Raw genomic sequence first — 137783 nt, forward strand, 5'->3', positions numbered from 1 at the left:
TCCGCTTTTGAAGTTATCATGCTCAGACACCAACTTGAATGAAATAATGGCTTTTGTGGCAGATGTCATTTTTGCTGTTTTCAGTTGTGGACTGATCCTAACATCATATGGATTTATTATAAGGACCATCTTGAGAATCCGTTCCATAGAAGGGAAGAAGAATGCATTCTCCACCTGTTCCTCCCATCTTATTGTAGTTAGTTTCTACTTTTCAGCAGTCATTTACACATATATTAGACCCACTTCAATCTATTCTTTAAACAAAGACAAATATATTTCTCTCCTTTATTCAGTAGTAACCCCCGTTATTAATCCAATCATATATTCATTAAGAAATAAACAAGTAAAAGAAGCTCTCAAAGACTTTATTGGAAGAGGTAGAATGTTTCCAACATTCTAACTAAAGAGTTATAAAATCAAAATATGAAATAACATAGATTTAGATTTATTGGATTTATATGCCGCCCCTCTCCGCAGACTCGTGGCGGCTAGATCATCAGTTTAGTGAGGAAAACAAATAGAGAGGCATGTGAAAAATTATATGATAAACTATCTATATCTTTCTTCACTCGCAAATAATTTTATATTGCATAAGTAATCTAAAGTGCCCTCTTGATAAGTCTGTTCCCATTGATAAATGACATCACTCAAGGCAGAAGCCTGACTAACACTGGGGTCAAATTATGTATAACCACCTCTGCCTGGTTTTTTATTATTTATTAGTCCTACTTAGAGTGTTATTGATTATGAAAATGCTAATCAGCTTATGTCTTTTTAGTCATAGCAATAGGATGCAGAATGCTACATGGTATTCCCATATTGTATATTACAGAATGTTTCCTCATAGGCATTAAGCTCAAATATTTATTGTGTGCAAAAACCAAAAATTAATTGCCTCTTCATGCTTTAACATGCTATATTGCATTTATGCAGCATTTATTATACACCATCAGATGATGAGAGATTTTCCAGCATATTTACAAATAAAACTATCCCTTTGAATGAAATTTATTTATTGACTCAATTCACATTCAGTCATTGTATTTAAAAAGTATAGCTCAGCTTATTTTCAAAATAAAAGAAACAGAATTAATATAAAACTGAAGGAGGAAGGGAGGGAAAGAATGATAAGTATACTGTTTTCTTTTAACTCCTGACTAAAAAGTTCTGATTTATGTGGATTTCAATAGACAAGGAACTGGAGGCCAGAAGAGTTCCTAAAGAAATGTGCCATTGTGTTAGTACTAATTTTTACTACCACACTGCGGGCATGGCTTATGCAGGATGCCCTGCATTTTCTTTCAACATCTTTCAGTGTAAATTGGGTGCTCTGGGGTGGAGCTCCATTTTCGCTACCCCACTGCATTCCCCTCGTCTGGGCAGCAGCCCACCCCTGATACTATGTGTATAACTAGTTCAGTTTTCCAATATATAACTTAAACCAGTGGTTTAAGTAATTAGCAAACTACAATCAGCTGCAATCAGCTATAAGAGGGAGTCATCAGCGTCTCTCTTTCTGGGAGCCTAGAGCTTTGAGACTCTCCCTGATATCCATATGACTGTTTATCCATATGACTGGTTTATCCATATGACTGTTATATTGTAAGGAGTACTATCTATTTGTTCTAATGTTAGTCTGTATATGTATTGAATGAGACTTGTATTGTATATGTATTGAGAATATTGATTGCTATATTTGTGAATGACTAGGACTGTTACTGACTATAATTTTGCCTAATTGAAATAATATATATACAGTTAATGTATATGTTATTGCTCATATCTCTGAAATATTAGTTGGATATCCTCCATCTCCATGTTTTTCCACTGTGCAGTGGTAGCACAGCTTACTCCTCATCCTGTAACATTGGTTATGGGCCCAGATTGCCCAGTTTGACGTTCTCAGTGTGAGGTTTCTTAGTGTGTGGATATTTCCAGTGTGATATTTCCTCTTTGCAGGGGTAGCACAGCTTACTCCTCATCACATAACACATTGTTTGTAGTAACTGTTGATTGATGCCTAATGGGTTTCTAAAACAAAAATAATCTTCTATAGAAATTCATAAAATTATAAGGTACCCTTAAAGAGGATAGCATCAAATTGCCAAAATTCAGTTAAGAGAAGAAATTCCCCAGATTATTTATTAGTATCAGCTGACCTATTGCTTTACAAATAGACTTAGTGGTTTTGAACATTTATTAATATAGTGACACATTTCTGATATTGCTGTAGAAAAGTCATAATTTAAGATAACCATGAATTTTCAGAGAAGAACAGCAGAATAATCGTGCAATTTTCTAATAAATGAATAACTCTATATGAGTTTATATTAGAAGGAATAAAAGACCCAATTACTACTTTTTTGATGTTAAATGATATAAAAAAACCTATTTAATCCTGAAATTGGTTTTTCACATTTCTGTTTATTAAGATGTTTTATCAAAAATATTAACAAACTTTCTATGTCCTCTTCGCTGGGCAAGTTGCCTACTATGTCATTTAGTACAGACTTTGTCATGTACTATAATTCTTCATGAATTATGTTTGGTTTTCAATCTCTACCTTTAAAAGAAGACTTAAGACTCATCTCTTTAGCTAGATCTTCCATGGAAACTGTGATCTTATTTATGCTTTAGCAATAACAATAGCAATAGCACTTAGACTTGTATACCACTTCATAGTGCTTTACAGTAGTCTCTAAGCAATTTACAGTGTTACGTACAGTACTGACATACGGAGGAAATTTGCATGCACAGCTCCATTACTGCCGACACCGTACACATCATGCATGCACAACTGGCATGATTCCAATGAAAATCACCAGTTTTTTGCTTCCACACATACATGGCAGCAAAGAACTTGGCATTTTTTGCTGAAATCTCAGAAGGACATTCGCACAAGATTTCAGTTGCTGCACATGTATAACATGTTTTGGCTGAATTTCAAAATTAAGGAAGACTAGGATAGATCTATTTCAGCCTTATTTTGGTCTCACCAGCTAGCCATACCCTCACTGGGACTTGAACCTGCAACCTTTGCCTTGCAAGGCAGAGAATTAACCTCTAGGCTACAGTATCCAATCCCTTCAGCTCTGTACCAGGGAAGGGTTACATATTTTTGTGTCAAATCACCCTGGTATATTGAAGGAACATCACAGATCCTTTTTTGCCTCTCGGCCCAACCCAGGGCCATATCCAAGGCAGTTAATTTATTAATAGCCGACAAATTATATTCTGTATGTGTCACATGATTTGGCTGAATTTGAAAATTAAGTGAGAGTATGATAGATCTATTTTGGCCTTATTTTGGCCTCATCAGCTAGCCATACCCTCACTGGGACTTGAACCTGCGACCTTTGCCTTGTAAGGCAGAGAATTAACCTCTAGGCTACAGTATCCAATCCAATATATATATATATGACGGTCTTGGTATATTCGGGTTTCTTCCCGTGTAGGATTTGGAAATTTCTGGCGACGTTTCGATGAAGTCCCACTCGTCATCTTCAGGCTGGTGTTTCTGTCCTTGTTCTAGGATGAACACAGCAAGACCTGAGCTGCCTTATAAATACTGGTGGCTTGGCCAGCCACCAGTATTTATAGAAAGAAGGTCAATCAATCAATCAATCAATCAATCAATCAATCAAATGCTCCAATTTTAATGATGACTTACAAGAGATACATATAATACAGTAAATAAGGTCGCATCTACCAATCCTAAAAGACCTTTCCTCACTCCCATTCCATCTTCCTAAATTATTACCATAGATCTCCTTCTATAGATGTCTAAATTTTCATGTACAGCAAAGGAAAGAATACTGAATCAATAACCTGTAATGAACATTGGGCAAGCCTTTTCTTTTTTGCTTCAGTGGAAGGATCTCCAAGATACTACTCAGTATATATGAATAGAATGTTAGTAACAAGCCACAGCTCCATTCCCATTATATCATATCTGTGTCCATTGCCACTAAGTCAAAGTTGGTGTCCCTTTATTTTAATCAACCAGGCATATCAGCACACAACAATACATATTAAACACAACATACAAGAACAAATTTACAACTGGTAACAGTAATGGTCTAATCTATATACCAAGAAAATGTCAGAAACACTTTGGGACTTGTATCTGTGCATGGCATTGAAATAGCATGTATATTTTCCTATGGCTAGGCATTCAGTGAACCATTTGGCTTTCCTTAGGGAATTGATATTAAAATTGTTGAGCAGATTTTGTGCAAGTGTCAGTGAGGGCTTTCTAAATATGAATCTTCCTGCTCATAAATGAGGAAGGTTGGCATGACAGTGGGAATGAGTGTTTCATATTTTTTTCTGTATTCTCTCATTAGTACATCTTGTCTTTTTAAATCTGGGGGTATGATATATGATTCAAAACAGGAAGCCAACAAGTCAGAGTAGTTTTAATGCATTCACTAATAATTGTCATGGTGTCATCGAGTTTTATCAGTATGGCAACTGTTGAGACATACAGAGACAAGTGTATTCTACTGTGAAATATGTCAAGCCAGTGCAGAAGTTGGTGATAAATTAAAGTCTTGTCATACTATCTATAGAAGGCCTGATGTTTATGGGAACATGGGAGGAGTGATTTTCATGAAGGAACAGATGCAGCCACAAAGCATCCTTTAAAATGGTGCAAGTCCTTCCTCCATTTCTGCTTGGGTAGGTGGGCATAGGATGGCCTTAAACCACTCAAAATAATGCTTTGTGGCTGCATCTGTTCCCTGGTGAAAATCACCGCTCCCAAGTTCCCATAAACATCAGGCCTTTGATAGATACTATGGCAAGCCACTAATTTATCACCAACTTCTGCACCAGCTTGATAAAATAGACCAACCCTAGTACTAATGGCCTGAGGATGTTCTCTGAAATCCCCATTTAGTTCTACATAAATTCTATAGCCCTAATGAACAAATGCATTATATAAAATAAAATGTTATTTCATCCACTGAAAAACTATGGAGCAATTTAGGAAGTTGGCAAATAGAGTTTTAAAATGGATTGTAAGATGCCCTGAGATAAGATGAATAAATTTTACAAAAACATAATAAAGTAAAATAATAGATAACAAAGTGAAATGAAATAAAGTAAACAAATGAGAAATGAGCTTTGATTACTGCAATGCTCTCTACATGGGGCTGCCTTTGAAGACTGTTCGGAGACTACAAATTGTGCAAAATGCAGCCGCACGAGCTATAGTAGGACTACTAAGATCTGCCCACATTTCAACATCACTCAGCGAGCTGCACTGGTTGCCAATTGGTCTCCAGGCCCAATTCAAAGTGCTGGTTATGACTTATAAAGCACTACATGGCTCAGGACCAGATTATCTTTGGGACCATCTTCTGCCTCATGTATCCCAGTGGCCAGTTAGGTCCCACATAGTCAGCCTTTTCCAGGTCCCGTCGGCAAGACAATGTTGACTGGCAGCGCCTAGCGGAAGAGCCTTCTCTGTGGTGGCCCTGACCCTCTGGAACGAACTCCCTTCAGAGATACATACTGCCCCTTCCCTTCTGGCCTTTCACAAAGCCTTAAAAATCTACCTTTGCCAGCAGGCATGAGGGCCGTGAGTGATGAGACTGTCTCCGGCCGATATGAGATATGAGATATGATTGGATTGGATGAATGTATGCAAGTGTTCAAGGGGTCTTTTAAATGTTTTTAGTAAATTTTCATATTTTAGAGATATTAGATTTTTTATATATTGTTATATCAATGTTGCACGCCACCCTGAGTCGCCTCGAGAAGGGCAGCATAGAAATCTAACAAACAAGCAAACAAACAAAGTGGTGGAACTCTGGGAAGTCTTACAGACTATCCAGTGAGATGAAATGAATTCTGGGGCAAATGTAATTTGTGAAAATCAGATAACATGAGATCCTATTTCATAATCCAGGACCATTCTGAGAACAAATGCCCCAAATTGGTATCATGGTTACCCACAGAATTTGTAACTTCAGCCCTATAATAAATGTAATATGATTTACATGTTAACATGAATAAAATAAAAGTGAAAGTAAGTATTAGGTTCCCCAGTTCTTAATTTTAATATTTTGTTCTTTCCTGATGATGAATAATATCACCTAGGTAATGCCTCTAAGGTCTCTCTCCTAGAGGTTTCATTATTTTAATTAATGAAGATTTTACAGTGATTATGTACATTCATTGAGATCATCACTCATTAAATTGTTAGAAGGAAAAACCAGATATCAGTCCAAGAAAAAACAAGCAGCCAAGTATATGTCTAAGTCATAAGCCATAGAATAAGCTCTTTATTTATAAGTTTTAAAACAACAGGGATGGAGGTAATTGTTCTATTTTATTCCATGTTATAACATTTCATAATCTTTATTATTTGTAACAGTTGTAGATATTTTTTCTGTAAACATTTGAATGAATGAGTACAAGTATCAAATGGATACTAAAATTAATATTTAATTTGATATTTAATACATTTTAATGTAAATCTATGTATCTCTCTAGCATTCCAGCATCAACAATGTTGACATAAAGAATAAGACTGCTATATTAGAGTTTATCCTTGTTGGGTTATCTACAACAACTGAAATGCAGACCCTTCTCTTCTGGGTATTCATTTTCATCTATGCTATGGCCCTAATTGCCAATTTCATCCTCATTCTCACCATATACTCTTATAGAAAACTCCACACCCCCATGTATTTTCTCATTGTTAATTTGTCCTTAGTGAATGTATTCTCCATTTCAGTTACAATACCTAAATTGTTGCACAATCTTTTGACTGGAAGAAAGACCATCTCATTTTATGGATGCATTGCACAGGTCTATATGTTTATCTGGGCTTTGGGAACAGAACTCCTCCTTCTGTCATTCATGGCTTTTGATCGCTATGCTGCTATCTGTCACCCTTTGCAGTACACAGTTATTATGAAGAAGGAAGTGTGTTTGGGTATAGCAAGTATTGTATGGATTTTTGGAATGCTCAATTCTGGAATCCATGCTGGACTTATATTAAAGCTCTCTTTTTGTAACTCCAATATTATCAATCACTTCTTCTGTGATATACCCCCTTTATTGCAACTCTCATGTTCAGATACACATCCAAATGAAACTATGGAATTTATTTCAGATGTGATATTTGGGATTTGCAGCTGTGGACTAACTTTCACATCCTATTTTTTTATATTAAAAACCATTTGCTCATTGCGTTCCACTGAAGGGAAGAAGAAAGCCTTCTCCACATGTTCTTCACACTTCCTTATAGTCAGTATTTTCTTTTCTGCAGTGATCTACACATATATCAGACCCTCCTCAGTCTACAGTCTTGATCAGGACAAGCTAATTTCTCTTCTTTATTCAGTGGTAACTCCAGTTGTTAATCCAATCATATATTCATTAAGAAACCAAGATTTTATAGAAGGATTGAAAGCACTTATAAGGCGAAGTAGGCTGCTCAATTGACCTATGTTTTGAAACATCAATCTGGAGAAAAAAATCCAGTACACAAAAAGTGAACACTTGGTCTTAAATAGACCTTTTTTTCATTTTGTGTGTGTTCTCTAATTATACATCTTAAATACATTATTATTACGCACAATGGCTTTTTCCTTCTCTGTGTAGGACATCAACATTCTAATATTTGTACAGAGAGTTCTATGAAACATTGTTGTGAATGTATGTGGGGTGTGTGCGTGTGTGTGTGTGTGTTTGTGTATGTGTGCATCTAGATTGATTATCAATATTCACCAAGAATTACCTGTCTGGTTGATATTAACTAAGCAATCTACTTATTTACTAGCTTAACAAAAATATTATTTACTCAGCTATTTATCAAGTTATTTAAAACTCTCCTGTTTGTCTAAGATAAAAAGTTAATTAGACACTCTTCTATTTAGTTAGCAATCACACCTTGACATGGTCTATCTCTGTTCTGTATGTTACGTATTAATCATTTATTCATTGTAACCTAATTAATAAAAGTTGATCTTTTGTACTTTCATACACAACAAATTTGTTATACAAAATAAACTGAAAGTCAGAGAAAAGTAGAGAGCTTCTGAATATGAGAACAGCTCAGCACAGAGAGATTTCTTCCTAACTTGGACAAGCTTTGCTCAGGAAATAATATCTCTGTGTCTATCGTTCCTCTCCCCCTCTGTGTGTGTGTGTGTGTCTGAGTGTGTCTGTGTGTATTGCCTAAGCTGAAAAATTGTTGGGATCAACAGATATGCCATCCAGAGCTCTTCTGAGTTGTTCTCATTCAAATTGTTCCTATATTAGAGCATTTTCATTGCATAATCTTGGCCTCAATGATAAATTATCTCGGAACAGGATGCATATGAAAAGATGTGTATGTAAAATTCTAGTCAAGCTTTATCTCCCCTTAGTAAATTTGATATCAGTGTTTCAATGGTTAACATTCTTCTTCTTGTTGTGCCATATCAGTCATTGGAGGTTGGTGATCATGTCGATGATCTATTTTTTTTTAAAAAAAATACTTTATTAGGTTATAAAAAAAAAGAAAACAGGGAAAAGGGAGATGGGAAAACAAAAAAGAGAAGGGGGAGGGGGAGGGGGTAAACAGTATTTTTATACAGCGACTTATATATATTATTGTATATACATTCCAAATATTTGTCTGTATGTAAATATTTTGTATTCAATATTCTTATTTGGATAAGATCTATTTTTATCATCAGCTGCATGAAAAAGTTCTGTTGAGTTTTGTCCAAACCAGTTCCTTAAATTTTGAAGCCATGATGTTCTTCTTCTGCCTGGATCTCGCTTGCCTTCAATCTTTCAATGTTCTTCTTCTGCCTGGATCTCGTTTGCCTTCAATCTTTCCTTGGTGGATTAAGTGAAGTGTGCTATATTTTTCTGGGTGTCACATCACATGTCCAAAATATTCTAACTTTCACTTTTTTATGGTTTTCATGATGGTTAAGCATTAAGGCAAATATTTCATCATGTCTCACTGATATTGTGAATCTTTTTGAGAATACCTTGGTTTTCTGAATAATTTTAAAATTTTCCATGTTGCAGAAGTCAAGTCATATAAAATTAAGTATTCAAGTCATAACTTCATATAACTACATATAAAATTAATTTTCTCCAGAAAGGGAATAAGGCAAACAGGATGAATGATATATTGTATTCATGGATTTTGAATTTTTCTTCAAAGCATCTAATAGTTGTTCACAAGATGTTCTTATGAAGCATAGTCTTTGACTCTTGGATCCCTTGAAAAGTAGCTCTCTCAATGAAATTTCCCTTTTAAATTCACACATTTGTAATGAGTCTTGCTTTCTAAGACTATTGCAGCAAATAAAAATTGCTTATCAGATAGTGATCCTCAAATTTAAGTTGTCAGTGGAGATCCTTCTCCCAAGACCAATGTGGCCAAGGAGAAAAAAGTTACATGAGGGAAAAAAATCCTTCTCTTTTTTCAGTAAAAGCAACAGAGTAATAGTTCACATCCTAAATACTCTTTTATTTTTTAATGATTAAATGTGTATTTATGTTTATAACTGTTATAAAATTGTTATGACCACAGGACTAATCTGCACTGATTCTACCCATTTGACATAATATCCCAGTGTTTGAGAGAGGGGCAGAGGAAGAAGAGAGAGGGAGAGAGAGAGAGAGAGGGAGAGAGAGAGCATACGAAAATAAAATGCCAATGCAAAACCCAATACCACTTTCCTATAAAATAACAATCAAATAAATCACTTCACAGGTTCCATCACAGGCTCATTGACACAATCATGTCTTTAAAAACAATGTTAAAATGGGGGACAATCTCATTTCTGCAGAAATTATGTTGTACAGAGAGACAGAATCACTATGCAGAAGGTCCTATTTTGGGGGGGGGTTCCACTAGATGGACCTTCTTAATAGAGGGAGACCATATCCTGTCTTCCTAATCTTAGATAATATACCTGGGAAAAGACAGATAACCTGGTCCCAAGCTATGTAAGGCATTATAGATGATGACCAACAACTTGAATTAAAGCCAAAAAGAATATGACAGCCAATTCAGTTCTTGCAAGTCACACATTTGCAAATCTAAACTTGCACAACACCATGTAGCCTACCATATTTTCTACCAAACAATGGACAGACTTGATAGTAATATTTTTTTCAAGGACAGACATGGCAGTAATGAAGACTGGAGGTGACTAGAGCTTGGGTGACTGTGATCAGGAAATATATATATATAACAAAACTTGCTTCAAAATTAAATCATGTTCTCTGTCAACAAAAATACAACAGACATTTAGTTCAAAACTAAATCATACTTTCTATCTATACGGCTAATTGGTGGAGTAGCACTATTTCTGTATATTTATTCTGGGTTTATGTCTGCAAAGTAAGCACTTCCGGTTCCAGCAGCAATTGAAAGAGGGGAATGAGGAGCAAGCACTGCTGAGGATAATGACGTCAACAACAATTTAAGACCTTACTAAATCACTTGTCCACAATTTTGATCATACTGGGGGGGGGGGGCTTGTGTTGGGGGGGGGTCAGACTATCTCCAGCAGCTCTAGCAAGTGAAAATTGCTGTGTGAGAGAGAATTTCTGATCCAACAACTTAGGGAATGGTGACTGTGAGGAGAGGAATCTAGTGTGGAGTGGAATCAAGCAGCATCTCTGTTCTGAGTGGAGAGGAACTAGACTTCAGCAGAGAGGAGTTGAGTTTAGCAGTGAGGAGAGGAGTTACAAAGTTGCAAAGAGTAGTAAGGAGAAAAGAAGTGAGAAGAACTGAGCCATACTATTAAACCATGCTCCTGAATTATGCTATTGGATAGTCCCAAACCACATCTGCTGACATTTAGTTCTTGGGTCGCTGGTGGATGAGAGCGGCCGACGGTCAGCGACTAACTTCAGTAATGGGCTGTCGGCCAAGAGACTCTGAGACTGTGAGCGTGGAAGTGGAATAAATATTGAGCACTGAGAAGTTTGGAACAATGAGAGATGACGCTGCCCTTCCGATGAGTGGGAGTGGCTGGGAGTGGCAATATCAGTGAGAGTAGTCCTCATCATCAAGCCAAGCCATGCTGCCAGTCAGTTATCAGTGGGTGAAAGTGGCTGGTGATGGCAGCAGGATTACAGTGTGAATCAAGGAGAACAACGAGACTGGAGAATTTTATTTAGAGACGAAGAAAGTATGGCCAAGTCAGCAAGTGGGAAAGGCTGATAGAGGCAGTGCAAATGCATAAGGGGATGAGAAGAGCATTGATACATGCTGAGCCAGCAAGTGAGGGCTACTGGCAGAGACGATGTTAAGAAAAGGAAGAGAAGTGGAGAGAAGGAACATAACATCCAATGTGAGTGAGGTCTCAAGCTGCAACTGAGATGGGAGAACAGTGATAAACTGTTATTAATTGGCATCTGTGAACTATGAAAAACTGAAAACCGATTTCGTTGTGGAGTGTTACCAATATGTTAGTGATCCTTCTTGCTATTCTTGCTGCTACAGCAGATATAACCTGTATTAGAGAGGGAACAATGAAGATTACATGGATTAGAGCAGATCCACTACACTATCTACTTACTCAGAAAGGACATTTCCTGTTAAACAGGACTATTTATAACAAAGAGACTCTTTTGGATCATCATTATTCTCCTTTTTTATTCATAGGAGTGAGGACACTCCCTGGCTGGGGAGACAATATTTCATATCTTAGGTCTTGGATCATTTAACTTACTATTTTATTCATTTTAGGGAATTTGATAAATGTATTATTAATTGGGAACGGTATTTTAAATTGGGTGGGGTGTGTTTGTGGGGTGTATGATTGAGAAGTTTGGGATATATATGGATTGGATTGTGAGTGTGGATGGCGAGAATGGAGTGGCCAGCCTACTGAGAGTTGAGGAGGCTAAGGGAGTGGAGGGGGCAGTCTCTGTGGTGGCAGAGGGCCAGAGCATACCAGTCATGTCTGGGAGAGGCAGGTATGGTGGGAGCCGAGGGGTAGGTCACTCACAAGGAGCTAGGATTTGCTGCCTAAAAGCAATTCCTTGTTCCAGCCCATCAGAGTCATCTAGCTCAACTTGTGGTGCCGGTGATAGGTGAAATCTGGATCCTGGGTTCAGATTTCTGCTACTCAATGCCAGGTCAGTTGTAAATAAAGTTTCCTTATCAGAGATTTACTCTTGGATGAAGAGGCCAATCTGGCATACGTGACTGAGACCTGGCTGAGCCCAGAGGTGGGTGTTATCCTCTTGGAAATGTACCCTGATCAGTTTCAGGAGTAGCATCAACTGTGACCCCAGAGAAGGGGGGGAGGAGTGGCAATCATAGCCGGGAAGAGCATCAGCTGAAGCAGGCTCCCTGCACACCAGATAGTCGGCTGTGAGTCTCTTCTTGTGAAGTTGGATCTAGGGGTTCAGGTGGGCTTGTTACTGATGTACCTGCCTCCAAGCTGCACGACAACAGCCCTGCCAGCACTACTGGGGGAGATAGCTGGTTGGCGGTGGAGGTCTTGGGGACTTCAATCTGCCATCACTCTGCAATACCTTGGACTTTGTGCAGGAGTCCAAGAGAAACTCAACCTGGTTTCTCTTGGGGCAGCAGAGTAATGATCTGAATTTAAGGGGCATAGTCACCTTGCCCTTGTCATGGTCAGATCATTTTCTGCTACAGCTCGATTTTAAGTCTCCAATCCTCCCTCACAGGGAGACAGAACTGATTAGTGGTTCTTCCCCAGATGCCTAATGGACCCAGAAGGGCTTCAGGGGGCACTTAAGGAGGTACTGGATTCACTTATATACAATTAGACAGAATCCCTGGTTATGGTCTGGAATATGGCTGCAACGGGGGGGTTGGGCCACTGTTCCCTCTAAGCTGTGTGGCCGTGCGGTTTTGCAGCCATCAATTAATTGCTGCGCAGCATTTTCCAATGCCGCGCAGGGGACCCAGGTACTGTTTCTACCCACCTGATCCTCTCCTTCCAAAAGCAGGGTCCCTGCCGCAGCACCTGCCTGCCCATCTTGCAGTCTGTGGTGGGGACCCTGGGAAGGTTCCAGGAGATTGCCCCCTGTTACACAACACATTGCCCCCTGTTACTGCGTTGGGGCAATGTGTGTTGTGTGACTAGCCACCCTGCAACAAGGTCACCCGAAAGTGGGGCTGTGAGAGGGGAAGGGAAGGACAGAGCATCAAAAGTGGACTAGAGAAAGGCTGAAGAAAGGAAGGATCTGCAAGGAGAAGTCTCCCTCCCCTGCAGTCCCACAAGCTATAGCACTTCCCCCACTTGCTGAGTCTGCATGTGCATCTCGCACCACCTGCCCTGCTCATGCGTGGGCTTTTCCCCCCTGCCAAGAGTGGGAGCATCAACGGGGGTTTCTAATGGCTTATCACCCACGCCCTTCTGTCCTCCCTTTGTAAAATCCCCTGGCTAACTCAACGCCCTACCAAGAGCTGCCTGGGAGTGTGTGTATGTGTGAGAGAGTTGTGCTGCTTACTCGCTGTCGCCCCCACTAGTTTTATCCTTATATATATTACCACATGTCTTCTTTCTTCCCATGTATTTGTGTATTGGACAAATGAATAAATAAATATAAATAAATAAATAAATACATACATACATACATACATAAATACATAATAGATAAATAGATAAATAGATAAATAGATAAATAGATAAATAGATAAATAGATAAATACATAGATAAATAGATAAATAGATAAATAGATAAATACATAGATAAATAGATAAATAGATAAATAGATAAATAGATAAATAGATAAATAGATAAATAGATAAATAGATAAATACATAAATACATAAATACATAAATACATAAATACATAAATACATAAATACATAAATACATAAATACATAAATACATAAATACATAAATACATAAATACATAAATACATAAATACATAAATACATAAATACATAAATACATAAATAAAATAGTTCTGCAAAAACAGCCCTCCCCCCACTCCACCCTTCCTCCCTGGGCAGAAAATGCCACTGCTGGGAAGCTTCAGCTGAAATTCAGCCACTTTTCTTCCCCAAAGGCCAACTCTCACTGGCGGGAATGGACTGAGTGAGCCTGCCTCTCAGAGAAGGTAAATAAGGCATCGTCACACATGGGGCTCCACAAAGTTTCAGTTGTGATGCACAAGTTGTGTAGTGTAAAAAGTTATAATAACTTGGAGCAGGGGTAGGCAAAGTGGGCTCTTCTATGGCTTGTGAACTTCAACTCCCAGAATTCCTGAGCCAATCATGCTAGCTCAGGAATTATGGGAGTTGAAGTTGACATGTCATAGAAGAGCCCACTTTGCCTATCCTTGTCTTGGAGGAAGTGACCCTTTTGTTCATCCTAGTTTTGTTACACTAGGTTTGTAAGAGAAGAAGAGTAATCTCTAGTAAATGTTGTTCTGAATGCTTGGAGAAAAGGAGGCAGTAGAATTATTTATTTATTTATTTATTTATTTATTTATTTATTTTTTTGTTTGTTTGTTTGTTTGTTTGTTTGTTTGTTTGTTTGTTTGTTTGTTTGTTTGTTTGTTTGTTTATTTATTTATTTATTTATTTATTTATTTATTTATTTATTTATTTATTTATTTATTTATTTATTTATTTATTTATTTATTTATTTATTTATTTATTTATTTTTTATGCCGCCCTTCTCCTTAGACTCAGGGCGGCTTACAACTTTTTAACAGAGCCAGTGTATTGCCCCCACAATCCGGGTCTTCATTTTACCCACTTTGGAAGGATGGAAGGCTGAGTCAACCTTGAGCCGGTGATGAGATTTGAACCGCTGACCTTCAGATCTTCAGTGAAATATATTGAGTAAATAACACTTGCAGTCTAGCATAGAGTACACAAATATTTATCTCTCCTAGACACCGTATTACTGATGTCTGTGCAAAATTTTACCAGTTAACAGCACCCCCCTCCAAAAATAATTTTTTAAAGCAATTCTTCATTTTTATTTGAAGAAGGTATAATTGTGAGATAGAAGTATTCTATATAACAATAATGCTTTTCTTTGTATATAATTTAGCATTTCCCTCCTCCATCCTTTTCCACCTTCCAATTTATTTTTCCCGTCTTCCTGCAATCTTACTTAATTTGCTTTACCCCCCTGTTCCACTCCCCTTCCCTGCAAAGACATAGGGCTTAGTAAACATTCTTCTTTGTAGAGAGTAACAATGAAAGAACTTGCAAGCGGTTAAAAGCTGGGAACATAGTTAGCACCTGGTTAGGGCTGGACAGAACATTTGGAGCAAGTTGGACCAATGGGGAAAAAGCCTGCAAAGACTTAGGGCTTGGAAGACAGTCATCACAGAGAGTAATAATGAAAGAGCTTGGGTACATTAATAGTACCTGCTTAGGGCTGGAAAGAAATATCTGGAGCAAGTAAATCAATGACAGGTTCAAAACAAGGTTTGAAATACATTCTTGGCAGAAAGTAACAATGAAAGAGCTTACAAGCCAGTAAGAGCTGGGAAAATTGTTAGCACCTGGTTAGGGCTAGAAAGAAACTAACTCACAGCAAGTTAGAGTAATGAAACAAATCCTGAAAAGACTTAGGACTTGGAAAACATTCTTCACAGAGAGAAACATTGAAAGAGCCTGCAAGTTAAGATCTGGGAAGATCATTAGCAGTTAGTTAGGGCTGGGGGGGAAACTACATTCAGAATATAAGATGCACCCTTATTATTCATTAATATAATTGTACCAGAAAATTCTGCAAAGATATGATTGGAATAATTATAATGAAGCCTCAGAGATCACACTCCCATTGGCATCCTGACTTAGGTTTATAACATGACAAAGCCAATTGTCAAAGACTATTCTTGTACAAATGATTAGGAACTGAACCTTGCTAGATGCCAGTGCTGACATTAATTGTAAACTAACAAAGTGGGAAATGGCATAACTTTCAACAATGATAAATATGAAGGCAAGTATTTCATATAATTATTTTCCTTCTTCCCAGGTACTATAGAATAGAATAGGATAGGATATGATAGAATAGAATAGAATTCTTTATTGGCCAAGCATGATTGGACACACAAGGAATTTGCTCTCAGTGTTCATAAAAGAAAAAAAGATACATTTGTCAAGAATCATGTGTACAACACTTAATGATTATCCTAGGGATCAAATAAGCAATGAAGAAACAATCAATATTAATAAAAATCTTAGGATACAAACAACAAGTTACAATCATACAGTCCTAAGTGAGAGGAATGATGAGAAAAAAACTAGTAAAAATAGAAGTGCAGATTTAGTAAAAAAAAGTCTGACAGTGTTGAGGGAATTATTTGTTTAGTAGAATGATGGTGTTTGGGGAAAACTGTTCTTGTGTCTAGTTGTCTTGGTGTGCATTGCTCTGTAGTGACATTTTGAGGGTAGGACTTGAAACAGTTTGTGTTCAGGATGCAAGGGGTCAGTAAATATTTTCACTGCCCTCTTTTTGACTTGTGCAGTATAAAGGTCCTCAATAGAAGGCAGGTTGGCAGCAATTGTTTTTTCTGCAGTTCTGATTATCTTCTGAAGTCTGTGTCGGACCTGTTGGGTTGCAGCACTAAACCAGACAGTTATAAAGGTGCAGATGACAGACTCAATGATTCCTCTGTAGTACTGTGTCAGCAGCTCCTTGGGCAATTTGAGCTTCCTGAGCTAGCTCAAAAAGAACATTCTTTGTTCTGCTTTTTTGATGATGTTTTTGATGTTAATTGACCATTTTAGGTCTTGAGATATGATATTATGAAAGGTGGAAGGATGGAAGGGTTTCTCCTAAAGTCTACCACCATTTCTACAGTTTTGAGGTTCTTGCACCTCCCTTCCTCTTCTGCCATTTCTTCCTCCTACCTACTTTCCCTTCACCCCTCCCAAATCTCTCTCTCCCTCTTTCATTTTTTCTTTCTCTTTATCTCTCTCTCATAATGTTCCTCCACTCTCTTCCTTTCTACTCCTTCTCCAACCCTCTGAGCCTTTCCTAAGTGTCCCAAACTATGTTCGTAGGCTGTTGCTATAAAATCATCTTTGAAAGCAATATAACCATTAATATTCTATGCTATTTCTTTTGACTCCAAAAATAAAGAATAAATCTTTTTGTTTCAGGTATATAATGCCAAATTTACTTTCTCCAATAAAAGGCTAATTTTGTCATCTGGATTGTTCCTCTGCTTAAAACCCACCTTTAACTCCAAGTTTAATAGTTATCCTCCTTATGTTCCAAAATACTAATGGTTTCTTATTTCTTTTCATTTTGGGGCCTCTTGCTCCCTTCCCGTTCTTTATTTCTTTTCCTCAATATTTGTTTCTTATTTCATAGCTACATGCTTCTACAATTATTTTGTATAATTAAATATGCTATCCATTTCAACATATCTAGTCATTCCTCCCAACTTTTATACATTTATCCAAGATCCAGTTTTTAAGACAGACTTTATATGTATTAAGTTCCATTTTCCCATTTAGGCTTCCTTAAAAAGGATCATTTGTAGCCTCCTAATTGTACATGATCAAACTATTTATCTATTTCCATCTTAAATAATTCACCATATTCATTTAAATCACATAGTTAATTTCAAAATTCAAAGTTCATTCAAAGGTTGTATTGTAATATTGATTGTTTTGCTTTAAATTAATTGATCTTTCCTGTTTTCATATACTAACGTTCTTCTTTTACATTAGATAAGCCTTACTTATCTAAAATATTTTCATTTATATTATCATTTAGACCAGAGGTCCCCAACCGCCGGTCCGCGGACCGGGACCGGGCCGTTGGAGTTTTCCAGCCGGTCCGCGGCGCCGCTGCCCTCCCAGCAGAGGACATTATGCAGGACAGGATGGGGCGTCGGGCAGGGCGGGGAGAATCAGGAGGCTCCTTTGGCGGCTGGGGGCTGCCTGGCTTTGAGTTTTGGCTGGGGGGGGACTTAGAAGGTCCTACTTCTCCCCCCCCCCAGCCAAAAACTTAAAGCCTATCTGCTGGATACGGGCGATGAGTGGGATGAGCGGCGCCGAAGCCGGTGGCTATGGCAGCTGCTGCAAGAGGCTTCCGCGCCGCTCTGTCCCACTCATCGCCCGTATTCAGCAGATAGGCTTTGAATTTTTGGCTGGGGGGGGGAGAAGTAGGACCTTCCTAACTCCCCCCCAAGCCAAAATCACAAAGCCAGGCAGCCCCCCAGCCGCGAGGTGCCCCCTCCCCTTCCCTTTCACACGCAGCTTCGGGCCCCCTGAGCGTGTGCAGAGCGCCCCCAGCGCCGCCCCAGCCGAGAGACCCCTGCCCTCCTTTTCCCGACCGGACGGAGCCCGCCGGGGGGGGGGGTCCCACGCGGGGCGCCCCCTCCCCTCCCATGGAGCCCTGCCCTGTTTGGTGCCCGCTGGCCAGGCAACGGCCTCCCTCCCTCCCTGCCTCGTGTTTGCAGAGCTCCGCCGGGCAAAGTTTGGACGCCTTCTGGGCGCACGCACACATCCACACCTCCACCCCCCCCGGGAGGAATTCACCCCCTGCCCAGAATTGGCCAGCCCAGCAACGCTGCCCTGCTCCCTTCGGAGGTGCGGAGAGGGCGGGGAGAGGAATTAACCCCGAAAGTGGCCGGGGGTTGCGCAGAAATTCCCCAACCTTCGCTGGTTTCGGGCCAGGGAAGAGGGGGCCGTGTTTACCTGGCTGATTCGGGAATGAGAGACCACCAGGAGCTCCGCAAGGCTGCGTGACTTGGATTGGCAAGTCCGAAAAAAGACCCCCGGGATGGGTGAGTGGAGGGAGAGGGAGAAAGAGAGAGGGAGAGAGGGGGAGAAAGAGAGAGAAAGAGATAGCAAGAGAGGGAGAGAGAGAAGAGAGAGGGAGAGAGGGGGGAGAGAGAGAGAAAGAGAGGGAGAGGGAGAAAGAGAGAGGGAGAGAGGGGGGAAGAAAGAGAGAGAAAGAGATAGCAAGAGAGGGAGAGAGAGAGGGGGGGGAGAGAGGAGAGAAAGAGAGGGAGAAGGAGAGAGGGAGAGAGAGAGAGGGGGGAGAAAGAGAGAGAAAGAGATAGCAAGAGAGGGAGAGAGGGGGAGAGAAAGAGATAGCAAGAGAGGGAGAGAGAGAAAGAGGAGAGGGAGAGGGGGGAGAGATAGCAAGAGAGGGAGAGAGGGAAAGAGGGGGGAGAGAGGGGGGGAGAGAAAGAGAGAGAGAGAGAGAGAGGAGATAAAGGAAGAGGAGAGATAGAAAGGAAGAGAGAGAAAGAAAGAGGGATAGAAAGAGAGTGAGAGATGCTCAGTGAGCCTTTCTTGAAAGTTGCCTTTCTTTCTTTCTTTCTTTCTCTCTTTCTTTTGCTCTCTTGCTCTCTTGCTCTTTCATTCTTTTTTCTCTCTCTTGCTTTCTTTCTTTCTTTCTCTTTCTTTCTCTCCTTCCCTTCCCTCCTTCCATTTCTTTCATTCCCCCTCTCTATTTTTATTTCTCTTTCATTCTCTTTCTTTCTTTCTTTCTTTCTTGCTCTTTTTCTTTCTCTCTTTTACCTTCCCTTCCTCTATTTCTTCTTTTCTTTCTCCTTCCTCCCTTCTTCCCTCCCTCCCTTCCTTCAGTCTTTCCTCTCTTACTCTCCCCTTTCATAAGTTTCCTTGCTTCCTTCCTCTGTTCCTGTCCCTTCCCCCTTTCTTTCTTTCTTTCTTTCTTTCTTTTTCTTTCTTTCCTTCCTTTCCTCCATCCATTTCTGCTTTCCTTTTCCTTCCTCCCTTCTTTCCTCCCTCATTCCCTTCTTTCACTCCTTCTTCTCTTACTCTCCCCTTTCACCCCTCCCCAAAAGAAGGTAAATTTCATACATAATTGGTATGTCGCAAAATAAAGTAGTTTTAAAATGGCGGGGGAGGGGGGCCCCCAGACACTTAGGCTGTATGGGGCCCCCAAAATTCCTGATGGCGGCCCTGGCTCCACCCCTCCATAACCCCACCCCCATATGACCAAAGGCCCCCCCCCCACCGGGCCATGGAAAACTGGTCTAGCTTAAAGCCGGTCCCTGGTGCAAAAAAGGTTGGGGACCTCTGATTTAGACAACCAAAAGGAAAAAAAATTGAAAAGGAAAATCAATGCATTTCAGATAATAAGAAAAAAATAAACATAACTAACCAGATAACCCTCCCAAATTTAATTTGTATTCTCCTTGAAATCTATAATTTTGTAATGTGAAGAATAGAAAAGGAAAAGAACTATCTATATTACTTGCCATCATTTAAAATTCATCTGTTTAATTACTGTCTATTTCTCCATTAAATATTTTTTCTTAAAAAGACCACAAAGATTGTCAGAAATATTCTAGCCTCCCTCATCTATCTAGTTTCTTTCCATTTATTCTTTTTATATTTAAACTTTCTCCACCCCTAAATCCATAATCCTCTATCTTTTTTTCTTTTCTTTCTGTTTTTCTTTCTTTTTTTCTTATCTAATTCTCTTTTCTTTATATCTTGTTGTCCTACTCTTCCTACTATTTCACTAAGTATTTAAAAATGTCCACATTAATATAATCCTTCATTCATATTTTATAGAAAGCAATTAATATCTTTTAAATGTCAGTACAGGAAAAATTAAGCAAGTGAGCATACTCCTAAATAATAAGAAACTGCTTCCTATTTATTCTTCCACCTGCAAGAATAAATAGGGTTGGAGGCAATCATTTCAGTTCATGTTATATCTTAATATATATTTTTCATCTTCCTTCTCTTTGTACAAGGTATCTAAACAGAATTACAGTAATTTAAAAAGTAAAATTATCATATCATGGCAAACACATGAGTGAACAATTCATATGATTCTATATAACACTACAGTTACTTTTTATTTTGTTGGTCTATAAAAGTGAAAAAAAACAGTGGAAGTGAAAAAATTAGCATGTAAATACATTTTCAGTGCTAGAACAACTAAAATATTATGTTACAAATTGTAAATGGTATTAGAAATATCATCTTATAACTAAATCTTATTTATTTATTTATTTATTTATTTATTTATATTTATTATTCTACATTCCTAAATTATACTAGATATATTCTTTTTAAAAAAATATTTAAGTATTTAGTTGGATTTCAGTTCTGTTGATTACTACTGATATTACGAGAACCATAAGGGTTCAGAAGACCCAGGTTTGTCACTATTGTAAACTAAACTGAGAGTGGAACATTTTTCCATATTTTAAAATAACTGTATAAAATAATCAGATTTCAATTTTTGATGGAAAATTAAAGAGGTAGGAAGGAATTAAGAATAGCTAGATAAATTATTGAATTATGCAACTATGTTGATTATTATAGTAAATCATGTGTCTCTTTAGGATAACAACTACAACAATATTGAAATAAAGACAAGAAGTGCCATATTGGAGTTTATGCTGGTTGGCTGTCTACAACAACTGAAATTCAGACACTCCTCTTCTGGGTATTCCTATTCATCTATGTTACAGCCCTCACTGCCAACTTCATTCTTATTCCTTACCATATGTACTTTCAGGAAAACTTCACACACCCATGTACTTCTTCATTGTCAATTTGTCCTTAGTGAATGTAATCTCTATTTCAGTAACAACTCCTAAATTGCTGTATAGTCTTTGGACTGGAGGAAAGACCATCTCATTTTATGGATGCATTGCACAAAGCTATCTCTTTATATGGACTTTGGGAACAGAACTTCTGCTTCTTTCCTTTATGGCTTATGATCGCTATGCAGCTATCTGTCACCCTTTGCAGTACACTGTGATCATGAGGAAGCAGGTGTGTGCTTCCATAGCTATTGGAGTCTGGGTTGTAGGATTGGTCAATTCCTCTACACATTCTGGACTTATATTGCAGTTGTCTTTTTGTAACTCCAATGTTATAAATCATTTCTTCTGTGACATACCTCCTTTGCTGCACCTCTCGTGCTCAGATATAACTCTAAATCAGATTGTTTTATCTTCCTCAGATGTTATCTTTGGAATTGGTTGTTGTGGATTGACTCTAATGTCATATTTTTTTATAATAAGAACAATCTGTAGAATCCGTTCCACTGAAGGGAAGAAAAAAGCATTTTCTACTTGCTCCTCACATTTTATTGTAGTCAGTATTTTCTATTCTTCTGTCATCTATACTTACATCAGGCCCTCTTCAGCCTACTCTCTAGACCAAGACAAACAAATTGCTCTTCTTTATTCAGTGGTAACTCCTGTGGCCAATCCAATCATATATTCATTGAGAAACAAAGATTTCAAGGAAGGACTGAGAGCACTCACAAAGATAATTGGACTGCTCAATTGATTCAATACAACGTAATTAAGGAAAAGCAGAATTTTTAATGAATATATATAATGCATATATTGTAAATTTTAACCAAAAAACATACATGCACACATATGCAAATGCACATACATGCACATGTGTGTGTTTGCAAAGTTAATTGATAATACAAATGTATATATCTAAATAAATGTTTTGAACCCTTAATAAAGTGTTATGTTCTTCAAGCAACCACTAAAATGAAGACAGCAACATACTTCAGTTTGCAAAATTTAACCAGCAAATTGGTACAAAACACAAACAGTGGCATTACAAACAGCATACAATCAACAAAATTAATCCAACAATGGCTCAATTTACTTTATCCCAATACTTTATAGCTTTCTGAATATGATCTATATAGGAGCCACTTTGATCTCTGGAGATATATTATTCTACAAGGCAGCTGTCAAGAGGGAAAAGACATGCAATGGGACTCAGAGCAGAAAAAACTAGAGAAAGATGCTCCCTTATATAACCAGGGTCTATGCTATGGGATATATGGGGTGCTCAGGTGTAGAAGCATGTCATGTCCTTTTACAGCAGCTCATTTAGGGCAGCTTTTAGGGCAGATCATTCACCTTTGTTCCCCACTTGTCATTCAGCTCTCACCTGCAGCCAGATCTCAAGCAACAGCTTCAACAGGCTGGCCAAACCAGGCTGAGAGTAGCCGATGGTTTATTACCTTTGTCTGTGAAACATAGCTAAATGAATCTTTTCCTGATTCCATCATCACATCAAGAAACTATCTTGTCTTCCGATCTGACCATCAATCCTGAGGCGGGGTAGCTATATTCTATAAAAAGTCACTAAACCTAAAAAGCATCCAAGCTGCACACAATCTTACCCTCCCTGAAACTATTGTCTGTGATCTATCCCTAAATGCCACACTTTGCTTCCAACATTGTTACAGTAGCAAACAATACTAGACTCAACAGCTGCCTAAACTTCATATTCTGCAACAGCAAAAGCACAATTTATGGACTAGAAATACAAGAACCATTTACCAACAGTGACCACAGCATAATTAACTTCAGCCTCAACCTATGCCACTCCAAGATTCACCTAATAATGTGAAACCACTAACCTACTTTGTTTAGTCGATGAGACCTGGAGGAGTCTGATTCTGTGCAATCTAATAGTTCTCTGGGAGGTATGTGGCAAGAGATAGACCCATAAATAACCAGGCCCTAAGCCATGTAGGGCTCTATAGGTGATAACCAACACCTTGAATTGTGACTGGAGACTAATTGGTAGCCAGTGCAGCACACTGAGTGTTGGTGTTATATGCAGGGGTGGGCTACAGGGGGGGGGACGCAGTGCAGTAGCAGAAATGGAGCTCCACCCAAAGCATTCAATTTGCACTGAAAGATGTTGAAACAAAATGCATAAGCCATGCCCACAGTGTGGTAGTGAAAATTTTGGTAGCCCTTCACTGGTTATATGGGCTTACCGAGATACACCCATAACAGTTCACGCAGCTACATTCTGGACTATCTGCAGTCTCCGAACACCTAACTTGTTTTTTCTAGTAAATGTAACTTTTTGACTTAATATTTCAACATCCTTATACATTTTTTAAAATCCCACCAGATATATACCATCTGCCAAATATTATAGAATTCCGATTCTTCTTGGTTATTTAACCACCTCGTCATCATATCGAGCTCTGTGCATTCTATAATTTTCCTAAGTACTTCTTCTTCTTTCGGTGTCTCCATTTCTTTCCATCTTTGTGCAAAGACTATCCTAGCAGCTACTAATATATGAATTATTAAGTAATATATTTCTTTTTTATATTTTTTATTTGAGATACCTAATTAAAAAAATTCTGGAGTTTTCTTAATTTCTTGCTGCGTTGTTTCTCTTAACCATCTTTCTACCATGTTCCAATACCTCTTTGCTTTTGAGCAAGTCCACCATATATGATAATAAGTGCCTATTTTTGTTTTACATTTCCAACAATTAGGTGATTTACTTGGAAACATTTTTGAAATTCTATTGAGTGGTAAATGCCATCTGTAAAACATCTTAATTTGGTTTTCTTTAAAAAAACTGACTTAGTTATTTTCCAATTATATGTCCACACCTTTTCCCATGTATTTAAATCTATTTCTTTACCTAAGTTTCTACACCAACTAATCATATTATATTTTAATATCCAACCTACAGTTTTACAATTAATTAGGTATTTATATACTTTCCCAATCAATTTTCCTTGATTTGTGATTAATAATTTACCTAAAATGTTGTTATCTTTTCTAAATATATAAGTTCTTACGTCTTTATGAAATCTGGACTTAATCGGTGCATATTGCCACCAATCTATTACTACAACTGTATCCAATAATTCCTATCTCGTTTTCAGATTCCAGTGATTATTTCTTGAGTTTATTTGCATATTCAAAATATTCCTGTTTGGTGAATTTTATTTTTTCTGCTATTTGTTCTTGTTCTATCAAATTTATTTTATTTTTATTAAATCCATTTTCTTTTTAACTGTATTATCATCTTGATTACTTTGTGATATTGCTTCTAAATCTTTTAATTCTTCCTCTAATTGTTGACATTGTTTCTTTTTCTCTTTATTCTTTTTTGCCATATACGAAATTGTCAGGCCTTCGTTGTATCCCAAATTCTGGTTAGAAAGTAATATTCCCTCCTGCTTTCCTGAACTCTTTTTGGCACTTGTTTTAATATTATAATATCTTTTCCTTTATAGTTTAAATTTTGATTTCTTGTCCATTTTAAAATATCATCTCTTATAGTCTTCCTGATGAATTTAATATGGACCTCTCTCAGCAAGTTATGTTTCCTAGTAAAACTAGTCTGTACTCTGTAGATTTCATCAATTTCTTTTATCAATTCTTGTGGATCTGTCTGTAAGATCTCCCCTATTATCTCTGCCATTTATAAACAAAGATCTTCATCTTTTTCTTCTAAGACATTTTGAAATCTCAATCTGTAAGAAGCACATTATAAGAACCATTTTCCAACAGCGACCACAGTATGATAAACTTCAGTCTCAACCAAAGCCACACTATGATCCACCAAAATAACACAACATCAAAATTCAATTTCAAAAAAAGCAAACTACGAACTCATTGAAGCCCACCTCTCAACATTAAACTGGAAAACTGTATTCTCTGAATGCTACACTACTGATGACCTCTACAACACATTCCTACTCGAAATGAAAATTATTATCAGACTTCATGTACCTCTAACATGTACCACAAAAAAAACCCCTGCCCATCTCAATAAGGAAATTACAAACAAGAAAAAAATCTCTCTGAAGGAAAAACAAAAAAGGACAAGTTTCCAACTTCAAAAGCTGATATAAAAAGCATTTGCAATCAAATAAAAGAAGAATGCCTTAACTACTACAGCAAACAAGAGGAAAACCTCCTATACACCAAATCTAATAGAGCCTTCTATAACTTTGTCAACAATAAACTCAAAGACTCTAGACCTATCCCACCTCTCAAAGGACCCAACAACAAAGAATACCACGACGATTCATCCAAAGCTAACCTCCTCAAGTCTTTCTTTGGCTCTGTCTTTGTTAACAGCAATGGCTTATTCCCCAATTTCATCAATCGCACCTCAAACTCCCTCAACAACCTAACCCAAGTAGACTTCACTGAAGACTGAGTTGAAACAGCATTGCATGACCTTAAACCAGTTGGACCGGATGGTCTATGTGCTTACTTCCTAAAAAAGCTCTCTTCTGCCATAGCTGAACCACTAAGCATAATTTTTGAAAAATCAATCATTTCTTTTGTGACCTCCCCCCTTTATTGCACCTGTCATGCTCAGATCCAACTCTAAATGTTTTTGTCTTATCTGCCTCAGATTGGATATTAGGAGTTGGCTGTTGTGGGTTCACCTTAACATCATATTTTTTTATAATAAGAACAATCTGCAGAATCCGTTCCACTGAAGGGAAGAAAAAAGCATTCTCCACTTGTTCCTCACATTTTATAATAGTCAGTATTTTTTGCTCCTCTGTAATTTATACTTATATCAGGCCCTCATCAGCCTACTCTCCAGAACAAGATAAGGTTGTTGCTCTCCTTTATTCAGTGGTAACTCCTCTTGCTAATCCAGTCATATATTCCCTGAGAAACAAGGATTTTAAGGAAGGATTAAAAACACTTATTGGGAGAGTCCGACTGATCAATTGGCTTCAATACTGAGAAAGTCTGAGAAAAAAAATGTTAACAAAAGCATCTAATAGAAGCCAACACATTGTACATAAATAGAATACTTTTTCATTTTATAGAGTTGTATCTCTAAATTCTATTCAAATACTTCTGTTGTCCATGTGCAGTATAATACCCATATTTATTTCTCTATATGTGAATGTAATTATTCTGACACATACAAGTAAATACTGGAAAATGTATATCAAGTGGTATCTCTACTTGCGAACTTAATTTGTTCCATGACCAGGTTCTTAAGTAGAAATGTTTTTAAGAAGAAGCAATTTTTCCCATAGGAATCAATGTAAAAGCAAATAATGTGTGCGATTGGGGAAACCACAGGGAGGGTGGAGGCCCTGTTTCCTCCCAGTAGATTCCTAGAGAGGCCCCACAGAAGCTTCTCCCTGCCTTTTCCGGTTACAGTTTCAGAGGCTCGGGTTTGAAAGTGGAACATGGTTCTTGAGAAGAGGCAAAAAAATCTTGAACACACGGTTCTTATCTAGAAAAGTTTGTAAGTAGAGTCATTTGTAGATAGAGCTACCACTATAGATGCTAAATATTTTTCCTCTTTGTGGTACTGAATTTCAAATATAGATCTCTGTATATGGTTTCACTCAAGAAATAATCTTTACTTACATATAGTTATTTATGTCTATGATTTTTCCTACTTAGATTTGTAATTAAGGTGCCATGTTTACCACAAAGTATGTCTGATATGGGCTAGCAGGTTTCAGAGATTGGAAAACATTTTTCTTTGCAATGAGTAACAATGAAAGAGCTTACAAGTGGGTAAGACCTGGGAACATTGTTAGCACCTGGTTAAGGCTGGAAAGAAACATTTGGAAGCAAGTTAGACCAGTGGGGGGGAAACCTGTAAAGGAAAACATTCTTCGCAGAGTGTAAAAATGAAAGAGCTTGGGTACATTAATAGCACCTGGTTAGGGCTGGAAAGAAATATCTGGAGCAACTAAAGCAATAAAGAAATCCTACAAAGACAGGATTTGGAATACATTATTGGTAGAAAGTAAAATTTAAAGAGCTTGCAAGCAGATAAGGGCTGGGAATATTGTTAGCACCTGGTTAGGGCTGGAAAGAAACTTACTCAGAACAAGTTAGAGTTATGAAACAAAGTGTGCAAAGACTTGGGCTCGGAAAACATTCTTCACAATGAAAGAGCCTGCAAGGTAAGAGCTGGGAAAATCATTAGTAGCTAGTTAGGGCTTAAAAAAAGTTACATTCAGCGTATAAGATGCACCTTAATTATCAGCCTCTTTTAGGGAGAAAAAGGTGTGTCTTATACACAGAAAAATACGGTATTTAATCATCCATCTTTCCATCCATCCATTTATTCATGACATGTTATCATACTAATTCTGTCTGTCTGTCTGTCTGTCTATTAGTTCCCACAAGAGAAGTTTCTCTTCCTTTTTTTCCTACCTATTGTTGTGGTTGGCTCTGACTCAGCTCCTGCCCCAGGGAATGTGGAGGTGGATGCAGGGGAAACTTCAACATGTCATAGTCCTGTGTTATTGCCGACAGAGTCAGTTCAGAGTTTAGTTTCTTCGGACGAAGAAGAAGGTGGGAGTGACTTGGAAGAGGGGGGCTTGGCACACAGCCCAGGCAGTCAATCTCCATTATATTCCATTGATTCGGATGAAGATGTCTCGGACCCACGCAAGCGCAGAATTATGAGACCAAGTAAGGACATATTACCGGAGATAAGAGAGGCCACCTGTGTTTGGGTGGGGCTCCAGTAATTAGGGCTGCTGCTATAAATAGCAACATGTGGGTTTGGCCATTGTGGAAGAGTATCTGATGGCAGTTCTTCAGGAATCGTGCCTTGACTTTGTTGATTTTTCACGTCTTTGAAACCAACGCAGAGCAAAGTGTGTGGGTGTTTCACTTCATGGAAGAAGAAGGGGTGTGAAGTTTCTTCACAGCTGCTAGCTAAGTCCTTAAAGACTGCTTAAGGGAAATTGTACAGACTACCCGGTTGTTTTGGGACGAGTGCTCTTTGCAATACAAAAAGAGTTCTCAGTTTATTTTGCATTTTGCGATAAAGAACATTGTTTTGAATTTTCAAACATGTGTGTGTGTGTCTGAAATTTGTATCCTTGAATTTTCGGGAGGTTCCTATCAGAGAACCCGGCAGAACACTTATATTTGCCAGAGCATTACGAAGAAGTTGTTTAATCCAGATGCAACCTATTCTTCACATAATATACTGTATTCTGCTTTTTCAGTGATATTGGTTTTGTAAACTTTTGACAGTGACAAGATGTTGGGAAATTTCACAACTGGCAAAACAAAGCCACATATTTTTTTCCTTCCTTCCTTCCTTCCTTCCTTCCTTCCTTCCTTCCTTCCTTTTTCGCTTGTTGCAATATCTGAAATATAGCACTATTTTGAATGAGAAATTAGCAGTATCTTTTACATATTGTGTCCAATATCCACAATTGCTACCAAAGCTGAATTTTAGAAGTAGTTCTCAACTTAGAACAGCAATGGTTCAAAGTTATATCAGCACTGAAAAAAGTGACTGTTTTTCACACTTACTACCTTTGCAGCATCCCCATGGACATGTGATCAAAATTCAGATGCTTGGCAAATGACTCTTATTTATAGGGTTGCAGTATTCTGGGGTATGTGAACCACTTTTATGACCTTCTGGAAAGCAAAGTCAATTAACAATTTAACAATTTATTTATTTATTATTTGGATTTATATGCCGCCCCTCTCCGAGGACTTGGGGCAATTTACAACATATAAAAAGGCAATATACATCAAAATCCAATAAATAAAAATTCATCAGAAAGTTCCTCCTTATTTTCAGGTTGCATCTCTACTTGCACAGTTTCCAAATGTTGCTCCTTGTCTGGCTCTCTAGTGCTTTGGAAAATAATGTGTTCCCTCTCAAGTATTTGTAGACTGCTATCATGTCCCTCCTGGATCTCCAGTTTGCTAGACTATCCATGTCCACTTCCTGCAACCTTTCCTCATATTTTTTAGTTTCTAGTCCCTTTATCATTCTGGTTGCTTAAGAACTTTTTGTAAAATATCAATGTCTCTTTTGTAGTGTGGTGACCAAACCTGAGTGCAATACTCTTGGTGTGGTCTAAGTAGTATATTGTAGAGTGGTATTAGCATCTCCCTTGTTTTGGAGTGTATTCCTCTGTTTATGCAGCTCAAGGTTGTGTTGGCTTTTTTAACTGCCACCACATATTATTAACCCATGTTTAGTTTGTTGTCCACTAAGACTCCAAAATCTGTCTCACATTCACTGCTGTTGAGAGTGTTTTCACCCCCTTTGTATGTATGTTTTGGGTTTTTCTTACCTAAGTGTAGGATCCTACTTTTCTCTGCATTGAACTTCATTTTATTTGTTTGGGCCCATTGCACTAGTCTGTCTAGATCCCTCTGCATCTTGAACCTATCCTCTGGGGTGTTGGCCAGCTTGGTGTCATATGCAAATTTGATTAATTCCCATTCTACTCACTCATCTAGGTCATTGATGAAAATGTTAAAAAGTACTGGGCCTAGGTCTGATCCTTGTGGTACTCCGCTACTGACTTCTTTTAACGGGGGCTTGGACTTTTGGGTGCTGTTGGTCAGCCAGTTGCCAATCCCCCTGGTAGTGTTGCTGTTTATCCCACTTTTCTCTTGTTTATGCAGTAGTAAATTGTGGTCAACCTTTACTGAAATCCAGGTATAATAGGTCTACTGCATTGTGCTGGTCATTTGATTTGGTCACAGTATTGAAGAATGAGATGAGGTTGGTTTGTTCCTGACAAATCCATGTTGGCTGTTGGTTATTACGTTATTTGTCTCTAGGTTGTGACAGATCTGTTTCTTGATTATTTTTTCTAGTATTTTCCTTGGTATTGACGTAAGTCTGATTGGTCTGTAGTACAGCTGTTTACAGCATCCAGTACTTATGTGATCCTGATTCACAATATTATTTCCCAGAAACTGGGGCTTACTTCCAGTTTCCAACAAAAGGTTTCCATTTAACAACTGCAGTTCATACTTAAGAAAAGTGGCATTCACTTTACAACCACATGTTCACATAATGACTCCTATAAAAAGATAGTTAAATTGAGCATGGTTATGGGATGACACATCTAAAACTGACATGATATACCACTGTAATTCTAATCTCAATTATTGAGATAAGTGGAGAACTGCTTATATTTCTAAAAGATTAGAACTTGAACTTTAGAACTTGAAACTGTTTAAAAGTTGCAGGGCCCCAGTAATGATAATGATAATGATAATGATAATGATAATGATAATGATAATGATAATGATAATGATAATGATAATGATAATGATAATGATAATGATAATGATAATGATAATGATAATGATAATGATAATGATAATGATAATGATAATGATAATGATAATGATAATGATAATGATAATGATAATGACAACGACGACGACAACAACAACACCACCAATAATAACAACAATAACAATAGCAATAATTTATTAGATTTATATGCCACCCCTCCCTGAGGACTCGGAGTGGCTCACAACAATACAACATGTACAAATCTAATGTTAAAAACAATTAAAAACCCTTGTTATAAAAAAGAAAAACAGTCCCAAACCTAACAAACCGTACATAAAACCATAGTAGCTAGGGGTATATTAATACCCCATATCTGGCAACATAGGTGGGTCTTCAGGAGCTTTCAAAAGGCAAAGAGGGTGAGGGAAGTTCTCATCTCTGGGGTGAGTTGATTCCAGAGGGCCAGGGCCACCACAGAGAAGGCTGTTCCCCTGGATCCCGCCAAACGGCATTGTTTAGTCAATGGGACCTGGAGAAGGCCAACTCTGTGGGACCTAATCGGTCTCTTGGATTCATGCAGCAGAAGGCGGTCCCAAAGATATTCTGATCTGATGCCATGTATGGATTTATAGGTCATATCCAACACTTTGAATTGTGACCGGAAACTGATCAGCAGCCAGTGCAAGCCGCGGAGTGTTGATGAGACATGGGCATATCTGGGAAAGCCCATGATTGCTCTTGCGGCTGCATTCTGCATGGTCTGAAGCTTCTGAACAATTTTCAAAGGTAGCCCCATGTAGAGAGCATTACAGAAGTCAAACCTCGAGGTGATGAGGGCATGAGGGACCGTGAGCAGTGACTCCCTGTCCAAGTAGGGCCGCAACTGGTGCACCAGGCAAACCTGGGCAAACGCCCTCTTTGCCATAGCTGAAATGTTAGTTGTGGATTGAGGAGGACACCCAAGTTGTGGACCCTCTCTGAGGGGGTCAGTAATCCCCCCAGGGTAATGGATGGACAGATGGAATTGTCCTTGGGAGGCAAAGCCCACAGCCACTCTGTCTTGTCAGGGTTGAGCTTGAGCCTATTGACACCCATCCAGACCCTAACAGCCTCCAGGCCCTGGCACATCACTTCCACTGCTTTGCTGCCTGGACATGGGGTGGAGATGTACCCCATGCCCTTGGATGATCTCATCCAGCGGTTTTATGTAGATAATGAATAGCAGGGGGGAGAGGACTGACCCCTGAGGCACCCCACAAGGGAGAGACCTAGAGGTTGACCTTTGACCCCCCCCCCACCAACACTGACTGCGACTGGCCAGAGAGGTAGGAGGAGAACCACTGAAGAACAGTGCCTCCCACTCCAAACCACCACCCCAGCCGGTGCAGAAGGATACCACGGTCAATGGTATCAAAAGCCACTGAGAGGTCAAGAAGCACCAGGACAGGGGATAAACCCTTGTCCCAGACCTGCCAGAGATCATCCATCAGCATGACCAAAGCAGTTTCCATTCTGTAGCCGGGCCTGAACCCTGACTATTGAGGGCCTAGATAGTGATTGTGAGTTACTTATTACTAGGGCTGACACTGGATCACTTTATGAATAATGTTGTGTAATCCTAACAAGAGTTACATAGAACCTACATAATCAAATAATGTTTACCATTAATTAAAGAAAAAGTTGTGTGGAAATACCTCTGATACCACTCAGCCCAAACGGAAATTGTTCCTTCAGGATTCTAGTGTATTATTGGAATACCCTTGAGAAATTGTTCTCTCAGATGCTACCTATATACCATTCTACATATTAATCATGGTACTTCTTATCTATTATTTTCACAGCATGCATAGTAAGCTCCGTGTTGTACCATTTTTTTAAATTTTTGTTTCACTGTAAACTGCTAAAGGTGAGAGGGCTTTTCTCCATGTTTCATCTTAATAGTATAATGATGAATATTATAATATACTGTAATATCTCTATAACATTATAGTCTGCTATAGCATAATAATACTAAGAAACCTCTCCTCTCAATTATTTAATACAAATTGATTTTCTAAAGAAAAGACTGAAAAAATGGAAAAGAGATATTTTGATTATCTGTAAGTATATTCCCTTTTAATCCATATAGAATTTTATTGTTACTTTAAAATGAAACAAAATAGATTCATAGGACATCTTTTTTATATATTGACAGACTGATAAAGATAGGATATGAGAAAATATGTCTTATTTAATGTTAATCAACAATCACATGTTTGCTACTGTTATATATTTTTTTTTCTAAAATGATTATGAATTAGATGAGGTTTTATTGTATAATATAGTATTGCATCTTTTTCCATAAAATCTCATTATGAACACTGCATGGAAAGGATTTAGACAATAGCTTTCCCCATACATACTCCTTTTTTTCCCATTAAAAGGGAAAGCACTTACAGCCTGTGGGGAGGGCGGGGTGCATGCATGCACTTGCAAAATGTTTTTTTCCCAGAAAACCCTTTCAACTATATAGCTGACTTAACATTTTTAAGCAGGAAATCTGCAACCATCTCCATTAAAAATCAATTAAAAATGTATCACAATCAAGCACATTTAGTTTCAGTTATCTTTTTAAAAATCTTGCAAAATATTCATTTGTTTATATTACTAAGCATTCCATTCATCAAATACATAGGAATGTTGAAATATACATACTTTTAAAATCTTAATGATACAACTAATTTACAACTAATTTGTACATTTGAGGCACAAATGATCCCTACCCTATATTTTTTTTCATAAATAAATTAAAGTAATTTTGCACTTACAGTTTTGGGTCTTCGCGTACATTTAGCATTTTATTTATGTAGTTTTTGCCATTTTGAACATTTTATTTTGTTGGTATTTATCCAGAGCCCATCAAGATTGGTGGAATAATAAATAAATAAAATTCACTAAATAAGAGGGGAATGCTCAAGATATTGGAAATTAAATTAGCATTTCTATAATCCTTCCCTCTGTACCCCTACCATTCCTACATAATTGAAAAATCATCTCAAAGATATTGCTTATTAATTTGCATGTGACTGACAATGTCTTTGAGCACAGCCAGTGGGGAAAGATAAAAATCAGCAATGAGAAAAAATGTTATGTCCTTTTAACTTTCTGATAACTTAAGAATGGTTTGATAAAACTTCATCTTATTGAACTCAGGGTCATTCAGGTTTCATGTAGAGAATTATTCCTTTGGATGCATTCACTGTGATTTTATAAATGATGGGGTATGTATGAATATGTGGGACATTAATTTCTGACCTCTATATATAATCTATCTAGTACAGATAGAAAATTAATATTTCTTTGATTGAATTCTTATTTTATTTGGCCAGTTTTGAAAGCATATGGTATGAAACTCACTATCTAAATGATTATTGCAGTATTATTTTAAATAAGTTTTTAAAAATGTGTATTGTTACAGTTGTTTCACATTGCCCTTTGTCCTTTTTTTATAAACAAAAAATAATGGAATTTTTAAAAGGAGAACATAAAGCAATAACAAGAATATATTGTCATGTCTTTCATAACCAGATAAATCTAAATCCGGGATATTTGGTCTCTTTTTTCTTGAACAGCTTAGATGACATAAAATTATAACTTTTGAGAGAAACTATTATTTTTGTCAGTGATTTCTGACAGTCTCAAAATGGGTGAACAGTGCAGTCAGGTGGTAGGGAAAGCAAGTAGGATGCTTGGCTGCATAGCTAGAGGTATAACAAGCAGGCAGAGGGAGATGGTGATCCCGCTTTATAGAGTGCTGGTGAGACCACATTTGGAATACTGTGTTCAGTTCTGGAGATGTCACCTACAAAAATATATTGATAAAATTGAATGGGTCCAAAGATGGGGTACAAAAATGGTGGAAGGTCTTAAGCATAAAACTTATCAGGAAAGACTTCTGTATAGTCTGATGGACAGAAGGGAAAGGGGAGACATGATGGAAACATTTAAATATGTTAAAGGGTTAAATAAGGTTCAGGAAGGAAGTGAAGCGTGAAACAACTGTAACAATACACATTTTTAAAAATTTATTCTTTTTGTGCCGTCAATTTTCTATGCTTCTATTTTTTTTAAAAAAAACTTAAAATAATATCTATTTGAGATTACTTAAGATACATTATATCAAAGTAACATTTTTTGATGATGATAAAAAGTAACATTTTTTGATGAGCATGATGATAAATATGCTACAATTATTAAATGTGCTGGATTCTAAGTGAAAGCAATATCAACTTGGGCATCGCTTTTGTAGGTAGGTAGGTAGGTAGGTAGGTAGGTAGGTAGGTAGACAGGCATATAGACAGACAGACAGACAGATGCCCCACCCATCTTAAGCCCATATTGTTTCAGTACATATAGAGGAGATATAGAGAGAGCTCAATGATTGGAAGCCAAACCAAATAGGAATGTCATCTTTGTTGTACATTAATGCAATAAAAATAAAATAGTAATTAGAATGAAAATTAACAGCTAAATGTGTAGCTATGTGATTATGACAATTAACACTCTTCACCTAGAACCACTTGACTGCTTTGGGTCATATCTCATAAGCCTGTCAACTTTGGTTTTTGGACACCCCAAAAGAAGCACATTATATATATTTTCTCTAAATGTTAAATATAGGTTTAGTTTTATTTTAGGAAGACCTAGTGATATGGATACTAATAAAGATGGGTAATTGCATCACTGAATTTATTTTGGACCTTGTAGTGAATTACTAATATACTCTATATTACAGAATATTTTGTAGATATTGTATTAAAAATATGGTAATCATTATACTTATCAATAGTTAATTGATTTCAATACTGTAATTGGAATTCTAAACATTTTCATATAGTCTTCTTAGAATTAAATTTCGCTTTAACCCTGCTGTTCTGTTCGGGTCGTATGTGACCCGAAGCCAAGTTTGAGTCCCTGTAAAATAAAAATACATAAGAAGACAGGATTGTATGTGTTTTGTATTAAAAACTTATTTGTACTGTGTTTTAAACGTGAATGAAGAAATGAATCAAATGAGACTGCTATTTTAAGAAAATTATCATGGACATTCTTTTAAATCAACAGATCATGTGAGAAAACTGGAATGAGGAACAAAAGTTGTGTGACTACTTTCGTGATGTTAGGTCTCTCTGAAAAACCTAAACTACAATTGTTGCTCTTCATTCTATTCCTTGTTGTTTATATTGTTGCCCTAATTGGAAATCTTGCCATCATTGCTGCCATCATTTGCTATCCTAAACTTCACAGGCCAATGTATTTCTTCCTTTTCCACTTGGCTGTTGTAGATATAATCTGTACTTCTGCCATTATTCCCAAGATGCTAGGAAATTTAGCAACCTTCAGCAAAGGTATCTCCTATTCTGGCTGTATAGTTCAACTCTATTCCTTCACCTGGTGTTTGGGAGCTGAGATGGTCCTCTTCACTATCATGGCTTATGATCGCTATGTGGCCATATGTCATCCTCTGCATTATGCCATCATGATGAGCAAGAAAGTATGCATGGCACTATCCACAGTCGTTATTCTTATAGCTATTAGTAACTCATGGGTTCATACTGGTCTAATTATGAGGCTCACCTTCTGTGGTCCCAATGGTATCAACCACTTCTTCTGTGAGATTCCTCCACTTCTGGCTCTCTCCTGCAGTCCAGTAAGATTGAATGAAGTCTGGGTCTTCACAGCAGACATCTTCCTAGCTATGGGAAACTTCTTGCTAACGTGCTTATCTTACTGTTTTATTGTTAGAACAATCCTTAAAATCAAGACTTCTGAAGGAAAGAAAAAGGCCTTCTCCACGTGTTCCTCTCACCTTATTGTTGTGACCTTGTATTACTCTACAGTCATTTATACTTATATACGTCCAGCTTCCAGCTATAACTTTCAAAGAGATAAAGCAGTTGCTGCCCTATACACATTGGTTACACCAGTTTTAAATCCCGTAGTTTATTCTCTGAGAAATAATGATGTCAAAGCAGCTCTTAAAAAAGTTTTATTTATAACATGAGTTAGATAAGCAAGTCTCTCCATGTTCTTTCAGCAGAAATTCAGTGTTATCTTTTAGTTTACATTTCTATCTTTATTTAAAGGATCATACTAATTGTAAACGTGAATATACAATATAGATTATTTGTTTATCCAACACTTCATGACTTGTAGCTCAATAAATGAACTAACCCTGTTTCAAATCACATTTGCAGGTGAGATGAAATAGGATCTTATTTCTACAGTATTTAATGTTGGTCCACAGATGTTTGCATTAAGAGTTGAATACCTTTTTTGTAAATCAATCTTATGTAATTTAGAAATTCTAGGATTCTTGTTTCCAGTGAAGAATTTTGGTTGACATGATTGCATTATTTTCTTGAAATTATTACAGTCCTTAAAAATATATATCAAGATTAATATAGTAAAGATAACTGTTGGCCTTCTAGCCCTATTTATATTTTCTAAATAACTATGTTGGGTGCAAAGACTCTGGAGAAATTGAACCAAAACCCAAATTAGACAATCTTCTAAAATAGGAAATGTTCCAACAGAAAACTGAAACTTAAATATTATTGATTTGGTCAATGCCCAGAAAAAAATTAAAAAATACAATATAAAAGTAAAATCAAATACATGAGATAAACTATTTTCATAATAAACAAAAAAAAGGTAGCATACAAATTATGTTGGAGATTTATTGTTACATTTTTCTGGTTTTCTCATGTAATATTAAAAAAAATAACTTTTCTTTAAATATCAGTTTCAAGGAACCTGCTTTATAAAGGTATATTCAGTTCATTTAATTGTTATATTTGTAAATCTCAAAAATAAATACAAATAAAATAAAATACAATCTTACATTAAGCATTCTACTAATGCTAGGCTTTAAAAATGTGTCTCTAAATGGGTTACTGTGAGGATATTATATAATAAGAAATTGTGTTGCCATCCATTGTTTTTATTAATTCTGCTAACTTTCCTAATTTTTCCTGTATTCTTTTTAACCTAAAACTTTCACAATCATTAGCACTATAATTGCCATATTTTCCAGCCAGTATGGAAATGTCTGATTGGAAATTTCAGCAATTGTACTTCCAATAGCCTCTAGTAATAATTGTAATTATATTTGTAATAAAAGCAATACCAATAGCACCAGTGTAATTTGCAATATAAATATTATAATTATGTCAATTTTTTAAAAATGCAATGTGGTAGCATCCAAAATGTGTACAGAATATCAGAATAATAGAATTGGAAAAGACCACAGGCCGGAAAACTTGTATCATTTGAGACGGTTGTCCAATCCGAGTCTACAGAGAGGGGCGGCATACAAATCTAATAAATAAATAAATCAGTAAGTAAGTAAGTAAGTAAGTAAGTAAGTAAGTAAGTAAGTAAGTAAGTAAGTAAGTAAATCTCTTCCAAAAGCTCAGGGTTGGACAAATAAAGTTTAGAACTAATAGCAATAACTTGTTATAAATATGAATACTTTAAAATATTTTATTTATTTATGTTATTTATTTATTGTATTTGTATGCTGCCCCTCTGCAAGGACTCTTTTTATGCAAAAAAAGAAGAAAAATGGCCAGGTGGAAATGAAAAAAGGATAAATGCTGAGAAGTAATGGACAATAGACAACAATAGTATATGATATTATCATTATTATATTTAACAAGGAGTGGGCAACTGGATGGTTGTCAGGGTTGGATGATCCTCTAGCCAAGGATAGCAATAGCATTTAGCAATAACATTTAGACTTATAGGTTGCTTCATGGTGCTTTTACAGCCCTTTCTAAGCAGTTTACGAAATCAGCATATTGTCCCCAACAGTCTGCCTCAGAAGGATGGAAGGCTGAGTCAACCTTGTGCCAGTGGTGAGATTTGAACTGCTGAACTCAGCAGTTAGCTGAAGTAGACTGCAGTGCTGCATTCTAACCACTGTACCACCATGGCTCATCAAGGATCACTGGAGCTTGGCAAAACTCTAAATGCCCCCCTGGCTAGCCATGCCCACCCCACCCCACCCTCCAAGGAATCTCCATGTGGTCCTTTCATCATTCCAGGTAAATGCGGGGGGGGGGGCATGTGAAGGGTCTGGGAGGGCAAAAACAGGCCTACCAGAGGCTCCAGAAGTCCTAAAATGGACCTGTTTTTGGCATCAAGAGGGTCTCCAGAGCCCGGGGAAAGCTGTTTTTAACCTCCCTGGAGGCTTGAGGAAAGTGTCCAAAGTCTGGGGAGAGTGAAAAATGCCCCTTCATGATGTAGCCAGCAGACTAGGCCATGTCTAGCATGGCCACACCCACCTACCAATGGGGCAGCAAACCTGTTGCTAAAGGATCTGAAGCCCATCCTTTATTTAACGTCAATAAAGAAAAAAAAAGTCTGCCTTTCTGAACCATCCATAGTAGTTGAACTGCCTTTAAAGACAGGTTCTCATAGAAGCCATCGTGTTGTTGCAGATTTGATGTAATACTATTATGCATATTTAAACTTAGATCTCCTTATTTACATACATTGGTGGAAGATAACTTGTCTAAGCAAATATATTCCTGATGATTCTGCCTCTCATGTTTCTATAATTAGCAGTAAATCTAGAAGGTTACCAGTATAGATTTGATACTTCAAAGGTATAGCAAACCTATCCAATATCTGATGAATCCCTCAATACAGTTCAGTGAGTTTCATTCATAGTCTGTTGAGTTTGAATTTCACCTAAACATATTCATGAGTTCCAAAGATTTCATGGCATTAAAAATGGAAATGAAATAAAACTTGATGTAAAACAAAACTAAAAGAAAACTATAGCCTTGTGTCATCTGTAAAGGTGAAATATGTGTATCTATTGTGTACCCTCCATCTCATAGATATTAAATAATATAGAGGATAAGATAGAATTTTAGGGTATTCACAATGCAAAAACAATAAACACAGCAGTGCAGGAGATTCATAAGGTAATTTTCTGGTGCAGACATACCCTGCAATAGTTAGTTACTGAGTTAAAGACAAAATTATCCGAAGAGATGTTGTTTAAAAATAGTCATTACGGTTATTAGATATAGCTGGGTTGAAAACCTACATAGGAATGTTGCTCTTCTGCTTCCTATATAAGGACTCTACCCATACTTGATTTAACTGATCTTGAACACATATCCATGCAAAAAGACATGGTTTCTACATACAGAGAGTCCTTGCTTAAAGTTCATTCGTTCAGTGACCATTTGAAGCTATGACAACTCTGAAAAAACAGACTTGTAACTACATCCTACAAGTATGCCTCCCCCCCCAACACTCTACTTCCTAGCTGGCTTTCATTTTCTTTGCTAATAAATTGGAACTTTGAGGAATACTTTGCCTCAGAGTCTTGTTTAGGTTTTGATGCCCTGATGCCAGCCTTGCCACCAACTTACCATTCACCTTGCTAAATCAGGGAACGTGTGATTTCCTGGCTCAGCCTTGCTCTGGAGCTGCCACCCACTCACTACCTACCCCCCCTTTTTGTCCAATACACAATAATACACAATGAAGGTTATAGAGGATATAGGAGAGAAGAAATATGAGATATAGGAGAGACTATAGGACAGGGGACGGAAGGCACTCTAGTGTGCTTATGTATGCCCCTTAGTGCGCTTAGTGCTCCCCTTAATGCCCTACTTTAAGTGTGACACTTTATCCCATTTCCCCTTCTTCAAAGGCCTCAGCCCTTAATCTCCTCTGTTCCTCACCCATGACCACCAGTCATCATCTTGTGGCCACAACCTTATCTTTTTCCTGCAGCTGGCTGCCAGGGAAGACAAGCCTGAGCTTAGCCATCATGACTGGCCTCCCGCCCCCATCTCACCTGTTGTGAGATGCCTGCAGCTGTCACTTATTTTTTTTATAAAAGCCCCCAAGCTGGAGGCTTCTTTGCCAGCTGGAAATGAGCTGAGAGAGGCAGCTGGTTGGAAACCTCTCACAGTTGTACTGAAAAAAAGAGCTTGCCTTCCCTTCTGCCCCCAGCTGCTGTGGGAAGAAGCTAAGATCAAAGAAAAAGACAGTTCTGGGGGAGGAAGCAGGGCTAAGGCTGGGGTCTATGAAGGAGGGGAAATAGGGTGATGAATGCAATTGGCAAAGGGAGAGTGGATGGAATGCAGAAAGAGGCGTTTGACAGATTAGGCCAGGCCTGGGCAGAAAATAGGTAGAAAGTATAGTAGTATAGTATACTATACTATACTGCAGTAAATTCAATTTTTTTCCCAATGGGTTCTGTGATCCCAATGGATCTAAGTTTATTGTAATTGGTATTGTTTCTTGCAATACAGTTTATGGTTTGGATGAATTGTCATTTGGTCGACTCATTTTTGCATGCCACTCTGCAGAATCGGGGGGGCCACCAAGCCATCACTATACCTGTGCTCAGGGCCATCTCTGGAAACTTCAGTGATATCTTCAGGGGCAATGGTTTGTGTATGGTGGTTGCGGATGATGTTTTGTATCTTTGCTATGTCAGGTAGTGGTTGAGATGGTTGTGGGGGTGTATAAACTGGTGGTGGAGGAGTGGTATAGGGTATTTGGTTTGATGGTTTGCCTTTTTCTGTGCTTGGATATGTATTAGAGTATGATTTTGAGCATTTGAATTTCCATTTGTCCCTGCAGTAATTTTTTCTATCCAAAGATGTGAAGCATGCTTCTATGCATGCTTCCATATGTGCTTCCATGGAATCTATGTATTCTTTTGGTGTGTTATGCTTGTTTTGTGATGTTATTGTGTTTTTGTGATGTTATGCTTATTTCTAGGGTTTTGAATTTATTAGACATTGTAATTAGACCATTCAGTATAGGTAGACATGATGGACAGAAATAAAGAAATGTGGGGTATTTAGGATTCTGGTTCTTTTTACCAATGTGTAAGACAGAGCATTTACTGGTAGAGATTTGAAGTTGCCAGAGATTTTTACCATTCAGCTATGTGATTGTGGTCAATTTGAAGGATAGCAGTGTTGTCAGTGGCATTAAATAGTTTAACATCATCAGCAAAGAGAATGCAATTACTTGTGATGTGATCACAAAGATAATTTATGTAAAGTATGAAGAGTGTTGGTTCTAAAAAAAACTGCCTTGAGGGATACCACTGTTGACAGGAGCAGGATTAGATGTGGCACTTCCTATTTTGACCACTTGTCTGTTAGATAGGAATGCTGTTAACCAATCGTGTAGTAGTCTGGAGATGCCATAGGGTTTAAGTTTCAGAAGTTTGTCATGAATAACTGAATAAAAGGCTTTGCAAAAATCGATAGAGATCACATCAATTGATTCACCCTGGTCAAGTTGAGTGGTCCAAATGTTTTTGCCGTGTAAGAGTTGTAGATTAAAGGATATTTTTTTTTCTGAAACTGAATTGTTTGTTAGAAAGTAGGTTATTAGTTTTGAGGTGGAGTGTAATGGATTGGTTTATGATTGATTCCATGACTTTGCAGGTGACGCAACACAAAGAGATTGGTCTTTAATTTTAAATGTTGCTTGGATCACATTTTTAGAAGATAGGGTTGAATGTGGCTAGTGACCATTATGTGGGTAGGGAGCTAGTACTGAAAGATTTTTTAAAAAAATATGCTCAGAGGTTCAGCCAAGGTAGAGGAAAGCTTAATATAGAGCACCATAAATATAGCACCATAAATACTTTTAGATCATAGCATTTGCTTTCTCAACAGCCCCATTGGTAGATGGAGGAAATATTATACTTGCACCTTGTGAGGAGCCTACTCTCAGTCCTTGGAGTCCTCGGAAAAGGGCGGCATACAAATTCAATAAGTAAGTAAGTAAGTAAGTAAGTAAGTAAGTAAGTAAGTAAATAAATAAATAAAGTAAGTAAGTAAGTAAGTAAGTAAGTAAGTAAGTAAGTAAGTAAGTAAGTAAGTAAGTAAGTAAGAATTTCTGTTAGCCGGTCCATGAAAGCAGCAGGTAAGCACGTAAAACTGCATTTGTGCAAGTGTAGCATTAAGTTGCATGTACAAAACCATTCCCTCTCTTCTGCTACCACTGCCACAATTTTTATTTGTATTTTGTATTTATTAGTTTGTCAAACATGTACAAGATAGCAGGCATAAATATAAACATGGATATGAATGAAAGAAATGAATACAAATAAATGGAGATAGTAGGATGGGATTTAGGCACACTGTAATCTAAAAAAAAAAATCCTTACTGGTTCTGTGGGCATGGCTTGGTGGGTGTGGTTTGCTGATCATGTGATTGGGTGGATGTGGCTTGGTGATCATGGTAATGTGACCGGTGAGCTCAAAAACCAATTTTCACACACAAACAACAGAAAAGCCTTACAATTATCTCATGCACAATGCAACTAAAACCAACTATCACACTTTGCACAAAAATAACACAAAAGCTGCACAACTGACTGTGACACAACTGACTCACACACAATGCAGAAGCAGCTGGAATTCACACAAAATGGCTCCTGCAACAAGCAGGAACTTCACAGAGTCAGAGTTTGGGTGAATAGGTAGTTTAAAAAACATGCTTTTAATTTTTTTAAAAAAATCCCTTTTCAACTGATTGTAAAATAGCTGATGGTCATAAACTTTTTTTACTAACAGTTCCAGCAAATAGATAGTAAAAAATGCTCTTTTAAAAATAAAATAAAATAAATGGTTCATTAGCTGTGACAATCAGTTTTGCCATGTGATCCTTTTAAAAAAAAAACTTTTAAAAAACATTTTAACTACCAGTATGGAGAACTGGAAGCATTTGTTATATTGGTTCTGGGGAACTGGGCCAAATCAGTAGCATTTCACCCCTGGCATGACCCCTTTACAGATCTGTTAGGAACAGAATGACATCCACAATAGATATTAAGGTTAAGGCTGTAAGGGCTAGTCTGCAGAAATGGTGGGAATTGCTAATAAATTATCCATCTAATTTCATGGACAAATTCAGAGCATAAGAAATGATCAATTTGGACATAGGGTAAAGCATAATAAAAAGAAATAAGCTTCTTTTTTCCATATTGGGAAGATTTTTCTTTTTTAATCTCTAAATTTTTCTTTGTCGTTTCCAAGCAGCAAACTACACTGACATTTTAGTGAGGTTTTGCCATTTTTTCCTAACCACCATTTTTATGTCTTTATTTTTAAGGCTGTATATGATTGGATTTAACATGGGTGTTAACACAGTGTATTGGATAGAAATCACTTTCTCCAGATCTGTAGGAGATTGAGAACTTGGATTCAGGTACCTGAAAAAAGCTGAAAATAAAAACATGCAAACCACAATGAGGTGGGAGCTACATGTGGAAAAGGCTTTCCTCCTGCCTTTTGATGAGTGAATTCTTAACACAGAAGAAATAATATAAATGTAAGATACAACAATAAGAAAGAAGGGTGTAAAAGCAAAAATAATGACTGAGCCAAGTAAGAACATATAATTGGTAAACGTTTTGCTGCACGATAAGCTCAAAAGCAGAGGAAGTTCACATGTATAGTGATTGACAGAAGGCACCCAACAAAATTTCAAATATTTCAAAGGCAAAGAGTTGATCAATGCATCCAAGAATCCCATTATCCAGGATCCTCCCACCAACTGCCTGCACAATTGTTTTTTCATAATTATTAAATAATGCAATGGATTGCAAATTGCAACATAACGATCAAATGCCATTACTGAAAGCAAAAAGAAATCCACACATGCAAAATGAATAAAAGAAAAGATTTGCACAATGCATCCTACCAAAGAAATTGTTTTTTTATTTACAATATAATTTCCAAGCATCTTTGGGACAGTGACTGTTGAGTAACAAATGTCAACGAAGGCTAGATGACTGAGAAAAAAGAACATAGGAGTGTAAAGATCATGTTCAGTCCTAATTATCAGTATGATCAAAAGGTTTCCTAATACTGTTATTATATATATAATTAGAATAACAAAGAATAGAATCATTTGTATTTTGGGGTTATTTGAAAGTCCCAAGAGTATAAATTCTGTAGTTATGGTTTGATTTTCCATTGAGAATTGACGAACATCAATAAAGTCTGTCTGAGGAGAAAAAATATGATTTTAAAATGAATATTTACTAAATTTATACATATACATTTATATATACAAAGCTATCTCTCTCTCTCTCTCTCTATCTATCTATCTATCTCTCTCTCTATCTATCTATCTATCTATCTATCCTATTGCTTGTAGTATCTATGTACTAACTATGAGTAGAATATATTTAATATTAATAAATTTATTAATTGGACTTTTGTTACTGAAAGCAGAAAAAATATTTATTTATTTGATTTATTTATTTGATTTTTACGCCGCCCTTCTCCTTAGACTCAGGGTGGCTTACAACATGTTAGCAATAGCACTTTTTAACAGAGCTAGGCTATTGCCCCCACAATCCGGGTCCTCATTTTACCCACCTTGGAAGGATGGAAGGCTGAGTCAACCTTGAGCGAATTTGAACGGCTGATCTACAGATCTACAGTCAGCTTCAGTGGCCTGTTCTCCAGTGGTTCTCCTCCTACCTCCTATTTAATATCTACATGAAACCACTGGGTGAGATCATCCAATGGCATGTATGCTGATGATACCCAGTTGTACATCTCCACCCCATGTCCAGTCAGCAAAACAGTGGAAGTGACGTGCCGGTGCCTGGAGGCTGTTGGGGTCTGGATGGGTGTCAACAGGCTCAAACTCATCCCTGACAAGATGATGTGGCTGTGGGTTCTGCCTCCCAAGGACAATTCCATCTGTCTGTCCATCACCCTGGGGGGATTACTGATCCCCTCAGAGAGGGTCCGCAACTTGGGCGTACTCCTCGATCCACAGCTTACATTAGAGCACCGCCTTTCAGCTGTGGCGAGAAGGGCGTTTGCCCAGGTTCACCTGGTGCACCAGTTGCAGCCCTATTTGGACTGGGAGTCATTGCTCACAGTCACTCATGCCCTCATCACCTCGAGGTTCAATTACTGCAACACTCTCTACATGGGGCTACCTTTGAAAACTTCAGAAACTTCAGATCGTGCAGAAAGTGGCTGCGAGAACAATCATGGGCTTTCCCAGATATGCCCATAGAAACATAGAAACATAGAAGTCTGACGGCAGAAAAAGACCTCATGGTCCATCTAGTCTGCCCTTATACAATTTTCTGTATTTTATCTTAGGATGGATATATGTTTATCCCAGGCATGTTTAAATTCAGTTACTGTGGATCTATCTACCACGTCTGCTGGAAGTTTGTTCCAAGGATCTACTATTCTTTCCCATGTTTTGTCAACACTCTGCAGCCTGCACTGGCTGCCAATCAGTTTCTGGTCACAATTCAAAGTGTTGGTTCAGGAGGGAATTGTTTTTAATAGGAAAGTGAACACAAGAACAAGGGGACACAATCTGAAGTTAGTTGGGGGAAAGATCAAAAGCAACATGAGAAAATATTATTTTACTGAAAGAGTAGTAGATCCTTGGAACAAACTTCCAGCAGCCGTGGTAGATAAATCCACAGTAACTGAATTTAAACATGCCTGGGATAAACATATATCCATCCTAAGATAAAATACAGAAAATAGTATAAGGGCAGACTAGATGGACCATGAGGTCTTTTTCTGCCGTCAGACTTCTATGTTTCTATGCTTCTATGTTATGACCTATAAAGCCCTACATGGCATTGAACCAGAATATCTCTGGGACCGCCTGCTGCCGCACGAGTCCTAGCGACCGATTAGGTCCCACAGGGTTGGCCTTCTCCAGGTCCCATCGACAAAACAATGTCATCTGGCAGGACTCGTGGGAAGAGCCTTCTCTGTGGTGGCCCCGGCCCTCTGGAATCAACCCTCTCCGGAGATTAGGACTGCCCCCATCCTCCTTGCCTTTCGTAAACTCTTGAAACAATGTAAGAAGCATAGAAACATAGAAGTCTGACGGCAGAAAAAGACCTCATGGTCCATCTAGTCTGCCCTTATACTATTTTCTGTTTTATCTTAGGATGGATATATGTTTATCCCAGGCATGTTTAAATTCAGTTACTGAGGATTTATCTACCATGTCTGCTGGAAGTTTGTTCCAAGGATCTACTACTCTTTCAGTAAAATAATATTTTCTTATGTTGCTTTTGATCTTTCCCCCAAGTAACAATGATTGGAAACTATGATTGGAAACTAATCAGAGGGAGAAACAACCTAGAATTAAGTATAAACTTCCTAATAGTGAAGCAGTGGAACAGCTTGGCTCCAGAAATCATGGATGATCAATCAAGGGATGTTTTTAAGAAGAGTCTAAACCAGGGTTGTCAAATTCATGGCCCATGGACCAGATGTATCACATGCTGACCACATCCGCATTTAGTCTAGTGAAGGGGGGGGAAAGTCCCCATACATCACATAATGTTGCCATAACCATGCAAGTTTGACAGCCCTAGTCTAGACAGTAACTTATCTGAAATAGTATAGGTTCTCCTGTTTGAGCCAGGGGCTGGACTAGAAGTCTTTCAGCTCATTTATTCTAAAAATGAATTTTTATTCCAATTATGAATTGTAAATATTTTCTGTTCTATTTATTAGGCTCCTTTTTTAGATTTTAGTGAAAATAGAATTTTTAAAATGGAACTATATTGCTTTAAAAAAAAAAAGATGTACTTCAAATGCCTTTGATATTAACCAGCAGGAATAGAATTATAGTGACTACAAAACTGTAATTATTGCTATTATTTTTACATTTTTCTCTCTATATTAGCAAATACTGTAGTCTAAGCTGCTGTATCATAATATATCTAATTTGCTCTTTAGCAGTTTATCAGAGAAGTGATGAAGGCCAATCCATTTCCCCATCAAAAGTGAAGACAAGTTATGATTTTTGTAATTTTAGCTAGAGTTGTCTGGTGTTACTTATTAGTTCATAAAAGAAAGTAATATGAATGACTGAAAATAGACATACCCTAGCTAGAACATGAACAATTGCTTAGATGAAAAGAAAGTATTTTTTCCGTACTCAAAATAATCATTTAAATGACCTAGTAAATTGACACTATGCTTAAAAGTAATTTTAAAAAACAATCCTTAGACTCACCTGTAATCTTAATAAGATAATTAACCAGTTAATTTTAAAATTATCCAGTTGTTTTCCAATCTCACTATATAGTAATCTATTTCCTTCTTATATAAATGTATCCAGCTACCATTAAAATATTTATAAACTGAACTCATGATAGCCTTTTTAAAGAATTAGATTGTACTCAATTTATTTTTGAAGTGGGAAACAGAATTGCCATGTGTAAATTTTCCCTTGAAATTTCTTTTGCTTTGTGAATTCTCAAAGGAGATTCATTGCAAAGAAAGCCATACACAAAGTATTTTTCAGAGTATGAGACGTACCCTTTTCCTCTCTAAAAGCAGCTGAAAAGTTTGGTGCATCTTATACTTCAAATGCAGCTTTTTTTGAAGCTCCCCCCCCCCCCAGCTCTCACTAGGTACTAATGATCTTGCTGGCTTCCTACTCCCTCTGAAAAAGGCTTTTCTTTAGCCCTAACATGGTGCTAATGATCATTCGTTCATTCATTCGTTCGTTCGTTCGTTCGTTCGTTCGTTCGTCCGTCCGTCCGTCCGTCCATCCATCCATCCATCCATCCATTTATTTATTTATTTATTTGTTTGTTTGTTTGTTTGTTTATTTGTTTATTTGTTTGTTTGTTTATTGTTAGAGTTGAAAGGGACCATGCAGGTCATCAAGTCCAACGCCCTGCCTGGCTTGCTGCATTTATTTTTATTCCTACTCCCTCTTAAGCAGTTTTTCCTGCCCTTGCTTTCATTTGTATTCCCTCATAAAAAGGTTTTTTCAGCCCTAACCAGGGGATAAAATAATGTGCTGAAGCTGAACACACTAAGGATGCTTGCCGGATAAATATCTGGTAGGTAATTCCCCCCCACCTATTTTCTTCCCCCCAAACTAAGGTGCATCTCATGCTCTGACAGATATGGTAAGCTGGAGGTTTTAGATTCAGAGAAAAGAATGATTCAATTTGAGTTTGGATCTGAATTTTGATGCCAATTTGAGATCAGAAGGGAAAAAAATATTTCAAGCTATAATGGAAAATAATTGCCAGATTATCAAACCTCAATAATGCCATCATGTGCAGGTAATACATTATCTGTTCTGAGCAAAATGGAATGTCCACATTTTGGATTGACTTTACACTATAAAAAATAGCAAAAAAATCTAGTCCAAAGTAAAGCTGAATTATTACATGACAAGATACAGCATGCAGTTAGAATAGAATATGACAGGAACACATTTTGGCTAGCAAGAGAGTGGTTTCCAACCAAAGGAAGAAATTAGGAACATGCTGTTTACATAACAAAATTCCAGGCTTTTCATAATTACATAATTTAATATCTCGCCTCTAAAACAGTCATAGTTAATTCATTGTTTTCCCACACTTAGCACTACAGGTGAAACTTGAAAAATTAGAATTTCGTGCAAAAGTTCATTTATTTCAGTAATGCAACTTAAAAGATGAAACATAATATATGAGAGATATGATAATTCAAGTCTATGATTTGTCATAATTGTGATGATTATGGAGTACAGCTCATGAAAACCCCAAATCCCCCATTTCAGAAAATTAGAATATTACATGCTATCAATAAAACAAGTATTGTACATAAAACAATATCGGACCAAAGATCGAAAGTATAAGCATGCATATGCACTCAGTACTTGTTTTGGGCCCCTTTTGCAGCAATTACTGCCTCAATGCATATGGCATGAAAGTTATCAACCTGTGTCACTGCTGAGGTGATATGGAAGACCAGGATACTTCAGCTCTTCTGCATTATTTGGTCTTATGTCTCTCATCTTTCTCTTGGCAATACCCCATTGTTGTGGCCCATCCACATCCTGCACAGCTGGTCATGGACCCTGAGGATGAAGAGGGGTGTGTGGTACAGTACCATCAGCCCATGCACCTGGCACCCAAGTCGATAGTAAGGATTAGGTATCAGAGGCTAAAAGCCAACCAGGGCCTTCTGCAACTCCCAAAATGCATTTGAGTGACTCAGGAGATGCTAGGGCACACAGGGCTGTTAGAAGGCAAGAGTGGCTATGCAAGGGAAGATCTCTTCATTAATAGAGCTGCAGGCTAATTGGCCATGTCCTTAGACTATTTAAGGCTTAGTCACTTCAGGCTTCAGTGTAGAAGTCAATGTCATTCCATTCCAGATTATGTTTATCTCTCTCTCTCACACACATTCTTCTTCAGTTTGTAATTTAAAAATCACCTTTCCTACTTCTGCTAATGACCTGCGGAATTTCTGCCAACCTTTTGTAAGTTTCAGGGAAGGATATATACTTGGACTCTGACCAGTAGTTAAGACATTTATTAACAGCTGACTTACAGAAAAGACTTATTTGATGATTTCCTGAACTTTTAAAAAGACCCAATTACTAAGAAAATATTAGAAGTAAATGATTAATGGTTAAATCAGCGTGTGTGTGCATATTTCTTGGTGGGTTCATTGCTGGAACAGAACACCCATAGATTCTCTCTGTGGTTCAGGTCAGGCAAATTTGCTGGCCAATCAAGCACAGTAATCCTAGTCATTGAACCAGGTTTTGGTGCTTTTGGCAGTGTGGACAAGTCCTGCTGGAAAATTGAAGTCAGCATCCCTATAAAGTTCGGCTGTGGAAGGAAGCATGAAGTGCTCCAAAATCTAGTAGATTGATGCGTTGACCCTGGACTTGTTAGTCCACAGTGGACTAACACCAGAAGATGACATGGCTCCCCAAATCTAATCAGCACAGACTGTAGAAACTTCACACTAGACTTCAAGCATCTCACTGTGTGTGTGCCTCTCAATTCTTTCTCCATACTCTGGGTCTTTGGTTTCCAAATGAGATCTAAAGGTTTCCACAGTCTGTGTTGATTTGGGGAGCCATGTCATCTCCTGGTGTTGGTCCACTGTGCTTCATTAAATCCAGGATCAATGCAGCCATCTACCAAGAGATTTTGGAGCACTTCATTTCACAGATAAGCTTTATGGGGATGCTGACTTCAATTTTCCAGCAGGACTTGGCACCTGCCTACACTGCCAAAAGCACCAAAAACTAGTTCAATGACCATAAGATTACTGTGCTTGATTGGCCAGCAAATTTCTCAAATAACTATGCTGACCATATCATGTATTATAATGTATTGCAACTCATGTCTTCTATAACTACATAAAACTGCTTAGAAATTCATATAGTTTTAGAAAATGAGAGAAACAAATAATAATAAATAAATCTCAGTAGATTTTTAAAAAGAATGGCCATTTGAGCAAGTCTATCATACTTACATTGAATTATCTCACATTCATAGTAGTGCTGAAGAAAAAGTTCTCAATCTTCATGTTATAGCCTAACTATTCTCAATTTAGAGGATTAGAGAAAGTATTGATTGTCACCCTTGTTTAATTATTTTTATCTTGTTGTTGAACTGATAGGGATGTTAAATCAAGGGTTATGAGTATGGATTTATGAGAAAAGAATAGCTCTACACTGTTCAAATAGTTTTTCTATGTCAGATAGGATCTGTTTGTTTTTCAGGCTTTATATGATCAAATTTAACATTGGATTTAAAATTCTGTATTGAATAGTAATCACTTGTCCTTGAGTGATTCAGAACTTGACTTTCCACAACAATAAGATTGAAGCCAAATGTAGAAAGGTGCAGTAAAGAACAGAATAGAATTAGTCTCAACATTCTAGTTTATCAACTTAGGAAATGTACATAAACCAGTGGTAAAGAAGCCTTTCTGATGCCAGTTCTTCTTTTAATTTGGGATTAAATTCATCTTGCCTAAAATGCATTATGTAGTTATATATCCATCAGTCTAGATTTACCATCTTTTCTTTTCTGTTTTCTTTTCGAGGGGGGGGGGATGTTCTTCATTGGGTTTGTTTTAAACATCATATGAGAAGGAATATGACTTTTTTGTTCATAGAACTATATTTAAAATCCAGAGGCCACTTTATTCTAGGAGGATTATTTATCTGAACATGGATTTAACTAAATTACATGGATTATGACTAGAAATCCAAAAAGACAACAGAAGAAAATTGCATCATGAAGAATACATATAGCATTTTAATTAGGACTGAATCATCAAAAATGTTCAGGTATATCTCTTTAGCTTTCCATCATAGCTTCATCAACTTTAAATAGCAACAATAAAAAAGATACATTGTTCATTGAAACTTTTCTAATCATCATTTTTGAAATATATGGTTTCACAAATGTCATGCATACTTTTAACTTTTGATATGGAATGATGGTTTTCAATGTTTCTGTTAAAAATGCATACCGTAATGTGATGCAGAATATATTGCATTCTTATTTACAGTACTTCAAATATGCAGCAGTTCCTATATAAACACATTAATACCTGTTTATGGATAAATATTTTGAATAACATTTAAAATACATGCTATAACATAAATATATTTTGAGATGTATGAGATTTTTAAAAAATATATTTTATTGGGATTACAGTGATCCCCCGTTTATTGCGTCCCCAACCATTGCGAACAGGGTACTTCGCTATTTTTCAACCCGGAAGTCAAAAATACCATCTACGCATGCGTGCCGGGCACGCATGTGTAGATGGCAGCGGCTTCCCTGGGTCTTCCCCCTCTTGCTGGCGTCAGCGAGGAGTTTCCCCACCGCCCACGCAAACTCCTCGCTGCCGCCCGCCCTTCGCCCGCCCACGCCGTTCATTCTCGCCGCTTTTGAGCTGAGTCCGGGAGCGAATTCGCTCCCGGACTCAGCTCAAAAGCGCCGATAGCAAGCGGCAAGGAACGGCTTGTCTCGGCGCTTTCGAGCTGTCAGCTCGAAAGCGCCGAGACAAGCCGTTCCTTGCCGCTTGGTATCGCCGGTTTTGAGCTGAGTCCGGAAGCGAATTCGCTTCCGGACTCAGCTCAAAACCGCCGATAGCAAGCGGCAAGGAACGGCTTGTCTCGGCGCTTTCGAGCTGTCAGCTCGAAAGTGCCGAGACAAGCCGTTCCTTGCCGCTTGGTATCGCCGGTTTTGAGCTGAGTCCGGAAGCGAATTCGCTTCCGGACTCAGCTCAAAACCGCCGATAGCAAGCGGCAAGGAACGGCTTGTCTCGGCGCTTTCGAGCTGAGTCCGGTCAGCTCGAAAGCGCCGAGACAAGCCGTTCCTTGCCGCTTGCTATCGGCGCTTTTGAGCTGAGTCCGGAAGCGAATTCGCTTCCGGACTCAGCTCAAAAGCGCCGAGAGCCAGCGCCCTCCGGACCCCCAACCCGGGTTTGGGGGGCTGCTAGGAAGCCCTCCATGCCGGTGGCAAACAGCCGCCCCGCCCCCAATCTTCGGCTCCTCGCTAGCGCTGTGGGAGTAAAAACACCGTCTGCACATGCGCAGACGGTGTTTTTACTTCCGCATCGCTACTTCGCGAAAACCCGCTCGTTGCGGGGGCTCCTGGAACGGAACCCTCGCAACGAGCGGGGGATCACTGTATATGTTTTTATAGCATTTTAACTGATAAATAAGAAAGAGGGAGGGAGGGAGAGAGAAAATTCCTACAGTGATTGGGCCATTGCACATTAATTCAGCAACACAATACTGGGAGACTATACTTGGTAAATGAAAGATTATCCTTGTCCAGTTTTGTCTTACACTATAGACCAGTGTTCAACTCAGTTTCCTACCTGAGAGAGCCAACATTATTCAAAACTACAATACTTCTTTGATGATATGGCTAATATGTGGCTGAAGTGCATGGAATGCCGTTAACTTCCAAGTGAAGTTGTATCTATTTATCTACTTTCATTTGCATCCTTTAGAGGTAGGACAAGAATGGATCCTCACTCTGTCACACAGTACTTGGATCCCAAATTGTTACCTTGTGGTCAACAAGCCCAGTGTCTTAACCTCTAGACCAATGTGTTATGACCTGCTATAATAATATTTTATTATTAGTTAGTGGTGGAGCTATGTAGATATTAACAACTCTGAATATTTCTGCAAAAGTATGGAATGGTCCTACACTTTCCAAACATTTTCAATAGAACAGATCTGATCTCTTTGTTTTTCAGGCTGTATATAATTGGGTTTAACATTGGAGTCAAAATCCTATACTGAATAGAAATCACTTTATCCAGATCCATGAGTGATTCTGAACTTGGTTTCATATAGCGAATCAAACCGGAAATGTAAAATAAGCCCACAACTATGAGATGGGAGCTGCATGTGGAAAAAGCTTTCTGCCTGCCTTTTGCAGATTTAATATTCAGAATTGTTAAAATAATGTAAATATAAGAGACAAGTGTTGTAAGAAATGAAGTGAAACCAAAGAGCAACACAGATATGAAAAGAATAATGTAATTAGTAAAGGTGCTTGTACATGACAATGCCAAAAGGGTAGGAAGTTCACAAGTATAATGTCTGATTATATTGTTACCACAAAAATGAAGATTTTGCAATGGTACTACGTTCACCATAGAATAGAAGAAACCCAGGACCCAAGCTCCACCCACAATTTTATTACATATCTCTCTTGTCAAATATCTGCTGTAATGCAAGGGGTCACATATAGCCACATATCGGTCATAACCCATTGCTGCAAGAATACATACTTCTGTACAAGCAATTTGGAAAAAGAAAGAAATTTGAGCAATACATCCTTCCCAGGAAATTGTTTTCTGCTTCATTAGGAAGTTTGCCAGCATCTTTGGAACAGTGACCGAAGAATAGCAGATGTCAACAAGAGCTAAATGGCTGATAAAGAAGAACATGGGGGCCTGAAGGTGAAGCTCAGACTTGATCAGCAGTATAATAACCATATTGCCCAAAATGGTGAATAAATAAATTATCGTGAACAAGAGAAGAAGAACATTCTGTACCAGTGGATCATTGGAGAGACCCAGAAGAATAAAATCTGCCATCATAGATTGATTTTCTAGTCCAGATGATTTAAGAATCATAGGATCTTGATTAAAAAAAAGAAAAAATATAAACCTTCAATGTTGAAAACTACATGATAATGTATTATGCTGACTAAATTTACAGTTGTTTATTATCATTATCATTATCATTATCATTATCATTATCATTATCATTATCATTATCATTATCATTTTATTTGCTTTTCCATTTCAGGATGAGCTTAGATATTTTCATTAAATTTTAATTCATTAATTATTCCAAAAGATATTTGTTTTTAATTGTATTTGGACATCAATTTGTGCATTTAGAAATAAAGGTTATTGAAAATGAATAAAACATTTTGTTTGAATTAAATATCTGATAGAAACACATTGTCTAAAAGGTTATCATAAGGAAAAGATTAATACAGATAACTGCATATTTCAAGTGAAAAATATTCTGAAACCTAAGAATAGACAGAATTAGCCCTGCTAATCCTCTGAAACATAGTTCTCAGCAATGATTATCTATATGTAGCCCAACTGAAGCAATCATTTTATTAGTTAATTTTGCTGAGTGATGCACTAAAATATGAAAAAGACCTGCATTAGAGAATTTGTTCCTACTTTCTTTTTCTGAACACCAGTATCCACATTAGACATGTGCTTACCTTGTAGGAAGTAATTCTTTTGCAGCAGAGAAATACTCTGTATCTTTGTCTCCTTGCCTAAATACCTAGGAGCTTTTTTTGGAACAGGTAACAAAAAAGGCATGAGTTCATACCAATATTCCTTCTGGAATTCAGGGCACATGAAACCAATTGGGAATATTGATCAGAAATTAAAATAAATAAAGGATGGATATGTTAAAAATATTTTGCTTTTATTTCATTTAAAGTAACAGTATAACACAGTGACTTTACCATTACAGTAATGATGAAGTCATAAAAGGTTTGTTGATGCCTTGAAAAATAATAAAAAAATCAATAGTTTTTTTGTCTATTCCTCACAATAACAGTCTTCAGAAAATCATGTATAAATAAAATCCTTTTTATAGTTTTAGTTAATGTTTAGTTTAATTTAGTTAGTTAGTTTAGATAGTTAAAGAAGGGAGATAATTGTAGAAAAGCTAGAGACACAAATAATGTAAGCTTTTCCATATTTATTCAAATCATGCCCAAATTTTCAAAAGAAATCACATATTTTCTAATTTAATTCTTTCTGCAACAAATCTATGGAATAAATCAGTATTATTATCTTGAGTATTATTTAAAGGTTGAATGAATATGTTAAACATAAAAGTATTTCTTTTTTAAATTACATTTAAATTCATCTACTCCAATTTTTAGATATATGGCTTAGAAATCATGCGAAAAGATTGTTTTGCATAACTCGTTTTTAATTAAAAAGTTTTAAGTTTCTAAAATCAAGAAAGCTGAATGCTAAATTCTCACTCACTCATACCTCATTCAAAGACTAGAGGAACTTGCCAATTTTAAAACTAAAAATCAGTTGGCATTGCAGCAGGATGGTAATAGTGATGATAATGATAGTGGTGGTGGTGATGGTAGTGGTGGTGGTGGTGTTGGTGGTGATGGTGATGATGATGATGATGATGATGATGATGATGATGATGATGAAGCTGTATGGAAAAACTGAAACTGAAATCCACTCTCTGACCACCACTATCCGAATCTTTAGAACTGATATCAGCATAGAGTTTGGTTTGGACAAATGTGCCATAGTAGCACTGGAGAAGAGTAAAATCACTGAAAGCATGGGCAAAAATATGCCTAGTGGTCAAGCCATAAAGTGTCATTAGCTAGAGGCCTATAAATGCCTGGGCATTCTGCAACTGGACAACATCAAATATGGGCATGTGAAAAACATGGTCAGCAAACAATGCACACAAAGAGTCAGACAAATTCTCTAAAACAGACTCATTGCACCGGAGGTGGAATAAGAACTCAGAGACCAAGAGCTGGGTTAAAATGGGTCACTTTATTAAAGATAAATGAACATTAACTGATTATCGACCTGCATTGGCCACTAAAAATTTGGGGTGGAAATAATTCATGAATAACCTTCCTGGGCAACTATGGGCATAGCTCCTTGCTGAACAAGGTGAAGGTACCACACCTTCACCTCGTTCCTGGCCACACCTTGGCGTGTGGGAGGGCTCACCGTCCAATCCCCTTCCGGTTATTGGGATAGGAAAGTTCCAAGGGCATTCCCTCTCCAATTGCTCCAGCCACATGGTACCTGGAGCTCCTGGCGCAAGATTGCCCATCATCTTCAAAAAGATGCCCTAAAGGAGAATATGCAGTTGCTACGCCTGACGATTTCTGCTCCTCACCTGCCATGGAGGGGGGTATCTTGGCCCCTCAACTCCCCCCTCAACCTGCACCAGCTCACCCAGGCACCTCTGCAGGTCCCCGAGGAAAAAATTGACATTCACCTTGCCTGAGAGGAGATGCCATCAGCTCAGTAGAGCCCAGGCCTGCCAATTCTGAACCGGTGGTGGGGTTGACCATTGCTAAACCCTTTCCGACAATCTCCACGCTCTAGGGAATAATAAGTTGTGCCACACCATCTAGAGGATCACAGCCCAAAGCCACTTGCAACTGGGCAACCAACATAAAGGGGACCCGAAGGTCTACACAGGCTTGACAGACCACTGCTAAGCCTCTCATGTTCCAGGGTCATGCCCACTTTGCAAAACCAGCCACTTGGTGCTGCTGCCCAATGGAGAGGTGCAGGTCTTCGCAGGACTGACTGATCACAGCCAGGCTGTTGTCCAACCAGAGATTTATTATTTATTTATTCATTTGTCCAATACACAAATACATAGGAAGAAAAATAGACATGTAGTAATATATATAAGGGTAAAAGTGAACTTAGAGGAGAGGATATATGAAATAAAGAATATATATATGGTAAGTGAGAGAAAGGAAAGACAATTGGACAGGGGACGAAAGGCACACCAGTGCACTTATGTATGCCCCTTACTGGCCTCTTAGGAACCTGGAGAGGTCAATCGTGGAGAGTCTAAGGGAGAAATGTTGGGGGTTAGGGGTTGACACAATTGAGTCTGGTAATGAGTTCCACACTTCGATAACTCGATTGTTGAAATCATATTTTTTACAGTCAAGTTTGGAGCGGTTCATATTAAGTTTGAATCTGTTGCGTGCTCTTGTGTTGTTGTGGTTGAAGCTGAAGTAGTCATTGACCGGTAGGACATTGCAGCATATGATCTTGTGGGCAATACTCTATTCGTCCTCCTCTTGTATTTCTTTCCCTTCTTTCTAAATCCCTTTCCCTTTCTTTCCCTCTCCTTCCCCAATCACACATGCTATATAAGTAAACTATAATTGCTAGAATGTACATTATATATATTCCCTTTATTTTTCTGTACCCTGTTTTCAAATTAAAAAAAAAACATTAAAAAACTGCAATTCAATGTCGTATGGACAACTGGCAGAACAAAGCATAGTATGTCTAGTTCTTGGAGAAGATTGAAGGCAAAGTGGATAAAGAAAAGACCTAGTCATGGCTTACAAGTGGAACACTCAAAATGGAGATGGAAGATCTAATTCTGGCTACACAAGAACAGGCCATTAGAACAAATGCTATCAATGCCAGGATTTAAAATCAATAGACAGTCCAAAGTGCAAACTCTACCAGTGGCAAAGAACTGGTGGGATCATAAGCCCAAAAAAGTGGTTAAGAAAAACTACTATTGGACTTCCAACTTCAGACTGAGCAAATTTTGGAGCACAATACACCAGACATTATGATTGTGGAGACAAAGAAAGTATGGATCATCAACATCTCAATCCCAGGAGACAGCAAAATTGAGGAGAAGCTAGAGAAATTTGCAAAATACAAAGACATGAAAATTGAGCTGCAATGACTCTGCCATAAGCCAGTGAAAGTGATCCCAGTGGTCCTTGGCACACTGGGCACAGTGCCAAAAGATCTCAGTGGACATTTGAAAACCATTGGAATTGACAAAATCTCCATCTGTCAATTCCCAAAAGCCACTTTACTGGGGTTGGCACACTTAATTCACCACTACATCATGCTACAATTTACCTAGGTGTTTGGGAAGCACCCGGCAGATGATGAAATACAAAATCCAGCATTCTGATCTCATTTGCTGTGCTGTATTGTTGATAATTATTAGTTAGGAGTGGCAGAACCAGTAACCAGAATTGATGTCTCCAGCATTGGAAGAAACAGGAACAGTTAGAAAAGAAGAAGCAGTTACCATGAGAGACGAAAATTGTGTTGAATTAGGCTTCTGATAGCAAAAGAATAAACAATAAATATGGCATTATCAGCAGTGGAGAAAATAGAGGAGAAACCAAAGAGAGCTGAGGTGAGAATAGAGGAATTAATTCCAAAAATGATATAAGCAGATAAAGAGATGGAAGAAACAGCAATAATCTCTAATAATATTTTTTTTTAATTCAAAAGAGAAAAGTGAATAAAGAGAAAGATTTTCTAAAAATGGAAGAACTGCAGATGGGTGCTTTACAGATTCAACAGCAAGAGATAGATGGTGTGACAGAGGAAATATTTAGATTAAATAAACTTGATAAAAGGAGTTAAAAAAAATACCAGAGTAGAAGCAGGAAAGATTCACCAAAAAGTTAATAACAGATGAAATTCTATAAAAGAGAAGAGATTATATAGAATTTTTTAACATTTCATTAAGTGATAGTGGGGAAAGTAGAAATTAGAAATTGGGAAAATAGTATTATGTATACTGAAATATAATATAAGATATTGATAGAAGATATTAATAAATGATAGTACTATTATAATTACTATATATACACTTGCATCGGATGTGAAAAAAACACACAGACACCAAGGAGCTGGGATTAAAGAGTTACTTTATTAACTAATAAATTAACTTTAACGGATTATCAACGAAATAACCAGGACTTGTAGAGGCAACTAAGAAAAGAGGGTGGAAATTCCTGTTGGTAAACCTTCCTGGGCAATATGGGCATAGCTCCTTGCTGAGCAAGGGAAGGGGACATCTCCCTTGTCTTGCTCCATGCCCCGCCCCAATGCATGTGTGGGGGCTCACAGATAAATCTCCATCTGGGGACTGATGTAAGTGAGTCCCAAGCTCACCCTCTCTCCATTGCTCAGGCTGTATAAGCCCCGAGCTTCTGGCGAGAGGCAGCCCATCATCTTCCAAAAGATGCCCTAAAGGAGAACACATAGTTGCTACCACTGCCTTTTTCCGTCCCTTAACTACCAACCCCAGTGACGAGAGGGAGCAAGCCAATTGTACCAGATTTTAAAGTGAAGCCACGCCACACATCCTAACCTGTCCATCCTCACCCTCCAATGTGAACAAAGTGAAAAAATGGCCACAACATAAGGTGTTGAAGCCCCAAAAGAATTCCTACTCACCCCCCAAAGGCGCCCTTGATGGCACACTGCAAAGAAGAGGAGGGTGGGTGGGTGTTCGCTCTTGGATGGCTGGGGGCAAAAGGAGGGATCAGTGGGGCACAGCCCTATTTATGGGGCTCACCCAGACCACCCCCAGCCATAGTTCCCTCTAAGCTGAGCAGTGAGCAATCGCTCACTTAAAAATCATCATCGACTCAGAGTTTTCCAAACCTGCCCAGAAGCCGAGAGGGAAAGAGTGAGAGGGAAGGAGAGAGAGAGGAAGAGCGGAAGAGAGAGAAACAGATAGAAAAAAGAGAGGAAGGAAAAGAGAAAAAAAGAATGGGAGTAAGGAAGAGAGAAAGAAAATCAAAATCTAGTTTGAAACTAGCTCAACTATTTAAGTGGCATTTTGATATTGATAGAGTTGCCCTATTATGAGCTCACTGTTATAGACACACAGTACAGTATTTTATTTTGAAATTCTCTAAGGCAAAACCGGGTGGTTTTTTTATTTGTTTGTTTGTTAGTTTGTTAGTTTGTTAGTTAGTTAGTTAGTTAGTTAGTTAGTTAGTTAGTTAGTTAGTTAGTTAGTTTGTTTGTTTGTTTGTTTGTTTGTTTGTTTGTTTGTTTATTTATTTATTTATTTATTTATTTATTTATTTATTTATTTATTTATTTATTTATTTATTTAATATTTCTGTGCCGCCCAGTCCCGAAGGGACTGCTGCTCAGACACTATACTTTTCCGCCCACCCCCCAAAAAAATTAGAGGGAACACTGCCCCCAGCCAATAAAGCCCTTGTGCTGAGCACAGAGGGCTGTGGGCAATCTTGCGCCACCCCATGAGATCACCCATGCTTCACCCGGTGGCAGCTGCCAGGGCTGTGCTTTCTGGCCCCAACCCAACAGCCCATTAATTTGGCCGGCCTTTCAACTGTATTGAATGGAAATCACTTTGTTTAGATTAATGATAAATTCTGAATTTTGCTTCATAGTCCAAACAAAAGTTGTAATGTCACATAAACCTTCCACAATAATAGTTTTATTTATCACCAAATGAGAAAGAATATCATTTTATAGTATTTGTAATAAATTGCGCACAATTGCCCACAAAACACAGAAATAACCAGTTATTCGTGTCTGCCAATCTGTCCATAGGAACAAAATGATATGATTTTGCCTAGAAAGGTTATAAAGATAGTAGCACCAACTGAAAAATATAGCTATGTGATTAACATATGCAATATGTTTGCTAAGACAGGTTTTAGTGACAGCCACAATGAGGGGGATACAATTTCTAGAGATGAATGTTGATTACATTATGGTGCAGAATATACAGCATCTTCTGTTTGTTTGATCTTGAAGCTTGGTTATTACATAACTACATAAAATCTACACAGAAATTCATATTGTTTTGGAAAGTGTGTTTACATTACATGTCTCAAGCTCAAATAGACAGAGAAGATGTGTACTGTGGAGGAAAAATAAATTTAAAATATTACATATATTAGTGGATACTTTCACTCAGATTCTTTAAGAAAAGTTGTTTGGATGAAAATTACAGCAAGATTAGTTTTCTTTTATTAATATTATTAATTATACCACATTATTATAGCAGGGCTCTATTATAATGTGGTATAACTAGATATTATTAATTATACCACATTATTATAGCAAGGTTCAAGAAGCAGTTCTTATAGTCCCGTATCACATCATAACTCCCAAAGTAGAGGGTACAAGGCATATTGCAGCCCTCAATCCTGCTGAGTTACAACAATTGTGACCACAATTAAGTGCAGCATTTCTGTTGCTAACATAATTATTACGTGAGTTTTGTCCCATTTTATAATTTTTCTTGCCACAATTGTAGTGAATCATTGAAGTTAGAAACAGAGTTCTGAATCTGACTTCTCCACTGACATTATTTGTCAGAGGGTGACAGAAAGGAATCACATGAACCCTGGACATTACAACTTCATAAATATGAGTCAACTGTCAAGAATCTGAATTTTGACCATGTGACCAAGGAGATGCTGCAAGGATTCTAAGTTTGAAAACCGGACACAAATCATTTCTTTCAGTGCCATTGTAACTTTGAATGGTCACTAAATACACTCTTGTAAGTTGAGGATTACCTGCACCAATTTTTTATCACTCTAATTATTGAATCATAGGCATATTAAATGAAGGACTCAGAATATTGTTTCATGTCAAAATAATGGCCCTACATTTTCCAAAGAGTTTTTCCACACCACATAGGATCTGTTTGTTTTTCAGACTATAGATAATGGGGTTTAACATAGGAGTTAAAATGCTATACTGAATGGAGATCACTTTGTCCAGATCCATGAGTGATTCTGAACTTGGCTTCATATAGCGAACAAACGCTGTAATGTAAAATAAGCCCACAATAATAAGATGGGAGCTACATGTGGAAAAAGCTTTCTGCCTGCCTACAGATGATTTTATTTTAAGAATGGATGAAATAATATTAATGTAAGAGGCCAGGGTAAAAAGAAATGAACTGAACCCAAAAGCCAAAATAAATATTAGAAGAACAATATAATTAGGGAGGGTCTCTGCACAAGACAAGGGCAAGAGTGAAGGAAGCTCACAATTATAGTGTTTGATGATATTGTTGCTACAAAAATGAAGGTTTAGCAAAGGCAGGACATTCCCTATGGCACCCAAGAAACCTAGGAACCATGCTCCACCCATCATTTTGTTGCATTTCTCTTTCGTCAAATGTCTGTTGTAATGAAGTGGATCACATATGGCCACATAACGATCATAACCCATGGCTGAGAGGATGAACACTTCTGTACAAGAGGTTTGTAGAAAAAAGAAAATCTGTGCAATGCATCCTTCCCAGGAAATGGTCTTCTGCTTTGTAATAAAATTTGCCAGCATTTTTGGAACAGTGACTGAAGAATAGCAGATGTCAACAAAAGCTAAATGACTAAGAAAGAAGAACATGGGAGTCTGAAAGTGAAACTCAGATTTGATCACCAATATAATTACCATATTCCCCAAGACGGTGACTAAAAATATGATCATGAAGAAGAAAAAAAGAAAATTCTGTGTTTTTGGATCATTGGAGAGTCCCAGCAGAATAAACTCTGTTATTATGGTTTTATTTTCCCACTCAGATGATTTAGGAACCATAAGATCTGTGATAAAAGGGAAGCAAAATTAATGAGATCTCAAATTAATGTTGAAAACTAGATGAGGGTATAATATATTGATGTTTCACCATTTAATTTCTTTCCGCAAAATGCCAATGTAAGTGTTGATTTTTCATTTTCATGATGTGTTGGCATTTTCCACCTCACTTTTGAATTTATTAAGTGTTCTAAAAATTGCCTATATTTAGTATAAATTTATAAATATCAGTGCATTGATGAAATGACACCCACCATGTATTTACTGACTATATATTTACCATTTGTGCTTTTGTGAAGTAAGACATTCCAAATTTACTGATTAGAAATCAAAGTTTATTGTACAGGGATAAGAACACATTTGAATTAATCTTACATTTGATGCTATAGGTATTGTATCAAGAAAAACTGGTTTTATGGAAAAAATGGATACAATAGCTATACACTTCTATTTGTGTAGAGTACAGAGGTTTCAGAATTTTCAACCATGAAATGTTAAAGTATTGCTCTAACAGTTCTTTTCACACAGAATTGCCTTTTCCCCTTCCCTTTCCTTCCCTGACCTGACCTGACCTGAGTTTAATTTTACTCTAGACACTAATTTATACATAATATACTTACATGCAAATGAAGGGAAAATACTTACCTTTAAGACAGCCTTACTGTCCACTTAAAACAAACCTCTGCAATAACCATTTATATATAACAAAAACCCAACTTGCAGTTCAAATTAGATTATTCTGAAAAAGCCTTTTGCTCTGATTCTCAGCCACTTTTAGTTAATTATGAACCAACCTGTATTTGAGAGCTGCCTTCTTCATAAAAATGTTGCCTTTCTTGCAACCAACACTCCAGGGGTGATATGGATTTACCTTTTAGGAAGTAATTGTGCTGCAGCAGAGAAACACTCTGTAACTTTGTTACCATCATCTAAATGATTGGGAGCTTTTCTTGGAATGAGATAATAAAAAAGGTCTGAGTTGATTATTCCTTCTGGAATTCAGAACAGAGGAAACCAACTGGGGATCCATCATTCCCAAGTTAAAATATATTCAGGGTAGATATGTCAAAAATATTTTGCTTTTTTTCTCTTTCCTTTTTCATATAAAATTATATTTTAAAAATAAATTTGAAATACTGTTGTTTTAAATGTTTTTTTATTTTAAAATGATTATACTTTTAGTAATTCTGCATTGTTACATAAAAACATTTCATATCTGCTTATCGTGACAGTGCTCTCATATATACTTATACCTTTCTATTTACATATTTATATCTTGCATTTTTGCTAATTTTGAAAGTTACCCATGGTCTTCCTTTTTTTTCCTTCCCAAGTTCAATCCATTTGTGCCACTTTTTCCACATCTCATAATATTCTGACTCTTTTTGGCTCCTTAGTTCTATTGTGAACCTGTCCATTTTGGAACATTCATAAATTTTGTTAATCATTATTTTATTTTATTTTATTTTTTTTGGGGGGGGGGCTCTGCATTTTTCCAAATGGTAAATTTCCAATGGTAAATTTAGCTGCAGTATTTTTTACCTTTCCTATATTCTTTTTTTTTAAATGTTTTTTAATCTAGATATAAAATGATATATTAGTGATATGATTGTCTGATATCCTAGCAACATGGCCTACCTGGTGTGTCTGGATCTTCATCAGCAAGATAGGAATTGATGGCAGGCCTGCTCTGGAGAGAACCTCAGTTCAGGCACCTTATCCTGCTACTGGATCATCAGAATTCTATGGAGGCAGATCATATGGAAGTGGTTCAATTGTCTAGCATGTCTCCTATATGCAGTCCAAGCCTCACTGGCATACAACAGGCTTATTCTATGTCAGTTCCAAAAGTTGGTCCTTAGTTTGCCAAATGTAGAGTTTCCCTTGGCGATTCCGCATATGACCTCTTTTTAAAAAATATATATTTTTATTGATTTTTAACAAATTTAATATACACACAACATAAAACAGTGCATAGTGAATTGTGCCCACTACTCAGACACACACACATCCCCCACCACCAAATCGGGGGTGTTTCTTGTATAGTCCACTTGACCCAAGAGCAATATATCTATTTACTTTTTTGGCTGGACTAGTTTCATACAGGGCTACAATATTGATGTTAAATCTTGTGAGCTCTCTGACTGATTTGCTAAGGGGTTGTGTTGAAGTGTATATACATTCCATGCGCCAATGGTGAGTGGTGTCACCTTAGGCTTTCTTTGAGATTTTGTTACTCAGACACATGAAATGGGATCCCCTCCAACTGAAGCAAGGTGGACAAGATTCTATAAAGCAACAATTTTTAGGGCACCTTTTCTATACCCCTCATCTTACTAAGGAGGTGAGTACTGTGGTCCTAGAGAGGGCTGCTCAGTCATTCAAGTAGATTCCAAATTCAGCTGTTGCTTGTCAGCAGGAAGATGAGCATTAGATCTCAGTCACCTATGTGCAGGTCTGCCAGTACAGTTCCCATCTACTGATTTGTTGCTTGCCCATCACCACAGGACATTTCATGGGAATTGTGTGTGTGTGTCAAGACTTGTACGTGAATTGGATTAAAGTGAGGGAGAGGTGCGTGTAGTCAGCCTCACTCTCTCTTCCCAGATTCTATTTTGCTCCAATAGCAGGACAAGATTTGAGACAGTTGGAGATGGGCTGGGTGCAGTGGGTGCATCTTTCATGTCTAGCCGTGCTTAGTGTACCAAATCACTTGCAGAGACCACCTTCATTAACTTTGTCCTATTCTAGTAGGTTTCATCTGCTTAGTCTGCCAGAATCTGTCTTCACATGCTCGGGTGAAGTCTCTATCTCACCAAAGGTCAATGACCCAATGGCTACTCTCAACTTGGTTTGGCTAGCCTGTCGAAACTGTTGCCCGCAGTGTGGCCACTGCACATGCTACAGGTAATAGGAGCTACAGGTGGGAACTGAAGTAAGGACCAAAGGTGAACAAATTGCCTTAAAAGTTGCCCTAAAATGAGCTGCCATAAAATGATACAACATGCTCTACACCAAAGATGCTATCCAGTGATGCTCTGTATTTACCTTTTCCTACCAGAGAAGTCCAGGATGCCAATGTGGACATGACTGGAAGCGACCGCATGCACCCCCATGCAAGATTTTTCTTCCAAGCCTGTGTGGAAGCAATGAAGTTGGCAAAAGTCACTGAAATCTTGCATGAGGACACTTGCATGTGTAACATTTTAGTGATTTTTGCCAATTTCTTTGCTTCTGCACATATGCAAAAGCAAAGAAACACCAAAAATTGCCAAAATGTCATGCGTGCAAGCTTCCTTGCGTGAGATTTTGGGAATTTTTGGTGATTTCTTTGCTTCTGCACATGCACATGTGGAGGTGCATGAGGGCACATGGACATGGCAGGGATGCACAGATGTGCATGCATTGCCATTTCTGCTACCGGAACAGTGATCCCAGGTATACCAGGGACTGCCCAATTTTGGTGCTACCCATCCCTGAATGCCACATACACCCCAATTTGTAGATACATGTGCATACACACCCATGCAAAAGAGAGCAGGGGGGAGGAGGGAGAGAGAAGGGGAGGGAGAGGAAGAGAGAGAGAGAGGGAGGGAGGACAGGGTGAGAGAGAGGGAAGCAGAGAGGGTAGGAGAGAGAGAGGGAGGGAGAGGGAAAGAGAGAGAGAAAGAAAGAAAGAAAGAAAGAAAGAAAGAAAGAAAGAAAGAAAGAAAGAAAGAAAGAAAGAAAGGGAGAATCCTATCTACTTGGGAAGAGAAGGCCACAACTGATTCCTTTTTTTAATTTTATTTTTAATTTTATTTATAATTAGAGTCGAAAGGGACCTTGCAGGTCATCAAGTCCAACCCCCTTCTCAAGCAGGAAACCCTACATCACCCCAACCAGATGGCAGTCCAATTTTCTTTTAAATGTGTCAAGTGACGGGGCATTCACAACCTCTACTGGCAGGCTGTTCCACTAGGGCATTATAGAGTGGTATTAAAACCTCCTTTGTCTTGGAGTGTAGATCCCTATTGATGTAGTTTAAGATTGTTTTGGCTTTTTTAGGTGCCACTGCACATTGCTGGCTCATATTATGTTGGTTATCCACCAAAACTCTAAGATCTCTCTCACAGTCACTGCTGTTAAGTGTGGTTTCTTCCAATTTATATGCAAGTCTTCTGTTGTGGTTGGCTCTGGGCCAGCTCCTGCTCCAAGGACTATGGGGGTTGTTGTGGGAGAATCCTCACATTATCAGAGGCCAGTTTTACTGCCAACAGCTTCCAACTTTGAAGCGTCTGTGTCAGGGGAAGATTCTGGAAGTGAAGTAAGATCGACGGAGGAGGTAATTACAGGCAGCCCATTAGCTAATTACCCCATTAGTGAACCATCATCATCATTATCATCGTTAGATTCAGAAGAGAAGGCATTCATAGATATTCGCAGATGCAGGTTGATGTCAAGGAAGGAACAACTGTGCAAGTATTATAGGAAAAAAGAGAGAAAACCTGTGGCTGGGCAATTAGGCTAATGGGTCTGCTGATAAATTGCCAGTGTTGTTGCCTCTCAGTGTGGGAGATTATTCATTTGGAGAGAGAGAAAACTGTGTTTTATGTCAGGATTTTACCAGGACTCTTGGACTAATTCACAGTTAGGTTTGGCTTGATTACTCTTGAAGGTGGGGAGGCTGTGACATCTCCACAGCTGCCTTTATCTGTTTTGCTTTTGTTTTGGCTTATCACAGCCTTCAAAGTTTGTGGTTTGTGGGAGAGCACTTTGGCTGATAAGTGTGTTTGGACAGTATTTTTCCTTTGTGATAAACTGCCTTTGTTTACTTTGCAATAGAGTGTGTGTTTGAATTTCCACTTCAGACTTAATTGGGGCTTGTACCGTGACACCTGGCATAACATTACCTAGGTGTAAGATTTTGCTTTTTTCAACATTAAATTTCATTTTGTTAGTTTGAGCCCACAGTACTAATCTATCTAGATCTTTATGTATTTTGAGCCTATCCTCTGGGGTTTTGTCTACCTCCGTCAGTTTGGTGTATGTCTGCAGATTTGATTAGTTCCCCCTCTATTCCCTCATTTACATTGTTGATGAATATGTTGAAGAACACTGGGCACATGACTGAACCCTGGGGTACCCCGCTGCCTACCTCCTTCCATGTGGATTTGGAACCCTTGAGGACTACACGTCAGGTGCAGTTGGTCAGCCAACTCTTAATCCATCTACATGTGTTGTAGTCTATCCCACTTTTTTCCAATTTGTAGAGTAGTAGGTTGTGGTCTACTTTATCAAAAGCTTTATCAAAATCCAAATATATTAGGTCTATTGCATAACACTGGTCTACAGATTTGGTTATGGTGTTGAAAAATGATACGAGATCGGTTTGGCATGATTGATTTCTGACAAAGCCATGTTGGCTGTTGGTTATCTTGTTTGTTTCTAGGTAGTGGCTGTTTTTTGATTATTTTTTCTAGTATTTTTCCAGGTATAGGTGTCAGACTGATTGATTTGTAGTTTGCGTTTGAGTAAGAAAAGGAGGAGAAAGGAGGGAAATTGCCATCCTCCAATCAGTTCAAATTTAAAGAGGCTGGCGAAAGAGCAACTGCCTGAGAACTGTGAGCTTGAGTAAGAAAAGGAGAAAGGTAGTGGCCCACATGCCTAACAGTGTGCAAATCATATAACTGAACACTCAGCCCTACCCAACCAGAATACAGCTCTCCCACCTCATTCCCCCACTATAAACATCCTACGAAAGAACCTAACAAACTACAATCACAGGTTCCCTTATTCTACTCTCCCACACCCACCTTGTAACCAACCACACACATGGAAGACAAGGAACTGACTCCATGGTGATTTGCAGATTGTGTTCTAATTTTACCTTCACTATCTGAAATCTATATGTAATCTTATTTCCAAATGGCATTCTTTTCAGCAGCACATTGTTATGCACATCCTTGGATTTTTATATGAAGAGAGGGTATGAATGACCAAGCTGATATTTATGTACTTCATGTACATTGTTGGGCTTGAGAAAAGCTGAGAAGGTATCTGCAGATCCCTCATAACCTAGATGCAAACTGTTTCAATTCCTTCCCTCGGGATGGTACTACAAGTTATATGCTAAGACAACTAGACCAAGAGACAGTTTTTTTCTTCATGCTATAATTTTGCTGAACACCTAATTTTTGCAGTTAACAAAATACAGCAATTATTAAATTTTGTCTAATGGGTATGAATAGAATATGTCTATTATTATTTATTCCTTCAATTATATACCTCATTTCTTGGCTGCACATTTTTAGTTTTATTATTATTCCTCCTGTTGTTTTACAAGTATACCAAGTGCATTTCTGGTATGTCTAACCATACTTGGCTAAATAAAATAACCAATGTAATGTAATGAGATTGTTGTGAGTATTGTTTCATATCAAAATAATGGCCCTACAATAATTATTGAAGTTATAGGCATATAAGACTTGGAATATTGTTTCATGTCAAAATAATGGCCCTACATTTTCCAAAGAGTTTTTCCAGACCACATAGGATCTGTTTGTTTTTCAGACTGTAGATAATAGGGTTTAACATAGGAGTTAAAATGCTATACTGAATGGAGATCTCTTTGTCCAGATCCATGAATGATTCTGAACTTGGCTTCATATAGCAAATAAATGCTGTAATGTAAAACAAACCCACAACAATAAGATGGGAGCTACATGTAGAAAAAGCTTTCTGCCTGCCTCCTGATGATTTTATTTTGAGAATGGATGAAATAATATTAATGTAAGAAACCAGGGTGAAAAGAAATGAGCTGAACCCATAGGCCAAAATAATTATTAGAAGAGCAATATAATTAGGGAGGGTCTCTGTACAAGACAATGGCAAGAGTGAAGGAAGCTCACAATTATAGTGTTTGATGATATTGTTGCTACAAAAATGAAGGTTTAGCAAAGGCAGGACATTCCATATGGCACCCAAGAAACCCAGGAACCATGCTCCACCCATCACTTTGTTGCATTTCTCTTTCGTCAAATATCTGTTGTAATGAAGTGGATCACATATGGCCACATAACGATCATAACCCATGGCTGAGAGGATGAACAATTCTGTACAAGAGGTTTGTAGAAAGAAGAAAATCTGTGCAATGCATCCTTCCCAGGAAATGGTCTTCTGCTTTGTAATAAAATTTGCCAGCATTTTTGGAACAGTGACTGAAGAATAGCAGATGTCAACAAAAGCTAAATGACTAAGAAAGAAGAACATTGGTGTCTGAAAGTGAAACTCAGATTTGATCATCAATATAATTACTATATTCCCTAAGACGGTGACTAAAAATATGATCATGAAGACGAAAAAAAGAAAATTCTGTGTTTTTGGATCATTGGAGAGTCCCAGCAGAATAAACTCTGTTATTATGGTTTTATTTTCCCACTCAGATGATTTAGGAACCATAAGATCTGTGATAAAAAGAAACAAAATTAATGATATCTCAAATTAATGTTGAAAACTAGATGATAGTATAATATGTTGATGTTTCTACAACTCTTTCCTCAAAATGCCAATGTAAGTGTTGCTTTTTCATTTTCATGATGTGTTGGCATTTTCCCCCTCACTTTTGAATTTATTAAGTGTTCTAAAAATTGCCTATATTTAGTATGAATTTATATATCAGTGCATTGATGAAATGACACCCACCATGTATTTACTGACTATATACTTACCATTTGTGCTTTTGTGAAGTAAGACATTCCAAATTTACTGATTAGAAATCAAAGTTTATTGTACAGGGATAAGAACACATTTGAATTAATCTTACATTTGATGCTATATTAAGGTATTGTATCAAGAAAAACTGGTTTTATGGAAAAGATGGATACAATCGATGTACATTTCTATTTGTGTAGTGTACAGGGGTTTCAGAATTTTCAACCATGAAATGTTGAAGTATTGCTCTAACAGTTCTTTTCACACAGAATTTCCTTTTCCCCTTCCCTTTCCTTCCCTGACCTGACCTGACCTGACCTGAGTTTTTATGTCCACCCATCTAATAATAAGTAGGACTATTTACTCTTGTTTTGGATTTATTTTACCTTTACCTCATCTGGCTAAATGAATGGATCTGCTCTAAGAATTAAAAACAAACAGACATTAGATTGTAGGCTATTTAGAAAAATGTCTACATAGGTGTGATGGATTTGTTTTTTCAAAGAGGAGGGACATTGTCTTAAAAATTTGGTATTATTAATCTTCCCTCCAGTAAGCATTGCAGGTACAGCCTGCTAATTTTACTCTAGACACTAGTTTATACATAATATACTTACTTGCAAATGAAGGGAAAATACTTACCTTTAAGACAGCCTTACTGTCCACTTAAAACAAACCTCTGCAATAACCATTTATATATAACAAAAACCCAACTTGCAGTTCAAATTAGATTATTCTGAAAAAGCCTTTTGCTCTGATTCTCAGCCACTTTTGGTTAATTATGAACCAACATGTATTTGAGAGCTGCCTTCTTCATAAAAATCTTGCCTTTCTTGCAACCAACACTCCAGGGGTGATATGGATTTACCTTTTAGGAAGTAATTGTGTTGCAACAGAGAAACACTCTGTAACTTTGTTACCATCATCTAAATGATTGGGAGCTTTGCTTGGAATGAGATAATAAAAAAGGTCTGAGTTGATTATTCCTTCTGGAATTCAGAACAGAGGAAACCAACTGGGGATCCATCATTCTCAAGTTAAAATATATTCAGGGTAGATATGTCAAAAATATTTTGCTTTTTTTCTCTTTCCTTTTTCATATAAAATCATATTTTAAAAATAAATTTGAAATACTGTTGTTTTAATTTTTTTTTAAAAAAATGATTATACTTTTAGTAATTCTGCATTGTTACATAAAAACATTTCATATCTGCTTATCGTGACAGTACTCTCATTCGAACCTTATTACTTTAACATAATTATACATTTCTATTTGTGTGTGTGTGTGTGTGTGTGTGTGTGTGTATATATATATATATATATATATATATATATATATATATATATATATATATATATATATATATATATTTTCGTAAATTTTCACGGGTATATGTATGTAGATTGTTCTGAGTTCGGGTTTTGCCCTGTGTAATATTTTGCATGTTTATGCGACGTTTCGGTGAAATCACATCCACCATCATCAGGCTTGGAAAGCTTGGAAACTTCAGCCTGATGATGGTGGATGTGATTTCACCGAAACGTCGCATAAACATGCAAAATATTACACAGGGCAAAACCCGAACTCAGAACAATCTATATATAGCTATATATATATCTATATATCTATATATCTATATCTATATCTATATCTATATCTATATCTATATCTATCTATCTCTATCTATCTATCTATCTATCTATCTATCTATCTATCTATCTATCTATCTATCTATATATATATATATATATATACTTATACCTTTCTATTTACATATTTACATCTTGATTTTTGCTAATTTTGAGATTTACCCATGGTCTTCCTTTTTTTTTCTTCCCAAGTTCAATCCATTTGTGCCACTTTTTCCACATCTCATAATATTCTGACTCTTTTTGGCTCCTTAGTTCTATTGTGAACCTGTCCATTTTGGAACATTCATAAATTTTGTTAATCATTATTTTATTTTATTTTATTTTATTTTGGGGGGGGGGCTCTGCATTTTTCCAAATGGTAAATTTCCAATGGTAAATTTAGCTGCAGTATTTTTTACCTTTCCTATATTCTTTTTTTTAAAATGTTTTTTAATCTAGATATAAAATGATATATTAGTGATATGATTGTCTGATATCCTAGCAACATGGCCTACCTGGTGTGTCTGGACCTTCATCAGCAAGATAGGAATTGATGGCAGGCCTGCTCTGGAGAGAACCTCAGTTCAGGCACCTTATCCTGCTACTGGATCATCAGAATTCTATGGAGGCAGATCATATGGAAGTGGTTCAATTGTCTAGCATGTCTCCTATATGCAGTGCAAGCCTCACTGGCATACAACAGGTTTATTCTATGTCAGTTCCAAAAGTTGGTCATTAGTTTGCCAAATGTAGAGTTTCCCTTGGCGATTCCGCATATGACCTCTTTTTTAAAAAATATATATTTTTATTGATTTTTAACAAATTTAATATACATACAACATAAAACAGTGCATAGTGAAAAATGCCCATCGCCCCAACACACACACATACCCCAGCACCATATTGGGGGTGTTTCTTATATAACCCACTTTAAGCCAAGAGCAAATTATCTATTTACATATTATATAGTGATTCCAATTTATTTCTTGTAGCTTGGTTTTGGATTTTACTCATCATATATCTTCTTACTTTGTCTCACCGTCCCATCAGTTGTTTCAATTCAGTTTCATTATCCAAATTTATCCTTTTATCCATCATTTCAAATTGAATATGGTCCACCATGTACCTGTACCAATTTTGCATTGTCCATTTTGTTGCATCCTTCCAGCCCAAAACTATTACCACCTGAGCTCTCTCTATTGCTGCTTGTTTTATTTCTCTAAATTCTCCCATCACATTGCTTTTAACTAATGCTGCCATTTCCTTAGTGATTGTCCATTGTATATTTAACATTCTATTTATGTCCTCTTGCACTTTTTGCCAAAATTCCTGCACTATGGGGCATTCCCAAATCATATGCATAAACAGTCTTTTATCTTTACAGCCGTGCCAACAATTACCCCTAACCTTCTGCTGAAAGTGTGTGAGTTGAACGGGAGTATATTACCACTTATGTAATATTTTCCTTCTCATTTCCCTAATTCTTGTATTCTTAATTTCTCTTATATTTTCTACTGTATTTTCCATCTCTTGTACCTCTACTTGTATCTCATTTTGCCACCATTTAGTCAATCCTTGAATCATGTCCCCGTCTGATGGCACTAACAGCTTATATATATTGGTTGCTTGCGTCTTTATACCCTCACTTTTTTCTCTTATTATTTTCTCTAACCCTGTCTCCTCCCTCAATACTACTTCCTTATTTTCCCTTTCATTGAGATATTTACATATTGCATTTATTTGTAGCCATATTTCCCTACCTAACCACCATTCTATACGATTTCTACTTGGCCTGCCATTCTTCTCATATAACTGTTCTATCTTAGTTATTCCTCTTCCCTTCAACTCTATTATAACCTTATTCAAATTTGTTTCATTATCTCTATTTATTACATAAAGCAATGACAGTTTAGATTTATATAATTCTATTTTCCCCTGCCATTTTTTCCAAATTTCCATAGTCCCTTTCATGGGACCTATTAATTTACCTAAGTCGCTCCTATTCCACTTTATAAAAATTAATTCTCTATTCTTCATCACATTTATCTGTTTTTCCAATTTCACCCATTTGTTTTCACATAGTTACAACTCCATTAACCTTTCCATTTGAAAAGCTTCCCTATACAGCTCCAAACGAGGAACTCCCAATCCACCCTCTTTTTCATTCACAAATAACCACTTTTTCCTTATTCTTGGTCTCTTATCTTCTTCAATCAAGTAATTAAGTTTTTTGTCCCACTCTTTAAACTTAAATGTTGATAGCCCCCCTGACAGCACCTGAAATAGGTACATCTTTTTGGGAACTATCATCATTTTTAAAGCTCTTATTTTAGATATTCTCCTTAGCCTTTTCTCTTTCCAGCTCCTCGTATGTTTCAACATTTTCCTCCATATTAATCTATAATTCACTTCCTCAATTTTCGCTGGGTTTCTCAACAACCAAATTCCCAAATATTTAATTTTTTTAGTTCTAATTTCAATCCTGATTCTTTCCTAATTTCTATCTGCTCTCTCGGACCTGTATTTAAACACATAATCTCTGATTTTTCCATATTAACCAATAGTTCCGATTCCTGTTTAAACTGTTGTAAAATATTTCTTATACCTTTAATCATTTCCATCAGGGTCTGGGTCAATATAATTGCATCATCTGCAAATAAGTTTATTTTCATTTCATTTCATTTCATATTCTATATCCTGCCCAGGTGTTATCTTGTCTTATCTTGTTAGCTAAGATCTCTATTGCTATTACAAATAATTTTGGAGATAAAGGACATCCCTGCTTGGTGCTGTTTAATATTTTAATTCTCTGCGTTCTTTATCCATTCACTCTTATATATGCTTCATTCCCTTTATAAATCTCTTTTATAGTTTCACAAAATTTATCCCCAATATTTAGTTCCTTACATAATTTATATAAATAGCTATGGTTACCTTTATCAAAAACTTTATACACATCTAATTTCAAAACTCCCAATTTCCTTTTAGTGATGGTAGCATGGTGCATCACATTTATTACATTTCTAATTGGTTCGCTTATTTTCCTTCCCTTCACAAATCCATATTGATCCTCTTCAATTATTTTTGGCAAAATATTTTCTAGTCTATTTGCCAATATTTTCATAAATATTTTATAATCTTGATTTGCAAAACTGATAGGACGGTAGGACCCGGGCTCTCTTAAATCTCGACCCATCTTCGGGATAGTAACAATCTCTGAAAGCTTCCATATCTGCGGGATATCACGATTTAACAATATATTATTAAACAGTTTCCCCAAATGCGGCAACAATACATTCATATAAGTTTTATAAAATTCCCATGTAAACCCATCTGGGCCCGGTGCTTTGGCTTGTTTTAACCCTTTCATTACTCTAGCAATTTCATCTTGTGTAATTTCTGCATTCAATATATGTTTATCTTCTTCACTTACTATTTTAACAACATTGAGGACTCCTATCTTCACCTGCTCCTCTTTATACAAATCTTCATAATATTTTCCCATTATCTTCTCTAGCTGCTCTTTATCATATCCATATTGACCACAATGTCAATTGTCACTGCATGGGAGAGGGTACTAACAAGGTACAGCATGTAAATTGGTCCACTGCTTGTAGCTTTTGTTCCTTTACTATGGTGGTGGGTTCAAGGTATTTGGTTTTCAGAACTGACTGATGCATTACTTTGATCTTATTCATTCATTCATTCATTTATTGCATTTTTATGCCGCTCACTCCAGACAGACTCTGAGCGGCTAACAACAAGTATAAATATAATATAAGAAAAAAAACCAAGCATCGCTAAAATCACATGTATTATAAAACCATAAAACCATGTCTTAATTCCATGCCTGCCGGAAAAGCCAGGTTTTAACAGCTTTCCGGAAAACTGGTAGGGAGGCGATAACGTGAACCTCTGGGGGCAGTTGATTCCATAGGGTCAGAGTGACCAAAGAGAAGGCTCTTCCCCGAGCTCCTACCAACTGACAAATTTGTACACTGTTTTATTGTCGCTGTTAGCCGCCCCGAGTCTGTGGAGAGGAGCGGCATACAAATTCAATAAATAAATAAATAAATAAATATTTGGCAGACGGGATCTGGAGAAGGCCAACTCTATGGGCCCTTACTAGCTGCAATGAGGTATGAGGGAGGATATATATTGATAAGGAGACCAAAGTTGTCACATATGGCTGCAAAATTATCCACATGGTCTTGCATTTCCTACTCTGATCCAGTATTCAGGGCACAGTCGTCAGCAAAGAGGATGTCAAATAGCACAGTCTTCTTTCTCTTGGTGACAGCCTGGCATCTTTGAATAGTTTTCGACTGCTCCTGTAACTCAGATTAACTCTTGAAGAACTGTTCTGGAAGGCATCTGACAGCATGGTTGAAAACATTATACTGAACACGATCATTGCCAACACACACCCTTGCTTGACACCATTTGTGATGGAAAAGGCCTCTGAAGCTTCTCCATTGTCCAGCATGTGGTGCATCATACCATTGTGAAATTGACGTACCCATCAAGATAAATTAATCAGGGCACCCAAATTTTTTCATGATGCACCAGCGGCCTTTCTGTCTGACAGTGTCAAAGGCCTTAGTGAGATCCTCAAAAGTGGTGGACAATTCACGATTCTGCTCTTGACACTTTTCTTGGAGCTGTTGGGCTGCTAAAATTATGTCCACAGTACCACACTTTTTGCAGAAATCATACTGTGCTTCAGGTAATAGATTCTATTCTAGATGGTCGGTTAGGAGGTTCTGCAACATTCATGCAAGGATCTTGCCTGCGATGGAAAGCAATTATATTCTTACATGATTATCACAAACATGTTGGTTGCCTTTCCTCTTGAAGATTTGTGTGATGGAGGCATCTTTCTGTTCCTGAGGATTGGTTTGTTTATTCCAGAAAGACTGGAACAACTGAGTGAGTTTGCCAACAAACACTGCACCACCGTCCTTATAGATCTCTGCTAGTATCACATCAGATCCCGGGACCTTGCCACTGGACAGCTGATTGATGGCCTGTATGGTTTCAGTATTTGATGGTGGGAAGTCTAAGCTGTAGTTGATATCCTTCTGGGGCATTCTGTCGATTGCCTCATTGTTGATGGAAAATGGGTGGTTCAGTACAGATCGGAAGTGCTTGGACTAACACTGTAAAATCAGGGTGTTCTCAGCAATGAGAGTTGCACCCGCTGTGTCCAGTAGAGGGGAGTTCGCTGAGGGCTGAGGTCCATACACAGTCTGAAGGGTTCATAGAATAATTTAACATTGTTTCTACATTGTTGCGGAATTTCATCTGCTTTGCTACTCAACCAAGAGTCCTGCATCTTGTGATGCTTGCTCTGTATGACCCTACAATACTTTTGAAGGCAATTTTCTTAGCTATTGATGACAGGCCATTCTGAGACAGTTGGAGATGGGCTGGGTGCAGTGGGTGCATCTTTCATGTCTTGCCGTGCTTAGTGTACCACATCACTTGCAGAGACCACCTTCATTAACTTTGTCCCTTTCTAGTAGGTTTCATCTGCTCAGTCTGCCAGAACCTGTCTTCACATGCTTGGGTGAACTCTCTATCTCACCAAAGGTCAATGACCCAATGGCTACTCTCAACTTGGTTTGGCTAGCCTGTCGAAGCTGTTGCCCAGAGTGTGGCCACTGCACATGCTACAGGTAATAGGAGCTACAGGTGGGAACTGAAGTAAGGACCAAAGGTGAACAATTGCCTTAAAAGTTGCCCTAAAATGAACTGCCATAAAATGATACAACATGCTCTACAACAAAGATGCTATATGTGTTTACCTTTTCCTACCAGAGCAGTCCAGGAGGCCAGTGTGGACATGACTGGAAGCGAGCGCATGCACCCCCATGCAAGATTTTTCTTCCAAGCCTGTGTGGAAGCAAAGAAGTTTGCAAAAGTCACTGAAATCTTGCATGAGGACACTTGCATGTGTAACATTTTAGTGATTTTTGCCAATTTCTTTGCTTCTGTACATATGCGAAAGCAAAGAAACACCAAAAATTGCCAAAATGTCATGCGTGCAAGCCTCCTTGCATGAGATTTTGGGAATTTTTAGTGATTTCTTTGCTTCTGCACATGCACATGTGGAGGTGCGTGAGGGCACATGGACATGGCAGGGATGCACAGATGTGCATGCATTGCCATTTCTGCTACCGGAACGGTGATCCCAGGTATACCAGGGACTGCCCAATTTTGGTGCTACCCATCCCTGAACACCACATACAGCCCAATTTGTAGATACATGTGCATACACACCCATGCAAAAGAGAGCAGGGGAGGAGTAGGGAGAGAGAAGGGGAGGGAAAGGAAGAGAGAGGAAGGGAGGACAGGGTGAGAGAGAGGGAAGGAGAGAGGGTAGGAGAGAGAGAGGAAGGGAGAGGGAAAGAGAGAGAGAAAGAAAGAAAGAAAGAAAGGGAGAATCCTATCTACTTGGGAAGAGAGGCCACAACTGATTCCCATTTTTAATTTATTTTATTTTATTTTTTATTTTATTTATAATTAGAGTTGAAAGGGACTTTGCAGGTCATCAAGTCCAAACCCCTTCTCAAGCAGGAAACCCTACACCACCCCAACCAGATGGCAGTCCAATTTTCTTCTGAATGTGTCAAGTGACGGGGCATTCACCACCTGTACTGGCAGGCTGTTCCACTGGTTGATTGCTCTCACCTTCAGAAAGTTCTTACGTATTTCCAGGTTGAATCTCTCCTCAGTCAGTTTCCATCTGTTGCTCCTGGTCTGGCCTGCTGGTGCCCTGGAAATTAATGTGACCCCCCTCCTCTCTGTGGCAACCCCTCAAATATCTGTATACTGTGATCATGTCCCCTCTGGCCCTCCTTTTTGCTAAATTTTCCATGCCCAGCTCCAACAACCTCTCTTCATATGTCTTGGTTTCCAGTCCTTTTATCATTTTAGTTGCTCTTAACTGTATTTTCTCTAGAGTTTCAATGTCCTTTTTGTAGTGGGGTGAACAAAATTGAATGCAATACTCTGGGTGTGGTCTGACTGGGGCATTATAGAGTGATATTAAAACCTCATTTGTCTTGGGGTGTAGACCCCTATTGATGTAGTTTAAGATTGTTTTGGCTTTTTTAGGTGCCACTGCACATTGCTGGCTCATATTATGTTGGTTATCCACCAAAACTCTAAGATCTCTGTCACAGTCACTGCTGTTAAGTGTGGTTTCTCCCAATTTGTCCTGTTGTGGTTGGCTCTGGGCCAGCTCCTCCTCCAAGGACTATGGGGGTTGTTGTGGGAGAATCCTCACATTATCAGAGGCCGGTTTTACTGCCAACAGCTTCCAACTGTGAAGCGTCTGTGTCAGGGGAAGATTCTGGAAGTGAAGTAGGATCGAAGGAGGAGGTAATTACCGGCAGCCCATTAGCTAATTACCCCATTAGTAAACCATCATCATCATCATTATCATCATTAGATTTAGAAGAGAAGGCATTCATAGATGTTCGCAGATGCAGGTTGATGTCAAGGAAGGAACAACTGTGCAAGTATAGGAAATAAGGGAGAACACCTATGGCTGGGCAATTAGGCTAATGGGTCTGCTGATAAATTGCCAGTGTTGTTGCTTCTCAGCATGGGAGATTATCCATTTGGAGAGAGAGAGAACTGTGTTTTATGTCAGGATTTTACAAGGACTCTTTGAACTGTTTCAGGATTTTACCAGGACTCTTGGACTAATTCTAAGTTAGGTTTGGCTTGATTACTCTTGAAGGTGGGGAGGCTGTGACATCTTCACAGCTGCCTTTATCTGTTTTGCTTTTGTTTTGGCTTATCACAGCCTTCAAAGTTTGTGGTTTGTGAGAGAGCACTTTGGCTGATAAAAGTGTGTTTGGACAGTATTTTTCCTTTGTGATAAACTGCCTTTGTTTACTTTGCAAGAGAGTGTGTGTTTGAATTTCCACTTCAGACTTAATTGGAGCGGCGGGCGGCACCCAGGGAAGGTTCCTTCGGCTGCCCACCAGCTGATCTGCTCGGCAGCGCAGTAGCAGCGAGGAGCCGAAGATGGGGTTTCCCCTTTGCGTGGGCAATGGGGAAACCCCATCTTCGGCTCCTCGCTGCTACTGCGCTGCTGAGCAGATCAGCTGGTGGGCGGCCGAAGGAACCTTCCCTGGGTCTTCAACTCCCAGAGCGGTGGACAAGCGGCGGCTGGACAAGCGGCGGACAAGCGGCGGCCAGACAAGAAAAGCGGCGGCCGGACAAGCGGAAAAGCGGCGGACAAGCGGCGGGCGGAAAAGCGGCGGCCGGACAAGCGGACAAGCTGGGGACAAGCAGAAAAGCGGCGGACAAGCGGGCAGGCAGGCGGCTCCTCAGCTGCTGGGTCTTCCCAGGTGCGGAAGTAAAAACACCATCTGCGCATGTGCGGCCATGGAAAAAGGAGCGCGCATGCGCAGATGGTGTTTTTACTTCCGCACCACTACATCCCGAAAAATCGATTATCGCGGGGGGGTCTTGGAACGGAACCCTCGCGATAATCGGGGGATCACTGTATTATTATTCCCCCTGTTGTTTTACAAGTATACCGAGTTTGCAGAGAGGGGCGGCATATAAATCCAATAAATCTAATCTAATCTAATCTAATCTAAGTGCATTTCTGGTATGTCTAACCATGCTTGGCTAAATAAAATACCCAATGTAATGTAATGAGATTGTTGTGAGTATTGTTTCATATCAAAATAATGGCCCTATAATAATTATTGAAGTTATAGGCATATAAGACTTGGAATATTGTTTCGTGTCAAAATAATGGTCCTACATTTTCCAAAGAGTTTTTCCAGACCACATAGGATCTGTTTGTTTTTCAGACTGTAGATAATGGGGTTTAACATAGGGGTTAAAATGCTATACTGAATGGAGATCACTTTGTCCAGATCCATGAATGATTCTGAACTTGGCTTCATATAACAAATAAATGCTGTAATGTAAAACAAACTCACAACAATAAGATGGGAGCTACATGTAGAAAAAGCTTTCTGCCTGCTTACTGATGATTTTATTTTGAGAATGGATGAAATAATATTAATGTAAGAAACCAGAGTGAAAAGAAATGAGCTGAACCCATAGGCCAAAGTAATTATTAGAAGAGCAATATAATTAGTGAGGGTCTCTGAACAAGACAATGGCAAGAGTGAAGGAAGCTCACAATTATAGTGTTTGATGATATTGTTGCTACAAAAATGAAGGTTTAGCAAAGGCAGGACATTCCCTATGGCACCCAAGAAACCCAGGAACCATGCTCCACCCATCATTTTGTTGCACTTAGCTTTTGTCAAATGTCTCTTGTAATGAAGTGGATCACATATGGCCACATAACGATCATAACCCATGGCTGAGAGGATGAACACTTCTGTACAAGAGGTTTGTAGAAAAAAGAAAATCTGTGCAATGCATCCTTCCCAGGAAATGGTCTTCTGCTTTGTAATAAAATTTGCCAGCATTTTTGGAACAGTGACTGAAGAATAGCAGATGTCAACAAAAGCTAAATGACTAAGAAAGAAGAACATGGGAGTCTGAAAATGAAACTCAGATTTGATCACCAATATAATTACGATATTCCCCAAGACGGTGACTAAATATATGATCATGAAGAAGAAAAAAAGAAAATTCTGTGTTTTTGGATCATTGGAGAGTCCCAGCAGAATAAACTCTGTTATTATGGTTTTATTTTCCCACTCAGATGATTTAGGAACCATAAGATCTGTGATAAAAAGAAACAAAATTAATGAGATCCCAAATTAATGTTGAAAACTAGATGATAGTATAATATATTGATGTTTCTACATCTCTTTCCTCAAAATGCCAATGTAAGTGTTGCTTTTTCATTTTCCTGATGTGTTGGCATTTCCCCCCGCACTTTTGAATTTATTAAGTGTTCTAAAAATGCCCTATATTTAGTATGAATTTATATATCAGTGCATTGATGAAATGACACCCACCTTGTATTTACTGGCTATATATTTACCATTTGTGCTTTTGTAAAGTAAGACATTCCAAATTTACTGATTAGAAATCCAAGTTTATTGTACAGGGATAAGAACACATTTGAATTAATCTTACATTTGATGCTATAGGTATTGTATCAAGAAAAACTGCTTTTATGGAAAAGATGGATACAATCAATATACATTTCTATTTGTGTAGTGTAGAGACGTTTCAGAATTTTCAACCATGAAATGTTAAAGTATTGCTCTAACAGTTCTTTTCACACAGAATTGCCTTTTCCCCTTCTCTTCCTTTCCTTCCCTTCCCTGAACCTGACCTGAGTTTTTATGTCCACCCATCTAATAATAAGTAGGACTATTGATTCTTGTTTTGGATTTCTTTTACCTTTACCACATCTGGCTAAATGAATGGATCTGCTCTAAGAATTAAAAACAAACAAACATTAGATTGTAGTCTATTTAGAAAAATGTCTACATAGGTGCGATGGATTTGTTTTTTCAAAGAGGAGGGACATTGTCTTAAAAATTTGGTATTATTAATCTTCCCTCCAGTAAGCATTGCAGGTACATCCTGCTAATTTTACTCTAGACACTCGTTTATACATATTCTTACCTTTAAGACTTAGCCTTACTGTCCACTTAAAACAAACCTATTTGCAATAACCATTTATATATAACAAAAACCCAACTTGTAGTTAAAGTTAGATTATTCTTAGAAAGCCTTTTGCTCTGATTCTCAGCCACTTATAGTTAATTATGAACCAACCTGTATTTGGGAGATGCCTTCTTCATAAAAATATTGCCCTCTCTTGCAAGCAACACTTGCAACCAGGTGTGATATGAATTTGCCTTTTAGGAAGTAATTGTGCTGCAGCAAAGAAACACTCTATTACTTTGTCACCCTCATTTAAATGATTGGGAGCTTTTCTTGGAATGAAATAATAATAAATAAAAAGGCCTGAGTTGATTATTCCTTCTGGAATTCAGAGCAGGGGAAACCAACTGGGAATCCATCATTCCCAAGTTAAACTATACTCTGCATAGATATGTCAAAAGTATTTTGCTTCTTTTCTCTTTCCTTTTTCATGTTGTTTTAAATGGGCTGCATGTGATGTGTCCATAGGTGGCTGATAAGGCCCATACAGGCATGAAATGTTCTGTCGAATGTTGTGCAGATATGTGTGGGCACCATTGTCACAGCACTTGCAGCTCTGGCTTTGTAGAGTGCTTGCTTCTCTTCTCCTGTGACTGTTCTTCTGGCCTCAGATGTCTGGCACTCTTGGCAGATCAGCATGCACTATTTTGGTTGATCTTGTGCCGGGAGGTGGTGCAGTTATTGAGGAACCTGAAGGAAGATTTCAACATGTCTTTCTATCACTTCCTTTGTCTCCCATGCAATTGCTTTCCTTTAGACTGTTCACCATAGAGAAGCTGTTTAGTGATAAGATAGTCTGGTATCCTACCAACATGGCCTGCCCTGTGTTTCTGGACTTTAATCAACAAGCCTTGGTAGCATGAGCCTGTAATCCAACATGCAGAAGCTGAGGCTGGAGTGGATGGCTTGAGCTCATGAGTTTGAGGCTGCTGTGCTCCTGGGAGAAATGCCGGCCAAAAAAGGCCAAGCGCCAGAAGGTTGCCCTATCCGCTGGGAGGTAAACCGGCCATGTATGAATAAGATGGGAATTGATGGCAGGCTTGCTCTGGAGAGGACCTCAGTTCAGGCACCTTACCCTGCCACTGGATCCTCAGAATTCTATAGAGGCAGATCATGTGGAAGTGATTCAATAGCCTAGCATGTCTCCTATATATGTCCAAGTGTCACTGGCATACAACAGGGTAGTTAGGACTACTGTTCAGTAGATTTTGACTTTTGTAGCGAGGCTTATTCTACATTGGTTCCACAAGTTTGCCAAATGCAGAGTTTCCGTTAGCCATTCTGCAGTTGACCTCAATGTCAATTGTCACTGCATGGGAGAGGGTGCTGACAAGGTATGTAAATTTGTCCACTGCTTGTAGCTTTTGTTCCTTTACTGTGATGGTGGGTTCTTGGTATTTGGCATTTGCATCACTTTGATCTTATTCATTCATTCATTCGTTCGTTCGTTCGTTCGTCCGTCCGTCCGTCCGTCCATCCATCCATCCATCCATCCATCCATCCATCCATCCATCCATCCATCCATCCATCCATCTATCTATCTATCTATCTATCTATCTATCTATCTATTGCATTTTTATGCCACTCACTCCAAATGGACTCTGAGCATCTAACAACAGGTATAAATATAATATAAGTTAAAAACCCAATGAAAAGCATCACTAAGAACATAAGAAGAGCCATGCTGAATCAGGCCAAAGCCCATCAAGTCCAGCATTCTGCGTCACACAGTGGCCCACCAATTGCCCATGGGGATCTTGGGCAGAAAGAGAAGGCAAGACCCTCCCTTTCCCCTGACCCCCAACAAATGGTACTCAAATAGTACTAAAATCACATGTATTATAAAACCATACTTGCAACAATCAGTCTTAGTTCCAGGCCTGGCAGAAAAGCCAGGTTTTAACAGTTTCCAGAAAACTAGTAGGGAGGAGATAATGCGAATATCTGGGGGCAGTTGATTCCATAGGGTCAGAGTGGCCACAGAGAAGGCTCTTCCCCGAGGTCCTGCCAACTGATATTGTTTGGTGGATGGGACCCACAAAAGTCCAACTGTGTGGGCCCTTATTGGACGCAATGAGGTTTGAGGGAGGATATATATTAATAAGGAGACCAAAGTTGTTGCATGCTGCTGCAAAATTATCCACACGGCTTGGCATTTCCTTTTCTGATCCAGCATTCAGGGCCCAGTCGTCAGCAAAGAGGATGCCATATAGCACAGTCTCCTTTCTCTTGGTGACAGCCTGGAGTCTTTGCATGTTGAATAATTTTCGAATGGTCCTGTATCTCAGACTAACTCTCAAGGAAATGTTCAGGAAGGCATCTGACAACATGGTTGAAAATATTATATTTAACAAGATCAGTGTCAATACATACCCTGCTTGATGCCATTTGTGATGGAAAAGGCCTCTAAAGCTTTTCCATTGTCCAGCACATGGGGCATCATACCATTGTGAAATTGATGTACCATCAGGATAAATTTATCAGGGCACCCAAAGTTTTTCATGATGCACCAGTGCCCTTCCTGACGGACAGTGTCAAAGCCTTAGAAAGATCCACAAAGGTGGTGTACAAATCATGATTCTGCTCTTGACACTTCTCTTGGAGCTGTTGGGTAATAAAATTATGTCCACATTGCCACACTTTTTGCAGAAACCAAACTGTGCTTCAAGTAATAGATCCTGTTCTAGGTGATCAGTCAGACAGTTCTGCAACACTCATGGAAGGATCTTGCCTGCAATGGAAAGCAATGATATTCCTCCATGATTATCACAGACATGTCAATTCCCTTTCCTCTTCTAGAGGTGTATGATGGATGCATCTTTCAGTTCCTGAGGAATGGTTCCTTGATTCCAGAAAGACTGGAGCAACTTAGTGAGTTTGCTGACAAACACTGCACCACCATCCTTACAGATCTCTGCTGGTATCACATCAGATCCTTGGGCCTTGCCAATGGACAGCTGGTTGATGGCCTGTAAGATTTCATTCTTTGATGGTGGGAAGTCTAAGTTGTAGTTGATATCCATCTGGGGCATTCTGTCGATCACTTCTATGTTTATGGAAGATGGGTGGTTCAATACAGATTGGATGTGCTTGGACCAATGCTGTAGAATCAGGGTCTTCTCAGCAATGAGAGTTGCACCAGCTGTGTCCAGTAGAGGGGAGCTACTTGAGGGCTGAGGTCCATACACAGTCTGAGGGCTTCGTGTAATCATTTAACATTGTCATCTATGTACAGGATCGCTGTTTCAGCTCCCAGTGAATCAGCATCTACTGCTTTGTTGCTTGCCCATCACCACAGGATTTTTCCTAGGAATTGTGTGTGTGTGTCAAGACCTGCACATGAATTGGATTAAAGTGAGTGAGAGGTGCGTGTAGTCAGCCTCACTCTCTCTTCCCTGATTCTATCTTGCTCCAATATCAGGCAAGAGTTGAGACAGTTGGAGATGGGCTGGGTGCAGTGGTTGACCAAGGCATCTTTCATGTATTGCTGTGTTCTTAGTGTACCACATCATTTGCAGAGACCACCTTCATTAACTTTGTCCTATTCTAGAAGGTTTATTTATTTATTTATTACTTAGATTTGTATGCCGCCCCTCTCCGAAGACTCTGCTCAGTCTTCCAGAATCTGTCTTCACATGCTCGGGTGAAGTCCCTATCTCACCAAAGGTCAATGACCCAATGGCTACTCTCAACTTGGTTTGGCTAGCCGGTTGATCAAGCCAAGATGGCACTTTAGACGGATGCTTAGTAAGAGAGTAGGAATCCTAGTTTGAAAAAAATAAATAAAAAACATTTTAATCCCGGCGTTAGAGCTACCAGCTCACCATTAAATTATTTAGACAGATTTTCAGTACCATTTTAACTGATTCAACTATACAAACAACCTACAAACTGTTCTGGTTTCTGGTAGAAATTTAGTAATTACAAATAACTTTTATTAAATGCATCATTTCATGAATAAAGCAACTCTGTTTATTTCTTTGCTCTCCTGTACTTCAAACACATTCCATATAGCACTCGGTCCATTATTTCTCTCTTAGCCGAATTTCTCACATTCCTCTCCCTGCTTCACTTAAACAAGATTTATTTTCCTAACCACATAACTTTGAAAAACAGCAGCACTGAGTGAATACAATACAAAATACTTTGGCTTACTTTAGCGTGGCAAAACCACATCCATTATTCTTTTCGGCAAGGTTGAAACTCCACCCTTATTCTCCACTGACCCCCTGACATGCCAAATACATCACTACAATATTTAACCCATTCCTCTCCTTAATATCTTCTTCCAGACCTCTGTTCTCTACGTTTCTGGACCCTTCTGAATTTAGGGTTAACCCAGCGAGCGTCTGATTCTCCCTCACTAGATCCTGAACTCATAGCCCCATCCTGTGGCTGGCCTCCCACCTGTTCTACTACCTGTAACCCCGGGCCCCCCACTACTTCATAAACACTATCTGAATCTGAGTCCTCAATATTTTCAACATCCTCCAACTGATCAGGAGTATGTACAACACAAACAAACAAAAACCGCCCAGGCACGAGGAATCTGAGACCTAGCGGACAAAGGCAAGACATCCTAAGAAGTTCGAGCCATCAATACTCCAAAGACTTCACAGACTGTAAGTCACCGATCCTTGACCGATCCCTAACCGACCCCTGCTGCCCATAATTTCAAACCCCAGCAAACTAATTCCTCGCATTTAAAAAGCCTAAAACTCCCTGCCCGATTTCCTTCTGAACTCCCATCAAACTAATTCTAAACTACCAGCGAACTAATTCCTTGCATTTAAACAGCCTAAAACTCACTGTGAGGCCAACCCAAATCTCCTAAAAATGCTATCAGCCTCATTCCCTGCTGAGCCAAACCTACCCGATCTCCTTCTGAATTGCCATCCATCTATCTTTCTGAACTCCAACCTCTTCAAATAAAATCCTGTGATGAATAAGAATCGCCATACCTCTACTATTTTGCATTCCTCGAGATTCATATACCCATTTCCAATTTCTATCATTAATCAATTTATCCCTTCCTCCCCGTCTTTTATGTGTTTCTATAAAAATCATAATATCCACCTTATTTTGCTTAGCCATTCTCAATATCCTATAACGTTTTAAATCAGATCCCAAACCATTTACATTTAAAACCATTATATTACACTCATTCATAATATACAATAATATCCCTTTCCCCCTCTTGTTTCACTCTTGGTTTGTTTGTTTTCTCCTTCCTTACCCCAATTACCCCCCCCCCAAAGTGCCTCCCCTAGTGCTACCCCCACCAAAGGGTAGAGGACAAGAAAAAACCTTGTCGAATCATGAGGCACTATTCCAGATTGCGTTCCCACCCTACTGAGCTCCACTTTCAACTGCTTTTAAATATAATTAAAGAGAAAAATTCCTCTCCCACCGTCCCTTATCCATTTAAATGATTCCTTCTTTTACTTTTTTTTAAACTCCCTTTACCTCCCTCTACCCTTTTCCCTTCTCCCCCACAACAAAAATAAGAATTAACACTGCATTCCAGAAACAAGATTATGGATAAATGGATGAATTCGATGAATGAAACTTATTTGCAACAGCTGATTGGGCGATGGGACAAGGTAAGACAATATATGGCGAGTAGGATCAGAGACCAAGCTATAAGAAACAAGTTGGAATCACTCTATAACATGTAAAGAAATATTTCACTCTTGGGTTTAAATGATTTATACAAGAAATGCCCCCAACTGGTGGTGGGGTATGAATGATTGTCTGGTGGTGGGATCACTGAGCACATGTTATATGTTATGTGTTTTGTGTGTGTGTTTTATATTATAAAAATCAATAAAAATATTAATTAAAAAAGTTTGCAAGCATTTTGGGTGATGAAGAATAATCAACAAATGCTAATTGGCTGAAAAAGAAGAACATGAGGGTTTGAAGAGGAAGCTCAGACTTGACCACTAATATAACAGTTGTGTTTCCCAGGATGGTGACTAAAAATATCAAAGAAAAAAAGAGAGAAAAAAATATCTGTGTGTTGATCATTGACTCTCTCCAAGACTCCTAACAGGATAAACCAAACTGTTGTTCCAGTTTGGTTTTTCAGCCTAGAGGATTCAGAAAAAAATGAATATATAAAAATTATTTTTTTATTACTGCAGTTAATTATTCAGTAAGTACTAGTGCATGCAGATTTCAGTTAAACATACATATTAGAAACATAGAAACATAGAAACATAGAAGTCTGACGGCAGAAAAAGACCTCCTGGTCCATCTAGTCTGCCCTTATACTATTTTCTGTATTTTATCTTAGGATGGATATATGTTTATCCCAGGCATGTTTAAATTCAGTTACTGTGGATTTATCTACCACGTCTGCTGGAAGTTTGTTCCAAGGATCTACTACTCTTTCAGTAAAATATTTTCTCATGTTGCTTTTGATCTTTCCCCCAACTAACTTCAGATTGTGTTCTCTTGTTCTTGTGTTCACTTTCCTATTAAAAACACTTCCCTCCTGGACCTTATTTAACCCTTTAATATATTTAAATGTTTCAATCATGTCCCCCCTTTTCCTTCTGTCCTCCAGACTATACAGATTGAGTTCATTAAGTCTTTCCTGATACGTTTTATGCTTAAGACCTTCCACCATTCTTGTAGCCCGTCTTTGGATATTAGTTTAAGCATCATATTTTGCTTGAGATCCATTCTGAAAATTATAATATATGTTACTGAATATTCTTTTTTTAATATCTGTCACCAAATTGAAAATTAAGTGTTGCCTTTCCCACTTTAAAATCATGTTTTGTTGATTGGTATGATGTTTTAATGGATTAATTCTTTACTTTACCATGCCACAAGAACCCTAAAGAAAATGTTAATAGATATTATCTGAGTGTTCTGTCTCCGCTTATGGAGCATAGATAACACTCTAGGATGCATGCCAGCTAGAGGCATAAATCTTCCTTAATGGGGTGTCTCTGGTATTTAACATTTCACTCACTGTTCAGGGCTTTGCCAGCTTCTGTAAAACTATGAATCAAAATCCATGGAATCAGAAGCAGTCTCTTGAAGCTCCATCTTCATGATGAACGCTGCTCACCATACCTATTCTCCCTTTCTATATTGTCCTATATACATTGACAAAGTGTGGCTAAGTGTCCCATAGATCTAATCAATGTCCCCTTTTAGAGAGGTATTTCTGCCTGGTTCTTATTCTTCTGACCGCACATCTAAGAGAGGGTCCTCAAAGTCCCCATCATCCACTTACTCAGACAATACCCTAATTGGAGATTCTACAGTCTATGGTGATTCCCCAGTCTTCAATTCCCCTTCACTTTCACTCTCAGACTCAGATGGCAAGAACAGTGCCCTGCGATGCCAGTATTCCTCCATCTTCTGGTCCTCAAAATCCGTGACCAGCTGAGCCGGACATGGACCACTTATAACACTGAGACTTTGGTTTCTTCATAAACTCAGAATGGAGAAATTTCAGGAAGTTGAAGTGCATTTAATTTGGCCATATTTGTCATTTTCTTTACAGGTGTTCTTTACAGGTGTTCACTGATTTGCTTGCAAAGCTTCTTAAAAATAGCCAAGTAAGGTTAATGGTCAGTTTACAACAGCCACAATAACCCAGCCAAAATTATTATTTTAAGAAAGCCTTTAATTCAGTTTCTCAATCATTTTGTCATTAATTCTGTACAAAGGTTGTAGGGCTAATTGTGAAAAGTAAAATAAAAAGACATACAAAATTGCAAATACAGTGAAATTTTAAATGAACAGTGACCTTTAATGACAAGAGACCTAGACCCTGGAAGGCTAAAACCCAAAGCTATTTTGTTTTGCCAGGAATGATGCAAATAAGATTTTTCCCATCCGGACCAATACATGTTGTAGGCACTTGGAAAGTATGGCAAAAGCAACATTTTTCTGACTAGGGATAGAGATGTATAGTTGAGTATCATCAGTATGGTGAGGATGCTGTACCCCATGCAATCAGATAACTGCAACATGCAGTATCATGTAGATATGAAAAAAGAGAGACAAGAGCCTTGAGGGACTTATCCTGCAAGGGCCTATGCTTGACCTCTTCTCATCCATGAACACCAATTGCAAATGGTCATAGGAAAATAACAGCTTGCTACAAAATCCTGAGGAAGTTACTGAGAAGGATACTATGGTTGATGGTACTGAAAACTGCCAAGAGATTTGAAAGAGTCAGGATGGTTGTACAAATCCATCTCGAGCTCTCAAGCTCACCAACAAGCATAATTGATGCTCTTTGATGTTATACCTATAATTGGGCCGAATCCAAATGGTAAACATTCAAGAGAATTCATTTCATCCAGGGAATGAGGACACTGTCAGGGTTCATTTCACATTTAAATGATTAAACCATTATGCATACAAAATATATTAAGTTAAGCAATTGTATTTTATTTTTATTAGTGTATCACTTCACAATATTGCAAATTTTTAAGCAGATTATAGCGGCACTTAGTTCAGCTAAGCTATAGACTGTTCAAGCCTCTCATTGGATGGTCCAGTCTTGAAATGTCTTCATTTTGAAAAGATTTGCAAATCTATTCACTTGAGATAGAGAACACATTTCACACATCTGTGTTATGCTTACACATCTTTTGACAGACAAAAAATAAATAAAAATGGTGGCATAGATTTTGGGCTATATTGAATTTGTTTTTTATGAAGATATTTTACTGTTTCAGAAAAAAAACCTGTTTAATTGAATTTCTATTAAGAAGTCAAATGTAAATAATTATTTTAATGGGATGGCTAAAATGGATGAAAAGCATTAATTTCTAATCTACCAGTCTACTACATAGCTGCTGCTTTAAAAGGAAATGGATACTTTCCCCTTTCTCTCCACAAGTCTCTTTTGTACTTTCTGGCAATAATACAATGAACAAGAAGAAAATTACTACTTTTGAGTAGTTTGAAAGCTAATTTTGCATGCCTTGAGTATGAATAAAAAGAATCTTGCAACTGATTTTAATAAAAGAGGAGTTGGACAAAATACTTGATTGTTTATTTCTTTTCCCTAATTTTGTGAGTAAAGAAAACAGATGTTATTGCCTACAGGCTTGACTAAACTAAAAGAAATTAGTCTTTTTTTTATCATTATTCAAGCACCATCAAGAGTGGAGAGTCATTCATGCAAGAATTTTTATTTTTATTGTATTGATTTGTTTTTGTCAAGCATACATAAGATTACAGTAAAAGTATAAATATATATACATGAGATGGTTATGAGTACATAAGTACATTGCTGTACTTATGCGCACTCTTACAAATTTGGTTGTTATCCACCCTATATATCTACAAAAGAGAAATTAAGGGAAACTAGGATAGATCTATTTCGGCCTTGTTGTGGCCTCAGTACCTAGTCATACCCTTAATGGGATTTGATCCTGCAGCTTTTACCTTGTAAGGCATAAAATTAACCTCTAGGTCACAGGATCTGATCCCTTCAGCTTTGTACCAGGGAAGGGCTATATGTTTTTTTTTTTGTCGGATCACTCTGGTATTTTGAAGGAGCGTCACGGTTCCTTTTTGCCTCTAGGCCCAACCCAGGGCCATTTCAAGGTAGTTAATTTATTCATAGCTGACAAACTATATTCTGTACGTGTGTGTGTGTGTAACATATTTTTTGCTGATAAGTTAGAGACCATATATATGGTTATATATTTTTGCTGATAAGTAAGAGGGAAGGGAGATATATATATATATATATATATATATATATATATATATATATATATATATATATATCTCCCTTAATTTTAAAATTTCAGCAAAAACATGTGATACATATATATATATATCAAGTATCTATGAAAACATATTTATTTTTATTTATTTATTTATTTATTCTTTGTCCAATATACAATACATATGGAAGAGAATAGACAATAAGTAATATATATAAAGATAGAAAGTAAAAAAAAGAGAAGTAGATGGGAGGGAGAGAATATATATGATATAAGAGATAAGGAGAGAATATATATATATATATATATATATATATATATATATATATATATATATATATATATATATATATATGTTTTCGTAGATTTTCACGGGTATATGTATGTAGATTGTTCTGAGTTCGGGTTTTGCCCCGTGTAATATTTTAATTATTTTCTATTTTGGAAAGTAATTTGGTTTTTTCAAAGTCAATTTCGTGCCCTGTTTTTTTATCTAAATGCACACTCCCACCACCACCCCGCACAGATCACCTCAGTGGCCAAAACTCTCATCACCAGAACCAAACGCCTAGCTGACCATGAGCACTTAAAAACTGAATTGAACAAACTCAAAGATGTATTAATTTCTAATGGATTCAAAAGGAAAACAATCACAAACCTAATCAAAAAAGAGACACCCCCCAAAAACCAAGATCAAGATCAGGACAATGGTGCCACCCGCCTCCCTTACATCAAGGGCACCACAGACAAAATTAGTAAAATTCTGCACAAACATAACATCAAAACTTCATTTTTCACTAACCAAAAAATATCAAATATCCCAAGGAACCCAAAAGATAAAATCCAATTAGAACACCAAGGAATCTATGAAATCCCTTGCAAAACATGTGCAGCCACATACATTGGACAAACCAATCGAAGAGTAAGTGCACGCATTGCAGAACATAAGAATGCAGTTAAAAAAGAAGAAAAGACTTCCTCCCTTGTCCAGCACATTAAAAAAACAGGGCACGAAATTGACTTTGAAAAAACCAAATTACTTTCCAAAACAGAAAATTTATATAGAAGAATTACTTTAGAAGCTATAGAGATTGAGAAAAAACCCCTCTGCATGAATAAAAGGGACGATACGTCCCGCCTACCAGAGATTTGGAAACCAGCCTTAAACAAAAAAAAACTTCATAATAATCACCATGTCAATCATTCTAGTAATTATGATTCCACCAACCAATCAGATCACTAAAACATAGTCACCCAATCTATTTGCTACATTCAAACCAAATCTCCACCCCCAACACTATATACAAGGAAGAAATGGCAGTTGCAAACATTCCATATTTACAACAGCACGAAGCTTGAAACTTCAGCCTGATGATGGTGAATGTGATTTCACCGAAACGTCGCATAGACACTCAAAATATTACACGGGGCAAAACCCGAACTCAGAACAATCTACAAATATATATATATATATATATATATATATATATATATATATATATATATATATGTAGATTGTTCTGAGTTCGGGTTTTGCCCTGTGTAATGTTTTGCATGTCTATGTTTTGCATGTCTATGCGACGTTTCGGCGAAATCACATTCACCATCTTCAGGCTGTAGTTCCAATCTTTGTGTTGTTTTAAATTTAAAACAACACAAAGATTGGAACTACAGCCTGAAGATGGTGAATGTGATTTCGCCGAAACGTCGCATAGACATGCAAAACATTACACAGGGCAAAACCCGAACTCAGAACAATCTACATACATATACCCGTGAAAATTTACGAAAACAAATATATATATATATATATATATATATATATATATATATATATATATATATATACACACACACAGAGAGAGAGAGAGAGAGAGAGAGAGAGAGAAAATATATATGAGATATGACATAAGGAAAGACAATTGGACAGGGGATGATAGGCACATCAGTGCACTTATATATGGCCCTTACTGGCCTCTTAGGAACCTGGAGAGGTCAATATGTGTGTGTGTGTAATGTGTGTGCGTGTGTGGGGGTGGGTGGGTGGATGTAAAATTTGGATAAAGAGAAAGATAGAAGTTTAAGAATAGATCTGAGGTTGGAACTACTGCTCTGGATTATAATTAGATGTACTCAGTGAAAGCTCAGAAAGAGAACAGTAAGTAGATGGGAAGGGAAGAATAAAAGGAGGGAAGTAGAAAAGAGGTAGGAGGGGCAAAGAAGGTAGAGGTAAAGGAGGGAGATAAAGGGGGAATAATAGTATGATATATGGAAGGAAAACAGATGAGAGATAAAAGTATTAAAGGGGCAAATTAAGGAATATATTTATGGCATTTTGGATAGAAATTTTGGTATAACTATGGATGTTTAAATATTATGGTATATAATATAAGGCCACAATAGATCTATCCTAGTCTCCCATAATTTTCAAATTCAGCAAAAAAACATGTGACACATACAGATAGAATTGTCAGCTATCAATAAAATTAACTGCCTTGGAAATGGCCCTGGGTTGGGCCGAGAGGCAAATAAGGAGCTGCGATGTTCCTTCAATACACCAGGGTGATTTGACACAAAAATATGTAACCCTTCCCTGGTGCAGAGCTGAAGGGATTGGATACTGTAGCCTAGAGGATAATTCTCTGCCTTACAAGGCAAAGGTTGCAGGTTCAAGTCCCAGTGGGTATGGCCTAACTGATGAGGCCAAAATAAGGCTGAAATAGATTTATCCTAGTCTCCCATAATTTTCAAATTCAACAAAAAAACATGTGACATATACATGCATACACACACACACACACACATATATATATGGATGTTTATGTAACTTTGGTGGGGGGAAAAGGAACTGAGTACTATTGGTATCACACAATAACTCTAAAATATTTAAGATTTTGAACGTAACAATACTCATCCTTGCTATGTTATTATCAGTCATTCTTTTCTCTCTCTCACTGTTGAAGTTGTAGGGATATTAAATCAAGATTTCTAAGAATTGCTTCAGAGCTAAAGAATGGATCTACACTTTCTAAATAATTTTTCTGCACCCGATCTGATTTCTTTGTTTTTCATGCTGTATATCATTGGGTTTAACATTGGAGTTAAAATTCTATACTGAATAGAGATCACTTTGTCCAGTTCTATAAGTGATTCTGAACTTGGCTTCATATAGCGAACAAAAGCTGTAATGTAAAATAAGCCCACAACAGTGAGATGGGAGCTGCAAGTAGAAAAAGCTTTCCTCCTGCCTTCTGCTGATTTAATTTTTAGAATAGTTAAAATAATATAAATATAAGAGATAAGGGTTATAAGAAATGGACTAACACCAAAAACCAATACAGATAATAGAAGAACAATGTAATTCATGAAAGTGTTTGCACAAGATAAAGCCAAGAGAGAAGGAAGTTCACAAGTATAATGTCTGATTATATTGTTGCCACAAAAATGAAGATTTTGCAAAGGTACTACATTCACCAGAGAATAAAAGAAACCCATAAGCCAAGCACCACTCGCCATTTTATTGCATATCTCTTTTCTCAAGTATGTGCTATAATGCAAGGGGTCACATATAGCCACATATCGGTCATAACCCATTGCTGAAAGAATGAAGACTTCTGTGCAAGCAATTTGGAAAAAAAAGGCAATCTGTGCAGTACATCCTTCCCAGGAAATGGTTTTCTGCTTTGTAATAAAATTTGCTAGCATCTTGGGAACAGTGACTGAAGAATACCATATGTCTACAAAAGCTAAATGACTAAGAAAGAAGAACATGGGGGTCTGTATACCAAGTTCAGACTTGATCACCACTATAATTATAATATTTCCCAAGATAGTGAGTAAAAAAATGAGGAAGAACAAGAAAAGAAAACAAATTTCTATGTGTGGTTCATTAGAGAGCCCCAGCAAGATAAACTCTGTCATTATAGTGTGATTTTCCAGTTCAGAGGATTCAGGAAACATAGGATCTGAGAAAAGAAAAACAACAACAAAAAAAGAATATTGAATCTCTGAGCCATGTTGATATCCATTCAATAATATGTATATATTTAAGTTTAGCATCTTCAAATTATTGTTTAAAATTGTTTCAGAATGAATGGTGATCTGTTTCTTTTTATTTGTTTCATTAATGGATAAATATAATTTCTGCCTTTTTTAAGGATGTGTTTAGTTTTTCTGTATGGTTTTACATTCATACATTTTGGTAATATGTATCTTTTCTGCATCCATTTTGGCTAGCATCTCTATGCATAATGAAGTGACAGTTTCTGAGTTTACTATATGTAAATAAAAGGGTACTGTGCATGAAGTTACATACATATCAATTATATTTTTATATTTTCTAATTTATCCATATGAAGTGGAGTTACACAATCTGCAAGAGAAGCTGTTTCTAAGGACAATGTTAAGCCATAATATTACAAAAGTCTGCTGTATATGCCATATTAAAAGTTGTTGCATTTTAGGAAGTTGAAGCATGTAGTGTGAAAACGTTAGACCATCCATTCTTTCCACCATGGCAGTAATTCTCTCCTTCTAATAACCTATTAATTTGCTGTTCATGTATAAGATATGTATCCTGCTCTACCTTTACTGACAGGGAAAACATATTCTCTTGTGGACCTGATCCCCATTTTTATACTCAACTTTGATTATACATAGTGTCCTGCCTGGCCTCAAGCCATCCAGGAGCGAAATAATTAATCAAACAAACACACACATGCATACTTGGGAAAAATCAAACCAGTGTTCTTTATATTCATAAAACTGCAAACCACAGAGTTTCAGAGCAAGGTTAGTTTAAGTAGTCAATAGGTCAAAGTTAATTACTCCAGTCAGTGCAGGAGCCTTTCAGGGTTACATCAGCCAGAAATAACTCACAATTTGAATGTCAGAATGTCCAGAAATCCACAGCAAACAGCAAACAGAAATCCACAGCAAATTCATCAAACTTTCTTCAACGATGAACAATAGACTCCCACACCAATCTCTCCAATCCTCCCCTTTTCCAAGGTTGCAGCAGCGTCACTAATTCTTATTACCTGTAACCTATAATTTGTTTCTGCGTTTGTGCAGCTGCTCTTGTTTTCCCAGCATTCCCTGGACCTGAGCATTCAGAATAGGGTTGTTCATTAACTCTTCCTCTTCTGATTCAGATGAACCTCTGGCTGGAGATCTGACTGACTCCATTCCCCTCTCTGTCTCTCCAGTCCCTTCCTGCTCCATTTCTATCCCTGTCTCTGCTTCTGGTTCACTGTCTGATTCATCCTCCAGCCAAACTGGTCTTCCGTAAACAGATGACTCCCATTCCTCTGCATCAAAACCAACAGCCACAGGAGCTGGCCTGAAGCCAACCACAACACATAGTTGACTATACACACATATTCACATATATATCAATTAATCATGCTCAGCTAATTATGCTCCTTATTAACAAGGCAGAAAAATATATCATCTATATCTATGTGTATATTTCTGTCTATAAAATCTATATTTATATCTATTGCTTTATCTTTCTTTCTCTTTAATAATAACCATAATTGTTACAAAATTGTTTCCTTTCCTTTAATCACAAAAATAAAAGACAAGAAATAGTAGGTTACTTTGTAGGAAGAATTTCTGTTGCAGCATAGCCATATTCTGCATCTTCTCAAATTTCCTCTCTACGTGTGAACATTCTCTTTGAAGTAAGACATTAAAGAAGGAGTTAGTTGATGTTATCCTTCCTCTATGTTTTCAGAGCAGTGGAAACTCATTGAGTCAAGATGCTCCAATTTGAGATAAAATCAAGTTTAATATGCCACAAAGTTTTTATTGATCTTTCTTTAGTTGTCTTTCCTTTCCTTATTTAAAATATTGAAGTTAAAATATGAACTCCTCTTCAAAGAAATACATAGGCAGAATCATTAGATAAATCTGGACGAACATGATTTCATCTTGTTAGCTGAGCTATCATGAACTGCAGTGATGCAGTAGTTAGAATGCAGTACTGCAGGCTACTTCTGCTGATTGCTGGATGTTAACAGTTCGACAATTTGAACCTTCGTACCTCAAGTATGATTCAGCATTCTATCCTTCCAAGGTCAGTAAAATGAGGACCCAGATTGTTGGGGACAACAGGCTACATAGAGCATCATGAAGCAGTATATAAATCTAAGTGTTATTGCTATTTTATCAAATAGAAATGAAATGTTAATGCCATGTGGAATTTAAGAGCCCTTTTGAATGATTCAAGGTTTCCTGTTTGTATTAACCTTCCTTAAATCCTATTTGTAATATATATTTTTTTTATATGTGTCGCACACTTGTGCATGTATATCACTTAATCTTTTAGAAAGGAAAATAAAATCTAATATAAAATAATATGAAGAAAAAAAGAAAGAAACCAAAGTGAAAACTAAAAGTGCTAGAAAGGAAAAAAAATGCAAGAAAGAAAAGAAAAATAAAGTTATAAATTCAGTTATAAGTTAATCACCTACCGTGAACAACCATAGCTGTTATATTCTTTCTATCTTCTATAAAATCATCAAAACCATAAGTTAATTATTTTCTGTTTTGTGCAAAAAGAAATCCATAAAGGCTTCTAGTCACAAATATAAAGATTGTCTTTTCAAAGGCATCAATTTAGCCATCTTATAAATGATACATACTTGCTGATGAAAGTATTCAGCCCTGTGATTTGAGTATTAAGGTTTGTACAAAATGAGAATTGTGCCAATTGGGAATGCATGTAAAAGGAGGAACAAATCATGCTACAGAATCCAGAATTATTATGGATTAACATGAGTGACAGCACTCATCTCAAAGTTACTTTGTTCCCAACTGAATAGCAAATAACTACAGGGGAGGTCTCTGAAAACCAAGTGTTATTCTTTTATTTATTTTATTTATTTATTTATTTTGTCCAATATACAATGAGGGTTTTAGTGGGTAGGTGTGTGTGTATGTATGTATGTATGTATGTATGTATGTATGTATGTATGTATGTATGTGTGTATATATATATATATATATATATATATATATATATATATATATATATATATATATATATATATATATATACACCTACCTACTAAAACCCTCATTGTATATTGGACAAAATAAATAAATAAATAAAATAAATAAAAGGGGCATATATATGTTTTTTTAAAATTAAGGGAGACTAGGATGGTCCCATTTCGGCCTTGTTCTGGCCTCATCAGCTAGCCACACCCTTCCTTACTGGGATTCGATCTGGTAGCCTCTGCCTATATATATACACACACACATAGTAAAATACATGATGAAGGTTATAGAGGAGATACTCATAGTAAAATATATCTAAGAAAGAATAGAAAAGAAGATATAGAAATAGAACATATCAATGAAAGAATATAAAAAGAGATATAGGAATAGAAGAAATGTATAGGAGATATAGGAGAGCAATAGGACAGGGGATGGAAGGCATTCTAGTGCACTTGTACTTGCCCCTTATTGACCTCTTAGGATTCTTCAGAGGTCAACCATGGATAGTCTAAGAGTAAAATGTTGGGGGTTAGGGGATGATACTACAGAGTCCGGTAGTGAATTCCATGCTTCAACAACTCTATTACCAAAGTCATATTTTTCACAGTCAAGTTTGGAGTGGTTAATATTAAGCTTGTATCTGTTGTGGGCTCTTGTGTTGTTGTGGTTGAAGCTGAAGTAGTCTTTGACAGGCAGGACATCGCAGCATATGATCTTGTGGGCAATACTTAGATCATGTTTAAGGCGTCATAGTTCTAAGCTTTCAAGACCCAGGATTGTAAGTCTAGTTTCGTAGGTTATTCTGTTAAGGGTAGAGGAGTGAAGGACTCTTCTGGTGAAGTATCTTTGGACATTTTCCAGGGTATTAATGTCAGAAATGAGGTATGGGTTCCAAACAGATGAGCTTTTATTCTATGATGGGTCTGGTAAAAGTTTTGTAAGCTCTGGTAAGTAGTGTGAGATTGCCAGAGCAGAAGCTATGTAGGATTAGATTAACAACTCTTTAGGCCTTCTTAGTGATATTGTTGCAGTGGCCTATTGCCTTTAGTTATTAGTATTCTGAGGTCCTTGACTGAGTGGGGATTATCTGTGATAATTTGTTTATTAAGTTTGTATTTGAAGTTCTGATTCTTTTTGCCGATGAGTAGGACAGAGCATATGCTGGTTGAGATTTGGAGTTGCCATGTGTTGGATAAGTCAGAAACCGAGTGTAGGTCTTTTTGTAGAGTAATTGTGTTATCAGTGGTGTTGAAGAGTTTTACATCATCTGCAAAAAGAACACAGTTGCTTGTGATGAGATCGCAAAGGTTGTTGATGAAGAGCGTAGGTCCCAGTATGCTACCTTGGGGGACACCACTTTTAACAGGAATGCAGTAATCCAGCTGTGGAGGGATCCTGAGATGACATAGGATTTAAGTTTTTGAAGTAGTTTGTCATGGACCACTGAATCCAAGGCTTTGGAGAAGTCAATATAAATTGCATCTATAGATTTTCCTTGATCAAGATGAGTTATCCATATGTTTTTGCATTGAAGGAGCTGTAGATTGCACGATAACTTTTTTCTGAATCCAAATTGTTTGTTAGAGAGCAAATTATTAGTTTCTAGGTGGAGAGTAATTGGTTGGTTTATAATTGATTCCATAACTTTACATGGGATGCAGCATAGTGATATTGGTCTGTAGTTATCGACAAGAGAGGGGTCTCCTTTTTTGAAGATGGGGATGACCATTGCTTTCGACCATAGCTTAGGAAGTGTGCTGGTACCGAAGGTTTTTTTAAAAAAAATTATGCTTAACGGTCCAGCTATAGCAGAAGAGAGCTTTTTTAGGAAGTATGCACATAGACCATCTGGTCCGACTGATAAGGAAGGTTTCAGGTCACATAATGCTTTTTCAACTTGGTCTTCAGTGAAGTCTATTTGGGTTAGTTCATTGAGAGAGTTTGAGGTGCAAGTGGTGAATTTGGGGGATGAGCTGTTGCTGATGATAAAGACAGAGCCAAAGAATGAATTGAGAAGGTTAGCTTTGGATGAATCATCATGGTATTCTTTGTTGTTGGGTCCTTTGAGAGGTGGCATAGGTCCTTGAGTTGTTGACAAAGTTGTAGAAGGCACGGTTGGATTTGGTGCACAGCATGTATGCTGTGGTAGTTGAAACATTCTGCTTTTATTTGTTTGCATATGCTTTTATAACGGCTTTTGAAGTTTACTACTTGTCCTTTTTTTGTTTTTACGCCAGAGAGATTTATTTTTAATTTTAATTTTCTAATTGAGATGGGGAGGGTTTTTTCCTTGGTTGAGGCAGATGCAAATGGTACGCAAAGTCTGATGATCATTTTCATCTCAAGCAAGAATGTGTTGTAGAGGTCATCCATAGAGTTGCAGCTAGTCAATAAAGTTTGCCAGTTTAATGTTGAAAGATGGGCATCAATGAATTTGTAGTTTGCTTTTTTGAATTTGAATTTCAGAGTTGTATTATTTGGGTGGATCTTAGTGTGGCTTAGATTGAGACTGAAGTTTATCATGCTGTGGTCACAGTTGGAAAAAAGTTCTTTAATTTGTAAGCCATATATTGTACTTTTGCTGCTGCAGAAGATGAGATCCAGACAGTTATCTAATCTAGTATTGTCACTTACTAGTTGGTCAAGTCCAAGACTGGTGACTGTGTTATATATAGTAGAGTGGATAGATTCTGTGCTACATTCATTTAATGTCCAGTTAATGTGTGGTAGGTTGAGGTCATCAAGGAAGATGATGGGGTGTGGGCAGTGGGTAGCCCACGTTAGTAGTGCTGATAATTTGTTTGCACGTGCGATGCCATAGTCAGGAGCTCTGTAGCAGAGTAAGAAGCAAATTGTGGTATTTAGGGATAGATCACAGACAATAGTTTCAGGGAGTAATAGATCATGCACAACTTTGATGTTTTTTATGTTTAGAGGTTTTTTTGTAAAATATAGCTACCCCGCCTCCTCTGCGGGATTCACGGTCATAACGAGAGACAAATAGTTCCTTGTTGTAATAATGGAGTCTGGGTAGGATGCATTAAGTCATGTTTTAAGATTAGCAAACCGGTTTTCTCTCTCATCTCCCTGGTATTTTGCATACTCCTCAGCATGTCTAGTTGTGTAATGATGTTTCAAATTGTATTCTTTGGGCACCGCAACTTTCTCTGTGCAAATAATACACATCGGGATGGCCCTGTGCTCAACAAAGAAATATTGCACTTCCCACTTTTCTGAAATTGTCTGTGCTCATCACCAATCTTTCTCTTCATTGCAGGCTTTGAAAAAGGCATGTTTGGGGCTGTGTAATATATAATTGCACTTGGTATCACTGTTTCAGTGTTTAGCGGCTAAGCCTAAGCCGACGTGTCTTTTCCACTTATTTTCTGTCCTGCTGTGTAGCAATTTCCGCCTCCGCTTTTGAGCCTGGGGTAATGACGCAAGTTCACAATATGCCCGGTTGATGTCCCGCCTCCAAAAGCAATATACCCCACCGTGATTGATAGGTTCATTCAGCTCTGCACACAACACTGAAAAGTGCCATTTGTATCAATCTCAGGACGCACTAACATTTAATTTTGATATTGAGGTGGGGGCCACAAACTATTGTCCCGAGGGCTGCAGTTGGTCCACGGGCTGCGAGTTTGAGATCCCTGGGCCAGAAGGAATTAGGATGGATTTTACATGTAATCAAACACATTCAGGTTTTTTAAAGAAATTCACATAATAACCAATTTTGTGCATAAAAGTGTTTGGGCAGTTTAGCATTTATATTACAAATGCTATAGCAAGGAAAGGAGATATGCTATAGCAAGGAAAGGAGATATGTTACATTAATTTCAAGTTTTAATCAATTTATTTATTTACAAGACTCATATCTCATTTTCTAGTTAGCTCAGAACAATCCATAAAACATGGATAGAACATATCCCTTTTTTGGGGATCCAGACCAAACATCCTTACAGTGCAACCTATCAATCCTTGTGTTGCAGCCCACTACCAGGCCTTTGGTGGACAAAGGTGAGAATGTGCATCTCCACTTGTGTAAGTAGCACGCTCCATTTGTGTGAGTGTACCAAGAGAGTGTATGTCTTCCCTGCACTAATGCCCAAAACTGGAAAGGTTGGGGAACACTGCTCTATAAAGTTAAAAAGGTTAAAATTTGAAAAACATGGATTAAATCATTTCCTTGTAGATCTCTGTATTGTCCACTTTCATCAATCTTTATGACTTAGACAATTTAAAAAATCATATAGAACATTTTTTTAAAAAAATTCTAAAGCTGAAATGAATCAACCTAAATTAACAGACTCTGTTGATTAACGATCAATGAACAAATAAGTAATTCAGTTTCAACAGTATAGGAATTGAATTCTTATTTTTGTATCTTTTATGCCTTTTCCAATCCTTCATATGTGTTGCTGTCATAATTTGGTGCAATCAAGGGCATAATGAGGATTCTATGAATTACAGTTTCAAAGCAAAATTGAACTTCTGAGAAAGATTATTTCCTGATATGGTTTCAGGAACAAAACAGTGTTCATTAAATAATTAAAGGGGAGCAGGTTTTTTAATCATTAGAACAAACAATATATATTTAGAACATTTGTAATTTATGCTTTAAATTTATTCATAGAATATACATAAAATGGTCAGTTAATCTGTGTGTAGATCTATCAGTGCAAATCAAATTATGTATATTTGGATTGTAAAAATGATATCAAGACAGCAAAAGCAGCAGCAACTGAAAAATAATTATATGAGGAAAATATGCAATATATGCTCAGATTAATGTTGATGTCAGCTTTGTGAATATGTAAAGTTAATTGAGTTTCTAAATAAAACCTGTATTAAATGAGAGACTACAACTTCCCACGTGTATGCAGATCACATTATAGTATAAAATAAATTAGAAGTTGTATTTATTTGATATTGCAAATAATCTGTGTCTGTCTGTCTGTCTGTCTGTCTGACTGACTGACTATCTATCTATCTATCTATCTATCTATCTATCTATCTATCTATCATCTACTGCATATTTGTATGTATGTGTGGATGTATTTAAAAATAGATTTGGGAGAAATAAAGATTTTTATATTAATATAAATTTAGAAATTGCACATATAGAATATGGTGGAGCTACTTTTGTTTAAAAAACATTTTAAATGGGAGTGCATGCTTTTATATAATTAGAAAACATGCTGACTAAATAGCAGATATCTATATCTATCTTTATATCCATATAAATTATATTTCTTTTTCAATAGTTTTTGAATATACATTTATCCTATTGTATCTTTGTCTCTTGTTCAATATTATCTAATATTATGCTACCTCCCAAATAAGAAGTTACCATAGGGAGAAGGGGGGCCACCACCATCCCTTAAAACATGTTATATCGTTAAGCCTTTTATATTATATGTACTAGGATTGTAGCTGTGTATTTGTAAGGAACCCCAAGTATTATTTCAGGGGTAATGAATGGCCCTCCGTTTTCCAAACATTTTCAATAAAACTGATTTGATCTCCTTGTTTTTCAGACTGTAAATGATAGGATTTAACATTGGGGTTAAAATGCTATATTGAATAGAGATCACTTTGTCCAGATCTATGAGTGAATCTGAATTTGGCTTCATATAGTGAACAAAAGATGTAAGGTAAAATAAACCCACAACAATAAGATGGGAGCTACATGTGGAGAAAGCTTTTTCCCGGCCTTTTGCTGATTTAATTTTTAGGATGGTTGAAATGATGCGAATGTAAGAGAGCAAGCCAAAAAGAAATGAGCTAAAACCTAATACAAATGCAAATATTAGAAGAATAATGTAATTAGTGAGAGTCTCTGTACAAGACAAAGCCAAGAGTGGAGGAAGATCACAAGTATAGTGTTTAATGACATTGTTGCTGCAAAAATTGAGATTTAGCAAAGGAAGGGCATTGCCTATAGAATGAAAGAAACCCAGGAGCCAAGCACCACCTACCATTTTATTACATACCTCTTTTGTCAAGTATCTGCTGTAGTGTAGTGGGTGACATATAGCCACATATCGGTCATAACCCATTGCTGAAAGGATGAACACTTCTGCGCCAGCAATTTGGAAAAGGAAGGCAATCTGTGCAATGCAACCTTCCCAAGAAATATTTTTTTGCTTTTGGATAAAGTTTGCCAGCATTTTGGGAACAGTGACGGATGAATAGCAAATGTCAACAAAAGCTAAATGTCCGAGAAAGAAGAACATGGGTGTGTGAAGGTGAAGCTCAGACTTGATCACCAATATAATTACCATATTAGCCAGGATGGTGATTAAAAATATGATCATGAAGAAGAAAAGAAGAAAATCCTGTATGTTTGGATCATTGGAGAGTCCCAACAGAATAAACTCAGTTATTACAGTTTGATTTTCCAGTTCAGATGATTCAAGAATCATTAGGCATAAAATTGAACAGAGATACTTTATGCCAGTCACCTTCTTTCAGCCCACAATGTCAGGTTTGCTGAATCAATTTCTGACTTAACTAAATGGATTAACACTTTGATGATCCAAAAATTGAACTCTGAACTTGCAGGAAAGTACTAGGGAGAAGAAAAATAAGATAAAAGCTATCTTTGCAGCATACTGCACTATATTTATGAGATATATTACCTATTCATTGCATATGAATTAAAGTTAGGTATTATGTTAGGAATAACTATTTTGAAGGACAGCCATGCTAAATATACAGATACATTTGGAAGATGGAATGTCATTTTATCAGCTATTGTGCTTTCCATTATTTTTAGTATAATTGCATTTGCTTCCTCATTTCTAAGATTTCCTAAATTTCCTATCCATGTAGTCAATGTGAACCCTTTCCTACCTTTTACTGTTAAACACATCATTGTATTTTTCTGTTTTTCTGGTTACTAGAAAAATATACATAGATTTAGCAACAGTATAGAATTGATTTGCTACTATCTTCTTTCTGAATTTCTCTTATTCTTCATCCCATCTTTGCAGCCATGCACATTTTTGGGCATCCTGTCCAACTAGTAAGTGCATCATGCTATTGTTGTTTTTTAAGTGTAATCAAGACTTGGAGAAAGAAAGATTCAGGTATTTGAAAGTTTTCAGAAAAATATCTAAATGGAAAAGATATACCCAATGTTTCCACTTTTTCAAGTGAATGGTTGCTGGGAATTTTGATAAGATTAACACTTCTTTCAGTGAGAACTCACATCTAGTCATATAATTTTATACTGAGTTGTTGCTACTACTGAAGCACTTAACACTGAAGTGAAGGATGCATGTTTCTATTGAGAAGCTGAAGTCGATAGTCTTTGCCCATAATGATCTTTTTGTATGGTAGTAGCCAAAATAAACTGTTAACAAGTACTGTTAATGCATCTCACTGAAAGCCTCCCCCCCCCCCATCACCTTTGCAATCATTGTGGTAATTCTGTAGAGATTTTAAGATTAAAATGTGGAAAAAGAACACAACTACTTTTTCACATAATAAACACAATTATTTCCTCTTGTAACAAAAGGAATTACCTTCTAGGATGTAGTTGTATCTTAGTAAAGAAGTGCCCAGGATCTTTATAACTGACATTTAAATCTGAGGAAATCTTAACGGGAGGAAGATAATAAGAAAAGGTGGAAGCTGATGCCTCCTGGAATTAAAACCAATAGGGAATATAACCTATACAACTGATACAAAGTTGATTTGATATGCCTTGATCTCATCTTCTCCAACAGTTTAAACTCAATTTATGGTCTATAAATAAAAGAACCCTTTTACAATATTGACCACAGCATGATTGACTTTTGTCTCAATTTATGTGCTTACAAAGAGAATCATAATGATGAGTCCCCAAATTATAACTTTAAAAAAGCCAACTATGATCACATAACTGCTGACCTCTCAATTCTTGATTAGCCATTCTGTAATGGCTGTAATACAATAAAGACCATTATAACACTTTTGAAATTTGCCCAGCCAGGTTCCAAGTATTGCATCAACCTCGACCCCAGGGAAGGGGGGGGAGGAGTGGCTATTACAGCCAGGGAGAGCCTTTGATTGTGTAGACTCACTGCTCCAAAGATTGTGGGTTGTGAGTCCCTCCTGGTGAAGTTGGACTCAGAGGTTCAGGTGGGCCTGTGCTCATGTACCTGCCTCCCAGCTGCGAGTCAACAGCCCTGCCTGTGCTGCTCGAGGAGGTAGTCAGGTAGGCGGTAGGATTCCCCAGACTCATTGTCTTGGGGGACTTTAACCTCCTGCGCTCGGCAAAACCTCTGGGCGAGAGCAGGAGTTCATGGCCACCATGACAGCCATGGACCTGACTAAAGTAATACAGGGTCTGACTCATGCGGGGGGGCATGCACCCAACATGGTATTCCTCTCTGAGCAATTGAGTAATGGTCTGAGACTAAGGGGCTTAGAAGTGTTGCCTTTGTCATGGTCAAACCATTTTCTATTGCGGCTTGACTTCCTGGCTCCAATCCTTCGGTGCAGGGAGGTGGAACTGACTAAGTGGTTCTGCCCCAGATGCCTGATGGATCCAGAGGGTTTTCAGAGGGCGCTTGGGGTTATTCCAGATTCACTCATCCACAGTTCGGCAGAGTCTCTTGCTGAGGCCTGGGACAAGGCTGAAGCAGAGGCTCTTGACTGGATTGCGCCATCGCGACCTCTCTGTGGCGCTTGACCCCGTAGAGCTCCATGGTTCAACGAGGAGCTCCGGGAGTTGCAACGCCAGAAGAGATGTCTGGAGAAGTAATGGAGGAAGAATAATTCCAAATCTGATCGAACACTTGAAAGAGCTTTTATTAAGACTTACAAAGTGGCGCTCAAGACGGCAAGATGTGCGTATCATGCCGCCTTGATTGCATCAGTGGAATCTCACTCGGCTGCTCTGTTTAGGGTGACCCTCTCCCTTCTTAATCAGGGGGGAGTTGGGGAGCCCTTGCAGAGTAGTACCGATGACTTTTCACTGATAAAGTTGCTCAGATCTGGGCGGACCTCAACTCCAATTGGATAACAGAGTCGACTGATAATGAGTCAGTCAAAGTGACTGGGGCCCATACTTGTCCATCTGTCTGGGAAGAGTTTGATCTGGTGACACCTGATGAAGTGGACAAGGCCATTAGAGCCTTGGTGAACGGGGAAAAAGGTGGCTGGCGGCGGCATGACCAAGTGGGCAGTGGGGGGGAGCCAGCGAGAGAGGCATGAGGGGCAAACATTTGCAAGCAGGGTAAGTGGCGGCGGGCAGGGTAAGTGGCGGCGGGCAGCAGCAAGCAGCCATTTACCTTTTTTTGCCTATTTCCATTTTTTTTCAGTTCTGCGCATGCACAGAATAAAAAAAAAAACAGAAATCTCGCACAAATGTGTCCTCATGTGAGATTCAGCTTCTGCGCACATGCAGAAGCTGAATCACGCATCCATTCCGGTAGGGCCAGGAATGGTGGCCTGCCCCTGGGTGCAAGGGTCTTCAAACATGGCAAGTTTAAGACGTGTGGACTTCAACTTCTATTCCTGAGCTAGCATGACTGGGGAAGGAATTCTGGCAGTTGGAGTCTTAAAGCTGCAAAATTTGAAGACCCCTGGGCTAGACATTAGCAGTGCAAAGGTCTTCAAACTTGCCTTAAAGCTGTCAAGTTTGAAGTTTGTAAAAATTTTACATGGTTGTAAAAAGTATACATGATTATTAAAAGTATTCTGCTACACTGGTACTTTATTAAATAATATATTAGTACACACTTTGATTCAGAATACTTTTTCCCTTGTTTTCCACCTCTAAAATCTAAATATGTCTTATACTCCGGTGCATTTTATAATCCAAAAAATATGGTAATTACTAAAATATATTGTATGCAATCTTACAATTTCGAGCTCTGAGCCAATAGTAAGATTACTTCATTTGAATGCAAAACTAGGAATCTTTTGATTCTCTATACTGGGAATATTTCATAACAAAAATAGAACATATGAAATTTGGAGACAACTTTCTTAACCTAATAAAATCTATCTATTCCCAACAATCAGCAAAAATATTCTTTAACAAATCTATTACAGAAGAAATAACAGTAATGAGAGGTGTACATCAGGGATGTCCCTTAGCACCCCTAATCTTTATACTTGCCATAGAAACACTACTAAAAAACATAAGAAACAATGAGCAAATAAACAGACTAAATATAAAAAAGGAACACTTCAAACTTCAAGCTTTCGCAGGCGACATAGTATTCACAATTCAAGACCCACTCAAAACAGTCCACATTCTAATGAATGAACTTTACAGATTTGGGGAAATAACTGGTCTCAAAATTAATTTAGACAAAACCAAAATTATAACCAAAAATATGACAATAGAACAAAATTCAGTGAAAAAAATTAAATATCTTGGCATCACGATCTCTGTGAATAATAGCACCTTAAAAAAAGACAACTACGATAAACTTACACATGACAAACAAAAAATACCTAACTAGATGGACAAATTTAAAACTACCCCGATGGGTAAGATTGCCGCAATAAAATCAAATATTCTTCCCTATATTTATTCCAGGTAGCTCCTATCAAACTGAACAAGTCATTCTTTGAACAACTGCATAAATTAATTCGGAAATTCATTTGGACAAAAAAAAGACAAGAATAAAACTAAAAAACCTGCAAGACCATAGGTCAAGTGAAGGCTTTGGCCTCCCCAACTTTCACCTCTACTATCAAGCCACTATTTTAACCAAAATCAAAGACTTCAATACACAAGACTACTCTCTTTAGAAGGATTCAATCTGCAGTCAGGATGGCACTCATTCCTAATGACAGAACCAAACGAAATACCAAAATACTTTAAAAATCATTATATAAGAAATACATTAATATTGACATGGCAGCAGATGAAAAAAACCCCACTATTTAGCAATTCCAAAATGGCTATCCCCAAATGAATCCTTTATCTACCAGACTGCTCTTTCAGCACCAAAAATAACAACGTATTCTAAACTACTAGATCCTGACAATATCCTTACTAGGCAACAACTAGAAGAAAATGGAATACTTATAGAGTGGTTTACATATACAGAAATAAATACAAAATACAAACAACACAAAAATACCTTCGGCTTTCAAAATCCTAACCTTCTTGACTTAACACTATTTGGACCTAACATAAAAATGATCTCCAAATTATATAGCTAACTGTTAAAACAGGACACTATAGAAGAGCAACTCAAAGGATCCATGATTGCATGGACACAAAACTTCGGATATGTAATAAAACTTTCAGAGTGGGAAAAAATATTTACGATTAATTATAAATTGACACCCGCCGTATCCTATAAGGAAAACCTGTATAAAATGATATACAGATGGCACCTTCCACCAGCTAGGCTCTCTAAAATGTATCCAAATGTATCATCTCTATGTTGGAAATGCAAGAAGAATCAGGGAACGTACTATCATTTGTGTTGGACTTGTACATACGCCCAAAAATTTTGGACAAAAATTAAAAGAATAATGGATCAAGTCATATCGATAAAGATCACAATCAAACCAGAACTGTTCCTTTTAGGCATTTTCAGACAGAAACTAAACAAAGAAGACAGATACCTTATTATTCAAATACTGACGGCCGCCAGACAAACATACACACAACAATGGAAAAAAGAAAATACTCCGACAAACTTAACCATTATTAGTAAAATCATGGAATGCGCTGAATTATCCAAAATAACAATGGAAATACAAAATAAAAATGATTCTGAGTTCCACAAGGCCTGGGAGAAGTGGTACAGATGGCTATCTAATCTTAAAAACAATAAAATAGAAATCAATTAAAACTACTTATCTTAAACCAAGAGAAAAATATACACAACAGAAATTCTGACTAAAACTGAAAAACAATCTCTGTCTGAGTCTAATCGAACCGTTAATTATTGACAATATACTAACAATATAACTCACAAATATCTTTTATCCACAAAATTAATAAACATAACCAAAACTAAGTTGTCACAATGTATACTCCTGCTATCTTGCAGGTACTACCCCCCCTTTTTTCTACCTCATCTAAAATTTTTACTATATTACCTACCTACTAATACATATACCAAAGCACTACTTTATTCTTAAACTACTATACTTTATAGATATAAGACTATGTAATTACGAATACAGTGGTACCTCAAGATACGAACCCCTCGTCTTACGAACAACTCGTGATACGAACCCGGGGTTCAGAAAAATTTTGCCTCTTCTTACGAACTTTTTTCGAGTTACGAACTGGCGTTCAGAGACTGCTGGGAAACCGCGCGGCTGTTTTAAAAGGTAACAGCTGGGCGGCGGGGCTTCCCAGAAGCCTCCCGAACGCCAGTTCGTAACTCGAACAAAGTTTGTAAGAAGAGGCAAAATTTTGCTGAACCCCGGGTTCGGGAGGTTGCTGGGAAGCCCCCCAGGCCGGCTGCGTCCTTTTAAAACAGCCGCGCCGCTTCGCAGCTGTCTCCCGAAGCCGAACGCGGAAGTTCAGCTTTAGCGTTCGGCTTCAGGAGACAGCTGGGAAGCGGCGCGGGTGTTTTAAAAGGTCGCAGCCAGCCTGGGGGGCTTGCCAGCACCCCCCTGAACCCCGAACCTGGGTTCAGGGGGGTGCTGGCAAGCCCCCCAGGCTGGCTGTGACCTTTTAAAACACCCGCGCCGCTTCGCAGCTGTCTCCCGAAGCCGAACGCGGAAGTTCGGCTTTAGCGTTCGGCTTCAGGAGACCGCTGGGAAGTGGCGCGGGTGTTTTAAAAGGTCGCAGCCGGCCTGGGGGGCTTGACAGAACCCCCCCAAACCCTGGGTTCGGGGGGGTGCTGGCAAGCCCCCCAGGCCGGCTGTCACCTTTTAAAACACCCACGCGGCTTCCCAGCAGTCGCCGAAAGCCGTTTTTTGTGGGGGTTTTTTTGGTTGCACGGATTAATTGACTTTACATTGTTTCCTATGGGAAACAATGTTTCGTCTTACGAACCTTTCGTCTTACGAACCTCCTCCTTGCACCAATTAAGTTCGTATCATGAGGTATTACTGTACTGAATACAATATAAATATCTATAGATAAATGGTTGAAATGAATATACAACAACATATATATGTTACTATGTAAAAAGATTTCTTGCCTCACACCCCTCCTATTTTTCTTTTTGTATTCCCCTTCCCCATTCTTAATAAATTAATAAAGTATATTTTTAAAAAAAGAAAGAAAAACTAGGAATCTTGAACTTTGGATTTATGGTGCAAAAATATAGATTAGAGTCTTCCTGGGATTTTTTCCAAACTTGCCAATCAATACAATTAACATGATCTATGGTAAGGAATAGTTATTAAATAAAATAGGAATTAAATATATGTTCTTTAATATATGGGTGTTTCATTATTTTTGCTTTGTTTTATTTTCCCATTTAAAAAAATAGTTTCTTATCAAGTTTTTCTTTCTCTTTCAGCCCTTAAAAATATGAAGAATTCATGTGCTTTTCATTGTTCAGTCATAGCAATAGCATTTCACAATGCTTTATAGTCCTCTCTAAGCAGTTTATAGATTCAGCATATTGCCCCCACTATTCTGAGTCCTCATTTTACCAACTTCAGAAGGATGGAAGGATCCTGATGGGCTTCAGATTACCAAATTACAGTCAGCCCATAATCAGCAGAACTAACCTACAGTACTGCATTTTAGCCACTACACCAAGGCAGCTTATAAGGAGAGCTTCGTAGGAGAAATGAGTATAATTATAAACCTATAATAATAGTTGGCAAGGAGTTTTCATGTGGGAATATTGTCCCTTCTGAGATAACATCTTTTTAGATTGTGGATGCCTCTGTATAGAATAGCTAATAATATGTGAAGGATAAATGCAGTTAACGTATTGTTTAGAAAAGAACTCTGAAGCTGATTTCACTTAACAGAAATATAAATAAATGGATTTGGAATTGGGAGTATTGTTTATTTTGAAAGTAAGGTAAGTGCAATAATTTTTGTCACTTCCTGCAAGAACATGCAAGCAATTATTCTATCTTTAAAAATATTCCGGATTGTATGTACAGTATATTGCTTAAACAGTGAGCAATTCTAAGCCTAAATATATTTCCCCCCTTATAATTGACTAAAAGGAAAATGCTAATGATTTAAAAAATTGTAGATTGCCAATATATGTCACTTTAAAAAATGCTCTGTATTTATATACCAACTTTTATATGGACTCTTTACAGAACTTTCTAAGGCATGGTCCAATTCAGCTGACCAATTGTACATTGGACATTTGGAAATAATTCTAAACAACAATAGCTAAAATAATTCCCATGGTATTTATTCCTTTTATAATTTTAAGAATTATAATAAACTTTAAGAAAATTCCAGGTTTTCCCAAGAATACAGCTTGATAAATGCCTCAGAAAAAGACTACACTGGGTAGACTCTTCATTTTCCTGTTTGACCTAAAGCTTAATACTGTATTAATATGTTCCCCAATTTTAATAAATTTAACTTTGCATCTTTTTGTATTATAGATAAGTAAACAAAAATGGAGAACCAAACTGATTCATTGGTCTTCCTTTTTCTTGGACTTTCCAATGATCCTCAACTAAAGATTCTTCTTTTCTTGATCTTTTCAATCATCTTTCTAATAACACTGTCAGGAAACATCACAATAATTTTGATCATAAGAATGGATCCTTCTCTCTCTGCACCGATGTATTATTTCCTCTCTCATCTGTCCTTTGTTGATATCTGTTATTCTGCAGATATTGTCCCTAAGATGTTAATGAATTTTCTTACGAAACATAAGAAAATTTGCTTCGCCAACTGTGTTACACAAATCTTTTTCAGTCTTCTATTAAGTGTTACAGAAGTTTTTATACTTTCAGCAATGGCATATGATAGATACAGTGCTGTTTGTCACCCGCTTCATTATGTAATGATCATGAATAAAGCACTATGTAATTACCTGCTTATAGGAGCATGGCTAATGGGTTTATTGGCTGCAATCATAAACACAGTTCCTATATTTGGCTTACAGTTTTGTGGCCTTCGAGAAATTAATAACTTCAGATGTGAACTTCTATTGCTATTGAAAGCGTCTTGTTCTGACACTTTTCTTAATGATTGGATTCTTTTATTTTCTGTGTTGATTTTTGGACTTGGTTCCTTCTTACCAATTTTGGTCTCCTACATCCACATCATCTCCAATATCATGAAGATGCATTCCATAGAGAGCAAAAGAAAAACTTTTTCCACCTGCAGCTCTCATTTAACTGTATTGGGTTTGCTATATATGACAGGAATGTCTCAATACATGAAACCTAGAAGAGTTTCTTCAACTACACTAGACAAGCTTTTCTCTATTCAGTATAGCATTTTGACCCCCATGCTGAACCCAATTATTTATAGTCTGAAAAACGAAGAAGTGAAGAGAGCACTTAGAAGAATAATTACAAAAAAGTAAACATAGATGAGTACGAGGCTACAGAAATGAATTTCTCTTTATTGAGAAACTATCTGGTTCTTTCTCTGCTCTATTCTGGATGGAAAAGATCTTCTCCTATACAAGCCACTCTGTGATCTGAAATTTCTTATTTTTCATGGGCACTCTATCATATTGAAAAATGTTGTCCTTTCCTATATTTTCCTTGTTGATCTATTGTGCTTTATTTAATTTGTATATTTTGTACAGTACAAGTTAATAAATAATAACAATATTAATAATTCAAAATCAGTAGGCTATAACAACTTGGATTGAAACAGATACTTTTATGACAGTTTCAAAGCCTACTTACTCATTTACTATAGAAAGATTGACTAGACAATCTGTCTTTTGAAAATATAGACCTTGAATGACTAAATTAAGATGATATTGATAAGATATGTTCCCCACTGGTGACTGAGAATTGACAAACTTCAATGTAGTATGAGAACTGTAGAAGTATTCAGAAATGTATCTGCTGTATTTATTGCTGTGAAAATATTCCATTGCTTGAACAGAAGTTATGCCAGCTTTAAAAGAAACAAGTTAAAGCTTAGAATTTCTCATGCATATTGTGTATCATCAACATCACATTCTTTATTAAGTTTTCATTAATTTCAATTGTAAAAGTTTACATTGTTGCAGTAATTCACATTCATTTTGATGCTACATGTTCCATGGGATCTGGGATATTAAAAAGGCTATACTTTCAATATAACATCATAAATCTTTATATAAAGGATAGTGCTGGTGTATCTATGTTCCTTCCTGCTTCAAACGCTCGACTATCATCCCAGTGCCGAAGAAGCCCTCCATCAAGAAACTGAATGACTACAGACCAGTTGCTCTAACATCTGTAGTTATGAAAACCTTTGAAAGGCTAGTGATGTTCCACTTCAAAACCATCATGGATCCACTGTTAGACCCCCTGCAATTTGCATACCAAGCAAATAGATCAACAGATGATGCTGTTAATATGGCTCTACACTACATCCTTCAACATCTTGAATCTCCAATGACCTACGCTAGGGTCCTCTTTCTGGACTTCAATTCAGCATTCAATGCCATCGTACTGGACATTCTCTTAACCAAACTAAATCAGCTAGCGGTACCTGAACACACTTGTAAGTGGATCACAAGCTTCCTAACAGACAGGAAGCAGCAGGTGAAGCTAGGAAAAATCACATCAGATACATGTACAATTAGCACAGGTGCCCCCCAAGGCTGTGTACTCGTACCACTTCTCTTCTCTCTATACACTAATGACTGCATCTCAAACAATCCATCTGTTAAACTACTGAAGTTTGCAGATGATACAACAGTGATCGGACTCATTCGAGACAATGATGTATCAGCATACAGACGGGAAGTTGAACAACTATCCTTGTGGTGTGACCAGAACAATCTAGAACTGAAAACACTCAAAACCGTAGAAATGGTGGTAGACTTTAGGAGAAACCCTTCCACCCTTCCACCTCTCACAATACTAGACAACACAGTATCAACAGTAGAGACCTTCAAATTTCTAGGTTCTATCATATCTCAAGACCTAAAATGGTCACCTAACATCAAAAACATCATCAAAAAAGCACAATAAAGAATGTTTGTTCTGCGCCAGCTCAGGAAGCTCAAACTGCCCAAGGAGCTGCTGATACAGTTCTACAGAGGAATCATTGTCATCTGCACTTCTATAACTGTCTGGTTTGGTGCTGCAACCCAACAGGACCGACACAGACTTCAGAGGGCAATCAGAACTGCAGAAAAGGCAATTGCTGCCAACCTGCCTTCCATTGAGGACCTGTATACTGAATGAGTCAAAAAGAGGGTGGGGAAAATATTTACTGACCCCTCACATCCTGGACACAAACTGTTTCAACTCCTACCCTCAAAACATCGCTACAGAGCACTGCACACCAAGACAACTAGAAACAAGAACAGTTTTTTTCCGAACGCCATCACTCTACTAAACAAATAATTCCCTCAACACTATCAGACTTTCTACTAAATCTGCACTTCTATTCTACTAGTTTTTCTCATCATTCCTATCACCCATTTCCTCCCATGTTGACTGTATGACTGTAACTTGTTGCTTACATCCTAAGATTTTTATTAATATTGCTTCTTCGTTGCTTATTTGACCCCTGTGACAATCATTAAGTGTCGTACCACATGATTCTTGACAAATGTATATTTTATTTTATTTTATGTATGTTGAGAGCATATGCACCAAGACAAATTCCTTGTGTGTCCAATCACACTTGGCCAATAAAATTCTATTCTATTCTATTCTATTCTATCTAATGTAGACAAAGTAAGTTTGAAATTTATTTTTAGATCATTGGTGAGATTTGCAGTCAAAATAACAACTGCTGCTCTTCTTGCTGTTTCTGCTGCTTTCTATTCAGAGGATTTAGTATCAATAAGAAGAAAATTCTGTAATTTCTTTAGTAATAAGATCTTTTAAAACGTATTTTGTTTCTCTCCAATGGAAAATGTAGCCAGCCAGTAAGCCACATTCATCAAGGGCATCTGACATTATATCCTTAGATAATGTTGATCTAAGATTAGCAGAGGTGTCATACACCCCTCACTCTTCCACCCACCAACTTGGAACACAGACCTGCATCAAATGGAGACAGTGTCATTAATACTCCTGATGTTTAGGAGTGCATTAATGCTGCAATAAGAAAGGGCATTGAGACTGGCATCAGGGCTATGGCTGGGGATTCCACCACTCCTCAAATTTGCCCTGGCCCTTCTAATGTATATTATTATACCTCCAATTCTACCTATAATCATAGCCTCAATGGCCCCCCTCCTTCCACAGAGACTTCCTTGCTGACCCCTCTGACAAAGAGGGAGATGCATCCCAGGATAGGGAGGTTTGGGGCATGGAATTGTCAGAAGATGAAGATACTGAGTCAGAGTCTCCCATTAAATCAGGACTCTTTCAGCCAAGCCTTTTAAAATCTTTATTGTGCAAAGCAACAGTAACTGCCAACTTGGTTTCTACATCTGGTGACCCATCCAAGGGTACACCACAGATAGACCCTCTGTTTGAGGCTGCTGCTTCCCAGACAGAGATAGTTCCAGCCCCAACTCTCTTTGTGGACTCTATCTTGAAACAATGGGAGGTTCCAGCTGCGGGTTCTTTCCCAAATGCTTTAAATAAAAAAAAAATATTTAAAATAGCATTGTGCCTGATGCAACACCTATCAGTTCCAGCAACTGATACTCTTGTGCTGTCTCTCTTCTCTAATGCTCCTGTGCCAGGAGATTCTGAGGAACTGCTTAAGCCAGAGGACCACAAAACTGTGGTACAAAGATCACATCGAGCCTTGGCTTGGATTGTTAAAGTGTCAACAACAGCCTCCTTTTTCTGTAGAACGTCCATCAAGGGGCTGCATACATTGCAACAAAATATTCTTGCCACTGACCCCAGAGTGTAACAAGATATAAATGAATTGATAGCAGCAGCACGATGTGACTCTGCAGGCCACAGATCCTCTGCCAGAGCTATGGGCTCCACTATTGTAGCCTGGAGGATGCATTGGCTGCACTTCTGGAAAGCTGATATCTGCTACAAATGGCATTTGGCTGCAGCATCCATCAAGGGTCAGTTGTTATTTGGGCCATCCTATTGTCATCAAAACCAAGGACAAATAAAAGGTCCTCCCAACCACTAGCCGCAAAGCAGTCAATAGGGCATCTTCTTTCCCCAAATGTGGTTTAGTGTTTCCCCCAAACAGCAAACTGACCCAGACCCAGTTCCAATGGCCCATTCAAGGAGCCGGCGGATGCCCTTTCCACTGGAACCACTAGGCCCTCTGGGGAGCCGCCCACTGGGGGTCGCTTGGTGCTGTTTGCCAAGCACTAGGAGGATATAACATCTGACAATTGGGTGTGCAACACATTGTCAGCTGGTCTCTCCCTTCAGTTCCTCTTCCACCCTCACTCCCCGGATTTCTTTGGACAGTGCCCTCACTGCTTGAATTCCTCATGGCAGATGCTATTTCACACCTATTAGACATCTGTATCATCCAAAAGTGCCTGGGGACCAGCAGGGGCAGGACGTTTACTCTATATTATTTGTTGTACCAAAGTCATTGGGGATGGAGAGCAATCCTTGATCTCCAGTGTCTAAATAAATTCATTGTATGCCGCAAGTTCAAAATGCATACTTTGAAGTCAATATTGGTAAGTATAAGAAAGGGTTACTTCCTTTCCTCTATTGATTGTCGGAGGCCTACCTCCATGTCCCAATTCAGCCAGAACCTTGCATATACAGTGGTACCTCGACATGCGAGTTTAATTCGTTCCAGACCCGAGCTCATAAGTCGATCAACTCGCATCTTGAACGAATGCCTTTAGACTTTGTTTTTCACGCTGAGATAACTGGAAGCAAGGAGATTCTTGTGCCACCTAGTGGAAGCTCGGCTCGTATCCCAAATTTGAGCTCGGGTGTCAAACAGAAATTTCACTCGTGTCGCAGCTCGTAACTTGGAATACTCGCAGGTGGAGCAGCTCGTATTTAGAGGTACTACTGTATCTCTGATTCTCATATGCAGGGGAACATTATGAATGGACTATCATTGGCCCCAAGAGTGTTCACGAAGATCCTAGATGCCCTAGCGGCCTATCACAGGGCAATACTTGTGTGTGTCCAATGCTATCTGGACAATATATCATTTAGTCTTCCTCCTCATGTCAAGTGGAGGAGGATGTCCAGGTAGTATTCAACACCCTCGGACATCATGGGTTCTTTGTAATTGTGGGCAAGAGTCAGCTCTCTCCAGCTACTAGACTGACTCACCTAGGTGCCATCATTGACTTTCTGGAGCACAAGGTGTACCTGTTGCAGGAGAGGAGGGATATACACCATATTGGACTCTGTTCAGTGCATTCTGGACCAAGGACTGATTCCTCTGGATTAGTTGTCATTTCTCCTTGAAAAGATGATATTGGCCATTCACATTGTTCCTTGGGCTCACTTGTACTCTAGAGATCTTCAATGGTTTATTCTCCCATTCCAATGAGACGGCAGGACACCTCAAAGACCAAAGTGCAGATTCCTGCATCTGCCCACAGATCTTTAGAGTGGGGGAGATCCCATGCCTAAGGGAATGGGTATTCTGAAGCTATCCAGGATTGCAGTCACCACTGATACCAGCACCAGGGGTTGGGGTGTTCATGTCAGGGCTGAGGTTATCCAAGGCGGTCTTTCTGGCTCTTCAACAATTTCAATCCTTACTGTTTGGTCAATATGTATTAATTTTGACTAACAATATGATGGCTAAAGCCCATATTAATAGGCAGGGTAGTACCATCTCTAAACAATTGGTGGTAGAAGCCAAGGCATTAGGGCTATAGGCAGAAAAAACCCTGAAAATTATCCTCCTAAGGGACAAGGGCTTTGGTATGTCCCATCCTTGGAAACTAGCTCCATCCACTATGAAGAAGCAGTGTTGGTTAATGTGATACACCCTTTCTCATAGGGTGGAGCTAATCTCCAAAACCCTCCCTTTTGTAAACATTCCTGGCTGGCTGTCCTCACATTGGTCTTAACTGTATGTTACATGGAGCAGCATGCTGAGCCTGTCTTAGTTCTTCACACAAAAGAGGAGGTGTGACACATGGGGACCCTATTTATATGTTTTCAGGCTCAGTCCTTATTGACTATGGTCAGTGTCATTCCCATCCATGGAGACTAGTTCCATCCTATGAGAAAGGGTGCATCACATTAACTGTACTGTACTGTTTTATTGAGATTAAAATTATTTTTATGACTTTTGTATAACAAAAGAATTTTGTGGTGCAAAAGTTATTTTTCTGCATCATTAACTAACAAATTTAAATAGTACACAAATTAGGAATTTGTTCTGCTCTAGAATTTTCTAAGCTTTCTATATTTATTTATTTATTTGATTTATTTTTAATTTTGATCAATTCAAGAGATCAAACATGTGTAATGTCCTAGCTTCCAGTTTTGCACTCAAAACAAACACACCAACAACAGTCTTCCTGATTCTCCACCCAACAGATTTTGTTACAGCTTCAATCTGCCAACTCTATTTTTTTCCATTTTTTGAATCAAATTCTATTTTCCAAAATATTCTCCTCAACTTATTATATTTTCTATTCCTTGTATCTCCACCACGTCTTTTAAAGCAAAACTCCTCAGTCCTTAGGCATTGTTTATTGGTTTATTGGTCTATTGGTTTATTGGTCTATTGGTTTATTTGTTTGATTTACATGGGGCAGAAGGTGGTTCCATAAGTAATCTGGTCCCATGCCATGTAAGACATTATAGGTCATAACCAACACTTTGAATCAGCTCTGGAAACCAATTGGCAGCTAATGCCATCTGCGGAGTGCTGGAAAAACATGGGCCTACCTTGGTAGGCCCATGACTGCTCACGCGGCTGCATTCTGCACAATTTTCAGAGGTAGCCCCATGTAGAGAGCATTGCAGTAGTCGAATCTCGAGGTGATAAGGACATGAACAACTCTGAGTAGGGACTCCATGTCCAAATAGGGCCACAACGGGTGTACCAGGCAAACCTGGACAAATGCTCCCGTCACTGCAGCTGAAAGGTGATGGTCTAAAGTCAGCTGTGGATCGAAGAGGAAGCCCAAGTTGTGAACCCTCTCTGAGGGGGTCAGAAGTTCCCACCCAGGGTAATGGACAAACAGATGGGAATGTCCTTGGGAGGCAGAACCCACAGCAACTCCATCTTTTCGGGATTGAGTTTGTGCCTGTTAGCACCCATCCAGACCCTAACAGCCTCCAGACACTGGCACATCACTTACACTGCTTCACTGATTAGTTACAGTTACAGTTCCTTTTAAGGTTTTTTACTCCATGATCTCCATTTGCTATGTAGCCTCTCCTTAATTTAAGGTCTCTTTCTTTTTCCTCTTTTAACTGTTAAAGTACTTTTCTAATGTTTTCTCTGGCAAAATCACTCATAAGCTTTATTAGTACTATGTATATAACTGGTTGGGTTTGACAATATATAAAACAAACCAACGACATATGCTTATAATTACTGAAACACTATTGCCTTAAGAATTAGCATTACGGATTGCCTAAGAGGGAGCCAGAAGCGTAGTTTTTTGTCTCTGCTATTTCTCTTATGTTCTCAGTGACTGCTGTAGTAGTAACTATGTGTTAAATACTGGTTAATATATTTATAGGTTGAACAATAAGACATAGTATTATATATGTATTAACTGAATTAATTGTGTATGACTAGCACTGTTCTTGACTAAGGTTTTTGCCAAAGTAAATAATAGTTTATACATTTAATGTATCTGGCTTGTATTACTGAACCGTTACTCATATCTCTGGGCTGCTAGCTGGATATCTGCCAGAACGCCATGTTTCCTCTGTGTATGTGTATCTTTGAAAACTCAGAGATAACTCTGCACACTCCTTAACAAGATTCTGCTTTCTTGACAGTCTCCAACATTTCACTTTAAGATCCTCCTCCCACTTGACTCGGGTTGATGTTTCTATTCTATTCCATGTGATCAAATCTTGCTATATTTCTGCCAAAAGATGGAAATTTTCATTATGCTTACAACATTTCTTAAATAATGAGTCCCCTATTGTTTATAGGCATATTTACTATTGTTCTCCTATTGTTCTATCGTAGAGAAAGTATTAGGTCTGTATCTTTCAAAGTATCTGGAGGAAGGAGATGATTAATATCAACTGCAATCAGCTTTCAGGTCAGAATATAGTACTGAGACATATGAATGATTTTGATTGGAATAGTATATCCATCCTAATCTTCCTTGACATCTCAGTGAGTTGCAGTATCATCTATCGTGGTGTATTTCTCAACAATCCCAGTGAGAGGTAATTCCCACAGCCGACTTACCGGCCGGTGGGGGTTGCGGCGATCGGCGGGGGTATGGAGGCCGCCATGTTGGGGGGGCGGAGTCACGGCACCCACGTCGGGTGCCGTGACCACGTGGTACGGTGCGTGGGCACCGATTGGCCGGGCGAGGGCAGGCAGCCCTATATAAGGGGGCTGACTTGTGGCGCAGCAGTCTCGCCCGGAGCATCGTGAGGCGAGGCTGCTGCTGCCTTTCCCCCCAGCGAGCTGCGTCACAGGCCTGGAGGCCGCGCGCGCAGCCAAGGAGCGCCGGAGCGACAGGCCTTCGAGGCCGAAGAGCCGCGAGCGGCGGCTGGAGCCTTAGCTCGCTTCGGCGACACCCCCCACAGGGTTTGGAGGCGCAATTGAACCGGGAGGCATGGCGGGGGGCGGACGTGGTCGCTCGGGGGCGCGGCGGCGGGCCTCGGGGGGGCAGGCCGGAGGGCCGGGGGCCCCTCCCACTGAGCCCCGCCGCACTGGAAGAAGGAGGGCGCCCAAGCGGGCGTGGAGTGAGGCCCCAAGGGCAGGGCCTGCCAGGAGGCAGGAGAGTGAGGAAGGCCCCAGGGGGGTGGCGACCCCCAGGGGGCGCTCGAGGGGCCGTAGGGGAGCGGCAGTGGGGGCGAGGGGGCCCCGCCCGGGCCGGGCCCCGCCCGTGGACCCACTGGTGGCCCCAGAGGAGTTTTCCAGCGCTGAAGAGGGGCCTCTCAGTGGTAGGGAATCGGGTTTCTCTGAAGCAGAGGCTTCTGCATCACGGCCTGCCAGAAGGGGGCAGGGGGAGAGGGATTCGCTTTCTGTTTCCTCACGTATACTGTCTTCATTACTCGAGAAACTGGAAGAGAGGCCAAAGAAGCGGGGCAGGTCTCGTCGGGGCCGGGCCACGCCAGCCGCTGGCGCGGATGGGGCTCGGAGCTCCTCGGAATCGGCTGGGAGCCCGCAGAGATCCCACGAGGACCGGCATGCGCAGTCAAAGACCAAGCGGAGGAAGGCCAGCAGGATGGTATCCGGCTCCGAGGAGGCGGATGACGACTCCTCTCACTGGGGTGAGTGCCCTGTGCCTAGGCACCGGTGGTCCCTCCCAAGAGGGCCTCGTGGCCGGCTACGGGCTTCAAAACGCACGACACAGGGGGGTCACAGGACATGGCGCTCCCGCACAGCTGCGCAGGTCTGGAGGAGGGGGCGTAGAAAGACTGTGGCTAGGAAGCATAAACGGAAGAGGGATACCTCTAGGGACAGCTCGGGGTCAACCACCTCGGGGTCTACCAGTACTTCTTTTGATAGCGATAATCCTTTCGCGCCGGGCCTACCAGACACTCCGCTCAGTATGCACATGTCCCAGTCCCTCAAACGTAAAATTTGGCGGGGTGCTTACGTGGACATGTTTCAGATTTTGCTACCGCCCAAGTCAAAGAAGGAGAAGGATAAGGAGGGCAAGAAGGGGTCGGAGGACCCAAAAGGCACCAAAATGGACAAGGGAATTCTGTCGTGGGCGTATGCATTTTTGGCCTACCACTCTGTGGTGGTAGAAGATGATGTCCATAAGACACACGAGCTCATCTTGTACATGAACATGATTCTGAGAGCGTATCAGGAGTTTGGGGGCGAGGCTTGGAAGCGATATGACGAGGATTTTCGCAGGTTCGCCGCCCACAACAGGCACTGGCCGTGGGATATGCGGCATAACGATTTGTGGCTTCAGGCCACGCAGCAGGCGTCAACTCCGGCCAGTGGGCGGACACCCACAGGTCATTTGCTTTTAACCACGGGCAAGGAGGCTACTCTTCCCCGCCCGGCGGTGGGGACGGCGACCCCGGCCTCCGGTCAACGCAGCACGGCTGGGTCGTCCTTTCGAGGTCAGCCGTACTGTTACGAGTACGGCGCTAGAGGGGCCTGTTCCAGGGCATATTGTCGTTTTCGCCACGCCTGCTCCTTATGTAGTGGCAGACACCCGACCTCCGCTTGTTACAGGGGGCGCGGTGGGGCCGGCTCCAAGGACGCTGGGACCCCCGCCAAACCCCAGCCTGGGGGGGCTCAAGGTAAGGGGCCCAACCCCCGTTAGATTGGACAGGTTGCAGCATTGGCTCACCGGCTACCGCCCCAAGAAGGGCGCAGATTTCCTGCTCGCAGGGTTTACCGCGGGTTTCAGGATCCCGTACGGGGGGCCGCGCAGGGCATGCATGGCGGACAATTTAAGGTCTGTGGCGGGAATGGGCCACGTTGTGCGGGACAAAATTATGAAGGAGGTGCGCGAGGGCCGGGTTTTGGGCCCCTTTGCGGAGCCACCCCTGCCCTTCCTGCAGGTGTCCCCACTCGGTGTGGTGCCCAAGAGGGCCGCGGGTGAGTTTAGGCTTATACATCACCTGTCGTTCCCCCCTGGTGAATCGGTGAACGACCACATTCCCGAGGAGCTCTGCTCGGTGCGCTACACGCCATTCGAGACGGCGGTCGCGATGGTCCGGGCGTGCGGAGTGGGGGCGCTGATGGGGAAGTGTGATATCAAATCGGCCTTCCGGCTTTTGCCCATTCACCCAGGGGATTTCGACTTGTTGGGTTTCCAGTTCGAGGGCGGGTTCTTTGTTGATAGAGCCTTGCCAATGGGTTGTTCTATATCCTGCTCATTGTTTGAGAAGTTTAGTTCATTTTTGGAGTGGGCACATGTTAAGAGTACGGGCTTTGCGTCTGTCGTACATTATTTGGATGATTTTCTATTCGCGGGGCCGGCGGGCTCCGATGATTGTCAGCAGGGAATGATGGGTTTCCAGGCTTTATGCGCGGATTTAGGTGTACCTTTGGCTCACGAAAAGACCGAGGGGCCTTCAACCAAACTGACATTTTTAGGCATCGAGGTGGACTCCGTTGCACAAACGTGTAGGCTACCCGATGACAAACTGACTAGACTCAAGGAAGCGGTGAGGGCCACACGAGCCGCACGGAAGGTGACTTTGAAACAGGTGCAGGAGCTGGCCGGCCTGTTAAATTTTGCCTGTCGGGTGATCGCGCCAGGAAGGGCCTTTATGTTTAGATTGTACAGGGCAACGGTTGGAGTGTCAAAACCGCACCACAGGATCAGGTTATCAAAGAGTGTTAGGGAGGACCTCGTGGTGTGGCAAGGGTTTCTGGACGGATACAACGGTGTGTCATTGTGGAGGCAGGATATGCTGCTGAAAGCAGACTTCCAAGTGAAGTCCGATGCGGCGGGCACGACTGGCTTTGGAGTGGTGTGGCAAAGCAAATGGTTTCGGGCTGACTGGCCGCAGGAGTGGCTCGGTGGGGCTATCTGTAGGGATTTGACATTTTTGGAGTTATTCCCAATAGTCGTGGCCATTGAGTTGTGGGCATCCAGTTTTGCCGGTAGGACAGTCCACTTCTGGTGCGACAATATGGCGGTGGTGCATGTAGTGAATACGCTTTCATCTAGGAACGAGCGGGTTATGGGTTTGGTCCGGCATATGGTTAGGAGATGCCTTGCCAACAATATGCTTTTCCGGGCACATCATGTTCCGGGGGTGAGAAACGGGGTGGCTGACGCTCTGTCCAGGGGGCAGTTGGCTAGGTTCCGGCTGCTTGCCCCACAGGCCGAGGAGTACCCGGAAGCAGCCCCACAGCATCTGTGGCTGATTGGAGGGCCGACGTAAGCAAGGCCATGGATTTGTCCATAGCTCCCAGCACCAGGAGAGCGTACCAGCGGGCAGGTAGGGAATTTTGGGCTTTTCGTCATGATAGGAGATACGATCAGCTCTGGCCGGCCCCGGTCGAACACCTCCTTGAATTTTGCGCACTTGACCGCCGCCGTGGGTTGTCTGCCCGGACGATTAGGGGCAAGTTGGCAGGCCTGGCCTTCGTCGCCAAGTCTCGGGGCTTTGCGGACACCACAGGGGATTTCAGGATTAGAAAGACATTAGAGGGTTGGATCAGGGAGAAAGGTCAGGCCCGGGGTGACAGCAGGCGCCCCCTCAAGCTCACCCACTTGATGGGGCTTTATGAGCTGTGGGGTCGGCTCTGCCGCTCTGCTTATGAGGCGTCATTGTACCACGCCGCGGCGGTGACCTTGTTTTTCGGGGCCTTTCGGGTCAGCGAGGTCCTAGCAGCTTCTAGAGCCGATAGTTCCGGCCAGGCGTTCACCACTAGGGATATCAAGTTAGGTCGTAGCTCGGTGTCCTTGAGGCTTCGGCGGTCCAAGACCGATCAGAGGGGTAGAGGTGTGACGGTCCAACTTTCCCGGGCTGCCAACCGGCGGGTGTGCCCGGTGGCTGCTCTGGTGGCGTATTGGGCCCACAGGGGTGTAGAGCCCGGTTTTTTTTTTTTGTTTTGCCACGCGTCCGGTGAACCCCTGACCAGGTACCAGTTTTGGGCTGTTACGTCCAAGGCGCTCGCTAGGCTGGGCTTAGATCCCAGACGTTACGGGACTCACTCATTCAGAATAGGTGCAGCGTCGTTGGCAGCAGTCGAAGGCTTCAGCAGGCTGGATATAAAGACAGTGGGCCGCTGGAGATCTGGGGCCTTCCGGACGTACATCCGCCCCTAGGTGAGTCGGGCGGGGCGGGGGGGGAGGCGCCGGGCCGCCAGTCTGACGCTGCTCTGCTTCCTCCCTTTCTCTAGCCCGACGACTTGACCGGCGCCGCAGGATCCTGATATGTGGCCACAGCATGGTGTACTGGGCCGAGCGGAGGGCCCGTGAGATGATGCCCGGCACGAGTTTGGAGATCGATCGAGCGGTGGTGCAGTGGTTGGGCCGACGAGGCCTACGTTGGCGGGAAGTTCTTCCGCTGTTGTTCGACAGTGGAAGGGTGCGAGGGGTGCCGGGCTGTTTGGTATTGCACGTTGGTGGGAATGATCTAGGGGCGATGACAGGTGTAGAGCTGCTGTGGCACATATGGGAGAGTTTGCAGGTGATCTGGGAGCGGTGGCCAGATACGTGTGTGTGGTGGTCCAACATCCTGCCCAGGAGGAGTTGGCGGCAGGCTAGAAGTCCTAGCGCAGTGGACAAGGCTAGAAAGAGGGTAAACAGAGCGGTTAGGAAGTGGGTGGTTCAGGCTGGGGGTGGAGTGATAGACCATCCAGACATCAGGGCATCCCTCACAGATTTGTACAGGCAGGACGGGGTTCATTTGACCGATAGTGGGAACGATAAATTTATAGCCGACCTGCAGAGGTGCCTGCACATTTATGTGCAGGGGGGGGAGCAGGGGGAATAAATTAAAAATTTCACCCCCTGCTGTGGCCGATAGGGGGCGGAAAATAAAATAAATAGCAACTGGTGAGCTCCTTTTGGGGCACCTCTACTGAGGTGAGGGGCGAGCTCCTTCTTGGATTACAGGGCTCGACCGGCTTGGGTCCGGGGAGTGAGTCGCTCCTGTGGCTCGCTGGCGGGAGTTTAACGTAGACCTGTAGCGAGCCATCCCACACGCCAGGTGTGGCGTAGTAAGGGTGCAGGGGGTAGGTGTAGTTCAATATGACCCGCACCCAGTTTCAAGGAGTTTTCGCCCCAGGGTTGCTGTCTGAATTGGGCATGTTATTCCGCCCCCATTTGATCTTGCACCCTGCAGGTCATGTGGGGTTAAGGTTTTAAACAAGTTAATAAGTTAAGAGTTAAGTTGTTGAATAAAAGTGACCCCGTTATACCCACACCTTGTGTCCGACTATTACTCCGCCTGCGCCGCAATTCCCACAGCCGACTTACCGGCCGGTGGGGGTTGCGGCGATCGGCGGGGGTATGGAGGCCGCCATGTTGGGGGGGCGGAGTCACGGCACCCACGTCGGGTGCCGTGACCACGTGGTACGGTGCGTGGGCACCGATTGGCCGGGCGAGGGCAGGCAGCCCTATATAAGGGGGCTGACTTGTGGCGCAGCAGTCTCGCCCGGAGCATCGTGAGGCACCCACCCACCCTCCCTCTGTTACATGGTGCATATGATGGGTCGCCCTCCGGGGGGCCGAGTAGGAATTTTTTGCAGTCGCAGCAGAATTGGACGAGCTGCGATTGTTTTTTCGCCTACTCCACTCTGTGCGTGGGAGTGTGGTTAGGGGGTGGCCCCACCATCTAGTGCCCCCCCCCCCTTAGGGTCACTGGGGGGGGAGGGGGGGCCGATAGGGGGCGGAAAATAAAATAAATAGCAACTGGTGAGCTCCTTTTGGGGCACCTCTACTGAGGTGAGGGGCGAGCTCCTTCTTGGATTACAGGGCTCGACCGGCTTGGGTCCGGGGAGTGAGTCGCTCCTGTGGCTCGCTGGCGGGAGTTTAACGTAGACCTGTAGCGAGCCATCCCACACGCCAGGTGTGGCGTAGTAAGGGTGCAGGGGGTAGGTGTAGTTCAATATGACCCGCACCCAGTTTCAAGGAGTTTTCGCCCCAGGGTTGCTGTCTGAATTGGGCATGTTATTCCGCCCCCATTTGATCTTGCACCCTGCAGGTCATGTGGGGTTAAGGTTTTAAACAAGTTAATAAGTTAAGAGTTAAGTTGTTGAATAAAAGTGACCCCGTTATACCCACACCTTGTGTCCGACTATTACTCCGCCTGCGCCGCAATAGTTCTTCACCAATTTCCTCCTTCTTCTGAAATCAGTTCCAGATAATGTTGTGGGGTATGTACCTGTATATGGTGAAGTGTACTTTCTATGCTATATCACTTGTCCTGAGGGGGACTTATTTACTTTTGGTTTCTTTTCTTTTTTGGTTTTTAATCAAGTTTTTTATTTCTTTTTCATTTTTTCTTTTAAATATTATTATTATTATTAACAACAACAACAACAACAACAACAACAACAACAACAACAGAGTTGGAAGGAACCTTGGAGGTCTTCTAGTCCAACCCCCTGCTTAGGAAGGAAACCTTATACTACTTCAGACAGAATTAATGAACTCATCCTCATACAAACAACTATTTGAGAAATAATTATAAGCCATTGATCATTAGAAATGAGTTTTCATGTGGGGATATTTTCCCTTATGGGATAATTATTATTATTTGATTACAAAATTTATGCTGCATATAGAATGGATAATAATACTTCAAGTATAAATTCTGCCACCATATAATTTTGAAAAAAACACTACAACAATTGATAGGTGCGGATAAGTAGATTTGGTGTAGGGTTAGGATTTGGGTCATTGTTCAGTCCATACTTTCATGTTTGTTTTGAAAGGTAAAATATAGTAAGTATAACCATCTGTTCATTTCTTGCAAATATATTCACAAAAATTCTTTCATCTCCAAAAATATTCATGATGATGTATATATTACTTGAATAGTCAGAATTGTAAATCTAACTACATTTTCACTTTGTTTTTGATAATAACTAACTAACATGAAAATGCTAATACTTCAGAAAATCTCTGCCTTTTTAATAGATTTAATGTATGCAATTTTTAAAATGTTCTGTTTTCATATAACTTTTTGATATTGACTCATTAGATTTCTTTTTTTGTAGATTTTTTTTGCAAAATATGTAGAAATTTGTAGGATGTATATATCTCTAACCATAAACTTAAGATAATATGTGAAAGAGTTGAAAGAAAAATAATTTAATGTAATCTAAACTGAGTTATATTTCACCTGATATATTTATTTACATATTTATTTTTGTATTATAGAAGAGTAAACAAAAATGGAAAACCAAACTGATTCATTGGACTTCCTTTTTCTTGGACTTTCCAGTGATCCTCAACTCCAGATTTTTCTTTTCTTGATCTTTTCAATCATTTTTCTACTAACACTCTCAGGAAACATCACAATGATTTTGATCGTAAGAATGGATCCTACTCTCTCTGCACCCATGTATTATTTCCTTTCTCATTTGTCTTTTGTTGATATCTGTTACTCAGCAGATATTGTCCCTAAGATGTTAAAGGACTTTCTTATGAAACATAAGAAAATTTGCTTCACCAACTGTGTTACACAAATGTTTTTCAGTTTTCTATTAAGTGTTACAGAAGTTTTTATACTTTCAGCAATGGCATATGATAGATATAGTGCTGTTTGTCACCCGCTTCATTACATAATGGTCATGAATAAAGCACTATGTATTTACCTGGTTGTAGGAGCATGGCTAATGGGTTTATTGGCTGCAATCATAAATACAGTTCCCATATTTGTCTTACAGTTTTGTGGTCTTCGAGAAATTAATAACTTCAGATGTGAACTTCCATCGCTATTGAAAGCATCTTGTTCTAATACTTTTATTAATGATTGGATTCTTTTATTTACTGTGATGATTTTTGGACTTGGTTCCTTCTTACCAACTTTGGTCTCCTATATCCACATTATCACCAGTATCCTGAAGATACATTCCGCAGAGGGCAGAAGAAAAACTTTTTCCACCTGCAGCTCTCATTTAACTGTATTGGGTTTGCTATACATGACAGGAATGTCTCAGTTCATAAAACCTAGAAATGTTTCTTCAACTATACTAGATAAGCTTTTCTCTATCCAGTATAGCATTTTGACCCCCATGCTGAACCCAATTATTTATAGTCTGAAAAACGAAGAAGTGAAAAAGGCACTTAGAAGAATAATTACAAAAAGGTAAATATTAGATGAGTATGGGGCTACAAAAATGAATTTATCTTTGTTCAGAAACTATCTGGCACTTTCTCTGCTCTATTCTGGATGGAAAAGACCTTATTCTTTTCAAGCAACTCTGTGATTTGAAGTTACTTCTCTTTCATGGGGACTATATCATACTTTGTCCATTCCTAAATTCTGCTTGTTGATATATTGTACTTTATTGTATATTTTATATAATAGAAATTGCTAAATAATAACAAATTTGAATTTATAATCATAATATTAATAAGTCAGTAAACTATAATGACTTGATTCCTTTTAAAAAATATCTTTTTAAAATATTTACATATAAAAAGAAGGCACACGTACAAAGAATATACAAAAACATACAGATATTGTGTGTGTGTGTGTGTGTGTGTGTATGTACATACATTTCAAACATACATTTCATAATTTACAAACTTTACATTTCATTGTGTTACTCTTTCTGGGTTGTATTGTTTCTAATAACTGTGAATCGCTATTTCAGTAAGTCATTAAATTGATAAGTGGTTTTAGCAACAGTTTGTCTACATTTTTTAATAATCATGGTTCCAGGATTTATAAGATTATTGTTTGTTTTCATTTGTTTTCCTTTTGAAGTATGTATGATCTTAACATTTCATATGTATGTATGTATGTATGTATGTATGTATGTATATATATATATATATATATGTTTGCATGTATGTATGTGTGTGTGTGTGTGTGTGTATATATATGTGTGTGTGTGTATATATATATATATGTGTGTGTGTGTGTGTGTGTGTATATATATATATATATATATATATATATATATATATATATATATATACACACACACACACACACACACACAGTGGAACCTCAAGATACGAACCTAATTGGTTCCAGGGGGAGGTTCGTAACACGAAAGGTTCGTAAGATGAAACATTGTTTCCCATAGGAAACAATGTAAAGTCAATTAATCCGTGCAACCAAAAAAACCCCTGCAAAAAAACCGCTGCCGCCCGGCTGTGATCTTTTAAAACAGCCGCGCGGCTTCCCAGACGGGCTGGGGGGCTTCCCAGCAACCCCCCCAGCCCGACTGTAACCTTTTAAAACAGCCGTGCAGCTTTCCAGCAGCCTCTGAATGCCAAACGCGGAAGTTTGGGTTTGGCGTTCGGCTTCGGGAGACGGCTGGGAAGCCACGCGACTGTTTTAAAATGTCACAGCCGGGCTGGGGGGCTTCCCAGCAACCCCCCAGCCCGGCTGTGACCTTTTAAAATGGCCGTGCGGCTTCCCAGCCGTCTCCTGAAGACAAACGCAAAACCCAAACTTCCGCGTTTGGCGTTTGGAGGCTGCTGGAAAGCCCCCCAGCCCGGCTGTGACCTTTTAAAACGGCCGCGCGGCTTCCCAGCCGTCTCCCGAAGCCAAACGCCAAACCCAAACTTCCGCATTTGGCGTTTGGAGGCTGCTGGAAAGCCCCCCAGCCCAGCTGTCACCTTTTAAAACAGCCGCGTGGCTTTCCAGCAGCCTCCAAACGTCAAACGTGGAAGTTTGGGTTTGGCGTTTGGCTTCGGGAGATGGCTGGGAAGTCGCGCGGCTGTTTTAAAATGTCACAGCCGGGCTGGGGGGCTTCCCAGCAACCCCCTCAGCCTGGCTGTGACCATTTAAAATGGCCACGCGGCTTCCCAGCCATCTCCCGAAGCCAAACACCAAACCCAAACTTCCGTGTTTGGCGTTTGGAGGCTGCTGGAAAGCCCCCCAGCCCGGCTGTCACCTTTTAAAACAGCCGTGTGACTTTCCAGCAGCCTCCAAACGCCAAATGCGGAAGTTTGGGTTTGACGTTTGGCTTCGGGAGATGGCTGGGAAGCTGCGCGGCTGTTTTAAAATGTCACAGCCACGCTGGGGGGCTTCCCAGCACCCCCGAACCCCGAACTTTTGCCGAACTTCTGGGTTCGGGGTTGGGGGGTGCTGGGAAGCCCCCCAGCGTGGCTGTGACCTTTTAAAACAGCCACGCGGCTTCCCAGCTGTCTCCCTAAGCCGAACGCCAAAGCCGAACTTCCGCGTTTGGCGTTCGGAGAGAGCTGGGAAGCCGCGCGGCTGTTTTAAAAGGTCACAGCCGGGCTGTGGGGCTTCCCAGCAACCTCCCGAACTGAACCCGGGGTTCAGAAAAAATTTGTCTCTTCTTACGAACTTTTTTCGAGTTATGAACCGGCGTTCGGGAGGCTGCTGGGAAGCCCCGCCGCCTGGCTGTCACCTTTTAAAACAGCTGCGCGGCTTCCCAGCTGTCTCCGAACGCCGGTTCGTAACTCGAAAAAAGTTCATAAGAAGAGGCAAAATTTTGCTGAACCCCGGGTTCGTATCACGAGTTGTTCGTAAGACGAGGGGTTCGTATCTTGAGGTACCACTGTATGTATGTATATATATATATATATATACACACATGTCACATGTTTGTTTGTTTTTTGCTGAATGACTAGGATAGATCTATTTCGGCCTTATTTTGACCTCATCAGCTAGCCATACCCATATATGTGTGTGTGTGTGTGTGTGTGTGTCCCCCAAGTGTTGTAGAATCTGTGTTATCTTTTTCTTGGAGTTTGGAATGTTAACTTACTAATCTCTGCTACTTCATGTATTTTAATTATTAAGTTTTATATGAAATGAAGAGTTTCTAGCTTCCAGCTTTGAGCATTTATCAAATATAGTGTCAAATATCTGACTTCTTTAGTAAATTTATGTCTAATTATCCATAATAAAAAAAGTTCAGATCTTAATGGAATTTTATTGGTCATAATTTGTTCTAATATATTCCTAATTTTTTTCTAAAATTTCTTTGCCACTGAGCTAGGTTGTTATTTTATTTGTGTTAATTGTATTTGGATATACAGTATTATAGCTTCAGTAGGTGACATTCATCTGGGGATTTGTGGGCACTGAGATCTCTTGATTTTCATCCATGATTCTATTGGATTTCTCCTTATGTAGTATTATTTAAAGTGGGTGTATGATCTGTTTTTTTGTTCCAAAAAGAAAGGAGTGCCGTCCAAATTCTAAGTTGAAACCTTCCAAAACTAACATTCTTTTTTTCTCTAAGAGTTATCCAGTCTTTTACCCATCTTAATGAAATGGCCAGATGATATAGTTTTTAATCTAGAAGTTCCATTCCCCCTCTATTCCTATGGTCTTGCATAGTTTTAAACTTAATTCTCGCTATTTTCTTATTATTATTTTCTTATTCCATATAAATTTATGAGTTATTTTGTTTAGTTTGTCAAAAAAAACACCTTTATTTAGCTTGATAGGAATTGTTTGGAATAAGAATAACATCTTTGGAAGCACATTCGTTTTAATTAAGGTGATTTTAATTAAGGAGACATAATTGGAGCTTAGACCATTTATCTAGATCAGTAATTATTTTCGGTATACCTATCTTTTTACTTATCTAATTGAACTACATTTTGCAGAGAGGATTATTACCAAATATTTAACCTTTTTTGTAATACTGAGTTTTCTAATTCCAAATCCTGGTTAATAGTCATATTTTTAGTTATTATCTTGTTTTTATTTTTGTTTATTTTCAGACTACTAACTATTCCAAATTTCTCAATCTCATCTAGTAGGGGTTTACTTGTCTCTAGTGGGTCCTCAAGAATGAAGGCCATAACATCCGCATATGCTTAAATTCCTCTTTTTTCACCTTAAGTCCTATTACCTCCTTTTTATTTCTTATGTTAATTAATAATGTTTCCAATGCCAGAATGAAAATTAAAGGCACTAGTAGGCAACCTTGCCAGACCCTTTTCTTTATTTGTATTTCATCGGCCAGATCTGCATTGATTGTCATTCTAGCTTTTTGTTGGTTATATATTGCACTAATTAGACCTGTGAATTTTTCACTGAATTTCATTATTTTCAGTTGTGTAATGAAGTACTGCCAGACTTTAGGCAAACTCTGGATATTTACGTCCATCTTCCTTTTGCAAGATCGAGGTATTGTTCATTTCATTTCAGCTCGCCTCCATGGGTCGTAAGGCCTCTTCGTTCATGGTGGGCTGTTGGATTCATACTGTCATCACACTGGCCTACCAACAACTGCCCTTGCCTCGATCCTTGGGAGTAACGGTGCACTCAACCCGCAGCAGGGCCACCACCGCTGCATAGTCCACCAAAGCGACAATTGATGAGATCTGTAAGGCAGCCACTTGAGCCTCACCGACTACTTTTGTCATTACAGAATGGATACCTTCACCTCATAGGAGGAAGCCTTTGGGAAGAACGTTCTGTAACTGGTGGTGAGAGACAGCAAAGATACTATCTAAACTTAAGTGGCCCTCCTGTTTTTGGATGACTACTTTGGTATGTCCCATCTTTGGAGGTTAGCTCCACACCAATACACTCTTTTTCGTGGGGTGGAGCTAACCTCCAAGTCCCTCCCATTATATACAGTCTGGCTGGAATAAGTTGATTCAAGAATTTAGGTATGCATTATGTCTGTATGGGAGCTGCATGCAGAATCCAACTTCGTCTTTCACCTAAAGAGTGGGAAGGTAGGCAAAGGGGCAAAATTTTAAATACAGATTCAGTCCCGATTGACCAAAAGGTGGTCCCTTCTCATCCTTGGAGGCTAGCTGCACCCCATAAGAAGGGGCATATAAGGTAGGCACAATGCCCATTCTGAAACAACTTGCAATGGATACAAACCCCAGATTTCTTTGATCTTGAATAAAGAAACCAAATAGTTGTTATCATTTGGATGAATATACTAAGTTTAAAACATATTTTACATGCACTATCTCTTAGGAAGTTAAATTTCTTATTTCAAGTGTATATATTTCAATAAGATTGCCCTATTGTTTATAGGCACCTTTACCAATGTTCTCCTATTGTTCTGTTGTAGAGAAAGCATTAGGTCTACAGCTTTCAAGGTCTCCAGAGGAAGGAGATACCAATACCAACTGCAGTCTCAGGTCAGGATATAGCACAGGATATGGATAGGAGATACCAATACCAACTGCAGTCAGTTTTCAGGTCAGGATATAGCACAGGATATGGATAACTGTTAGCCGCTCCGAATCTTCGGAGAGGGGAGGCATACAAATATATTATTATTATTATTATTATTATTATTATTATTATTATTATTATTATTATTACTACTACTACTACTACTACTACTACTACTACTACTACTACTTTGACTGGAATTGTATACTCATCCTAATCTTCCTTGACATCTCAGTGAGTTGCAATATCATCTATCATGATGTATTTCTGAATAAACCCTCTAAATTTCCTCTGAAATTAGTTTTGGATAATATTGTGGGGTATGAATATGGTGAGCTATACTTTCTATGCTATATCACCTGCCCTGAGGGAGTCAGGGATTGGGGGGACTTCTATAATTTCTTTTCTCTTAAATAAAAAAATACCTTTTAATCAGGTTTTTCTTTTTCATATCTTCTTTTAAATATGAAGAATTAATGATCTCCTCCTCATACAAACAACCATTTGAGAAATAACTATAAGCCACTGATAATCATTAGAAAGGAGTTTTCATGTGGGGATATTTTTCCTTATGGGATAACTTTTTTTATTACAGAATTTATACTGCCTATAAGATGGCTAACAATACCTCAAGAGTAAATTCTACCAACATATTGTTTTGAAAAAAAACACAACAATTGATGGGTGTGGATAAATGGATACAGAGTGGGGTTAGGATTTGGGTCATTGTTCATATTTATTTTGAAAGGTAAACTAAAGGAAGTATAAACCTTCTGTTCATTTCTTGCAAATATGTTCAAGTAAATTCTTTCATCTTGAAATATTCATGATAATGTGTATATTAGTTGAATAGTCAGAATTGTAAATCTAACTACATTTTCACTTTGTTTTTGGTAATAACTAACTAACATGAAAATGCTAATACTTCAGAAAATCTCTGCTTTTTTAATAGATTTAATGTGTGCAATTTTAAAAATGTTCTATTTTCATATAACTTTTTCATAT

General features: G+C 38.8%; 12 protein-coding genes and 1 pseudogene across 12 annotated transcripts in view; 6 read left to right on the forward strand and 7 right to left on the reverse strand.

The window, feature by feature from the left end:
* Nucleotides 1-400, forward strand: part of LOC139153964 (olfactory receptor 13G1-like) — a 5141-nt gene extending 4741 nt beyond the window's left edge. Inside the window, exon 2 of the mRNA XM_070728392.1 lies at nucleotides 1-400. This exon is cut by the window's left edge and continues 563 nt beyond it. Within this exon, the coding sequence (XP_070584493.1) occupies nucleotides 1-400 (400 nt within the window).
* A 5613-nt stretch (nucleotides 401-6013) lies between these two features.
* LOC139153965 (olfactory receptor 13G1-like) lies at nucleotides 6014-7458 on the forward strand. The gene is made up of 2 exons (XM_070728393.1): nucleotides 6014-6034; nucleotides 6502-7458. The coding sequence occupies exons 1-2, from the start codon at nucleotides 6014-6016 to the stop codon at nucleotides 7456-7458; spliced, it is 978 nt and encodes a 325-aa protein (XP_070584494.1).
* A 3818-nt stretch (nucleotides 7459-11276) lies between these two features.
* Nucleotides 11277-22237, forward strand: LOC139153966 (olfactory receptor 13G1-like; annotated as a pseudogene).
* Nucleotides 22238-35879: 13642 nt separating this feature from the next.
* Nucleotides 35880-36800, forward strand: LOC139175727 (olfactory receptor 13G1-like). Its single transcript, XM_070766962.1, has one exon. The coding sequence runs from the start codon at nucleotides 35880-35882 to the stop codon at nucleotides 36798-36800; it is 921 nt and encodes a 306-aa protein (XP_070623063.1).
* Nucleotides 36801-43840: 7040 nt separating this feature from the next.
* Nucleotides 43841-44776, reverse strand: LOC139153967 (olfactory receptor 5V1-like). The gene has a single exon (XM_070728394.1). The coding sequence runs from the start codon at nucleotides 44774-44776 to the stop codon at nucleotides 43841-43843; it is 936 nt and encodes a 311-aa protein (XP_070584495.1).
* An 8975-nt stretch (nucleotides 44777-53751) lies between these two features.
* Nucleotides 53752-54732, reverse strand: LOC139153968 (olfactory receptor 5A1-like). Its single transcript, XM_070728395.1, has one exon. It carries the CDS (start codon nucleotides 54730-54732, stop codon nucleotides 53752-53754), a length of 981 nt encoding a protein of 326 aa, XP_070584496.1.
* A 7557-nt stretch (nucleotides 54733-62289) lies between these two features.
* On the reverse strand, nucleotides 62290-62883 carry LOC139153969 (olfactory receptor 5AN6-like). Its single transcript, XM_070728396.1, has one exon. The coding sequence runs from the start codon at nucleotides 62881-62883 to the stop codon at nucleotides 62290-62292; it is 594 nt and encodes a 197-aa protein (XP_070584497.1).
* A 6843-nt stretch (nucleotides 62884-69726) lies between these two features.
* Nucleotides 69727-71861, reverse strand: LOC139153971 (olfactory receptor 5AR1-like). The gene is made up of 2 exons (XM_070728397.1): nucleotides 71807-71861; nucleotides 69727-70691 (listed from the first exon to the last, which is right to left on the reverse strand). Exons 1-2 carry the CDS (start codon nucleotides 71859-71861, stop codon nucleotides 69727-69729), a joined length of 1020 nt encoding a protein of 339 aa, XP_070584498.1.
* A 9447-nt stretch (nucleotides 71862-81308) lies between these two features.
* Nucleotides 81309-85532, reverse strand: LOC139153972 (olfactory receptor 5AR1-like). Its single transcript, XM_070728398.1, has 2 exons — nucleotides 85253-85532; nucleotides 81309-82303 (listed from the first exon to the last, which is right to left on the reverse strand). The coding sequence occupies exons 1-2, from the start codon at nucleotides 85530-85532 to the stop codon at nucleotides 81309-81311; spliced, it is 1275 nt and encodes a 424-aa protein (XP_070584499.1).
* Nucleotides 85533-95921: 10389 nt separating this feature from the next.
* LOC139153973 (olfactory receptor 5V1-like) lies at nucleotides 95922-96509 on the reverse strand. Its single transcript, XM_070728399.1, has one exon. It carries the CDS (start codon nucleotides 96507-96509, stop codon nucleotides 95922-95924), a length of 588 nt encoding a protein of 195 aa, XP_070584500.1.
* Nucleotides 96510-105388: 8879 nt separating this feature from the next.
* Nucleotides 105389-105982, reverse strand: LOC139153974 (olfactory receptor 1G1-like). The gene has a single exon (XM_070728401.1). The coding sequence runs from the start codon at nucleotides 105980-105982 to the stop codon at nucleotides 105389-105391; it is 594 nt and encodes a 197-aa protein (XP_070584502.1).
* Nucleotides 105983-114445: 8463 nt separating this feature from the next.
* On the forward strand, nucleotides 114446-115366 carry LOC139153483 (olfactory receptor 7C1-like). Its single transcript, XM_070727460.1, has one exon. The coding sequence runs from the start codon at nucleotides 114446-114448 to the stop codon at nucleotides 115364-115366; it is 921 nt and encodes a 306-aa protein (XP_070583561.1).
* Nucleotides 115367-130866: 15500 nt separating this feature from the next.
* Nucleotides 130867-131787, forward strand: LOC139153335 (olfactory receptor 5G9-like). Its single transcript, XM_070727089.1, has one exon. It carries the CDS (start codon nucleotides 130867-130869, stop codon nucleotides 131785-131787), a length of 921 nt encoding a protein of 306 aa, XP_070583190.1.
* Nucleotides 131788-137783: the final 5996 nt, after the last annotated feature.

The sequence above is a fragment of the Erythrolamprus reginae genome, chromosome Z (assembly GCF_031021105.1).
Source record: "Erythrolamprus reginae isolate rEryReg1 chromosome Z, rEryReg1.hap1, whole genome shotgun sequence".
Lineage (NCBI taxonomy): Eukaryota > Metazoa > Chordata > Lepidosauria > Squamata > Dipsadidae > Erythrolamprus > Erythrolamprus reginae.

What these genes read in the sequence shown, in the direction of transcription:
- LOC139153335 (XM_070727089.1), top strand. Translation starts at nt 130,867, where the DNA reads ATGGAAAACCAAACTGATTCATTGGACTTCCTTTTTCTTGGACTTTCC.
- LOC139153972 (XM_070728398.1), bottom strand. Translation starts at nt 85,532, where the DNA reads ATGTTGTCAGATGCCTTCCTGAACATTTCCTTGAGAGTTAGTCTGAGA. An exon ending in GTCCAATAAGGGCCCACACA is followed by an intron (nt 82,304 to 85,252) that starts GTTGGACTTTTG and finishes TTTTTATCACAG; the next exon opens with ATCTTATGGTTCCTAAATCA.
- LOC139153483 (XM_070727460.1), top strand. Translation starts at nt 114,446, where the DNA reads ATGGAGAACCAAACTGATTCATTGGTCTTCCTTTTTCTTGGACTTTCC.
- LOC139153974 (XM_070728401.1), bottom strand. Translation starts at nt 105,982, where the DNA reads ATGGGTTATGACCGATATGTGGCTATATGTCACCCACTACACTACAGC.
- LOC139153967 (XM_070728394.1), bottom strand. Translation starts at nt 44,776, where the DNA reads ATGGAAAATCAAACCATAACTACAGAATTTATACTCTTGGGACTTTCA.
- LOC139175727 (XM_070766962.1), top strand. Translation starts at nt 35,880, where the DNA reads ATGAGGAACAAAAGTTGTGTGACTACTTTCGTGATGTTAGGTCTCTCT.
- LOC139153965 (XM_070728393.1), top strand. Translation starts at nt 6,014, where the DNA reads ATGAATAAAATAAAAGTGAAA. An exon ending in TGAATAAAATAAAAGTGAAA is followed by an intron (nt 6,035 to 6,501) that starts GTAAGTATTAGG and finishes GTATCTCTCTAG; the next exon opens with CATTCCAGCATCAACAATGT.
- LOC139153973 (XM_070728399.1), bottom strand. Translation starts at nt 96,509, where the DNA reads ATGGGTTATGACCGATATGTGGCTATATGTGACCCCTTGCATTATAGC.
- LOC139153968 (XM_070728395.1), bottom strand. Translation starts at nt 54,732, where the DNA reads ATGATTCTTAAATCATCTGGACTAGAAAATCAATCTATGATGGCAGAT.
- LOC139153971 (XM_070728397.1), bottom strand. Translation starts at nt 71,861, where the DNA reads ATGGTAACAAAGTTACAGAGTGTTTCTCTGTTGCAACACAATTACTTC. An exon ending in ACACAATTACTTCCTAAAAG is followed by an intron (nt 70,692 to 71,806) that starts GTAAATCCATAT and finishes TTTTTATCACAG; the next exon opens with ATCTTATGGTTCCTAAATCA.
- LOC139153969 (XM_070728396.1), bottom strand. Translation starts at nt 62,883, where the DNA reads ATGGGTTATGATCGTTATGTGGCCATATGTGATCCACTTCATTACAAC.